At 44.2% G+C, this 144,179-nt stretch overlaps 22 protein-coding genes across 22 annotated transcripts; 12 read left to right on the plus strand and 10 right to left on the minus strand.

Annotated features, from left to right (window-relative positions):
- Positions 1–21,637: 21,637 nt before the first annotated feature.
- LOC311240648 (histone H1-like) lies at positions 21,638–22,252 on the plus strand (the record flags this gene model as incomplete). Its single annotated transcript, XM_084329220.1, has 1 exon — positions 21,638–22,252. The coding sequence occupies one exon, from the start codon at positions 21,638–21,640 to the stop codon at positions 22,250–22,252; it is 615 nt and encodes a 204-aa protein (XP_084185346.1).
- A 2,009-nt stretch (positions 22,253–24,261) lies between these two features.
- On the plus strand, positions 24,262–24,573 carry LOC311240985 (histone H4; the record flags this gene model as incomplete). Its single annotated transcript, XM_084329624.1, has 1 exon — positions 24,262–24,573. The coding sequence occupies one exon, from the start codon at positions 24,262–24,264 to the stop codon at positions 24,571–24,573; it is 312 nt and encodes a 103-aa protein (XP_084185750.1).
- Positions 24,574–29,562: 4,989 nt separating this feature from the next.
- On the plus strand, positions 29,563–29,946 carry LOC311240979 (histone H2A; the record flags this gene model as incomplete). The annotated part of the gene is made up of 1 exon (XM_084329616.1): positions 29,563–29,946. One exon carries the CDS (start codon positions 29,563–29,565, stop codon positions 29,944–29,946), a length of 384 nt encoding a protein of 127 aa, XP_084185742.1.
- Positions 29,947–31,595: 1,649 nt separating this feature from the next.
- On the minus strand, positions 31,596–31,970 carry LOC311240649 (histone H2B-like; the record flags this gene model as incomplete). Its single annotated transcript, XM_084329221.1, has 1 exon — positions 31,596–31,970. The coding sequence occupies one exon, from the start codon at positions 31,968–31,970 to the stop codon at positions 31,596–31,598; it is 375 nt and encodes a 124-aa protein (XP_084185347.1).
- Positions 31,971–34,191: 2,221 nt separating this feature from the next.
- LOC311240650 (histone H1-like) lies at positions 34,192–34,836 on the plus strand (the record flags this gene model as incomplete). The annotated part of the gene is made up of 1 exon (XM_084329222.1): positions 34,192–34,836. One exon carries the CDS (start codon positions 34,192–34,194, stop codon positions 34,834–34,836), a length of 645 nt encoding a protein of 214 aa, XP_084185348.1.
- A 1,234-nt stretch (positions 34,837–36,070) lies between these two features.
- LOC311240651 (histone H2A-like) lies at positions 36,071–36,454 on the minus strand (the record flags this gene model as incomplete). Its single annotated transcript, XM_084329223.1, has 1 exon — positions 36,071–36,454. One exon carries the CDS (start codon positions 36,452–36,454, stop codon positions 36,071–36,073), a length of 384 nt encoding a protein of 127 aa, XP_084185349.1.
- A 293-nt stretch (positions 36,455–36,747) lies between these two features.
- Positions 36,748–37,158, plus strand: LOC311240978 (histone H3.2; the record flags this gene model as incomplete). The annotated part of the gene is made up of 1 exon (XM_084329615.1): positions 36,748–37,158. The coding sequence occupies one exon, from the start codon at positions 36,748–36,750 to the stop codon at positions 37,156–37,158; it is 411 nt and encodes a 136-aa protein (XP_084185741.1).
- A 2,093-nt stretch (positions 37,159–39,251) lies between these two features.
- Positions 39,252–39,563, plus strand: LOC311240652 (histone H4; the record flags this gene model as incomplete). Its single annotated transcript, XM_084329224.1, has 1 exon — positions 39,252–39,563. The coding sequence occupies one exon, from the start codon at positions 39,252–39,254 to the stop codon at positions 39,561–39,563; it is 312 nt and encodes a 103-aa protein (XP_084185350.1).
- An 8,550-nt stretch (positions 39,564–48,113) lies between these two features.
- On the minus strand, positions 48,114–48,488 carry LOC311240982 (histone H2B-like; the record flags this gene model as incomplete). The annotated part of the gene is made up of 1 exon (XM_084329621.1): positions 48,114–48,488. One exon carries the CDS (start codon positions 48,486–48,488, stop codon positions 48,114–48,116), a length of 375 nt encoding a protein of 124 aa, XP_084185747.1.
- A 1,929-nt stretch (positions 48,489–50,417) lies between these two features.
- LOC311240653 (histone H1-like) lies at positions 50,418–51,002 on the plus strand (the record flags this gene model as incomplete). Its single annotated transcript, XM_084329225.1, has 1 exon — positions 50,418–51,002. The coding sequence occupies one exon, from the start codon at positions 50,418–50,420 to the stop codon at positions 51,000–51,002; it is 585 nt and encodes a 194-aa protein (XP_084185351.1).
- Positions 51,003–52,143: 1,141 nt separating this feature from the next.
- LOC311240654 (histone H2A-like) lies at positions 52,144–52,527 on the minus strand (the record flags this gene model as incomplete). Its single annotated transcript, XM_084329226.1, has 1 exon — positions 52,144–52,527. One exon carries the CDS (start codon positions 52,525–52,527, stop codon positions 52,144–52,146), a length of 384 nt encoding a protein of 127 aa, XP_084185352.1.
- A 293-nt stretch (positions 52,528–52,820) lies between these two features.
- LOC311240977 (histone H3.2) lies at positions 52,821–53,231 on the plus strand (the record flags this gene model as incomplete). Its single annotated transcript, XM_084329614.1, has 1 exon — positions 52,821–53,231. The coding sequence occupies one exon, from the start codon at positions 52,821–52,823 to the stop codon at positions 53,229–53,231; it is 411 nt and encodes a 136-aa protein (XP_084185740.1).
- A 2,104-nt stretch (positions 53,232–55,335) lies between these two features.
- On the plus strand, positions 55,336–55,647 carry LOC311240655 (histone H4; the record flags this gene model as incomplete). The annotated part of the gene is made up of 1 exon (XM_084329227.1): positions 55,336–55,647. One exon carries the CDS (start codon positions 55,336–55,338, stop codon positions 55,645–55,647), a length of 312 nt encoding a protein of 103 aa, XP_084185353.1.
- A 6,911-nt stretch (positions 55,648–62,558) lies between these two features.
- On the minus strand, positions 62,559–62,933 carry LOC311240656 (histone H2B-like; the record flags this gene model as incomplete). The annotated part of the gene is made up of 1 exon (XM_084329228.1): positions 62,559–62,933. The coding sequence occupies one exon, from the start codon at positions 62,931–62,933 to the stop codon at positions 62,559–62,561; it is 375 nt and encodes a 124-aa protein (XP_084185354.1).
- A 2,294-nt stretch (positions 62,934–65,227) lies between these two features.
- On the plus strand, positions 65,228–66,944 carry LOC311240658 (histone H1-like; the record flags this gene model as incomplete). The annotated part of the gene is made up of 2 exons (XM_084329230.1): positions 65,228–65,680; positions 66,924–66,944. 2 exons carry the CDS (start codon positions 65,228–65,230, stop codon positions 66,942–66,944), a joined length of 474 nt encoding a protein of 157 aa, XP_084185356.1.
- A 124-nt stretch (positions 66,945–67,068) lies between these two features.
- Positions 67,069–67,452, minus strand: LOC311240659 (histone H2A-like; the record flags this gene model as incomplete). The annotated part of the gene is made up of 1 exon (XM_084329231.1): positions 67,069–67,452. One exon carries the CDS (start codon positions 67,450–67,452, stop codon positions 67,069–67,071), a length of 384 nt encoding a protein of 127 aa, XP_084185357.1.
- A 293-nt stretch (positions 67,453–67,745) lies between these two features.
- LOC311240660 (histone H3.2) lies at positions 67,746–68,156 on the plus strand (the record flags this gene model as incomplete). Its single annotated transcript, XM_084329232.1, has 1 exon — positions 67,746–68,156. The coding sequence occupies one exon, from the start codon at positions 67,746–67,748 to the stop codon at positions 68,154–68,156; it is 411 nt and encodes a 136-aa protein (XP_084185358.1).
- A 14,505-nt stretch (positions 68,157–82,661) lies between these two features.
- LOC311240983 (histone H2B-like) lies at positions 82,662–83,036 on the minus strand (the record flags this gene model as incomplete). Its single annotated transcript, XM_084329622.1, has 1 exon — positions 82,662–83,036. One exon carries the CDS (start codon positions 83,034–83,036, stop codon positions 82,662–82,664), a length of 375 nt encoding a protein of 124 aa, XP_084185748.1.
- Positions 83,037–101,033: 17,997 nt separating this feature from the next.
- LOC311240661 (histone H1-like) lies at positions 101,034–101,615 on the plus strand (the record flags this gene model as incomplete). The annotated part of the gene is made up of 1 exon (XM_084329233.1): positions 101,034–101,615. One exon carries the CDS (start codon positions 101,034–101,036, stop codon positions 101,613–101,615), a length of 582 nt encoding a protein of 193 aa, XP_084185359.1.
- Positions 101,616–111,505: 9,890 nt separating this feature from the next.
- LOC311240981 (histone H2A) lies at positions 111,506–111,889 on the minus strand (the record flags this gene model as incomplete). The annotated part of the gene is made up of 1 exon (XM_084329620.1): positions 111,506–111,889. The coding sequence occupies one exon, from the start codon at positions 111,887–111,889 to the stop codon at positions 111,506–111,508; it is 384 nt and encodes a 127-aa protein (XP_084185746.1).
- A 1,375-nt stretch (positions 111,890–113,264) lies between these two features.
- Positions 113,265–118,351, minus strand: LOC311240662 (uncharacterized protein; the record flags this gene model as incomplete). Its single annotated transcript, XM_084329234.1, has 2 exons — positions 113,265–113,492; positions 117,899–118,351. The coding sequence occupies 2 exons, from the start codon at positions 118,349–118,351 to the stop codon at positions 113,265–113,267; spliced, it is 681 nt and encodes a 226-aa protein (XP_084185360.1).
- A 2,573-nt stretch (positions 118,352–120,924) lies between these two features.
- LOC311240984 (histone H2B-like) lies at positions 120,925–121,299 on the minus strand (the record flags this gene model as incomplete). The annotated part of the gene is made up of 1 exon (XM_084329623.1): positions 120,925–121,299. The coding sequence occupies one exon, from the start codon at positions 121,297–121,299 to the stop codon at positions 120,925–120,927; it is 375 nt and encodes a 124-aa protein (XP_084185749.1).
- Positions 121,300–144,179: the final 22,880 nt, after the last annotated feature.

A 144,179-nucleotide genomic window follows, 5' to 3' on the forward strand; every position in this document is an offset into this window, starting at 1 on the left:
TTCCTTTTAAAACAATAACATTCCCACTGTAAGAGATATGGCCTCATACGGGTCCATTAAAACTTGTTGCGTATTCCTTCTCTCGCAATGCATTGTCAAACTGTCAACAAAAGCCCGTGACAGCGACCGGAAAACACTGCCTCGCGACATGGATTTACATAAATTAAAGTCACACACACAGGCTTCTATCAATTCTAATAACAAAAAGGTCCTGGATATTCATATTATATATAAATGTAAATGTAAATATTCCTAAACACAAATATTACACAGGTAATTACTCAAAAAATAATAAACCATTCTTGGGGTTATTTACACTCCCACCGAAATTATAATGTTTTTCTTTTTCTTTTTACTAAAAGTAAACCTTCAAAACATATAATTCAATTCAAAACAATATCACATGTTATCAATGCATAGTGCTTAAACAGCTTCTAGCAATAAAACTAATTTTTGGACAGGCCGCTCCACTATGGAGGGCCTGCCGTTGCGCTCTCCTTTGTGGTTCAGTCCCTTATCTCCAAGCAAGATCTTGACCCGTCTCACAAGTCCATCCTTGCCCTGAATGACTTCTGAGACGCTCCCAAGCCTCCATTGGCTTCGTGGCAAGGTGTCATCTTTGTCCATGACTACATCACCGACTTGCAGGTTCCTTTTAGTGTTATGCCAGCACTGTCTTGTCATGTGTCTTGTCATGATGCTCTGGAGGTACTCCGTTTTCCATCTACTCCAAAATTGTTCTGTCAAGTATTGAACCTGACGCCATCTCTTTCGTCCATACAGATCCTCTCTTTCGAATTTGCCAGGTGGAGGCAAGGCTGCAGTGGATTTCATTGTGATCAGGTGGTTGGGAGTAAGTGGCTCTAAACTATTTGGGCTGTTTAGAGTATCGACCGTGAGTGGACGGCTGTTCACAATAGCCATGGTCTCATAAAAGAAGGTGCGCGATGACGCATCACTGAGCCTGCCAGGGGCGAGCAGCAGAGTGGCACTGAGGATGCTTCTCACATTTCTTATTTGCCGTTCCCACACGCCTCCTGCATGGCTGGCATGAGGTGCATTCGTTACAAAGTCACACTGCTTTTCTGTGAGAAATGTGTTCAGTCTGTCTGTGTCCAACTCTTTCAAAGCAGCATTCAGTTCGTTTTTTGCACCCATGAAATTTGTGCCTTGGTCGCATTTAATTTGTCGCACAGCACCTCTTAATGCAATGAAGCATCTCAGTCCATTAATGAAAGTGTCTGTGGACAAGTCTTCCAGCATCTCAATGTGAATGGCTCTAGAGCAGAAGCAGGTGAAGAGCAACCCATACCTTTTCTCTTGTTTTCTTCCTTGCTTTGTCAAAAAGGGGCCAAAACAGTCCATCCCACAGTATGTGAACGGTGCCGTGGGTTCTGTTCGTTCAACAGGCAAGTCACTCATCCGTTGGCCTTCAACAGGCCTTCTCAGCCTTCGACACGTCACACAGTGATGGATGTAGGTTGCGACAGCTCTGCTCAGTCCACAGATCCAATAGCCACTGGACCTAATTTCATTGATGGTGAAGCCTTTACCCTGATGTTTCACTCTTTCATGATGATGGGCGATGATCAGATTCGTCATGTGATATCTCTGAGGAATGACAGTTGGGTGTTTGAATGTGCTCTGGAAAGATAAACGGCTGAGCCTGCCTCCGACCTTAAGCACACCCTCTGTGTCCAGGAAAGGGTCTAGGTGGTGCAGCTTGCTGTGTCTTGGTAGCCGATGTCCTTTGCTTAGTAGCTTTATCTCATCTCCGTATGCTTGGCTTTGTATGTCCTTGATGATGAGTCTCTCTGAACTTTGTCTTTCATCAACTGTTGAGAGGTCACATGATTTGACTTTTCTTGCACGCCGCAGGAGACGCGCCACTGCCTTGATGGCCTGAGACCAGAATGAAAACTTGTTCAGTCGGTCTACAAGGCTGACATGTTCTGAGCTCTTTGTCTGAAAGGTCTGAGCCTTTTTGACTTCTGGGTCACCGACGGGTAGTTCTGACGGCACCTCGGTTGGCATTTCTATCTCCTTTTTCCATAGAAAGCTAGGGCCAGTGAACCAATCAGAAGAGAGCAGCTCCTCTACTGTTTTCCCCCTGGATGCATAGTCTGCTGGGTTTTCATCAGTAGGTACGTGAAACCACTGCTTGGGGTCTGAGTCATGACGGATTTTCTGCACCCTGTTTGCCACAAAGGTGTGAAAGCGGCGAGCTTCATTATTAATGTAGCCTAACACAACCTTTGAATCCGTCCAAAAGAACTCTTCTACATTACAGTATCCTAATTCTTCTTTGAGCATATTGCTCACAGTGACTGAGACAACTGCTGCGGTAAGTTCTAACCTGGGTATTGTTGTGACCTTCAGCGGCGAGACGCGCGCTTTCCCCATAAGAAGAGCACAGTGAATGTTTCCTCTTTCATTCTTCAGTCTCATGTAAGTGCATTTTCCATAGCCTGTGGTGCTGGCATCTGAGAAATGATGTAGTTGTGTTTTGATCACCTTTCCAAAGCCAGCTGGCTGGTAGCAGCGAGCTACGTGTATCCTTTCCATCTTAGCAAGGTCATCTTTCCATTTCTCCCACCGTGGCTTCAGTTGCTCTGGAATCGGGTCATCCCATCCTGTTCCTTGATGGCACATTTCCTGGAGAATCTTCTTTCCATTGAGGACGTAGGGAGCTACGAAGCCCAGCGGGTCGTATATGGAGGCGACAGATGACAGGACGCCGTGTCGCTGGCTGGTTCTTTGATGTGACTTTAAAGGTGAAACAGTCACTCTCGACATTCCAGTTTATTCCCAATGCTCTTTCTAGGGCTGTGTCGTTGAATGTGAGATTATTTGCCTTAATGTCTGTGGCGAGTTCTGTTGAGGGAATGCTCTGGAGAACAGCACAGTTGTTCGACACAAATTTGTGGAGGCGTAAACCTCTCTCTGCACACAGCTCACGTGCCTCTTTTGCCATTTTAATGGCCTTTTCAACAGACTCAACACTGGCAACACCGTCATCTACATAAAAGTCTCTGGTAATGAACTGAGACCCTAATGGGTGTGTGTGACTGTGTTCTTTGGCGAGCTGCTTCAATCCGTAGTTTGCACACCCTGGTGAAGATACAGCTCCAAAAAGATGGACCTTCATCCTGTATTCTTGAGGTGGGGTGCTTAGGTTGCCGTTCTCCCACCAAAGGAAGCGTAGGTAGTCACGGTCCCTCTCTGAGACGTGAAACTGATGAAACATCTTTTCTATGTCACACATCAGTGCAATGCCATGCTGACGGAAACGAATCAGTACACCTGTGAGATTGTTGATCATGTCTGGGCCTGCGAGAAGGTGTTCATTTAGGCTACTTCCCTTGTACTTTGCCGAGCAGTCGAACACTACTCTCAGCTGCTCAGGCTTTTGGGGGTGATATACACCATGGTGAGGTATGTACCATTTTTCTCCATTGGTGCCTTCAGTACGTACCTCCTCTACGTCACCCCTGTCGATGATGTCCTTCATGTAGTTGGTGTAGTCCTTCTTGTAACTTTCATTTCCATCGAACTTCCTTTTCAGGTGACTGAGCCTCACAGCAGCAAGTTGCTTGTTATCTGGTAAGCATGGTCTCTCTCTGAAGGGGAGTGGCATCTCGTAATGTCCATGTTCGTTTATCTTTATGTTTTCCTTCAATTTGTCTAGAAAGATCAAATCCTCTTGAGAGACCATTTTGTCGTTTCCCTTAGTGTCTCTGAAATCCGTTTCAAGGATTCTGATTGCATCCATTGGAGTCACTGCAGGCATCTCCTTCACGGTTACTCTGTGACAGTGACCGGTTGACAGTTGTGGAGAGTGTGGTGTTGAACAGCCAACAATACTCCACCCTAAGTCTGTGAGAATGGCAAAGGGTTCATCATCTGTTCCTGTTATGACCCGCCTGGGTACAAGACTTCTTGGACAATTGTAGCCTATCAGTAGCCCCACTTCACAACTGAGGAGAGGCGGTATTTGGTCTGCGATCGCTGTGAGGTGGTGCCATCTTTTGGCCGTTTCGTGTGTGGGTATGTGTTCTCTATTTACAGGTATGCAGTCTTTGGTGTAAGCAGGAGGCAGATTGATGTGCTCAATGGAGTTGAATCCTCTCACACGCAGGCCAGATGTCCGCTCACTTTTAAAGACCATATTTTCACCCATCATGGTAGTGAGTTTCAGTTTGACTGGGCAAGTAGTCAGCTGTAGTTCTTTACATAGATCTTGCTCGATGAATGTTGTGTCGCTTTGTGTATCTAACAGAGCGTACACACGTTTTTCTGTGGATGGATTCTCATCTTTAGACACCCACACCGGCACGATCATGGAGCTGTTTTCTGACTGACCTTGACTGGTGACGTTGAGGGACAGAGCAGGTGTTGGTTCCATTTCACTGCGTCGTGATGAATTCTCCCTTTTTGCTCTTTCATTGTAGCTGTCATTGTGAAGACAGGTGGGATGTCGTCCTTTGCATGAGTCACATGTGTGGCGATGCCGGCACTCCTTAGCGCTGTGACCAGGCTTAAGACATCCATAACACAGTCTTTTCTCTTTGACGTACGTCCTTCTGTGTTCCAGTTGCATTTTCATGAAGTCTGGACATTTGCAAAGCTGGTGACTGATATCCTGACATAGTATGCAAGGGGTCTTGATCCTTTCTTTTGTTGTTGTCTGTTGATTATTTTCCACCACTGTTTGTTTGTGTGTTGAAAGCGCTAGCTTTGTTTCCTTTGCTTACCCTTGTGTTCAGTCTGTCTTGATTGGAATCAGCTGAATGGAGAGCAAAGAAGGAGGTGATTGGATTGCAGGCAGTTTCAGCCTCCATAGACATGAACTTGGCGAAGTCTTCAAAGCTGGGAAAATCCTTTCCCTCCCTGAGACGCGCTGTCACCTGCCGGTTCCAACTTGAGGCCATCCACTCTGGCAGCTTCCGTATTAACTTTTGATTTTCCTCACAGTCGTTTAGGATATTTAAACCCTTTACATGGGGCATGGCCTGCACACAGGCGTTTAAGTAATCTGAGAAGGTCCTCAGCCCTTCCGCATCCTTATGCTGTATTTTTGGCCAGGTGGATAGCTTTTCTCTAAAGGCCCTTTGAATGATGAAAGGTTGGCCGTACCTCTGGTTGAGCTTGCTCCAAGCGTCACCGTACGCTTCGCTGTCGCTGCGATAGAATGTCCCTTCTAGGCATTTGTTAGCTGCGCCACCTACATATCTCTTGAGGTAGTGCAGCTTGTCGGCAGGGGAAATGTTTTTACCATCTATGAGAGACATAAATGAAGACTTCCATTCAACAAAGTCAATTGGATTGCCATTAAACACGATAGGCTCCGGCATTGGAAGTCTGTTAATAGCAATGCTGTCCTGGATAGCCTGTGCTAGGCAAATTACATCAACAGGAGGAGATGGAGGGGCAGCTATGCGAGGGTGCATTGTTGCAGGGGGGTTGGAGCTGAATGGCAGAGAGACATGGGCAGACCGAACATCAGACTCCTCTTTCACTTCTCTGTCGTAAACTTCAAATCTTGCTTGGGCAGCCTTTAAGCCTTTTTCAACTTGTAATCTTTCCAATTCTGCCTTGTGTTCATCCAATTCCTTCCTGTGTTCTTCCTCTAAAGCTCTGATTTTTTCCTTTTGTCTCTTTTCCTCCAATAGCATCTTATATTCAGCCTCCTTTGCAGCTAACTCTGCCGCTGCTTCTGCTCGCTTGACTGTAACATTTGAGAGTGTGGAATAATGACTGCCAGACAGTTCTGAAGCAGAGGAACTAAAAATGGACCGGGCATAGTGAGGCTTACTTAGCTCACGCAAGCGCTGTCCTTCATGTTCTGCATCGTATTCTCCATTTACACCAGTCAGTCTCTCATTCAGTATTTTGACAATGTCACTCGTTACTGCTGCACAAGCATCAACTTTGCGCCTTAGCTCAGTGTCAGGCGTGCCGTGGACTCTCAGTTCATCATATAATTTCATGATGTCAAATTTCCTTTTTTCCAAATTGTCTGCAAGGTGTGCTAATTGATTATCTGTTTTGTCAGATTTTAGGTCTTGCCGTGTTTCACATGCTTGGGCTTTCCACTGTTCATAAAGACTAAAAAGTCTCTTTTCCCGTTTGTTCTGTTCATCTTCACGGTAAACTAGCATTTTTTCCGTTGGGATTCGCACTCTTTCTGACAGCCTAACTAAATCTGCATCATTATCTTCCTCATAATCAGCAAGATTTGTTTTGTTTTGCAATGTTCCTTTTTTTCTTGTCTGACAGCTTGTTCTGTTTCCTTGTCGCGCAAAATAGCACCAGATCCATCCATTGTTTTGTTTTGCAATGTCCCTTTTTTTCTTGTCTGACAGCTTGTTCTGTGTCTGTTTCCTTGTCGCGCAAAATAGCACCAGATCCATCCATTGTTTTGACTTTTTCCATTGCTCCCTTTATCACAACCGCTTCAACTCAACGCTGCTCATATCCCTTTTGTCCGTAAAAGTAGTCCTGTCCATCCATAAAAGTGTTCCTTTAGATCCGTAATGTACTTTTATTCATGGAGGTCGTCCTTTTCGTTGTAATCTCCGTTAAAGAGTAGACGGTTAGTTGTAATCTCGTTAGAGAGCAGACAGTTGATTGCCGGTTGGAGAGGTGAATCTCTTACTGTAACGGATCCCCGTATATTGAGTGGCTTATAAACGTACTGATGGTATAATCACTGTTTTGTTTATCCTTTTACATCGTATTACATTTCCTTTTAAAACAATAACATTCCCACCGTAAGAGATATGGCCTCATACGGGTCCATTAAAACTTGTTGCATATTCCTTCTCTCGCAATGCATTGTCAAACTGTCAACAAAAGCCCGTGACAGCGACCGGAAAACACTGCCTCGCGACATGGATTTACATAAATTAAAGTCACACACACACAGGCTTCTATCAATTCTAATAACAAAAAGGTCCTGGATATTCATATTATATATAAATGTAAATGTAAATATTCCTAAACACAAATATTACACAGGTAATTACTCAAAAAATAATAAACCATTCTTGGGGTTATTTACATGAGTAACAATGGTCATCAAAGTGTTGAGTGCTATAGTGTAGGTTAGTATTAGGACATGTGCATGACAGTAAGGTTAGTTAGAGTTAGAGTTTTTTTTTATGATTAATGATTGAAGAAGTGCGTCTTTAGTCGACGGCGAAAGATTGGACAGGTTTCGGCTGTCCTAACTGTGGTGGGAAGTTCATTCCACCATTGTGGGGCAAGGACTGAGAATAGGAGACTTCTCTTTGATGACCCTACCGGAGCTCGGATAGTAGGTCTAAGGCGGCCAGAAGATGCAGAGCGTAGGGGTCTTGAGGGTGCGTAGTTAGAGACCATTGACCGGAGGTAGGCGGGAGCCGTTCCCTTCGCCGCACGATATGCCAGGTCGAGGGCCTTGAAGCGGATCCGTGCGGCCATGGGGAGCCAGTGCATGTCCCTGAGAAGGCTAAGTTATCCTCTTGGAACAGTAACAATCAATCAACAAGTGACAATCTCACACAAAATAAATAAATCGATCCTGATAATATGATAAGCTGGTATGCCGGTCAGACTCTACTTTCTTTGCCCCATTTAGAATTCATAGTTAAATGCATGTTTAAATTGGAGAACTACAGTATGAAGTTTCAGAAAAACTATGTTGCTGGATCCAGTCGGCCAGCTGGCCTGGGGACAGAGAGAACAAGTGTGTTGACGACGGGACCCCTGGCCACCCTGTCCCCAGCTCTAGTAGGGGTTAATCCTGTATTTACATCCTTGAATGTAACCTCCACACTTTTATCAGTTAACAATAATAATAATAATAATAATAATAATAATAATAATAATAATAATAATAATAATAATAATAATAATAATAATAATAATAATAATAATAATAATAATAATATAAAACGTTAAACTCCACACACAACTGGCTAAGCTTTTGGCACCTCAGATCTCTGAATATACCTGCATATAATCCTTCTATATGCCTACTTATACACCTGCATGTAACTCTGTATGATAGCATGTAAGAAAAAAAAAAAAGATACACAAGGAAGGTACATTTAACTTTTCTTTTGGGAGACTCACCTATAATGTCAAACTGCTGCGTGCTGCCGATTAAAGCCCAGGCGGAAAGCTTAGCTATTAGTAATACAATCTGTAATACTTGGCACAAGTGATAATAACGCATAGGAGTCATAACAACACAGATCCCAACAGGGTAAAACTAAATATGTCACATTCTGGCCATCGTCAATAGTGCCAAAGCAGTCATTACGCATGAACATTATTACATCAATTTCAATAAGTGTACAATTGATATCGCTTTAGAGTTCTACAGAGGTAGAAGAGTTGCAGTTGTGAGTGACCTTACAATAGTGTGACTCACTGGACTTCTGGTAACAACGGATCTCTCTCAGCGCCACGGTACCGGGCCTGTAACGATGTGGCTTCTTCACGCCGCCGGTAGCCGGTGCGCTCTTACGGGCAGCCTTGGTCGTGAGGCGCCTCCTTGGGGCTTTGCCACCGGTGGATCTGGATTCCACTACATTCTACTGAGAGAAAACGGTGCTTTTTCAATGTATGTGATGTATAGATTGGGGAGAGATGACCACAGCTAAAACGGTGATTGAAATGTGCATGGAAGACGGTGACGGTGGTGGAACCAGTGATTTCACAGGCACAGGCCGCGTCAGCGAGGGTTTTGTTATGAATTCCTTAGAAGAACATCTGAGATTAGAGTGTACTGTCTCCCAGGGCAGAAGGGAGAGAGGTTCATCTTAATGAAACGTGAGTTTATTAGTGTTAAAGGTTATGCAGTTGTCATGACAACACGTCGCATGACAACCAGAAGGCGGGGCCGTCGTTGCGACGACGAACATCTATGAGTCGAACGGTGTTTCCGGGTGTAAGTCAGACCAGAATCTGACCGAGAGCGAGTAGGACTGAGATCACACAGAGGACTCTCTCTCTCCTCTTATCACGAGAGGGGGGGGGGGGGGGGGGAGGAGGGAGAATGCCACGACATCATTAGCTTCGGCTAACACGAGGAGGGTTCAGGCTAACGACTAGGCCTGACCACTATTGGACTGAATAACAAAAGGACAATTCTGAACACACCGAGAGATCATTAGAATAGACTCTTCAAGGACGATACAATTTGATAACATCTGATAACATCTGATTATGAGGTTCTGTTTATAGCAATAAAACAACGCTTCTCCTCATAAGGTATCTCACAGTGTCGAAGTGTCGAATTCTTACGGAAGTGGAGAAGTATTATGGTTTATGGATTGCACTAACGGGGGAAGATAAGGATCTTATCTACCAGTATCGGAGACGTCAGGACCATTAAAAGTACACAACGCAGAGGAATTGGATGGAGAGCCAAACAGACGAAGACGTGATACTGGCCAGTTTGATCAGAATCTTACAGTTGGTGCCGTTGGGACCCGGATTTGCAAGAGATTAAAACAACGGGAACAGTTGGTTGTTGATGACAGCCGGATTTGCAAGAGATAAGAACAACGGATAAAGACTTTTTCAATAATGGGGCGACAGTGGACAACAGTCATCAATGTGTGGGAGAATCATGATCGAAGCAAGGCCGGTCAGCCCTGGGAGAGAGCGGCGAGTCGAGCGGTCAGGAGGCGAACCAGCGCTGTAGGGGAAACAGCGCTCCGATCAAAAATGTGAGTTCACTGTGCACACGGTTGTTTTGATTTTAAGCCAAATAAAAACGAACAGATAGTGAATCCGTAAACGTAAACATTTCTAGTTCGACACAGAGAATGCCAGCTGTAATAACATGAGCAGAGAGCCATGGTGAAAATCGAGGGTGTTATCTACAGAGAATGAAAAGCAAACGAGGCAGGCTGCACAGTTTTGGTTTACGGAGGGTAAATGCGAGATGAGGAGAGGGGGGGGGCGCTTGAATCAGATCGAAAAATTGTTATGGCGGGACTGTTTTCATAACAGAAGGAAAGTCGAAAGGAGATTGTACCAGTGTGTATTATGTCCGATCAGGCAAGAGTATTAGTCTGAGAAAGCGTCCCCTGATAATGGATAGGAAAGAGAGGAAAAACAGCTGTGTTTTCAGGCCTTGGAAGGAAGGGCAGCGGCCGTTTGTTGAGAGAGTAGCCATTTGCACCGAGTCAAAATGGCCGCAGAGCCACGAGGGGTTTAGAATCAGGAAGTGACATGTCACCTACAATCCTCTAGACTGAGTTTTGGCCGCCATCTAGGGGGGCAGTGGGATAATACAGGCAAATGGAGGAGTAGGTCGCCACCTAGGGGCGGAGGGGGGGGGGGGGTAGTGCTGGGGAGTTTCCATTACCCATAGGGGAATATTTAGAGTTTAATTCAATTAAGGAGTTTAATTGCGGAGGGGGGGGGGGTAGTGCTGGGGAGTTTCCATTACCCATAGGGGAATATTTAGAGTTTAAGTTAATTAAGGAGTTTAATTTTTTCAAGATTACCAACTGCTTGTGTGTATACACGGTGGTGTATGTAGAACTTTGTAAAGGAACTCAAAGTAGGGTATAGAGCGACGGGACAGCTCCAGGGCGACGGTAGACAGCCCCGTAGGGTATATAGAGCGACGGGACAGCTCCAGGGCGACGGTAGACAGCCCCGTAGGGTATAGAGCGACGGTGACAGCTCCAGGGCGATGGTAGACAGCCCCGTAGGGTATAGAGCGACGGTGACAGCTCCAGGGCGACGGTAGACAGCCCCGTAGGGTATAGAGCAACGGTGACAGCTCCAGGGCGACGGTAGACAGCCCCGTAGGGTATAGGGCGACGGACAGCTCTGTTGTATGTTAGATGATAGTACGAGTACGTATGTGAGTTAGGAGCAGGGAACCAACCTGCTCTGTTGTATGTTAGAGCGATGCTCGGTTGTATGTTATTATCATAATAATAAGATCGATATACAGGTTAATTAAATAAGTTTAATTATGAAATAAGAGGGAGTTCGATCTCCAGTGGGGCCTTCTCACACCTAATAAATAGGCAGAGTCTTGAGGGGACACGTCACCAGAAAGAACTGGCGCGCGCTGGGGGTCACCCGTGGGACAAACGTAGAGCGCCGAGTGGGTATCGTTTAGCTGCTGGTGTCACGCCGGAAGACAACAAAACAGGGAACAGCCCTGTAGGATTAGATATGGGTGTTGAGAAGGTGGGGGACTAATAGAGAACAAATAGCGCCATGGGCTGTAGGACACTCACACCGTCCAACAGTCTGAAAGGGCGTGGCCATGGCAGGGGCTTGCAGAGGGAAAAAATATATAGAGAACGAGCTGCAGGCCCAAAGCCATGGTAGACTAATAGAAAACACAGGGTCGAGTGTACAGAAAGACTGCCGGTGTTGTGTTTCTGCTTTCAAGGGGGGAATGACACCGACAGCGATGGAGATGGCCAGGAGACAGACTGGAGGAGGAGGAAGCCGCAGGGGCCAGGCACGGCAGCCTGGTACACAGACCGTCCACGACGAGAGAGAGGGCCGACGGCGGTGGAGATGAGCCTCAACCAAGATGACCGACAGGGCGGAGATGACCGACAGGGCGGAGACGGCCGACGAGGCGGAGTCCAGCGGTCGCAGGCGGTGTTTGCCCAGGGGAGAACGAGGCGGACATCGGAGGGGGTTTCCCTGCGGAGACGTTGTAGAGAGCGTTTTGAAACAACAGAGCACGGGCGGTGAATCATGAACAAACAGGGACTTCCTTTCAGAGTCAATCAGGAGATCGAGAGACGAGACAACAGCGAGAAGTCCTGTGTTCATTGATTAGGAGTATGAGATATAAATGGAGGATTCATATATAAGATATATGTATAGAAGGATATATATATATATAGATGTATAGATAAGAGGGAGAACAGTAGAACAACAGGATATAATTATTGGGAGCAGACAGGGGGGCTCCAATGGTTATGAGTCGTTGGATGTTGTTGGTTTTGGTGGTCGGTTTCGGTTCCCTTTGTGCACGAAGGGGGGCGCAAACAGACATCAGGCAGCAGGATCACTGGGTTGACCGTGGGCCGTCTTCGTTTCTTGTGCACGAGAGACGAGGTTGGTTTGCTTCAACCACAGGCTATTTTTGGCATAATTAATTGAAAAACCAAATAATGATTTATGATTCTGAAGGGGTGATAAGAATCAAGGGGGGATTGAGAGAAAACGGTGCTTTTTCAATGTATGTGATGTATAGATTGGGGAGAGATGACCACAGCTAAAACGGTGATTGAAATGTGCATGGAAGACGGTGACGGTGACCAGTGATTTCACAGGCACAGGCCGCGTCAGCGAGGGTTTTGTTATGAATTCCTTAGAAGAACATCTGAGATTAGAGTGTACTGTCTCCCAGGGCAGAAGGGAGAGAGGTTCATCTTAATGAAACGTGAGTTTATTAGTGTTAAAGGTTATGCAGTTGTCATGACAACACGTCGCATGACAACCAGAAGGCGGGGCCGTCGTTGCGACGACGAACATCTATGAGTCGAACGGTGTTTCCGGGTGTAAGTCAGACCAGAATCTGACCGAGAGCGAGTAGGACTGAGATCACACAGAGGACTCTCTCTCTCCTCTTATCACGAGAGGGGGGGGGGGGGGGGAGGAGGGAGAATGCCACGACATCATTAGCTTCGGCTAACACGAGGAGGGTTCAGGCTAACGACTAGGCCTGACCACTATTGGACTGAATAACAAAAGGACAATTCTGAACACACCGAGAGATCATTAGAATAGACTCTTCAAGGACGATACAATTTGATAACATCTGATAACATCTGATTATGAGGTTCTGTTTATAGCAATAAAACAACGCTTCTCCTCATAAGGTATCTCACAGTGTCGAAGTGTCGAATTCTTACGGAAGTGGAGAAGTATTATGGTTTATGGATTGCACTAACGGGGGAAGATAAGGATCTTATCTACCAGTATCGGAGACGTCAGGACCATTAAAAGTACACAACGCAGAGGAATTGGATGGAGAGCCAAACAGACGAAGACGTGATACTGGCCAGTTTGATCAGAATCTTACACTACACAGTAATAACATTTTGTTGGGCTTTAAATGGCTGTATATGTCCGGCTCAGAAATGTCGACATACCAAATACATTTAAAACCATTGCAGATAATTACCCTCTTGCATAGACATTAGCCAAACACATAATAGGAACAGCTCTCTCATGACAGAGTGTGTGGCTCTTAAAAGAGCCTTAAGGTTTCAATATGAAGGGTTCAATGGGGTTTACTTGGAGCTGGTGTACTTGGTTCCAAAGTCCACTGTCCACTGAGCTGGAGGAATGCCATTGGGAGACATCAAGTAATTTGATGATGTAATGAGTGTTGATTGGTTCTGCAGAAACGTTCCTAGGTGTGTTTAGCCATCAAACCATTTATTTTCATAAACATTTTACCCATAAACGGTTCCCAACAAACAGAAATGTGTTAATATATATCTATGTAGTTCATATTAAAATATCATATCCTCTCTACACCCAGATCAATAATTTCACTAACGAACGCCTCTAGCAAGCTTCAGCCCCATGTCTATCTACTATATATTTACTATCTATCTACAATCTATCGATTATCAATCTACCATCAACAAGATTAGATGCACTTTTTTTTAGAAAATATAGGATTGTGGTCCCAAATTAAACATGCATTTAACTATTAATTCTAAATGTGCCAGTCTGACTGACGTACCAGTTTATCATACATCAGGTTTGACATGTATTTATTTCGTGTGAGATGGTCACGTTTTGATTGATTGATTGTTACTGTTAACTCTCCAAGAGTGTGTGGTCAGAAGTTAGATGCTATTAAAGGCCCATAGCAAACAGCTGCATATGGAGCCCTCAACCTTGCTTTAACCCGAACCCTCAACCCAACTCCTGACCTTTAACCAAAAAGCTAAATTTTACTTCCAAAATCAATTAATCCTAACTTCAAACTTCTCCCATTTGAAAATCTATTGGAAGGCTCTTGTTCCACCTACTAGAGCACTTACTCCATCTGGTGGCGAAACCCAATATGACAGGCAGAATCCTAGACATGGTCTAGGACCTTTTCCCCTCGTTTTCGATGATGGAAGTGATTTAGGAAAAGCTTCGGCACGCCGAGAGGTACCCGTGGATTTAATCTCGCGAGGATCGGGGCAATATTCGGCCCGTGGGAGCAGTCACGGGTTAATACAATGTTCAGAGTGCAGAGGGGAGGTGTGCAGAGGGGAGGCCACACTCAGGATTCTTCTCACAGCCCCGTTTCAAACTTTTAGGGTGTGGCAGTCAGCTCGAATCTGATTGGCTAGGATCGGATTTGGACTCTAGATACATGAATCACATGGTTGAGGCTGGAGAAAGAGACCTACCCCCTGCCTCCTCTCTATAGCTGCAGTGAGCACAGTGAGTCTGACAGTGTGTTAGAGGGAGTGAGAAGGAGAAGAGGGAGACATAAAAAAAAAAAAAAAAATTATAACACAGATGCACAGATGAAAAATAACTATATTAAACTATATTAAAAAAAAATTATATATATATTTTTTTTTCATATTTCATATTAATTCATATTTTAATAGGGAGGCATGGCTTCCGTTGGCTTCCATAAGGATTCGCCACTGAAAGGGATGCGTTTATTCATTAGTCACCAGACCTTGACGGATCATTGGGATAACTGACTCTCTCAAAACAAAGTGGGTGGCTCTGAAAAGAGCCTTTGGGTGATACGGGTTTAGATGGACAGGAACGTTTACTTGGAGCTGGTGTAGTTGGTTGATTGATTGATTGAAAAGTTTATTAACAGATTGCAGAATGGGTACAGTACAGTACAGCTCAATACATACAATTGTTAAGGGGATGCAGACCAGAGAAAGACTTTCGTCTTGTTTACATCAGGGTCCCCCATTTTCAATTCATCATAACATATATGACATACATGACATACAGATAGACAGTACTGCTACATCTATACATTTATGACATATCAGATTTGCAAATACAGTACTGTTTGTGATACAAAAGTGTCCAGAAAAGGAGTGTATATACATTTGGCGTAGAAACTGTACATTGGAGGAGGTTGGATGGGTGGGGTTGGGTTGGGTGGGTTGGGTGAGGGCTGTACATTGGAGGTGGGGGGGGGGGGTTGGGTAGGGGACACACACACATTTTACACTGTACATTGGAATACTGACAAAGCCTTACTTGGTCATTTACTGTACAACTAGGTTAGGACATTTGTAGGGGCCAGTTTCGAATTTTTTGAGAGTGTTTTTGAAAGTGGGTAGTGATTCACATTCCTTTACAGCTTTAGGTAGGGCGTTCCACATTGATGTGGCATAATTGCGAAACGTGTTTAGTCCCTTGTTTGAGCCGAATCTGGGTTTTACATGATTTTTGGAGCTCCCTCTGGTGTTGTGATCGTGGTATTCACTGACCTTTGGGAAGTATTTTGACATGTACATGGGTACCTTGGTCGCGTAGTGTATCTTGTAGACCAGGCCCATTGCAAGTTGCTGTACTCTGTCGTCTACTCTAAGCCATCCTAGGTTGTCAAAGTGGGCAGGGGTGAGGTGGGTTCTGGGAGTCAGGTCAAGTAGTAGTCTGACAGCCTTGGTTCCCTCGGACACTGCGTGCTTGGCCAGTTCACCGGGGAGCAGCAGGCGGACGGCGGTCTGGATCTCCCTGGAAGTGATGGTCCTACGCTTGTTGTAGAGAGCCAGGCGGGAGGCTTCACCGGCGATGCGTTCAAAGATGTCGTTAACGAATGAGTTCATGATGAATGAATGAATGAATGAAAACTTTATTTAACAGATTGCAGAATGGGTACAATAAAGTACGGCTCAATACACAAAATTGTTAAGGGGATGCAGACCTGAGAAAGACATTTGTCTTGTTTCCATCAGGGTCCCCCATTTTCAATTCATATAGACATTTATGACATACACAACATACATGACATTTATGGCATAGGGACATATAGGTATTTAGTACTGATACATTTGTGACATAAACGGTATTCAAATATACAGTACTGTTACCCCTAGATCCTGTCAGAGTATATACATATAATGGGGAGGGGACTGTACATTAGGGGGGGGGGGGTGGGTGGGAGAGAGATATACATACGGCGGGGAGGGAATATATACATGCGGTGGGGAGGAGACTGTCTATTAGGAGGTGGTGGGGGTTTTGGGCATTTATGGTGGCCAGTTTCGAATTGCAGCCTCCCGTAGGTGCTCTTTAAGAGCGGTTTTGTATGTGGGTAGGGATTCACATTCCTTTACAGCTTTAGGTAGGGCGTTCCACATTGATGTGGCATAATTGCGAAACGTATTTAGTCCCTTGTTTGAGCCGAATCTGGGTTTAACATGATTTGTTGAGCTTCCTCTGGTGTAGTGGTTGTGGTATTCACTGACCTTTGGGAAGTATTTTGACATGTACATGGGTACCTTAGTCGTATAGTGTATCTTGTAGACCAGGCCCATTGCAAGTTGCTGTACTCTGTCGTCTACTCTAAGCCATCCTAGGTTGTCAAAGTGGGCAGGGGTGAGGTGGGTTCTGGGGGTAAGGTCTAAGTAGTAGTCTGACCAGTTTGTTTTGTGATGTTTGTAATTTTGTTTTAAGCGCCTTTGAGGTGCTTTGGTACCATGAGGTGCACGCATAGTCGTAGTACCCTTGAATGAGTGCTCCTGCCAGAGTCTTCAGGGTATTCTTGTTTAAGAGAGAGGAGATCCGGTACAAGAATCTAGTTCGTTGGTTGACTTTTTTTATTACATTGGATGCCATTTTGTCACAGGAAAGATTTGCCTCTAGGATGGAACCCAGGTAGGTAATTTCGTCTTTCCTTGTGACAATATTGTCACCCACTGCAACTGAGAAGCCGTCGGTCTTGCTGAGTTTGTTATTTGAACCGAGGAGAATGGACTCTGTTTTGCCCATGTGTAATGATAGTTTGTCATCAGCGAGCCATATGCAGATTTTGCCTAGTTCCGAGCTGAGGGTTTTTTCAACCTGCAACTTGTTCTTGATCCCCATGGCCTTGGAAGAAACGCCGGTGTCAGGATGGACCTGCTTCAGGACCTTGTAAATATAAATGGCATAACTCTCCTTCCTGGACTTTCTGCGCTTCTTGCCCCCCTTGGCGGTTGTCTTGGTGACGGCTTTCTTCTAGCCCTTCTTAGGCGCTGGCTTGGCTGGCTCAGGCATGATGATCAATCGGAACTCTACAGCAACAAATGTGGAAACAGAAGCGCACTGCTTCTTCTTTATAGGTCAAATTGTGCAAATACAGCTACGTGGCTTCTTGTATACGATTGGTTGAGAGGCTTTGTCGCACATTTCCCGCGCACAGGAAACTATTTGCGCGCAAAACCATAATAACCACTGCTTTGACTTACAATATACACGCACACACGTGCACACACACACAAACGCACGTGCACACACACACACACGCACACTGTCAGTACATACAGCTGCATAATCCTTTTTACATGTATTTTGTGAGGTTTTGCCCGCTGCTCACTACCTTTTCTCTGTCTTCTTTAAGCCTACTGTTAGGAATTCCCTATTCTCTGTCTTCTTTAAGCCTACTGTTAGGAATTCCCTACTCACTCTCTCTAGCCCCCACCCTCTCGTTCCTTACCCTTAGTGGCCACACCTGTTTGATATTCTATTATCTCTCGCACCTGTGGTGGCAGGCTAATTAGTCCCCCTGTGGGCTTTAAATACCAGGGCGCTTCCCCTCGTTTTGGCGTGGGGTCGTGTTGTATACTTGCCGAGTCATATTCTCTAAACATCTAGACTCTTTCGGGAGATCCTCTGTCTGCCTATGCTGTTCCATTCTCCGGCGTCGAGATGTTTGCTCCAGCCTTCGCCAGCTGTCGCCGTTGCCTGTGGGGGAGACTGGTCTGCGCTCCCTGTACTTCCACGGGAGGCACCCCAGCGTTCCACTGCAGACCCCCGCGCAGCTGTTCGTCCTGACGCACATCCAGACCAGCGCAGACGCTCTCCAGTCCTCAGCGCGCAACGCGCATCTTCCAAGGACGCTCGAGCTTGGCACGCTCTCCAGACCAGCGCGCAACGCGCATCTTCCAAGGACGCTCAAGCTTGGCACGCTCTCCAGACCAGCGCGCAACGCGCATCTTCCAAGAACCCTCGAGCTTGGCACGCTCTCCAGACCAGCGCGCAACGCGCATCTTCCAAGGACGCTCGAGCTTGGCACGCTCTCCAGACCAGCGCGCAACGCGCATCTCCTAGACCTTCGAGCTTGGCACGCTCCTCCGTACCAGCGCACAGACGCGCATCTTCCAGACCTTCGTGCTTGGCACACTCCTCCTCGCAGACGCACCCCGAGGCGTCTCTCTGTTCCGACGCGCACACCAAGGTGTGGCGCGCACTCTGTTCCTCGGCTCCGACAGCGGCTACCCGGTGGACGACATCCTCGCCACCGCCACTGTTCCAGCTCTCTGTTCCGACGCGCACACCAAGGTGTGGCGCGCACTCTGTTCCTCGGCTCCGACAGCGGCTACCCGGTGGACGACATCCTCGCCACCGCCATTGTTCCAGCACTCTGTCCCTCGGCTCGGACAGCCAGCCACCCGGTGGCGATGCCCTCGCCCCGCTGCTGTCCCTGTTACCTTTTACGCATACGCCTGGGTGAGTTTTGATTGTGATGTCACTCACTCAGCGTAGTGCCCTTGCCCCCGTTCCCGTTGCTGTCCCTGTACCTTTACGCATACGCCTGGGTGAGTTTTGATTGTGATGTCACTCACTCAGCGTAGTGCCCTTGCCCCCGTTCCCGCTGCTGTTCCTGTACCTTTACGCATACGCCTGGGTGAGTTTTGATTGTGATGTCACTCTCCCAGCGTATTGCCTCTGTTAGTTAGTTTGGACATTTCATCTCCCAGCGTATTGCCTCTGTTAGTTAGTTTGGACATTTCATCTCCCAGCGTAATGCCTCTGTTTTTGGTTCTCACTTAGAATAGTATTTTTGGACTTTACATCTCCCCCTGTGTGTTTGTCACACGAAGATATTATTACTTTGTTCACTTTGTTATTTGGACTGTTCTGCACCTGCTCTGTTTTTTCCCTTTTGTGCATTAACTCTCTCCTCTGTCCTGCAGAGCGGCCCAGATGTTTTTCCCACCAGTCCCCAGTTCCTCCCTGTACCCCAGCCCGCCTCCGCGGGCCTCAGTCCCTAGTCCTCTATCCCTAGTTCTCCTAGTCCCTAGTCCTCTATCCCTAGTTCTCCTCAGTCCCTAGTCCTCTATCCCTAGTTCTCCTAGTCCCTAGTCCTCTATCCCTAGTTCTCCTAGTCCCTAGTCCTCTATCCCTAGTTCTCCTAGTCCCTAGTCCTCTATCCCTAGTTCTCCTAGTCCCTAGTCCTCTATCCCTAGTTCTCCTAGTCCCTAGTCCTCTATCCCTAGTTCTCCTAGTCCCTAGTCCTCTATCCCTAGTTCTCCTAGTCCCTAGTCCTCCATCCCTAGTTCTCCTAGTCCCTAGTCCTCAATCCCAAGTTCTCCTAGTCCCTAGTCCTCTATCCCTAGTTCTCCTAGTCCCTAGTCCTCTATCCCTAGCTCTCCTAGTTCCCTAGTCCTCTCTCCCTAGTTCTCCTTGTCCCTGGTTTACCTAGTCTCTAGTTCCTCTGTCCCAAGGCGTTCCCTTAACCTTCCCTTAGGCGTTCCCTTACTTTCCCAAGGTGTTCCCTTTTCCTGCCCGCCTCTTAAAGGCACTTTTCCTTCCCCTCATATTATATTCCTGTATTTGTGATTCTCCCTTAAAGGGACAGTGCCCTTTTCCCTGTATTTCCCTGTTGTTCAATAAATATCTGTTTCTTGGCAAACCATCATACCTGTCTTGTGTTGTGCGATTGGGGTCGGTTACAAACCATAACATATTTGGCATAACTTTTAATCATGGACATGCCAGTATACATTTCTAAGGTGAGAGATGTTTTCTGATGGTGCTGAGTCGTCTCCATGAGCAGGTTTCCTCTTCTTTGGGTTATTTATTACTGATCATAAACAGATGACACCGACCGACATGGTCTCACCATGAGCTACATGTATCGGTACCTCACTGTGGTACAAGATGATAATACAAGTATGACTCTGACAACATAGTATGTTTCATTCCTTGAGCTATTTCTTCTGAATGTATCAAAAATGTAGCTGGCAGCCTACTGTACCACATTCTAAGATACTTTACTTCACAAGGAGTTGAGCCCTAACAATAGAGGCCTGTATATCTGACCTATAGGCTAAACACAAACTGTAATGTCTGTTTTGTTCTGTTTCTTCCAGTGTGGCTGCCTGTAACCGTTGGTAACCACTTTCAAAAGAAAATGCCTAATTTGTGTGCAGTGGTAGTTGGTAAAACACTGCTGAAAAGCATGATATTACTGTTCCGTTGTGACTTCTTTATAACATTCAGTAATAAGACACAGCACTATGTGTTGATATGATAATCTATACATGAATACGATGAATTGGAAATGGGGGACCCTGGTGGAAACAAGACGAAAGTCTTTCTCTGGTCTGCATCCCCTTAACAATTGTATGTATTGAGCTGTACTGCACTGTACCCATTCTGCAATCTGTTAATAAAGTTTTCATTCATTCATTCATTCACATATAATTTATACATAGCAACCATTCCATTGCCTTTACTACACAAACATTCCGTGCAAGGCCTCTTTTGTGGAAATGCAGAACATGTTGACATGGTGCGTTTATGTTTGGTGATATGATGATTCATTATGAATCTACTATGTCTATTTAAACTATTGAAATATAATTAAAATAGACCAATGCAGTTATTATTTATAGTGCTAAGTGTTCAGTGCAGCAGACTTTAATCAGAAAACACAGCAGATCAGCAATGCCCAAAAAGCATGTATTGTCAACAAGCATGCAGCAGTCTAAAGTACACAACAAACTAGCCCCCCCCCCCCAAAAGGAAAATGTAGCTACGTTTCTTGTGTGAGTTATGAAATGTTTTGCAACATTAATTAATTAAATGTTAGCTGTAATTAATATAGGCCATGTGAAACCTTCCACTGATCTAAGGTGGTGATCATCCCTCATACGAAGTCGAGGTGACCCACGCTACAGGCCACCAGCAACAGTGTGTTTACCAACACCTGAAAAGCATCAATTTAAAACAAAACGCGTCACCCCAGATTACTAATCTTGCTCCCAGTCTCTAGTCAGGTAGTTCGGCTCGCTGGAAAACGAGATTATGTCGGATTATAATGCAATCTAAAGAATTGTGAGACATAAATAACAGAGAAAGGTATAGCTGCGCACCATGGTGAAGGCGCAAATTGGTGGTTTGAAGCGTCCACAAACACACCAGGGGTTTCCAAATGGTTTAATTCTGATGGCACATATTTCTGCTTGCTGACCCATTTCATTCATAGTTGTGTATTTGAGCTCTTTTTTGGCGAGGAGAAAACACAAGCGGCAGATCATTTTGGGAGCACAGAGGAGGACAGGGTGGGTTGAGTCTACATGGCTTTCATGTAGTGTTTAAGACCAGCCCTCTGACTGAGCTTCAATATCATAATTCTACTTGTGTTGAACCTGAGACAGAACGAGTCAAGATGGCAGAAGTCGCTCCAGCTCCAGCTTCCGCCGCTCCGGCTAAGGCCGCTAAGAAGAAGGCAGCTCCCAAACCCAAGAAGGCAGGTCCCAGCGTCAGTGACCTGGTCGTCGAGGCAGTGTCTGCTTCTAAAGAGAGGAGCGGTGTGTCTCTGGCTGCCGTAAAGAAGGCTCTGGCTGCCGGCGGCTATGACGTGGACAAGAACAAGGCCCGCGTTAAGACCGCTGTCAAGAGTCTGGTGACAAAGGGAACCCTGGTCCAGGTCAAGGGTACCGGAGCCTCCGGCTCTTTCAAGATCAACAAGGCTGAGGTTAAAGCCAAAAAGCCCGCAAAGAAAGTCTCTCCGAAAGCCAAGAAGCCAGCAGCCAAGAAACCTGTTGTGGCCAAAAAGCCCGCGAAGGCAGCAACTAAGAAGCCTGCTGCCGCCAAGAAGTCTCCCAAGAAAGTCAAGAAGGTAGCAGCCAAGAGTCCCAAGAAGGTAGCGGCCAAGAGTCCCAAGAAGGTAGCGGCCAAGAGCCCAAAGAAGGTGAAAAAGCCTGTTGCGCCCAAGAAGGCCCCAGCTAAGAAGGCTGCCAAACCAATAGCAGCTAAGAGGGCAGCTCCCAAGAGGAGATAAGCATTTGAACAGAACGTTGTCTTTAATTCAACAAAAGGCTCTTTTAAGAGCCACCCACCTCTTTCATGAAAAGCAATATTATACTCTAGTGTGTGTGGAAGTGAAGGGGGCTTATCGAAGTATATAACTTAGTATTAATTTTGGGATGGTTGATTTCCACGAGATACTTCCAGCACGGCAACAAAGCAAATGCAACTTTATATATTATATAAATATGGAGAATATACCACAACAAAATCTATATAAAATATAGATCAGATATAGGTTCTTAATTGGAGAATGTTGATTGTTATTAAGACCGGTTTGATTAGTGGGTCCTACTAACGCAGATACTTTACCGCAACGAGTTGAGCCCTTTATTGTGGAAATACATAAATTGCTATCATTATGATGCATTTATGTTCGTGCGTAAATGACCGCTATGACACTATTGGAATGACTACGGGTGATGGCCCATTAGTGGAAACAGCACATTAATGTAATTTCATGTATTCATACCGGTTTGGATCATTTGTTGGCACATAATTATGTTCCCCACTACCTCACATTAAATATCTACAAAAGCAACCATTATATTCTACAGAACAAGTGGAACATTGACTCTCACAAAAGGCTCCTATGGACCCCCACAATTTATATGAAACAGGCACGGCTACAAAACATGACCCATTTGGCCATGCGTAACGACGCGGAGCTCAACAAAGGCCCAACAATTTTGGAAATAAACAAATTGCTGTCATTATGGTCAATTTATGTTTGTGCATGCTGTAATCTGTATATAGAGCCCAAAGGCTCTTTTAAGAGCTACCACCGTAATCATGAAAAGTACATTCCATTAACTCAGTATTTCAACATGCCAGTTATACTAAAATCATCACTTTAATTCTGATATTTAGACTAGCATCGTGTTGGCTACAGTAGGGCTAAAGCAGAACAGACTGCAAATTGCATAATAAGATATTCCTTTATTGATCCCCTTGGGGACATTTGTTATAGCAGGAGGGGAGGTACAGGTAGTATAATACATACAGGTCACAGAATTACATTACAGTGGAGAAGTAAAAATTGTATAAAAAGGCAGTGTAAACAATATACAATATAATTAACTCTGGACATGCGCATAATGGGCAACAAGGTTGTCCTATCCTAGTAGGTTCGTCCGAAACATGGGGCCTCATTCTGAGAAGCATCTTAGAAATGTGGGAACATAGGCCCTACATTTTGAGTGAAAAGAAAATATGGGGCTGTGGGACCATAGGACCGACTGACCCCCATGATGCAACACATTACATTGACCTCGATAGGGAAATTCAAAGTTTTACAGTCGAGTAAAGTAGTTTGAATATGGTCATCCGTGTCTTGTGTTAATTACAGCTCAATGAAATAAGGTAGCAGTCCATAAGGCGCGGTATTGCTATATCCCTCATTACAGACCTGGTTTGGACAGGTTCAGGAGGCCAGGGTCGGAGTAGGGAAGCAAATGTTTCCACTTCTGATGATTCCTCTTCATCACAACTTAAAACTACTTTATTGATTAGTCATTTAAAAATTAATTATAGAAAGGAAAAAGGGAGATGGGGAGGGTTGAATACGTTCTTGTTTCATTCTTGTTCTTGTATGTCATAAATGTCTGGATGTAACAGTACTGTATATCTGTATGTCGTGTAGGTCATAAATGTTATGGTTAATTGAAAATGGTGGACCCTGATTTAAACAAGAAGAAAGTCTTTGTCTGGTCTGCATCCCCTTAACAATTGTGTGTATTGAGCCATACTGTACTGTACCCATTCTGCAATCTGTTAATACAATTTTCAATCAATCAATTAATCAATGTTGTGTATGTTGGGGCCAAGAAGACAAACTTGCAGAGGAACCCTATTGGCCAAACCTCAAACCCTCCCCCCACACTCTGTCTCGGTGCTCGTTGGCCTCAACAACGTCCTCAGATAGGCTTGAAATACGCATGGGTTTGGCCAACTGAGACATTCGATCATCATCTATTCGTGAAAATGTCTGGTCGCGGAAAAGGAGGAAAGGGACTTGGAAAAGGAGGCGCTAAGCGTCACCGCAAAGTGCTCCGTGATAACATCCAGGGAATCACCAAACCCGCCATCCGCCGTCTGGCTCGTCGTGGTGGAGTGAAGCGTATCTCCGGTCTGATCTACGAGGAGACCCGCGGTGTGTTGAAGGTCTTCCTGGAGAACGTAATCCGTGATGCCGTCACCTACACCGAGCACGCCAAGAGGAAGACCGTGACCGCCATGGATGTGGTCTATGCTCTGAAGAGACAGGGACGCACTCTGTACGGTTTCGGCGGCTAAACTCCTCACTGCGTTGTATCCAAAACCCAAAGGCTCTTTTAAGAGCCACCCACATGATCCATGGAACGAGCAGATTCTGTTTCCTCATACATGTCTGGGCCTTTAGATTATTTTGTACTTTATTTAATCAATATAGTGTGAGACGCAAGTGAGGCGTATAAAGATAAAACCTATATATATATACACGATACTAAAACCACCCTCTAGGAAAGATTACCAATTTGGAAGGGGTGAGATTATAAAAATATCCAGTAGGAGTTAGATCATTTGATGCATCATTATTTTAGATGCGCAAATGGTTTTAATGTTGTGTATAACACCTGATTAACACAGGACATCATTGTAGACCCGTATGATTATTATGCTGATGCTTTGTATGTATTTTTTTCGTGTATTTGGTTATTAGAATTACCCCCCCCCCCCTTCGTGAAAATAGGAGGAGGGCTGATGGCGGAGTGGACTGCGCGGGGAAAGTCTCCAGCGCCTCTTTGTGTAGGAAGTCACTGCTATAGAACTTAAATAGATAGAAAGGACACTTCTGTTTCATTTTGTCGCTCGTTCGGAGACAGTTTAACCTCAATCTGACAAGCTGTCAACATGCAATGTATATCTTTATAATGAAACGCTGTTTGTTGAAAATAAAGTTACATTTATATTTAATGTATTATACACGTGCAATGCATGCTGGGGATTATTGCAAACAGGAACACCTCTGACCGCGTCTATACTTTCCACAAGCAAGTTGTCTTTCCGCGTTGCTCTGATTGGCCACTGACCTACGCTAGCTTTTTGCCCCCACGCCGGTATGAGCGTAATATTGAGCAGCGTAGAAATAATAATGCGAGAGCGAACGTCGTAGACATTATAATAATGGACGCTGAAATGGGTATCGCAATGCACGCTGAAATGGGTATCGTAGAACATGACATATTAGCATGACATCTGATTTATTAATACCTACGCGCATCAATATACTACTAACTAGTATCAACTAACTCTAACTATCAACTAACTCGCTATTGCCCGTGCATCAATACACGCCGCGCTACCGCCTGTGCATCAATATACGCCGTGCATCAATATGCATACTGCTACCGCCGCCGTAACTAGCAACTAACTATCAACTAACTCTAACTAACGCCTAACTCGCTACCGCCGTGCATCGCTATACTAACTAAGATGGACGATCACTGCTATTCAGCCAAGCCAAAGCAGAGGTACATTTTAGTACATAGTTATAACAGCTAAGGGTGTTGTTAATGTGTTGATGGAATCACGTTAATATAGAGAAATGAAAACAATACAATACGTTATTTCAATTGAACTAAGAGTGATTTGAGCTTGTGACCATAGGCTCCACAGCCAGCTGACAAACGAGTTGAGCTACGCAGGCCGATGTTAAAACTGAGTGACTAATCCATGATTTACACTTGTGCCAATTGCGTGTGTTTGTCCCTAATCTTTAGTATTGGCATTCATAAATCAGATGTCATGCTAATATGTCATGTTCTACGATACCCATTTCAGCCTGCGTGTGTGCGAGGCTCGCTCTCGCATTATTATTATTATTATTATTATTATTTCTACGAGGCTCGCTCTCACATTATTAACGCTGCTCATTATTATTACGCTCATACCGGCGTGGGGCAAAACTAGCGTAGGCAGGGGCGGTCAGTGGCCTATCAGAGCAACGCGGAAGGACAACTTGCTTGTGGAAAGTATAGACGCCCTCCGACCAGACGCTTGGATTCTTACAACCTTTAACGGCACGGTGGTCTTCTTACGACAGGGCTGTGAAATACCGTCAAGTGTTGTGGTAACGTCAGTTGGGTTGGTGTGTTGTTGTGCACTGGTTGAGCATGCAATAAAAACGTCTAACGTTATGTCGTAGTCCGGTACATTTTTGGATACATAATAAGCCTCGAATAAGTCTCTGGGCAACATAATAAGTCTCTAAATAACTAAAACGTCTCTGGGTAATAGTACTGTATATTTGCATATCGTATATGTCACAAATGTAACAGCAATATAATATGACCTGTATGTCATGTATGTCCCTATGTTATAAAGTCATGTATGTTGTAAAAAAAAAAAAAAAAAAACTCAGCTCGGAACTAGGCAAAATCTGCCCATGGCACGCTGACAACAAACTATCATTACACCTGGGTAAAACAGTCCATTCTCTTCTGTTCAAATAACAAACTCAGCAAGGCAGACGGCTTCTCAGTTACAGTGGGTGACAATATTGTCACAAGGAAAGATGAAATTACATACCTAGGTTCCATCCTAGAGGCAAATCTCTCCTGTGACAAAATGGCATCCAATGTAATACAAAAAAAAGTCAACCAATGAACTAGATTCTTGTACCGGATCTGCTCTCTGGTAAACAAGAATACCCTGAAGACTCTGGCAGGAGCACTCATTCAAGGGTACTACGACTATGCTTGCACCTCATGGTACCAAAGCACGTCAAAGGCGCTAAAAACAAAATTACAAACATCACAAAACAAACTGGTCAGACTACTGCTTGACCTTACTCCTAGAACCCACCTCACACCTGCCCACTTTGACAACCTAGGATGGCTTAGAGTAGACAACAGAGTACAGCAACTTGCAATGGGCCTGGTCTACAAGATACACTACACGACTAAGGTACCCATGTACATGTCAAAATACTTCCCAAAGGTCAGTGAAGACCACAACACCAGAGGGAGCTCCACAAATCATGTTAAACCCAGATTCGGCTGCTCAAACAAGGGACTAAACATGTTTTGCAATTATGCCACATCAATGTGGAACGCCCTACCCACAGCTGTAAAGGAATGTGAATCACTCGCTCCAGCCACTCTCTGCCATATGTTCTGGTCATGCCCATCACTATCCCGATTCTGGCCTTCTGTTTTTGAAACCTTGTCCTTCATGTGTGACAGGGAAATCAGCCCTAACCACTTGGTTGCAGTCTTTGTAGTGCTCCCTGGCGAAATTAAGGTATCTGTCGCTCAATCAGATGCTGTGGCCTTCTCCTCTTTGTTGGCTAGACGCCTTATTTTGCTTAACTGGAAGTCAGCCATTCCTCCATCACATCGACGCTGGGTCGAAGATGTGATGGCACAACTAAAACTTGAGAGACTTAAATACTCCACCAGGGGCTCTACCCAGACATTTGTCCAAGTTTGGCAGCCATTTTTAGATTATTTTAATTTAAAATTCCCAGCTGAGGATTCTTAGGCAATAGGCATAAGACAGTGATTTATTAGATAGGCAATTTCTGTATGGCAAGTGACAACCTGTATAAGAACGATGCAATTTTCTTTTATTATTCTTTTTCTCTTTTAGTTTACTTCATTTTTTTTGGTATTGTGTGGTTATATGTAGTCATGTATTGTATGTATGTTTGTTGTATGTATGTATGTATATAATGTTGTTGAACCTTAAAAAAAAACAATAAAAACTATTTAAATAATAATATTATCAGATCTAATAGCCATCTCTCATAATTAGGCTACTTCTCTTCCCAGGCTTAACAAGACGAACACGAATCCATCACGCATCTCAAACTGAAAGCCCTGTCAAGGTAGAATAACTAGGGTTACAATGCCTTTTTGTTGTGGTCCAGTTAATTGGAACACGATTCCACTACATTCGAATCAGTAATACAATTTTGTTGGGCTTTAAACGGCTGTATATATGTCTGTACATTGTGCCGCTTTTATAATTGAATGACTAGATTATAATCCATTTCTTCTAAAGGGTTGTTGAGTACATTGAAAAGTGCTATACAACTAAAATGTGAAATTTCCTATTGAAGGGGCAGGACTGAGATCACCGATGTAGGCAAGGAGGCAACTTTGTGTCTTGGCCCTCTCCAAATTTCTAGATACCACTAACAAATACATGTACATTTAAACCCACCCATTGCAAAAAATTACTTTCTCTTGCAGACATTAGACAAAAACCTAATAGGAACAGCTCTCTCATGACAGAGTGTGTGGCCTCTTATAAGAGCCTTTGTTGGAGGCAGGTGAGAGTATAAGAGTCTGTTTTTTTCTAGCTCTTTCTAGCTCTGGTTTAATTAACCTATATAGTATTACTTTAAGCATTCATTATTCTTCATTGAAAAATAACCAGCAGTCACCTGTCCAGCGTCTACCCAGCCCCGCTGCCTGTTATCGCGGGATCTCCCGACGGCCAACTTAACACACGCACGGTTGGTGGTGAGAGCAGGCCCACCATTTGGATAAGTACAGCGGCGCTCTGAGTGCTAAAACTTTATCGGTAGACATTTTCTCTGTGTGGCGCGGGCTCTCTAAGGTCGAAGATTAGTAACACGTAGGGAGAGAGAGAGAGCTCATCCACATGCGCAGCAGTGCAACACACAGTACAAGCCCCGACGCCCCGCCCACGCACTGCAACACACAGTACAAGCCCCGAAGGCCCGCCTCACACACAGTGCAAGCCCCGAAGCCCCGCCCAGACGTATGTGGCTGCACCACTGCAGATTTATGCTATTGTCTGCGGCACTGCAGATTTACCCTACTCAGACCAGAGGGCGTTGCTGCTTTTATTATAGTATGCTAATTTTACTGCATGGCTTCCTGTAAGCGACTGGTTGAGCTCAGAGTCAGTGAGCATAGTGGCGCAGGATTATGGTGAATAGAACCTGCATTCAACTCAGCAGCAGGCTTTATCATCTGGATAATCACAATAATCAAATGATGATGTGAACACATATTATGCAGGTTCATTATTAGGATCTGAATAGTCGACCTCGACTTCATCACATATCTCTATACCTTTATCCTATACCTTGTTTATGAGTTCGTTACTCCGCCTACACCTCCCACGATGATTGGAGGACTGGTCTTATGGACGCTCCGCCCACAAAACGTCTTTCCTGATTGGGTGAGAAAACACAAGCCTGAAGATAAAAGGCGGCTCTCCAACTCACTGTTCATTTGCTAACTCGCTAAACGTAAGAGAATAATAAACATGTCTGGAAGAGGGAAGACCGGAGGAAAGGCCAGAGCTAAGGCCAAGACTCGCTCCTCTCGTGCCGGGCTTCAGTTCCCCGTGGGTCGTGTCCACAGACTGCTGCGTAAAGGCAACTATGCTCATCGTGTTGGAGCCGGTGCCCCGGTCTATCTGGCGGCTGTGCTCGAGTATCTGACCGCTGAGATCCTGGAGTTGGCTGGAAACGCTGCCCGTGACAACAAGAAGAGTCGTATCATCCCCCGTCACCTGCAGCTGGCCGTGCGTAACGACGAGGAGCTCAACAAACTGCTGGGAGGAGTGACCATCGCTCAGGGTGGTGTGCTGCCCAACATCCAGGCTGTCCTTCTGCCCAAGAAGACTGAGAAGGCTGCCAAGAAGTAAATTATTTAGCCTCTTCGACAAACCCCACAAAGGCTCTTTTCAGAGCCACCCACCTCTTACCGAGAAGGCAATAACTCTTGGCTGCATCCTATGCTGCATCCTATGCTGCAATGTCTACTCCTACACTAACGTGTTGGGGCTCACTCTTGACCAGGAATTTGAGCTATTGAGCAAATCTAACCATGCCTATAATGACTAGTTAAATGTACTGCCATTTCTGTTTTACTTTCTACCTGGGAGCATGACTTAACGAATGGTATTTGACAGTCAAATCACCTCCTGCTGAATAGTATTATTCTGAATGTATGTCATTGTCCCATAAAGAATAATTATGTGGAGAAAAGTTTAGCTTCTACAATAATTACCTTGTTTGACTCCTTAGATCCAATTTGAGTGTTGCCCTGGCCCCCCACAGCCAAATGAGTGTTTTAACTACTACTTTACATCAGATAAGATTAAATAGTTAATTAATTGTCGTCTAACCAGAGTAAACAGTAAAGTGCAATAGGAATGTACATGTGATTTAACTGTATATAAATGAGTACCACTGAGTAAGTAATAATGCTGATCAGATATATGTACAGTGTTACAGGTATAAAGACACCTGTATTAAGTCATACTGGCCAGTGGTATAACTATTAAGAGTATAAGGGATATAGTACACATATATATATATATGCAGCATTATTGCACGTGCTATCATAGTTATATGTAAAATATAGTTTTATCATGTAGGTAGTGATTACAGTGTAAGACAGTAGTATAGGCAAGAGTTCAGAGTAAGAACAGTATGGATAACAAATCATACTCTAGGCAATCAGGTATAGTACTTTAACTTTCACTATTAATTTAACTGACTAGAAGTTAGCCCACTTTCTGATAAAATATGATATTCCTTTATTAATCCCCTTGGGAAAATGCAGGCAGCATGGGGAGGGGAGGTACAATAGAAGGCATGGTACATGGTACATGTTATAATTAACTCTGGACATGCACATAATGGGCAACAATGTGCAAGATGAGGGTATGTATCCCTCTGTTATATTTGCCCTACAATAAATATAGTTACAAATTACAATATATAATCCAATAATCCAATCATATGAATCTAATCTAATATATAATATATTCTCCATTGTTATTGCCCCAAACTACAGCTATGTAATTCTAACAGAACTACAATACAGCAATGAAGTTATGGACTAAATCAGTAATTCAAAATAATGCAGTGATGCTTCCCGTTAAAACCTGCTTTTCTAGATAGTAGATTGATATTGAAACTAGCTGTAGTTTTTGTAGAAACAAGGAAATAAACTTTAAGTACATTATCTCACACTTCCAAAACCCTAAACAGTTTCTCAGACATTACTCTATTTTGACAGTTATTGAGTAGATGAGTTTGAATATGGCCACCAGTGATATCAGGAACATGTAATGCTAATGTTAAAATAAAATGTAGAACTTTATATTGAAAGGGCAGAACTGTGGCAGTGGTAATGTGAGGTCAATTATTGACATGGCAATTTAAAACCTGGAGAAAATGAACTAATATCTTGTAGAAAGGATAGAATAGGAACAGCTCTCTCATGACATTGTGTGTGGCTCTTAAAAGAGCCTTTAGGTTTCGATATGAAGGGTTCAACAGGGGTTTACTTGGAGCTGGTGTACTTGGTCACAGCCTTGGTTCCCTCGGACACTGCGTGCTTGGCGAGCTCACCGGGGAGCAGCAGGCGGACGGCGGTCTGGATCTCCCTGGAAGTGATGGTCCTACGCTTGTTGTAGAGAGCCAGTTTAGAGGCTTCTCCAGCGATGCGTTCAAAGATGTCGTTAACAAAGGAGTTCATGATCCCCATGGCTTTGGAGGAAACGCCGGTGTCGGGATGAACCTGCTTCAGGACTTTGTAAATATAAATGGCATAACTCTCCTTCCTGGACTTTCTGCGCTTCTTGCCTCCCTTGGCGGTCGTCTTGGTGACGGCTTTCTTGGAGCCCTTCTTGGGCGCTGGCTTGGCTGGCTCAGGCATGATGATCAATCGGAACTAAACAGCAACGAATGTGGAAACAGAAGCGCACTGCTGCCCTTTTATAGGTCAAATTGTGCAAATACAGCTGCGTGGCTTCTTGTATACGATTGGTTGAGATGCTTTGTCGCACATTTCCCGCGCACAGGAAGCTATTTGCGCGCAAAAGCCATAATAACGAAATTGTATATTATCTTAGCAAAACTCCATAGCCACACTTGAGATTATCAGCCAAGCAATAATCGACATGAAACTGCATTTTTCCAAGACAATGATTTTGTGCACCTTAAATTTAGCTCTCTTCGTGACATCTGTCACTGCTTTGACTTAAGTTTCAAGTTTCAAGTTTCTTTAATAGTTGTCATACAGAAGTACAGAATACTTTTGTACAAAATGCTTCTTACTGTTGCGCTCCAGAGACTGTGCAAGACAAGATAAGTATGAAATAAAAACATAGTAAAATTAGAAGTAAAAAAAAGAGGTCACAGTGATCAGTTTAGACATATGTACAATGTTCGATGCTACAATGTTACAATATATGTTTATATTATATATATATATATATATATATATATATATATATATATATATATACACACACCCACACATTCATACACATCTGTCTGTACATACCTGCATATAATCCTTTTTACATGTATTTGGCATAACTTTTAATCATGGTAATGCCAGTATACAATTATACGGTGAGAGGTGTTTTCTGATGGTGCTGAGTCGTCTCCATGAGCAGGTTTCCTCTTCTTTGGGTTATTTATTACTGATCATAAACAGATGACACAAACCGGCATGGTCTCACCATGAGCTACATGTATCGGTACCTCACTGTGGTACAAGATAATAATACAAGTATGACTCTGACAACATAGTATGTTTCATTCCTTGAGCTATTTCTTCTGAATGCATCAAAAATGTAGCTGGCAGCCTACTGCACCACATTCTAAGATACTTTACTTCACAATGAGTTGAGCCCTAACAATATAGGCCTGTATATCTGACCTATAGGCTAAACACAAACTGTAAAGTCTGTGTTGTTCTGTTTCTTCCAGTATGGCTGCCTGTAACCGTTGGTAACCACTTTCAAAAGAAAATGCCTAATTTGTGTGCAGTGGTAGTTGGTAAAACACTGCTGAAAAGCATGATATTACTGTTCCGTTGTGACTTCTTTATAACATTCAGTAATAAGACACAGCACTATGTGTTGATATGATAATCTATACATATAATGTATACATAGCAACCATTCCATTGCCTTTACTACACAAACATTCCGTGCAAGGCCTCTTTTGTGGAAATGCAGAACATGTTGACATGGTGCGTTTATGTTTGGTGATATGATGATTCATTATGAATCTACTATGTCTATTTCAACTATTGAAATATAATTAAAATAGATCAATGCAGTTATTATTTATAGTGCTAAGTGTTCAGTGCAGCAGACTTTAATCAGAAAACACAGCAGATCAGCAATGCCCAAAAAGCATGTATTGTCAACAAGCATGCAGCAGTCTAAAGTACACAACAAACTAGCCCCCCCCCCAAAAGAAAAATGTAGCTACGTTTCTTGTGTGAGTTATGAAATGTTTTGCAACATTAATTAATTAAATGTTAGCTGTAATTAATATAGGCCACGTGAAACCTTCCACTGATCTAAGGTGGTGATCATCCCTCATACGAAGTCGAGGTGACCCACGCTACAGGCCACCAGCAACAGTGTGTTTACCAACACCGGAAAAGCATCCATTTAAAACAAAACGCGTCACCCCAGATTACTAATCTTGCTCCCAGTCTCTAGTCAGGTAGTTCGGCTCGCTGGAAAACGAGATTATGTCGGATTATAATACAATCTAAAGAATTGTGAGACATAAATAACAGAGAAAGGTATAGCTGCGCACCATGGTGACGGCGCAAATTGGTGGTTTGAAGCGTCCACAAACACACCAGGGGTCTCCAAATGGTTTAATTCTGATGGCACATATGTCTGCTTGCTGACCCATTTGGCGTTAAATTCCTGCAATATTCATAGTTGTGTATTTTAGCTCTTTTTTGGCGAGGAGAAAACACAAGCGGCAGATCATTTTGGCAGCACAGAGGAGGACAGGCTGGGTTGAGTCTACATGGCTCTCATGTAGTGTTTAAGACCAGCCCTCTGACTGAGCTTCAATATCATAATTCTACTTGTGTTGAACCTGAGACAGAACGAGAGAAGATGGCAGAAGTCGCTCCAGCTCCAGCTCCAGCTCCCGCCGCTCCGGCTAAGGCCGCTAAGAAGAAGGCAGCTCCCAAACCCAAGAAGGCAGGTCCCAGCGTCAGTGACCTGGTCGTCGAGGCAGTGTCTGCTTCTAAAGAGAGGAGCGGTGTGTCTCTGGCTGCCGTAAAGAAGGCTCTGGCTGCCGGCGGCTATGACGTGGACAAGAACAAGGCCCGCGTTAAGACCGCTGTCAAGAGTCTGGTGACAAAGGGAACCCTGGTCCAGGTCAAGGGTACCGGAGCCTCCGGCTCTTTCAAGATCAACAAGGCTGAGGTTAAAGCCAAAAAGCCCGCAAAGAAAGTCGCTCCGAAAGCCAAGAAGCCAGCAGCCAAGAAACCTGTCGTGGCCAAAAAGCCCGCGAAGGCAGCAACTAAGAAGCCTGCTGCCGCCAAGAAGTCTCCCAAGAAAGTCAAGAAGGTAGCAGCCAAGAGTCCCAAGAAGGTAGCAGCCAAGAGTCCCAAGAAGGTAGCAGCAAAGAGTCCCAAGAAAGTAGCAGCCAAGAGCCCAAAGAAGGTGAAAAAGCCCGCTGCGCCCAAGAAGTCCCCAGCTAAGAAGGCTGCCAAGCCACTAGCAGCTAAGAGGGCAGCTCCCAAGAAGAGATAAGCGTTTGAACAGAACGTTGTCTTTAATTCAACAAAAGGCTCTTTTAAGAGCCACCCACCACTTTCATGAAAAGCAATTATTGTACTCTAGTGTGTGTGTGTGTGAAGGCGGCTTATCGAAGTATATAATTTAACTTAAGTATATAAATTACTTCCAGCACGGCAACAAAGCAAACTCAACTCTATAATATTATATAAATGGAGAATATACCACAAAAAAACGAATATAAAATATAGATCAGATATAGGTTCTTAATTGGAGAATGTTGATTGTTATTAAGACCGGTTTGATTAGTGGGTCCTACTAACGCAGATACTTTACCGCAACGAGTTGAGCCCTTTATTGTGGAAATACATTAATTGCTATCATTATGATGCATTTATGTCCGTGCGTAAATTACCGCTATGACACTATTGGAATGACTACGGGTGATGGCCCATTAGTGGACACAGCAGATTCATGTAATTTTATTTGTTCAGACCGGTTTGGATCATATGTTGGCACATAATTATGTTCCCCACTACCTCACATTAAATATCTACACAAGCAACCATTATATTATACAGACAAGTGGAACATTGTCTCACAAAAGGCTCTTTTATGGACGCCCACTATTTATATGAAACAGTCACGGCTACAAAACACGACTTGTAGTTCTACCCATTTATTTATAATGTGATTAGTGATCCAGACCAGCAACATTGGCAGGTAAAGAAAATGGTCAGTTTACGAGAATTGTGGAAATACACAAATTGCTGTCATTATGGTTAATTTATGTTCGTGCATGCTGTAATCTCTCTCTCTCTCTATATATATATATATATAAGAGACACTTACTATTTATACCGCTGTCCAGTATGACTTACTACCCATATTGTTTTTTTCATTTCAAATGAATCATCACTTGACCGCTATGACATGCCATTTATAATTTTATATTATATCGTTAAGCCTTGAGAACACGCACAACACTGCAGACAGACAACACATTACTTCTAAACAGCACTGTACAAGTGTACCCATTAGTGGACACGGTCAAATGTTGTAACTGTAAGACGATAAACACGTAATGTGTTTATCGTCTTACAGTTACACTCATGTCCGAGGTAGCGAGACAACAACGTAGGTTACACAACCAAATTGTATTTTGACAAACGGAAATATTGCATTTTCAAGAAGAGGTGGGTGGCTCTGAAAAGAGCCTTTGTGGGGTTTGTCGAAGAGGCTAAATAATTTACTTCTTGGCAGCCTTCTCGGTCTTCTTGGGCAGAAGGACAGCCTGGATGTTGGGCAGCACACCACCCTGAGCGATGGTCACTCCTCCCAGCAGTCTGTTGAGCTCCTCGTCGTTACGCACGGCCAGCTGCAGGTGACGGGGGATGATACGAGACTTCTTGTTGTCACGGGCAGCGTTTCCAGCCAACTCCAGGATCTCAGCGGTCAGATATTCCAGCACAGCCGCCAGATAAACCGGGGCACCGGCTCCAACACGATGAGCATAGTTGCCTTTACGCAGCAGTCTGTGGACACGACCCACGGGGAACTGAAGCCCGGCACGAGAGGAGCGAGTCTTGGACTTAGCCTTCACCTTTCCTCCGGTCTTGCCTCTTCCAGACATATTTTGTATTCTCTTTCGCCAAACGAGTTAGAAATTGAATGCAGCGAGTTGGAGAGTCGCGTTTTATTTTCAGGCTTGTGTTTTCTCACCCAATCAGGAAAGACGTTTTCTTGGCGGCTTTTCCAAAAGACGAGTCCTCCAATCCTCGTGTGAGATGTAGGCGGAATAACGAGCTCCCAGAGTGGAGACCAATCAGAAACGACTGCGCCTCCGCGTTAGTAATATAAGGCCAGAGTTCGGCACAGCAGCGTATTATTCTTGTTGGAGAGAATAAGAAAACATAGTTTCTCATAATGGCAAGAACTAAGCAGACCGCTCGTAAGTCCACCGGTGGCAAAGCCCCAAGGAAGCAGCTCGCCACCAAAGCTGCCCGTAAGAGCGCACCGGCTACCGGCGGTGTGAAGAAGCCCCATCGTTACAGGCCCGGTACCGTGGCGCTGAGAGAGATCCGTCGTTACCAGAAGTCCACCGAGTTGCTGATCCGCAAGTTGCCTTTCCAGCGCCTGGTCAGAGAAATCGCCCAGGACTTCAAGACCGACCTGCGCTTTCAGAGCTCTGCTGTCATGGCTCTTCAGGAGGCCAGTGAGGCTTACCTGGTCGGTCTGTTTGAGGACACCAACCTGTGCGCCATCCACGCCAAGAGGGTGACCATCATGCCCAAAGACATCCAGCTGGCCCGCCGCATCCGTGGAGAGCGCGCTTAGATCGGCGTTTGTTTTTCTACATTCATAACCCAAAGGCTCTTTTAAGAGCCACCACCGTAATCATGAAAGTACATTCCATTAACTCATTATTTCAATATGCCAGTTTTACTAAAATCATCACAATTCTGATATTACAAATATTTAGATTAGCATATCTTGTTGGCTAAGGCAGAACACACTGCAAATTGCCATATAACATTTATTGATCCCCTTCGGGACATTTGTTATAGCAGGAGGGGAGGTACATGTAGTATAATACATACATGTCACAGAATTATATTACAGTGGACAAGTAAACATTAATAAAAAGGCAGTGTAAACAATATACAATATAATTAACTGGACATTGTAGTAGGTTCTTCCGGGAACAAGAGGCCTCATTTTGAGAAGCATCTTAGAAATGTGGGAACATAGACCCTACATTTTGAGTGAAAAGAAAATCTGGGGCTGTGGGACCATAGGGCAACACATTACATTGACCTCGATAGGGAAATTCAAAGTTTTACAGTCGAGTAAAGTAGTTTGAATATGGTCATCTGTGTCTTGTGTGTTAATTACAGCTCAATGAAAGAAGGTAGCAGTCCATAAAGCGACGTATTGCTATATTTTCATTTATATTTCATGGTGCTGTAATTAACAAGGATTTTCTCTCAAGGGCAGGTGTAGTGGGAGGAATTAGCTCAGGAGTCAATACATTTCCATCTGTACGAGGTGCTTAATTTATGTCATCAACTTTGCTATTTTGCCCATATTTTATTTTAGGAGCAACAATGTAACTGCACAGGTTCATACACTGAGACAATAGGACATTCTTTATTGGTAGTTTAAAATTCAAGATGACAAACTGGTTTTCAACTCAATGTTGCAACAATCAACAACAGCTCAAAAGTAACCCATGACCATACACCCATAATTATACATGTTCCAATCATACATATAACTCAGAGTTAGGGGGCAATAGCCTTTTTCTGCCCCTTCTCTCATTGAGGGCAGGTAGTGAGAGGAATCAGCTCAGCGACCACAGATGTCCATCTGGTTTCATGCTGAACTAGTTTGAGGGGCTTCATTCATAATGTCATTAACAGACTCAAACGTTGACACATCACTCAGAAGAAAAGATCAATCATGCCGTCCTTGTACATTTATTTCCAAGTATTTAACATTAATTCAGTTGCTATTTTACAGATATTTATTATTTTGGAACAATGTAGTTCCAGTTGATTGTGTAGAGGCTGTGGCAGGTTTCCGTGTTAGTATAATACTCTGAAGTGGAGCCAGGCAAGGAAAATACATTATTCAGAGCACAATTTTACAAACTACACACACAATGAGCTGTAACTCTGTGATAAGAGCCATAAATTGCTCCAAATGTGTCACCTGTTGGTCAGGTCAGTGCTACCAGCCCTCCTCAATCCCTCATCATAGACCTGGTTTGGACAGGTTCAGGAGGCCAGGGTCGGAGTGGGGAATTGTGTGTATTGAGCCATACTGTATTGTATTTGTACCCATTCTGCAATCTGTATTTAAATCTAAAGTATTCAATCAATCGTTTCCATATTTGTTAAACAGAGATTGGTGTGTTGCATCAGTGAGGATTATCAACTGATTTGGATGCAAATCTACTTCACAGGACAACCATTCTTTCTTTGACTGTTCTCAGCCCAGCTGCTGACTGGTGAACATTATTGTATATTTATATAGCCTATACCTGTCTTTTTTTATAGCTAGATTCTGTATTATTTGAGGTTTTTTTTAGGTGTGAATTTGCCACATTGCTCCAGGTGGGGGTAGAATAATCAGAGTGGTTTTAAGTAGCTTTCTTATTCTAATCACTGTGCCTCCTTCTGCAGAGCACTTTCGGGTGGTTTATCCTCCTTATTGCCTTGTTCAAGACAGGTTATGTGGGCTAGACATGTTGTGTAGATGTTGGGGCCAAGAAGACAAACTTGCAGAGGAACCCTATTGGCCAAACCTTAAACCCTCCCCCCACACTTTGTCTCGGCGCTCGTTGGCCTCAACAACGTCCTCAGAGAGGCTTGAAATACGCATGGGTTTGGCCAATTGAGACATTCGACCATCATCTATTCGTGAAAATGAGTGGCAGAGGTAAAGGAGGAAAGGGACTCGGAAAAGGAGGCGCTAAGCGTCACCGCAAAGTGCTCCGTGATAACATCCAGGGAATCACCAAACCCGCTATCCGCCGCCTGGCTCGCCGTGGTGGAGTGAAGCGTATCTCCGGTCTGATCTACGAGGAGACCCGCGGTGTGTTGAAGGTCTTCCTGGAGAACGTGATCCGTGATGCCGTCACCTACACCGAGCACGCCAAGAGGAAGACCGTGACCGCCATGGATGTGGTCTATGCTCTGAAGAGACAGGGACGCACTCTGTACGGTTTCGGCGGCTAAACTGCTCACTGTTGTATCAAAAACCCAAAGGCTCTTTTAAGAGCCACCCACATGATCCATAGAACGAGCAGGTTCTGTTAACTCGTACCCTTATATTATTTTGTACTTTATTTAATCATAATATATTGCGCAAGTGAGGCGTATAAAAACAATATATATAAATGCACAATACTAAAACCACCCACTAGGAAAGATTACCAATTTGTAAAGGGTGAGATTATAAAGATATATTTGGATCAGATTTGATGCATAATTCTTTTAGATGCGCAAATGGTTTTAATGTTGTGTATAAAGCCTGATTAACACAGGGCATCATTGTTGATCGGTATGATTATATGCTAATGATTTGTATGTATTTTTTTTCATTTATTTGGTTATTGGAATTACCCCCCCCCCCTTCGTGAAATTAGGAGGGGGCTGATGGCGGTGTCTGTCGACTATGCGCGGGAAAAGTCTCCAGCGCCTCTTTCGTAGGAAGTCACTCATATAGAACTTAAATAGATAGAAAGGACACTTCTATTTCATTTTGTCGCTCGTTCTGAGACAGTTTAACCTCAATCTGACAAACTGTGTCAACATGCAATGTTGAAAATAAAGTTACATTTATATTTAATGTATTATACACGTGCAATGCATGATGTGGATTATTGCAAACAGGAACACCTCCGACCAGACGCTTGGATTCTTAAACAACCTTTAACCTTTGGTCTTCTTATGACAAAGCTGTGAAATACCGTCAAGTGTTGTGGTAACGTCAGTTGGGTTGGTGTGTTGTGCACTGGTTGAGCATGCAATAAAAAATATCTAACGTTATGTCGTAGTCCGGTACGTTTTTGGAGACATGTATAATAAGTCTCTGGGTTACAGTACTGTATATTTGCATATCGTATATGTCACAAATGTAACAGAAATATATACCTGTGTGTCCCTATGTCATAAAGTCATGTATGTTGTAAAAAAAAAAAAAAAACTCAGCTCGGAACTAGGCAAAATTTGCACATGGCTCGCTGACAACAAACTATCATTACACCTGGGTAAAACAGTCCATTCTCTTCTGTTCAAATAACAAACTCAGCAAGGCCGACGGCTTCTCAGTTACAGTGGGTGACAATATTGTCACAAGGAAAGATGAAATTACATACCTAGCATCCTAGAGGCAAATCTCTCCTGTGACAAAATGGCATCCAATGTAATAAAAAAAAAAAAGTCAACCAACGAACTAGATTCTTGTACCGGATCTGCTCTCTGGTAAACAAGAATACCCTGAAGACTCTGGCAGGAGCACTCATTCAAGGGTACTACGACTATGCTTGCACCTCATGGTACCAAAGCACCTCAAAGGTGCTAAAAACTAAATTACAAACATCACAAAACAAACTACTGCTTGACCTTACTTCTAGAACCCACCTCACCCCTGCCCACTTTGACAACCTAGGATGGCTTAGAGTAGACGACAGAGTACAGCAACTTGCAATGGGCCTGGTCTACAAGATACACTACACGACTAAGGTACCCATGTACATGTCAAAATACTTCCCAAAGGTCAGTGAATACCGCGACCACAACACCAGAGGGAGCTCCACAAATCATGTTAAACCCAGATCCGGCTCAAACAAGGGACTAAACACGTTTCGCAATTATGTGACATCAATGTGGAACACCCTACCCACAGCTGTAAATTAATGTGAATCACTACCCACTTTTAAAAGCACTCTCAAGGAGCACCCACGGGAGACTGCAATTAGAAACTGGCCCTGTAAATATCCTAACACAACCCCATCCAATGTACAGTACATTTCCTAACCCAGTAATATATGAGACCCTCTTCTTGGACCAAGTAAGGTTTTGTCGATAATCCAATGTACAGTTACCCCCCCCCCCCATGCCTACCCATCCCCACCCCACCCACCCAACCGCCTCCAATGTACAGTTACCCCCCCCACCCACCTACCCAACCCACCTCCTCCAATGTACAGTTTCTTCATCAAATGTATATACTCTCTCTTCTTTTTTTAAACTATTTTTGAATCACAAACAGTACTGTATTTGTAAATCTGGTATGTCATAAATGTATAGATGTAGCAGTACTGTCTATCTGTATGCCATGTATGTCATATGTTGATTAATTGAAAATGGGGAGTGGCCCTATTCCCCGTACCTGGTTCAACTAAGTCGATCAAAAGTCCCATTATCCAGATTCAATTAACCTGATGTTTGAATCCATGCTTTCCCTGTTCCTCGAAGGTGGCTTCAGTCTCATTAATTCGAACCAGACTTGATGCTCAGGATCAGTGCGCGCGGCCGCACCAGCTGAAAAGACAGCAGGTGTCGACTTTCTAACGGCATTGATTGATTGATTTAAAACTTTACTAACATATTGCAGAATGGGTACAATACAGTACGGCTCAATAGCCTCGCCGACAAGTTAAATGCATAATCTATAGGCTAATGTTAAGTCCCTCATTACCCCAATCAATCAGATTATATTTCTTTAAATGTGCCTGATGGCAGTAGGCTTAATGGAATGAATAATCGAATGAGATCTATTGCTAGCGAAAATAATTAGTTAAACTCTTTCAGAATAAGTAGATACAAACAAGCCCAAATAGTATCTAATTGATACGAATTAATAGATGCTTATGAGGATATCTGTACTGTATGCGCTCGGCTTAAGTAACATGTACTTTATATATATATACAGTTTTCAAGGCGCGACCCCCGAAATAACGTGTCAGAGAGGCTTGGAGCCGGCTATACAGTTTCACTATTAATCAGGTTTTAATCTGTTTCGGACATAATCCATATGCATTGAATTGATTAACCTTTGGTTTATACCAGTGACACATGTTCATCATCAGATAACAGTGCTTGAACAGATAAATGCATTTTCTCAAATGCATTCATGTCAACGGCTCATTCAATTTCTCAAATCCGTCAAACAGCGCATCTCATCAGACATTTTAATCCCAGTTACAATATCACAATAACGTGTGAGTGACAGTGATACAATTCAACAATCCACAGCTTCAGATTCCTTGTAATTCATAATCCACAATCCACGCATAGACAGTTCAATTTATGTTTGAATGAAACACAATCCGGGCGGTTGGACAAATTATATTTGGGGCGTGGTTTAACAACAGGTCTATTATGAATGGCTGGTTTCAAGAGGGAGGGTTGATTGATTGATTGAAAATTGTATTAACAGATTGCAGAATGGGTACAATACAGTACGGCTCAATACACACAATTGTTAAGGGGATGCAGACCAGAGAAAGACTTTCGTCTTGTTTACATCAGGGTCCCCCATTTTCAATTTATAATGACATTTATGACATACACAACATACATATATGTATCATAATATAGATACACAGTAGTTACATTTATGACATACAAGATATGCAAATATACAGTACTGTTAAACAGATATCCTAACAGATAATATATACATAATTATGAGGGCTGCTGATCAGGGGCGTTTTTAGGGTTAGAAAACATTGGGGGCTTCAGCCCGGGGTGGTGGAGGGTTTTTTTTTTAAACACAGAAATACGCAATTTTATAGTAATTAGAGATGAAAACTGAATAACTAGAATCATTAGAGGTTCTCAAAGTGAGGTCCAGGTCCATGAGAGGGATCTGGGCAGTCCCCATAGAAAATTCAAAGTTAACAGGACCAAATCATCAGTTTCTTATTTATTTAACCTTTATTTAGCCAGATAAAACATTGATCTGGTCCAAGAAGCCCCAACAGGAGTACAAATATACATATATACACACACACATATACACCAATAACAAAATAAAAACACAGTTAAGAATCATACACATAAGCAAATAAACAAACAAACAAACCTATGTACAAAAGAAATAAACAGTTCTAGTCTTTACAGTTTTCTTCAATTACATAAACACTCAAATCAAAAGTATTACACAATTATCAAAACCTTACACTCAAGGAGCAAAATATAGGCCCAGATTTGCACCCCTACAATGTCAGCCTCACACTTTTTGCAAAACAATACACACAGTGATTTGCAAAACACTAAACACACTTGCATTACATTAGACACAGAATGTCAAATTACCACACATATGAGCCAATTGGTTAAACACAGCCATCAGATGCACAAACACACCATTGCTTAATTGTAGATACACCAATCAGGTTTAAGCACTATAAAAATGCAGCAGGTGAGTTCACCTGTCTTCAACCAAAATGGAAGGAGAGTGAAGTACTGTACACAGAGAACGTGAAAATATACAATACATTCACCAAACACTACACAAGACAACCAATGATGCAGACTGATGAAAATATACATTTTCTCCCATTTTCCCAAATCAGTCAACATGGAGAATCACAACAAATAATTATCTTGCCAGATCCAGCTAGGCAAAGAGATAATGTCTAGTATTTTCTGTTAAAAAAATGTCAAAAAGAAATTTGTTTTACTGTAATTTTAACCTGTACTGGATACAGTATTTTATGTTTGTCTGATATTTGCTGAGCTTACAGTGTTATGCACATAGTAGCATGAAAACTGGGACATGTATTGTTGTGATTCTCCATGTTGAAATGTTGACTGATTTGGTTATATGGAGAGAACATTTATATTTTCATCAGTCTGCATTAGTGTTGTCACGATACTGGAATTTCGACTTCGATACGATACCTTGAAAAGTATCGATACTTCGATACCATTTCGATACCAAAAAAAATATATATATATATATATATATATATTTTTTTTTTTTTTTTTAAACAAATTTAGCTTTTGTTGCTGGTTGATTCTCCTCAGCTTCGAGTCTGGTACTATAAGAGAAGATAAATATAACACTTTTAAAACCCTTTGTTTATCTTTAGATCACACATTTAAAAATAACTGTTCATCTCACTTCAATCATTTTTATTGCAAATGCAGAACATGGTATTTTCTCAAGCAGACAGATGTAAACACTGTAATCTGTGTTGCATGTACCTCACAAACTGAACAGTTAGTAACAGTTTTTATTTAAAGATAACGAGAGCAAGCGAGAGAGAGAGAGAGGTATCGGTAGATAGAGAGAGAGAGAGAGAGAGGTAGCGGTAGATAGAGAGAGAGAGAGAGAGAGAGAGAGCGAGAGAGAGAGAGAGAGGTAGCGGTAGATAGAGAGAGAGAGAGAGAGAGAGAGAGAGAGAGAGAGAGCGAGAGAGAGGTAGCGGTAGAGAGAGAGAGAGCGAGAGAGAGGTAGCAGTAGATGGAGAGAGACAGAGAGAGACAGAGAGGCTATGCTCGGAGCATTTTAGTAATGTTACATTTTCAACAAGATTGCTGCTATTTAAACACTTGGTGGAAACGGGGTAACGTTAACCTTATGTCGACTGTAGTATTGTATGACCTCGACATAACGTTTACACGTTAACGTTACTCCGTTTCCAATGCAGTATTTATAACTGTGGCCAGCTAAGCTAAGGGAGCTAACTTTAGCTGGTAGCTGTAACGTTACAACGAAGCAGCTGTTGATATTATGCGCCATCAGTAGACAACGTATCATGTATTAAACTAGAGTTAATGGTTTAATGCTTCAGTCACAGTGACGTTGAAAGAGCAGCTGTCACGAACCTCTTTCATTTCTTTATGGAGATCGGCGCTGGCACTGCTATAACCGCTTGCAAATAGCATTGGGGCATTTGTAGCTTGTCCTTCGTTGTTTACTTGAAACCCGAAGTACCTCCAAACAGCACTTCTGCTGCTTTCTTTATCCACAAGCACAAGTTGCGGAGGCTCTGCATTTACCATCTTCAGCTAAAATGTTTGTTTACTAACTGAAGAAGACGGCTCTCTGTGACTCTGTGAGGGGGAGGGCTGGACTCGGAGGAGCCGGGGGGGCAAGCACGCTGAGCGCTCTGAACAGCGCGTCAACAACTTGCGGTAGAACACTCGCCAGCTGGTGCTACCGATACTGCAGAAAGTATCGGTACTTCGGGAAATGAGTATCGAAGCCTTTTTAAATATTCAGTATCGATATGTATCGATACTTCGATATTTTTGACAACACTAGTCTGCATCATTGATTTGGGTATATGGAGAGAAATTTTTTTTTTCATCAGTCTACATCATTGATTTGGGTATATGTAGATAAATAAATTATATTTTCATCAGTCTACAGCATTGTCTTGTGTAGTGTTTGGTGAATTTATTGTATATTTACACATTCTCTGCGTACTTCACTTACAGTACTCTAATCACTGAGAAGTAGAATTGCTAAATGTGTTTAGGGTTAAGCACCGCATTGTGTGTAACTGGTTCAAACAGAATTAAGTCATATGAAACGTGTGTTTCATATGGTAACAAAATGTAGTTTTTATAAATTAGTGTATGGTTTTGACAAGTGTTTAATTTAGCAAAGGATCTGAGGTGTTCTGATAATTGTGTGTGTGGTTGTGCTAATTGTGTGTTTTGAAACACGGGCCCCGTTTTCTAAATCATGCTTAGGCAATCGAAAAAAAACTGTATTGTGTGTTTCATTATATACATATGTTTCAGTCTTCTCATAAAAGAAGGTCTTTTCCTGCCTTTGGTCCGCTTTGCATTCACATCTCAAATGAACCGCAGCAGGGTTCACTTGCAAGAGTGAATGAGCTTTCACACCACCCCAAACCAACCGGACTATCCGAGGAAATGAACCAGGGTTCGATTAAAGCTTATTATAGGACACTGGACGGGTATGGGTATGGGTATGGATGGCTCCAGGTGCTGCTGCGTTAAAGTGCACATCTTCAATATCTGTACTATTTAAAAGCACAGTGCAGGACACACTCAAAGGTTATCGCACCTCAGAGATGGCAGTGGACATGTATGACAGGACAAAGGCCATCTTGTGGCACAAGCTCAGACTTCAGCTCAGAGACTGTTCTATCCAGTCGTCGACAGAATGCTGCAAGAGCTTGAGAGCAGGTTCTCATGAGTTGGATAACAACTTACTGTATGAGAGGCATACACGCATACAGCCATGTTATCCAGCCTCAGACCAGTTTCTCTCAGTGGAATTGCTGCAACCCCTCGCCACACATTACAATATCCAACTATTGCCAGAGGAGATCACAGTTGCAAAGTGTTTCCTGGTCAGGACAGGCAGAGATGCAATCCCTACTATCCAAAGTGTCTTTTCCCTCCTGGATGATAATAATAATAATAATAATAATAATAATAATAATAATAATAATAATAATAATAATAATAATAATAATAATAATAATAATAATAATAATAATAATAATAATAATAATAATAATAATAATAATAATAATAATAATAATAATAATAATAATAATAATAATAATAATAATAATAATAATAATAATAATAATAATAATAATAATAATAATAATAATAATAATAATAATAATAATAATAATAATAATAATAATAATAATAATAATAATAATAATAATAATAATAATAATAATAATAATAATAATAATAATAATAATAATAATAATAATAATAATAATAATAATAATAATAATAATAATAATAATAATAATAATAACAATAATAATAATAATAATAATAATAATAATAATAATAATAATAATAATAATAATAATAATAATAATAATAATAATAATAATAATAATAATTATTATTATTATTTATAAGGCGCCTTTCAGGACACTAAAAAAAAAGTCCACAAATCGGTGAATGAAAAAATTATAGGATCAAATGAAAACTACTTACTAAAAATGGATGTTTAAAAGTACTAAAAACCAACAAAAAATACCAAACACTAACAAACATTCAGCACAGACAATGGGGATGCTGACAAAAAGAAAAGTAAAAAAAAAAAAAAATTAAACAATTTTGTTAAACAGATATCCTAACAGATAATATATACATAATTATGAGGGCTGCTGATGACTCCTAACATCCTATCACGTTTTTAATAATGCTGTAAAGTTAAGTAAAAATACATTTCAATATGAATTTAACAAATTAAACATGCAACTATTAATTCTAAATGTACCAGTCTGACTGACATACCAGTTTATCATACATCAGGTTTGACATATATGTATTTATTTTGTGTGCGATGGTCACTCTTTGTAACTTTTGGTTTTTACTGTCAACTCTCCAAGAGTGTGTGTAACCAGAAGTTATAGATGGTATTAAAGGCCCATAGCAAACAGCTGCATGTGGAGCCAACTAGGTGCCCTCAACCCTGCTTTAACCCTACGCCTCAACTCAACCGTGACATTTAATCTAACAAAACTCAATTTCCCTTCCAAAATCAGTTAAATCCTAAATTCAAACTTCTCCAATCTGAAAATCTATTGGAGGCTCTTGTTCCACCTACTAGAGCAGTTACTCCATCTGGTGGTGAAACCCAATATGACAGGCAGCATCCTAGACATGGTCCAGGAAAAACAGAACAACAATACATAGGGATATGTTTATTCATTCGCCACCCGACCTTGACTGATCAATGGGATAACTCTCTCAAAACAAAGTGGGTGGCTCTGAAAAGAGCCTTTGGGTGAATACGGGTTAGATGGACAGGGAAGTCTACTTGGAGCTGGTGTACTTGGTCACAGCCTTGGTTCCCTCGGACACTGCGTGCTTGGCGAGCTCACCGGGGAGCAGCAGGCGGACGGCGGTCTGGATCTCCCTGGAAGTGATGGTCCTACGCTTGTTGTAGAGAGCCAGTTTAGAGGCTTCTCCAGCGATGCGTTCAAAGATGTCGTTAACAAAGGAGTTCATGATCCCCATGGCTTTGGAGGAAACGCCGGTGTCGGGATGAACCTGCTTCAGGACTTTGTAAATATAAATGGCATAACTCTCCTTCCTGGACTTTCTGCGCTTCTTGCCTCCCTTGGCGGTTGTCTTGGTGACGGCTTTCTTGGAGCCCTTCTTGGGCGCTGGCTTGGCTGGCTCAGGCATGATGATCAATCGGAACTAAACAGCAACGAATGTGGAAACAGAAGCGCACTGCTGCCCTTTTATAGGTCAAATTGTGCAAATTTGACTTACAATATATATATATATATATATAATTATAATAATATAATATATATCAGCTGATAGAGTTGTGCCCTTCCTGATGGCTTGTCGTACAGAACTTGTAAGTCGCTTTGGATAAAATCGTCAGCTAAATGACTAAATGTAAATGTAAAAATGTAAATATATGTTTATATTATATATATATATATATATATATATATATATATATATATATATACACACACACCCACACATTCATACACATCTGTCTGTACATACCTGCATATAATCCTTTTTACATGTATTTGGCATAACTTTTAATCATGGTAATGCCAGTATACAATTATACGGTGAGAGGTGTTTTCTGATGGTGCTGAGTCGTCTCCATGAGCAGGTTTCCTCTTGTTTGGGTTATTTACTACTGATCATAAACAGATGACACAGACCGGCATGGTCTCACCATGAGCTACATGTATCGGTACCTCACTGTGGTACAAGATAATAATAATACAAGTATGATTCTGACAACATAGTATGTTTCATTCCTTGAGCTATTTCTTCTGAATGTATCAAAAATGTAGCTGGCAGCCTACTGCACCACATTCTAAGATACTTTACTTCACAATGAGTTGAGCCCTAACAATAGAGGCCTGTATATCTGACCTATAGGCTAAACACAAACTGTAAAGTCTGTGTTGTTCTGTTTCTTCCAGTATGGCTGCCTGTAACCATTGGTAACCACTTTCAAAAGAAAATGCCTAATTTGTGTGCAGTGGTAGTTGGTAAAACACTGCTGAAAAGCATGATATTACTGTTCCGTTGTGACTTCTTTATAACATTCAGTAATAAGACACAGCACTATGTGTTGATATGATAATCTATACATATAATTTATACATAGCAACCATTCCATTGCCTTTACTACACAAACATTCCGTGCAAGGCCTCTTTTGTGGAAATGCAGACCATGTTGACATGGTGTGTTTATGTTTGGTGATATGATTCATTATGAATCTACTATGTCTATTTAAACTATTGAAATATAATTAAAATAGATCAATGCAGTTATTATTTATAGTGCTAAGTGTTCAGTGCAGCAGACTTTAATCAGAAAACACAGCAGATCAGCAATGCCCAAAAAGCATGTATTGTCAACAAGCATGCAGCAGTCTTAAGTACACAACAAACTAGCCCCCCCCCAAAAGGAAAATGTAGCTACGTTTCTTGTGTGAGTTATGAAATGTTTTGCAACATTAATTAATTAAATGTTAGCTGTAATTAATATAGGCCACGTGAAACTTTCCACTGATCTAAGGTGGTGATCATCCCTCATACGAAGTCGAGGTGACCCACGCTACAGGCCACCAGCAACAGTGTGTTTACCAACACCGGAAAAGAATCCATTTAAAACAAAACGCGTCACCCCAGATTACTAATCTTGCTCCCAGTCTCTAGTCAGGTAGTTCGGCTCGCTGGAAAACGAGATTATGTCGGATTATAATGCAATCTAAAGAATTGTGAGACATAAATAACAGAGAAAGGTGTAGCTGCGCACCATGGTGAAGGCGCAAATTTGTGGTTTGAAGCGTCCACAAACACACCAGGGGTCTCCAAATGGTTTAATTCTGATGACACATATTTCTGCTTGCTGACCCATTTGGCGTTAAATTCCTGCAATATTCATAGTTGTGTATTTTAGCTCTTTTTTGGCGAGGAGAAAACACAAGCGGCAGATCATTTTGGCAGCACAGAAGAGGACAGAGTGGGTTGAGTCTACATGGCTCTCATGTAGTGTTTAAGACCAGCCCCCTGACTGAACTTCAATATCATAATTCTACTTGTGTTGAACCTGAGACAGAACGAGAGAAGATGGCAGAAGTCGCTCCAGCTCCCGCCGCTCCGGCTAAGGCCGCTAAGAAGAAGGCAGCTCCCAAACCCAAGAAGGCAGGTCCCAGCGTCAGTGACCTGGTCGTCGAGGCAGTGTCTGCTTCTAAAGAGAGGAGCGGTGTGTCTCTGGCTGCCGTAAAGAAGGCTCTGGCTGCCGGCGGCTATGACGTGGACAAGAACAAGGCCCGCGTTAAGACCGCTGTCAAGAATCTGGTGACAAAGGGAACCCTGGTCCAGGTCAAGGGTACCGGAGCCTCCGGCTCTTTCAAGATCAACAAGGCTGAGGTTAAAGCCAAAAAGCCTGCAAAGAAAGTCGCTCCGAAAGCCAAGAAGCCAGCAGCCAAGAAACCTGTCGTGGCCAAAAAGCCCGCGAAGGCCGCAACTAAGAAGCCTGCTGCCGCCAAGAAGTCTCCCAAGAAAGTCAAGAAGGTAGCAGCCAAGAACCCCAAGAAGGTAGCAGCCAAGAGCCCAAAGAAGGTGAAAAAGCCTGCTGGGCCCAAGAAGTCCCCAGCTAAGAAGGCTGCCAAGCCACTAGCAGCTAAGAGGGCAGCTCCCAAGAAGAGATAAGCGTTTGAACAGAACGTTGTCTTTAATTCAACAAAAGGCTCTTTTAAGAGCCACCCACCACTTTCATGAAAAGCTATTATTGTACTCTAGTGTGTGGAAGTGAAGGCGGCTTATCGAAGTATATAACTTAGTATTACTTATGGGATGGTTGATTTCCACGAGATACTTCCAGCACGGCAACAAAGCAAACGCAACTTTATATATTATATAAATATGGAGAATATACCACAAAAACTAATATAAAATATAGATCAGATATAGGTTCTTAATTGGAGAATGTTGATTGTTATTAAGACCGGTTTGATTAGTGGGTCCTACTAACGCAGATACTTTACCACAACGAGTTGAGCCCTTTATTGTGGAAATACATAAATTGCTATCATTATGATGCATTTATGTACGTGCGTAAATGACCGCTATGACACTATTGGAATGACTACGGGTGATGGCCCATTAGTGGACACAGCAGATTAATGTAATTTTATTTATTCAGATCGGTTTGGATCATATGTTGGCACATAATTATGTTCCCCACTACCTCACATTAAATATCTACACAAGCAACCATTATATTATACAGACAAGTGGAACAGTGTCTCACAAAAGGCTCTTTTATGGACCCCCACTATTTATATGAAAGTCACGGCTACAAAACACGACTTGTAGTTCTACCCATTTATTTATGTGATTAGTGATCCAGACCAGCAACATTGGCAGGTAAATCTCTATACATCTCTATATATTAACCCTTACTATTTATACCGCTGTCCAGTATGACTTACTACCCATAGTTTTCATTTCAAATGAATCATCACTTGACCGCTATGACATGCCATTTATAATTTTATATTATATCGTTAAGCCTTCAAAACACGCACAACACTGCAGACAGACAACACATTACTTCTAAACAGCACTACAAGTGTACCCATTAGTGGACACGGTCAAATGTTGTAACTGTAAGACGATAAACACGTAATGTGTTTATCGTCTTACAGTTACTCATGTCCGAGGTAGCGAGACAACAACGTAGGTTACAAAACGAAATTGTATTTTGACAAACGGAAATATTGCATTTTCAAGAAGAGGTGGGTGGCTCTGAAAAGAGCCTTTGTGGGGTTTGTCGAAGAGGCTAAATAATTTACTTCTTGGCAGCCTTCTCGGTCTTCTTGGGCAGAAGGACAGCCTGGATGTTGGGCAACACACCACCCTGAGCGATGGTCACTCCTCCCAGCAGTCTGTTGAGCTCCTCGTCGTTACGCACAGCCAGCTGCAGGTGACGGGGGATAATACGAGACTTCTTGTTGTCACGGGCAGCGTTTCCAGCCAACTCCAGGATCTCAGCGGTCAGATATTCCAGCACAGCCGCCAGATAAACCGGGGCACCGGCTCCAACACGATGAGCATAGTTGCCTTTACGCAGCAGTCTGTGGACACGACCCACGGGGAACTGAAGCCCGGCACGAGAGGAGCGAGTCTTGGACTTAGCCTTCACCTTTCCTCCGGTCTTGCCTCTTCCAGACATATTTTGTATTCTCTTTCGCCAAACGAGTTAGAAATTGAATGCAGCGAGTTGGAGAGTCGCGTTTTATTTTCGGGCTTGTGTTTTCTCACCCAATCAGGAAAGACGTTTTCTTGGCGGCTTTTCCAAAAGACGAGTCCTCCAATCCTCGTGTGAGATGTAGGCGGAATAACGAGCTCCCAGAGTGGAGACCAATCAGAAACGACTGCGCCTCCGCGTTAGTAATATAAGGCCAGAGTTCGGCACAGCAGCGTATTATTCTTGTTGGATAGAATAAGAAAACATAGTTTCTCATAATGGCAAGAACTAAGCAGACCGCTCGTAAGTCTACCGGTGGCAAAGCCCCAAGGAAGCAGCTCGCCACCAAGGCTGCCCGTAAGAGCGCACCGGCTACCGGCGGTGTGAAGAAGCCCCATCGTTACAGGCCCGGTACCGTGGCGCTGAGAGAGATCCGTCGTTACCAGAAGTCCACCGAGTTGCTGATCCGCAAGTTGCCTTTCCAGCGCCTGGTCAGAGAAATCGCCCAGGACTTCAAGACCGACCTGCGCTTTCAGAGCTCTGCTGTCATGGCTCTTCAGGAGGCCAGTGAGGCTTACCTGGTCGGTCTGTTTGAGGACACCAACCTGTGCGCCATCCACGCCAAGAGGGTGACCATCATGCCCAAAGACATCCAGCTGGCCCGCCGCATCCGTGGAGAGCGCGCTTAGATCGGCGTTTGTTTTTCTACATTCATAACCCAAAGGCTCTTTTAAGAGCCACCACCGTAATCATGAAAGTACATTCCATTAACTCATTATTTCAATATGCCAGTTTTACTAAAATCATCACAATTCTGATATTACAAATATTTAGATTAGCATATCTTGTTGGCTAAGGCAGAACACACTGCAAATTGCCATATAACATTTATTGATCCCCTTCGGGACATTTGTTATAGCAGGAGGGGAGGTACATGTAGTATAATACATACATGTCACAGAATTATATTACAGTGGACAAGTAAACATTAATAAAAAGGCAGTGTAAACAATATACAATATAATTAACTGGACATTGTAGTAGGTTCTTCCGGGAACAAGAGGCCTCATTTTGAGAAGCATCTTAGAAATGTGGGAACATAGGCCCTACATTTTGAGTGAAAATAAAATCTGGGGCTGTGGGACCATAGCGCTGACCCCCATGATGCAACACATTACATTGACCTCGATAGGGAAATTCAAAGTTTTACAGCCGAGTAAAGTAGTTTGAATATGGTCATCTGTGTCTTGTGTGTTAATTACAGCTCAATGAAATAAGGTAGCAGTCCATAAGGCGATGTATTGCTATATTTTCATTTATATTTCATGGTGCTGTAATTAACAAGGATTTTCTCTCAAGGGCAGGTGTAGTGAGAGGAATTAGCTCAGGAGTCAATACATTTCCATCTGTACGAGGTGCTTAATTTATGTCATAATCAACTTTGCTATTTTGCCCATATTTTATTTTAGGAGCAACAATGTAACTGCACAGGTTCATACACTGAGACAATAGGACATTCTTTATTGGTAGTTTAAAATTCAAGATGACAAACTGGTTTTCAACTCAATGTTGCAACAATCAACAACAGCTAAAAAGTAACCCATGACCATACATCCATAATTATACATGTTCCAATCATACATATAACTCAGAGTTAGGGGGCAATAGCCTTTTTCTGCCCCTTCTCTCATTGAGGGCAGGTAGTGAGAGGAATCAGCTCAGCGACCACAGATGTCCATCTGGTTTCATGCTGAACTAGTTTGAGGGGCTTCATTCATAATGTCATTAACAGACTCAAACGTTGACACATCACTCAGAAGAAAAGATCAATCATGCCGTCCTTGTACATTTATTTCCAAGTATTTAACATTCATTCAGTTGCTATTTTACAGATATTTATTATTTTTGGAACAATGTAGTTCCAGTTGGTTGTGTAGAGGCTGTGGCAGGTTTCCGTGTTAGTATAATACTCTGAAGTGGAGCCAGGCAAGGAAAATACATTATTCAGAGCACAATTTTACAAACTACACACACAATGAGCTGTAACTCTGTGATAAGAGCCATAAATTGCTCCAAATGTGTCACCTGTTGGGTCAGGTCAGTGCTACCAGCCCTCCTCAATCCCTCATCAGACCTGGTTTGGACAGGTTCAGGAGGCCAGGGTCGGAGTGGGGAATTGTGTGTATTGAGCCATACTGTATTGTATTTGTACCCATTCTGCAATCTGTATTTAAATCTAAAGTAATCAATCAATCGTTTCCATATTTGTTAAACAGAGATTGGTGTGTTGCATCAGTGAGGATTATCAACTGATTTGACTACAAACCTACTTCCCAGGACAACCATTATTTCTTTGACTGTTCTCAGCCCAGCTGACTGGTGAACATTATTGTATATTTATATAGCCTATACCTGTCTTTTTTTATAGCTAGATTCTGTATTATTTGGAGGTTTTTTTATGAGTGAATTTGCCACATTGCTCCAGGTGGGGGTAGAATAGTCAGAGTGTTTTTAAGTAGCTTTCATATTCTAATCACTGTGCCTCCTTCTGCAGAGCACTTTCGGGTGGTTTAGCCTCCTTATTGCCTTGTTCAAGGTTATGTGGGCTAGACATGTTGTGTAGATGTTGGGGCCAAGAAGACAAACTTGCAGAAGAACCCTATTGGCCAAACCTTAAACCCTCCCCCCACACTTTGTCTCGGCGCTCGTTGGCCTCAACAACGTCCTCAGAGAGGCTTGAAATACGCATGGGTTTGGGCAACTGAGACATTCGACCATCATCTATTCGTGAAAATGAGTGGCAGAGGTAAAGGAGGAAAGGGACTCGGAAAAGGAGGGGCTAAGCGTCACCGCAAAGTTCTCCGTGATAACATTCAGGGAATCACCAAACCCGCTATCCGCCGTCTGGCTCGCCGTGGTGGAGTGAAGCGTATCTCCGGTCTGATCTACGAGGAGACCCGCGGTGTGTTGAAGGTCTTTCTGGAGAACGTGATCCGTGATGCCGTCACTTATACCGAGCACGCCAAGAGGAAGACCGTGACCGCCATGGATGTGGTCTATGCTCTGAAGAGACAGGGACGCACTCTGTACGGCTTCGGCGGCTAAACTGCTCACTGTGTTGTATCAAAAACCTAAAGGCTCTTTTAAGAGCCACCCACATGATCCATAGAACGAGCAGATTCTGTTAACTCATACCTTTATATTATTTTGTACTTTATTTAATCATAATATATTGCGCAAGTGAGGCGTATAAAAACAATATATATAAATAGACTATACTAAAACCACCCACTAGGAAAGATTACCAATTTGGAAAGGGTGAGATTATAAAGATATATTTGGATCAGATTTGATGCATCATTCTTTTAGATGCGCAAATGGTTTTAATGTTGTGTATAAAGCCTGATTAACACAGGGTTAACACATTGTTGACTGGTATGATTATATGCTAATGCTTTGTATGTATTTTTTTTCATTTATTTTGTTATTGGAATTACCCCCCCCCCCCCTCCCTTCGTGAAATTAGGAGGGGGCTGATGGCGGTGTTGACTGTGTGCGCGGGAAAAGTCTCCAGCGCCTCTTTCGTAGGAAGTCACTGATATAGAACTTAAATAGATAGAAAGGACACTTCTATTTCATTTTGTCGCTCGTTCTGAGACAGTTTAACCTCAATCTGACAAACTGTGTCAACATGCAATGTTGAAAATAAAGTTACATTTATATTTAATGTATTATACACGTGCAATGCATGATGTGGATTATTGCAAACAGGAACACCTCCGACCAGACGCTTGGATTCTTAAACAACATTTAACCTTTAACCTTTGGTCTTCTTATGACAGGGCTGTGAAATACTGTCAAGTGTTGTGGTAACGTCAGTTGGGTTGGTGTGTTGTGCACTGGTTGAGCATGCAATAAAAAATATCTAACGTTATGTCGTAGTCCGGTACGTTTTTGGAGACATGTATAATAAGCCTCTAATAAGTCTCTGGGTTACAGTACTGTATATTTGCATATCGTATATGTCACAAATGTAACAGCAATATATACCTGTGTGTCCCTATGTCAAAAAGTCATGTATGTTGTAAAAAAAAATAAAACTCAGCTCGGAACTAGGCAAAATCTGCACATGGCTCGCTGACAACAAACTATCATTACACCTGGGTAAAACAGTCCATTCTCTTCTGTTCAAATAACAAACTCAGCAAGGCCGACGGCTTCTCAGTTACAGTGGGTGACAATATTGTCACAAGGAAAGATGAAATTACATACCTAGCATCCTAGAGGCAAATCTCTCCTGTGACAAAATGGCATCCAATGTAATAAAAAAAAAAGTCAACCAACGAACTAGATTCTTGTACCGGATCTGCTCTCTGGTAAACAAGAATACCCTGAAGACTGGCAGGAGCACTCATTCAAGGGTACTACGACTATGCTTGCACCTCATGGTACCAAAGCACCTCAAAGGTGCTAAAAACTAAATTACAAACATCACAAAACAAACTACTGCTTGACCTTACTTCTAGAACCCACCTCACCCCTGCCCACTTTGACAACCTAGGATGGCTTAGAGTAGACGACAGAGTACAGCAACTTGCAATGGGCCTGGTCTACAAGATACACTACACGACTAAGGTACCCATGTACATGTCAAAATACTTCCCAAAGGTCAGTGAATACCACAACCACAACACCAGAGGGAGCTCCACAAATCATGTTAAACCCAGATTCGGCTCAAACAAGGGACTAAACACGTTTCGCAATTATGCGACATCAATGTGGAACGCCCTACCCACAGCTGTAAATTAATGTGAATCACTACCCACTTTTAAAAGCACTCTCAAGGAGCACCTACGGGAGACTGCAATTCGAAACTGGCCCTGTAAATATCCTAACACAACCCCATCCAATGTACAGTACATTTCCTAACCCAGTAATATATGAGACCCTCTTCTTGGACCAAGTAAGGTTTTGTCGATAATCCAATGTACAGTTACCCCCCCCCCCCATGCCTACCCATCCCCACCCCACCCACCCAACCGCCTCCAATGTACAGTTACCCCCCCCCACCCACCTACCCAACCCACCTCCTCCAATGTACAGTTTCTTCATCAAATGTATATACTCTCTCTTCTTTTTTTAAACTATTTTTGTATCACAAACAGTACTGTATTTGTAAATCTGGTATGTCATAAATGTATAGATGTAGCAGTACTGTCTATCTGTATGCCATGTATGTCATATGTTGATTAATTGAAAATGGGGAGTGGCCCTATTCCCCGTACCTGGTTCAACTAAGTCGATCAAAAGTCCCATTATCCAGATTCAATTAACCTGATGTTTGAATCCATGCTTTCCCTGTTCCTCGAAGGTGGCTTCAGTATCGTTAATTCGAACCAGACTTGATGCTCAGGATCAGTGCGCGCGGCCGCCTCAGCTGAAAAGACAGCAGGTGTCGACTTTCTAACGGCATTGATTGATTGATTTAAAACTTTACTAACATATTGCAGAATGGGTACAATACAGTACGGCTCAATAGCCTCGCCGACAAGTTAAATGCATAATCTATAGGCTAATGTTAAATCCCTCATTACCCCAATCAATCAGATTATATTTCTTTAAATGTGCCTGATGGCAGTAGGCTTAATGGAATGAATAATCGAATGAGATCTATTGCTAGCGAAAATAATTAGTTAAACTCTTTCAGAATAAGTAGATACAAACAAGCCCAAATAGTATCTAATTGATACGAATTAATAGATGCTTATGAGGATATCTGTACTGTATGCGCTCGGCTTAAGTAACATGTACTTTATATATATATACAGTTTTCAAGGCGCGACCCCCGAAATAACGTGTCAGAGAGGCTTGGAGCCGGCTATACAGTTTCACTATTAATCAGGTTTTAATCTGTTTCGGACATAATCCATATGCATTGAATTGATTAACCTTTGGTTTATACCAGTGACACATGTTCATCATCAGATAACAGTGCTTGAACAGATAAATGCATTTTCTCAAATGCATTCATGTCAACGGCTCATTCAATTTCTCAAATCCGTCAAACAGCGCATCTCATCAGACATTTTAATCCCAGTTACAATATCACAATAACGTGTGAGTGACAGTGATACAATTCAACAATCCACAGATTCAGATTCCTTGTAATTCATAATCCACAATCCACGCATAGACAGTTCAATTTATGTTTGAATGAAACACAATCCGGGCGATTGGACAAATTATATTTGGGGCGTGGTTTAACAACAGGTCTATTATGAATGGCTGGTTTCAAGAGGGAGGGTTGATTGATTGATTGAAAATTGTATTAACAGATTGCAGAATGGGTACAATACAGTACGGCTCAATACACACAATTGTTAAGGGGATGCAGACCAGAGAAAGACTTTCGTCTTGTTTACATCAGGGTCCCCCATTTTCAATTTATAATGACATTTATGACATACACAACATACATATATGTATCATAATATAGATACACAGTAGTTACATTTATGACATACAAGATATGCAAATATACAGTACTGTTAAACAGATATCCTAACAGATAATATATACATAATTATGAGGGCTGCTGATCAGGGGCGTTTTTAGGGTTAGAAAATATTGGGGGCTTCAGCCCGGGGTGGTGGAGGGGGGTCCCCCCCCCCCCCCCCCCCCCCCCCTTTTTCTTTTTTTTTTTTTTTAAACACAGAAATACGCAATTTTATAGTAATTAGAGATGAATACTTAATAACTAGAATCATTAGAGGTTCTCAAAGTGAGGTCCAGGTCCATGAGAGGGATCTGGGCAGTCCCCATAGAAAATTCAAAGTTAACAGGACCAAATCATCAGTTTCTTATTTATTTAACCTTTATTTAGCCAGATAAAACATTGATCTGGTCCAAGAAGCCCCAACAGGAGTACAAATATACATATATACACATATATATACATATATATATATATATATATATATATATATATATATATATATATATATATATATATATATATATATATATACACACACACATATACACCAATAACAAAATAAAAACACAGTTAAGAATCATACACATAAGCAAATAAACAAACAAACAAACCTATGTACAAAAGAAATAAACAGTTCTAGTCTTTACAGTTTTCTTCAATTACATAAACACTCAAATCAAAAGTATTACACAATTATCAAAACCTTACACTCAAGGAGCAAAATATAGGCCCAGATTTGCACCCCTACAATGTCAGCCTCACACTTTTTGCAAAACAATACACACAGTGATTTGCAAAACACTAAACACACTTGCATTACATTAGACACAGAATGTCAAATTACCACACATATGAGCCAATTGGTTAAACACAGCCATCAGATGCACAAACACACCATTGCTTAATTGTAGATACACCAATCAGGTTTAAGCACTATAAAAATGCAGCAGGTAAGTTCACCTGTCTTCAACCAAAATGGAAGGAGAGTGAAGTACTGTACACAGAGAACGTGAAAATATACAATACATTCACCAAACACTACACAAGACAACCAATGATGCAGACTGATGAAAATATACATTTTCTCCCATTTTCCCAAATCAGTCAACATGGAGAATCACAACAAATAATTATCTTGCCAGATCCAGCTAGGCAAAGAGATAATGTCTAGTATTTTCTGTTAAAAAAATGTCAAAAAGAAATTTGTTTTACTGTAATTTTAACCTGTACTGGATACAGTATTTTATGTTTGTCTGATATTTGCTGAGCTTACAGTGTTATGCACATAGTAGCATGAAAACTGGGACATGTATTGTTGTGATTCTCCATGTTGAAATGTTGACTGATTTGGTTATATGGAGAGAACATTTATATTTTCATCAGTCTGCATCATTGATTTGGGTATATGGAGAGAACATTTTTTTTTTCATCAGTCTGCATCATTGATTTGGGTATATGTAGATAAATAAATTATATTTTCATCAGTCTACAGCATTGTCTTGTGTAGTGTTTGGTGAATTTATTGTATATTTACACATTCTCTGCGTACTTCACTTACAGTACTCTAATCACTGAGAAGTAGAATTGCTAAATGTGTTTAGGGTTAAGCACCGCATTGTGTGTAACTGGTTCAAACAGAATTAAGTCATATGAAACGTGTGTTTCATATGGTAACAAAATGTAGTTTTTATAAATTAGTGTATGGTTTTGACAAGTGTTTAATTTAGCAAAGGATCTGAGGTGTTCTGATAATTGTGTGTGTGGTTGTGCTAATTGTGTGTTTTGAAACACGGGCCCCGTTTTCTAAATCATGCTTAGGCAATCGAAAAAAAACTGTATTGTGTGTTTCATTATATACATATGTTTCAGTCTTCTCATAAAAGAAGGTCTTTTCCTGCCTTTGGTCCGCTTTGCATTCACATCTCAAATGAACCGCAGCAGGGTTCACTTGCAAGAGTGAATGAGCTTTCACACCACCCCAAACCAACCGGACTATCCGAGGAAATGAACCAGGGTTCGATTAAAGCTTATTATAGGACACTGGACGGGTATGGGTATGGGTATGGGTATGGATGGCTCCAGGTGCTGCTGCGTTAAAGTGCACATCTTCAATATCTGTACTATTTAAAAGCACAGTGCAGGACACACTCAAAGGTTATCGCACCTCAGAGATGGCAGTGGACATGTATGACAGGACAAAGGCCATCTTGTGGCACAAGCTCAGACTTCAGCTCAGAGACTGTTCTATCCAGTCGTCGACAGAATGCTGCAAGAGCTTGAGAGCAGGTTATCATGAGTTGGATAACAACTTACTGTATGAGAGGCATACAGGCATGTTATCCAGCCTCAGACCAGTTTCTCTCAGTGGAATTGCTGCAACCCCTCGCCACACATTACAATATCCAACTATTGCCAGAGGAGATCACAGTTGCAAAGTGTTTCCTGGTCAGGACAGGCAGAGATGCAATCCCTACTATCCAAAGTGTCTTTTCCCTCCTGGATGATAATAATAATAATAATAATAATAATAATAATAATAATAATAATAATAATAATAATAATAATAATAATAATAATAATAATAATAATAATAATAATAATAATGCATTTGATTTATAAGGCGCCTTTCAGGACACTAAAAAAAAGTCCACAAATCGGTGAATGAAAAAATTATAGGATCAAATGAAAACTACTTACTAAAAATGGATGTTTAAAAGTACTAAAAACCAACAAAAAATACCAAACACTAACAAACATTCAGCACAGACAATGGGGATGCTGAAAAAAAAAAAAGTAAAAAAAAAAAAAAAAAAAAATTTTGTTAAACAGATATCCTAACAGATAATATATACATAATTATGAGGGCTGCTGATGACTCCTAACATCCTATCACGTTTTTAATAATGCTGTAAAGTTAAGTAAAAATACATTTCAATATGAATTTAACAAATTAAACATGCAACTATTAATTCTAAATGTACCAGTCTGACTGACATACCAGTTTATCATACATCAGGTTTGACATACATGTATTTATTTTGTGTGCGATGGTCACTCTTTGTAACTTTTGGTTTTTACTGTCAACTCTCCAAGAGTGTGTGTAACCAGAAGTTATAGATGGTATTAAAGGCCCATAGCAAACAGCTGCATGTGGAGCCAACTAGGTGCCCTCAACCCTGCTTTAACCCTACGCCTCAACTCAACCGTGACATTTAATCTAACAAAACTCAATTTCCCTTACAAAATCAGTTAAATCCTAAATTCAAACTTCTCCAATCTGAAAATCTATTGGAGGCTCTTGTTCCACCTACTAGAGCACTTACTCCATCTGGTGGTGAAACCCAATATGACAGGCAGCATCCTAGACATGGTCCAGGAAAAACAGAACAACAATACATAGGGATATGTTTATTCATTCGCCACCTGACCTTGACTGATCAATGGGATAACTCTCTCAAAACAAAGTGGGTGGCTCTGAAAAGAGCCTTTGGGTGAATACGGGTTAGATGGACAGGGAAGTCTACTTGGAGCTGGTGTACTTGGTCACAGCCTTGGTTCCCTCGGACACTGCGTGCTTGGCGAGCTCACCGGGGAGCAGCAGGCGGACGGCGGTCTGGATCTCCCTGGAAGTGATGGTCCTACGCTTGTTGTAGAGAGCCAGTTTAGAGGCTTCTCCAGCGATGCGTTCAAAGATGTCGTTAACAAAGGAGTTCATGATCCCCATGGCTTTGGAGGAAACGCCGGTGTCGGGATGAACCTGCTTCAGGACTTTGTAAATATAAATGGCATAACTCTCCTTCCTGGACTTTCTGCGCTTCTTGCCTCCCTTGGCGGTTGTCTTGGTGACGGCTTTCTTGGAGCCCTTCTTGGGCGCTGGCTTGGCTGGCTCAGGCATGATGATCAATCGGAACTAAACAGCAACGAATGTGGAAACATAAGCGCACTGCTGCCCTTTTATAGGTCAAATTGTGCAAATACAGCTGCGTGGCTTCTTGTATACGATTGGTTGAGATGCTATGTCGCACATTTCCCGCGCGCAAAGCCATAATAACGCAATTGTATATTCTCTTAGCACTTGAGATTATCAGGCAAGCAATAATCGACATGAAACTGCATTTGTCCAAGACAATGATTTTGTGCACCTTAAATTTAGCTCTCTTCGTGACATCTGTCACTGCTTTGACTTACAATATATGTTTATATATTATATAAATATATTATATATACACACACCCACACATGCATACACATCTGTCTGTACATACCTGCATATAATCCTTTTTACATGTATTTGGCATAACTTTTAATCATGGAAATGCCAGTATACAATTATAAGGTGAGAGGTGTTTTCTGATGGTGCTGAGTCGTCTCCATGAGCAGGTTTCCTCCTGTTTGGGTTATTTATTACTGATCATAAACAGATGACACAGACCGGCATGGTCTCACCATGAGCTACATGTATCGGTACCTCACTGTGGTACAAGATAATAATACAAGTATGACTCTGACAACATAGTATGTTTCATTGCTTGAGCTATTTCTTCTGAATGTATCAAAAATGTAGCTGGCAGCCTACTGTACCACATTACATTTACATTTAGTCATTTAGCTGACGCTTTTATCCAAAGCGACTTACAAGTTCTGTACGACAAGCTATCAGGAAGGGCACAACTCTATCAGCTGAGTAACAATGTTCATCAAAGTGTTGAGTGCTACAGTGTAGGTTAGTTTATTAGGACAAGTCGTGCATGACAGTATGGTTAGTTAGGGTTAGATAATTCTAAGATACTTTACTTCACAATAAGTTGAGCCCTAACAATAGAGGCCTGTATATCTGACCTATAGGCTAAACACAAACTGTAAAGTCTGTGTTGTTCTGTTTCTTCCAGTATGGCTGCCTGTAACCGTTGGTAACCACTTTCAAAAGAAAATGCCTAATTTGTGTGCAGTGGTGGTCGGTAAAACACTGCTGAAAAGCATGATATTACTGTTCCATTGTGACTTCTTTATAACATTCAGTAATAAGACACAGCACTATGTGTTGATATGATAATCTATACATATAATTTATACATAGCAACCGGGGGACCCTGATGGAAACAAGACAAACGTCTTTTTCAGGTCTGCATCCTAGATGATGATGATCCCCTTAACAATTGTGTGTATTGAGCCGTACTGTATTGTACCCATTCTGCAATCTGTTAAATAAAGTTTTCATTCATTCATTCCATTGCCTTTACTACACAAACATTCTGTGTAAGGCCTCTTTTGTGGAAATGCAGAACATGTTGACATGGTGCGTTTATGTTTGGTGATATGATGATTCATTATGAATCTACTATGTCTATTTAAACTATTGAAATATAATTAAAATAGACCAATGCAGTCATTAGTTATAGTGCTAAGTGTTCAGTGCAGCAGACTTTAATCAGAAAACACAGCAGATCAGCAATGCCCAAAAAGCATGTATTGTCAACAAGCATGCAGCAGTCTAAAGTACACAACAAACTAGCCCCCCCCCAAAGGAAAATGTAGCTACGTTTCTTGTGTGAGTTATGAAATGTTTTGCAACATTAATTAATTAAATGTTAGCTGTAATTAATATAGGCCACGTGAAACCTTCCACTGATCTAAGGTGGTGATCATCCCTCATACGAAGTCGAGGTGACCAACGCTACAGGCCACCATCAACAGTGTGTTTACCAACACCGGAAAAGCATCCATTTAAAACAAAACGCGTCACCCCAGATTACTAATCTTGCTCCCAGTCTCTAGTCAAGTAGCTCGGCTCGCTGGAAAACGAGATTATGTCGGATTATAATGCAATCTAAAGAATTGTGAGACATAAATAACAGAGAAAGGTATAGCTGCGCACCATGGTGAAGGCGCAAATTGGTGGTTTGAAGCGTCCATAAACACACCAGGGGTCTCCAAATGGTTTAATTCTGATGGCACATATTTCTGCTTGCTGACCCATTTGGCGTTAAATTCCTGCAATATTCATAGTTGTGTATTTGAGCTCTTTTTTGGCGAGGAGAAAACACAAGCGGCAGATCATTTTGGCAGCACAGAGGAGGACAGGGTGGGTTGAGTCTACATGGCTCTCATGTAGTGTTTAAGACCAGCCCTCTGACTGAGCTTCAATATCATAATTCTACTTGTGTTGAACCTGAGACAGAACGAGAGAAGATGGCAGAAGTCGCTCCAGCTCCAGCTCCCGCCGCTCCGGCTAAGGCCGCTAAGAAGAAGGCTGCTCCCAAACCCAAGAAGGCAGGTCCCAGCGTCAGTGACCTGGTCGTCGAGGCAGTGTCTGCTTCTAAAGAGAGGAGCGGTGTGTCTCTGGCTGCCGTAAAGAAGGCTCTGGCTGCCGGCGGCTATGACGTGGACAAGAACAAGGCCCGCGTTAAGACCGCTGTCAAGAGTCTGGTGACAAAGGGAACCCTGGTCCAGGTCAAGGGTACCGGAGCCTCCGGCTCTTTCAAGATCAACAAGGCTGAGGTTAAAGCCAAAAAGCCCGCAAAGAAAGTCGCTCCGAAAGCCAAGAAGCCAGCAGCCAAGAAACCTGTCGTGGCCAAAAAGCCCGCGAAGGCAGCAACTAAGAAGCCTGCTGCCGCCAAGAAGTCTCCCAAGAAAGTCAAGAAGGTAGCAGCCAAGAGTCCCAAGAAGGTAGCAGCCAAGAGTCCCAAGAAGGTAGCAGCAAAGAGTCCCAAGAAGGTAGCAGCCAAGAGCCCAAAGAAGGTGAAAAAGCCTGCTGCGCCCAAGAAGTCCCCAGCTAAGAAGGCTGCCAAGCCACTAGCAGCTAAGAGGGCAGCTCCCAAGAAGAGATAAGCGTTTGAACAGAACGTTGTCTTTAATTCAACAAAAGGCTCTTTTAAGAGCCACCCACCACTTCCATGAAAAGCAATTATTGTACTCTAGTGTGTGTGAAGGCGGCTTATCGAAGTATATAATTTAACTTAAGTATATAAATTACTTCCAGCACGGCAACAAAGCAAACTCAACTCTATAATATTATATAAATGGAGAATATACCATATATATATAGGTTCTTAATTGGAGAATGTTGATTGTTATTAAGACCGGTTTGATTAGTGGGTCCTACTAACGCAGATACTTTACCGCAACGAGTTGAGCCCTTTATTGTGGAAATACATTAATTGCTATCATTATGATGCATTTATGTCCGTGCGTAAATTACCGCTATGACACTATTCGAATGACTACGGGTGATGGCCCATTAGTGGACACAGCAGATTCATGTAATTTTATTTGTTCAGACCGGTTTGGATCACATGTTGGCACATAATTATGTTCCCCACTACCTCACATTAAATATCTACACAAGCAACCATTATATTATACAGACAAGTGGAACATTGTCTCAGAAAAGGCTCTTTTATGGACGCCCACTATTTATATGAAACAGTCACGGCTACAAAACACGACTTGTAGTTCTACCCATTTATTTATAATGTGATTAGTGATCCAGACCAGCAACATTGGCAGGTAAAGAAAATGGTCAGTTTACGAGAATTGTGGAAATACACAAATTGCTGTCATTATGGTTAATTTATGTTCGTGCATGCTGTAATCTCTCTCTCTCTCTATATATATATATATAAGAGACACTTACTATTTATACCGCTGTCCAGTATGACTTACTACCCATATTGTTTTTTTCATTTCAAATGAATCATCACTTGACCGCTATGACATGCCATTTATAATTTTATATTATATCGTTAAGCCTTCAGAACACGCACAACACTGCAGACAGACAACACATTACTTCTAAACAGCACTGTACAAGTGTACCCATTAGTGGACACGGTCAAATGTTGTAACTGTAAGACGATAAACACGTAATGTGTTTATCGTCTTACAGTTACACTCATGTCCGAGGTAGCGAGACAACAACGTAGGTTACACAACCAAATTGTATTTTGACAAACGGAAATATTGCATTTTCAAGAAGAGGTGGGTGGCTCTGAAAAGAGCCTTTGTGGGGTTTGTCGAAGAGGCTAAATAATTTACTTCTTGGCAGCCTTCTCGGTCTTCTTGGGCAGAAGGACAGCCTGGATGTTGGGCAGCACACCACCCTGAGCGATGGTCACTCCTCCCAGCAGTCTGTTGAGCTCCTCGTCGTTACGCACGGCCAGCTGCAGGTGACGGGGGATAATACGAGACTTCTTGTTGTCACGGGCAGCGTTTCCAGCCAACTCCAGGATCTCAGCGGTCAGATATTCCAGCACAGCCGCCAGATAAACCGGGGCACCGGCTCCAACACGATGAGCATAGTTGCCTTTACGCAGCAGTCTGTGGACACGACCCACGGGGAACTGAAGCCCGGCACGAGAGGAGCGAGTCTTGGACTTAGCCTTCACCTTTCCTCCGGTCTTGCCTCTTCCAGACATATTTTGTATTCTCTTTCGCCAAACGAGTTAGAAATTGAATGCAGCGAGTTGGAGAGTCGCGTTTTATTTTCGGGCTTGTGTTTTCTCACCCAATCAGGAAAGACGTTTTCTTGGCGGCTTTTCCAAAAGACGAGTCCTCCAATCCTCGTGTGAGATGTAGGCGGAATAACGAGCTCCCAGAGTGGAGACCAATCAGAAACGACTGCGCCTCCGCGTTAGTAATATAAGGCCAGAGTTCGGCACAGCAGCGTATTATTCTTGTTGGATAGAATAAGAAAACATAGTTTCTCATAATGGCAAGAACTAAGCAGACCGCTCGTAAGTCTACCGGTGGCAAAGCCCCAAGGAAGCAGCTCGCCACCAAGGCTGCCCGTAAGAGCGCACCGGCTACCGGCGGTGTGAAGAAGCCCCATCGTTACAGGCCCGGTACCGTGGCGCTGAGAGAGATCCGTCGTTACCAGAAGTCCACCGAGTTGCTGATCCGCAAGTTGCCTTTCCAGCGCCTGGTCAGAGAAATCGCCCAGGACTTCAAGACCGACCTGCGCTTTCAGAGCTCTGCTGTCATGGCTCTTCAGGAGGCCAGTGAGGCTTACCTGGTCGGTCTGTTTGAGGACACCAACCTGTGCGCCATCCACGCCAAGAGGGTGACCATCATGCCCAAAGACATCCAGCTGGCCCGCCGCATCCGTGGAGAGCGCGCTTAGATCGGCGTTTGTTTTTCTACATTCATAACCCAAAGGCTCTTTTAAGAGCCACCACCGTAATCATGAAAGTACATTCCATTAACTCATTATTTCAATATGCCAGTTTTACTAAAATCATCACAATTCTGATATTACAAATATTTAGATTAGCATATCTTGTTGGCTAAGGCAGAACACACTGCAAATTGCCATATAACATTTATTGATCCCCTTCGTGACATTTGTTATAGCAGGAGGGGAGGTACATGTAGTATAATACATACATGTCACAGAATTATATTACAGTGGACAAGTAAACATTAATAAAAAGGCAGTGTAAACAATATACAATATAATTAACTGGACATTGTAGTAGGTTCTTCCGGGAACAAGAGGCCTCATTTTGAGAAGCATCTTAGAAATGTGGGAACATAGACCCTACATTTTGAGTGAAAAGAAAATCTGGGGCTGTGGGACCATAGGGCAACACATTACATTGACCTCGATAGGGAAATTCAAAGTTTTACAGTCGAGTAAAGTAGTTTGAATATGGTCATCTGTGTCTTGTGTGTTAATTACAGCTCAATGAAAGAAGGTAGCAGTCCATAAAGCGACGTATTGCTATATTTTCATTTATATTTCATGGTGCTGTAATTAACAAGGATTTTCTCTCAAGGGCAGGTGTAGTGGGAGGAATTAGCTCAGGAGTCAATACATTTCCATCTGTACGAGGTGCTTAATTTATGTCATCAACTTTGCTATTTTGCCCATATTTTATTTTAGGAGCAACAATGTAACTGCACAGGTTCATACACTGAGACAATAGGACATTCTTTATTGGTAGTTTAAAATTCAAGATGACAAACTGGTTTTCAACTCAATGTTGCAACAATCAACAACAGCTAAAAAGTAACCCATGACCATACACCCATAATTATACATGTTCCAATCATACATATAACTCAGAGTTAGGGGGCAATAGCCTTTTTCTGCCCCTTCTCTCATTGAGGGCAGGTAGTGAGAGGAATCAGCTCAGCGACCACAGATGTCCATCTGGTTTCATGCTGAACTAGTTTGAGGGGCTTCATTCATAATGTCATTAACAGACTCAAACGTTGACACATCACTCAGAAGAAAAGATCAATCATGCCGTCCTTGTACATTTATTTCCAAGTATTTAACATTAATTCAGTTGCTATTTTACAGATATTTATTATTTTGGAACAATGTAGTTCCAGTTGATTGTGTAGAGGCTGTGGCAGGTTTCCGTGTTAGTATAATACTCTGAAGTGGAGCCAGGCAAGGAAAATACATTATTCAGAGCACAATTTTACAAACTACACACACAATGAGCTGTAACTCTGTGATAAGAGCCATAAATTGCTCCAAATGTGTCACCTGTTGGTCAGGTCAGTGCTACCAGCCCTCCTCAATCCCTCATCATAGACCTGGTTTGGACAGGTTCAGGAGGCCAGGGTCGGAGTGGGGAATTGTGTGTATTGAGCCATACTGTATTGTATTTGTACCCATTCTGCAATCTGTATTTAAATCTAAAGTATTCAATCAATCGTTTCCATATTTGTTAAACAGAGTGTTAAACAGAGAGTTAAACAGTGTGTTGCATCAGTGAGGATTATCAACTGATTTGGATGCAAATCTACTTCACAGGACAACCATTCTTTCTTTGACTGTTCTCAGCCCAGCTGCTGACTGGTGAACATTATTGTATATTTATATAGCCTATACCTGTCTTTTTTTATAGCTAGATTCTGTATTATTTGAGGTTTTTTTTAGGTGTGAATTTGCCACATTGCTCCAGGTGGGGGTAGAATAATCAGAGTGGTTTTAAGTAGCTTTCTTATTCTAATCACTGTGCCTCCTTCTGCAGAGCACTTTCGGGTGGTTTATCCTCCTTATTGCCTTGTTCAAGACAGGTTATGTGGGCTAGACATGTTGTGTAGATGTTGGGGCCAAGAAGACAAACTTGCAGAGGAACCCTATTGGCCAAACCTTAAACCCTCCCCCCACACTTTGTCTCGGCGCTCGTTGGCCTCAACAACGTCCTCAGAGAGGCTTGAAATACGCATGGGTTTGGCCAATTGAGACATTCGAGTCGAATGTCTCAATTTTCACTCAAAAAAAACAATATATATAAATACACAATACTAAAACCACCCACTAGGAAAGATTACCAATTTGTAAAGGGTGAGATTATAAAGATATATTTGGATCAGATTTGATGCATAATTCTTTTAGATGCGCAAATGGTTTTAATGTTGTGTATAAAGCCTGATTAACACAGGGCATCATTGTTGACCGGTATGATTATATGCTAATGATTTGTATGTATTTTTTTTCATTTATTTGGTTATTGGAATTACCCCCCCCCCCCTTCGTGAAATTAGGAGGGGGCTGATGGCGGTGTCGACTATGCGCGGGAAAAGTCTCCAGCGCCTCTTTCGTAGGAAGTCACTCATATAGAACTTAAATAGATAGAAAGGACACTTCTATTTCATTTTGTCGCTCGTTCTGAGACAGTTTAACCTCAATCTGACAAACTGTGTCAACATGCAATGTTGAAAATAAAGTTACATTTATATTTAATGTATTATACACGTGCAATGCATGATGTGGATTATTGCAAACAGGAACACCTCCGACCAGACGCTTGGATTCTTAAACAACCTTTAACCTTTAACCTTTGGTCTTCTTATGACAAAGCTGTGAAATACCGTCAAGTGTTGTGGTAACGTCAGTTGGGTTGGTGTGTTGTGCACTGGTTGAGCATGCAATAAAAAATATCTAACGTTATGTCGTAGTCCGGTACGTTTTTGGAGACATGTATAATAAGTCTCTGGGTTACAGTACTGTATATTTGCATATCGTATATGTCACAAATGTAACAGCAATATATACCTGTGTGTCCCTATGTCATAAAGTCATGTATGTTGTAAAAAAAAAAAAAAAACTCAGCTCGGAACTAGGCAAAATTTGCACATGGCTCGCTGACAACAAACTATCATTACACCTGGGTAAAACAGTCCATTCTCTTCTGTTCAAATAACAAACTCAGCAAGGCCGACGGCTTCTCAGTTACAGTGGGTGACAATATTGTCACAAGGAAAGATGAAATTACATACCTAGCATCCTAGAGGCAAATCTCTCCTGTGACAAAATGGCATCCAATGTAATAAAAAAAAAAAAGTCAACCAACGAACTAGATTCTTGTACCGGATCTGCTCTCTGGTAAACAAGAATACCCTGAAGACTCTGGCAGGAGCACTCATTCAAGGGTACTACGACTATGCTTGCACCTCATGGTACCAAAGCACCTCAAAGGTGCTAAAAACTAAATTACAAACATCACAAAACAAACTACTGCTTGACCTTACTTCTAGAACCCACCTCACCCCTGCCCACTTTGACAACCTAGGATGGCTTAGAGTAGACGACAGAGTACAGCAACTTGCAATGGGCCTGGTCTACAAGATACACTACACGACTAAGGTACCCATGTACATGTCAAAATACTTCCCAAAGGTCAGTGAATACCACGACCACAACACCAGAGGGAGCTCCACAAATCATGTTAAACCCAGATCCGGCTCAAACAAGGGACTAAACACGTTTCGCAATTATGCAACATCAATGTGGAACGCCCTACCCACAGCTGTAAATTAATGTGAATCACTACCCACTTTTAAAAGCACTCTCAAGGAGCACCCACGGGAGACTGCAATTAGAAACTGGCCCTGTAAATATCCTAACACAACCCCATCCAATGTACAGTACATTTCCTAACCCAGTAATATATGAGACCCTCTTCTTGGACCAAGTAAGGTTTTGTCGATAATCCAATGTACAGTTACCCCCCCCCCCCCCATGCCTACCCATCCCCACCCCACCCCACCCACCCAACCGCCTCCAATGTACAGTTACCCCCCCCACCCACCTACCCAACCCACCTCCTCCAATGTACAGTTTCTTCATCAAATGTATATACTCTCTCTTCTTTTTTTAAACTATTTTTGAATCACAAACAGTACTGTATTTGTAAATCTGGTATGTCATAAATGTATAGATGTAGCAGTACTGTCTATCTGTATGCCATGTATGTCATATGTTGATTAATTGAAAATGGGGAGTGGCCCTATTCCCCGTACCTGGTTCAACTAAGTCGATCAAAAGTCCCATTATCCAGATTCAATTAACCTGATGTTTGAATCCATGCTTTCCCTGTTCCTCGAAGGTGGCTTCAGTCTCATTAATTCGAACCAGACTTGATGCTCAGGATCAGTGCGCGCGGCCGCCTCAGCTGAAAAGACAGCAGGTGTCGACTTTCTAACGGCATTGATTGATTGATTTAAAACTTTACTAACATATTGCAGAATGGGTACAATACAGTACGGCTCAATAGCCTCGCCGACAAGTTAAATGCATAATCTATAGGCTAATGTTAAGTCCCTCATTACCCCAATCAATCAGATTATATTTCTTTAAATGTGCCTGATGGCAGTAGGCTTAATGGAATGAATAATCGAATGAGATCTATTGCTAGCGAAAATAATTAGTTAAACTCTTTCAGAATAAGTAGATACAAACAAGCCCAAATAGTATCTAATTGATACGAATTAATAGATGCTTATGAGGATATCTGTACTGTATGCGCTCGGCATAGATAACATGTACTTTATATATAAATACAGTTTTCAAGGCGTGACCCCCGAAATAACGTGTCAGAGAGGCTTGGAGCCGGCTATACAGTTTCACTATTAATCAGGTTTTAATCTGTTTCTGACATAATCCATATGCATTGAATTGATTAACCTTTGGTTTATACCAGTGACACATGTTCATCATCAGATAACAGTGCTTGAACAGATAAATGCATTTTCTCAAATGCATTCATGTCAACGGCTCATTCAATTTCTCAAATCCGTCAAACAGTGCATCTCATCAGACATTTTAATCCCAGTTACAATATCACAATAACGTGTGAGTGACAGTGATACAATTCAACAATCCACAGATTCAGATTCCTCGTAATTCATAATCCACAATCCACGCATAGACACTTCAATTTATGCTTGAATGAAACACAATCCGGGCGCTCCGTTAAGCAAATACATCCACAGCAGAGAATATGAAACTAATCAGAGCCAAAAGCCCGATAGGTTTCATTAATTAAAAATATTCCCGCGGGATTCACATTTGCAATGATCCGTTATTAAAATAACCACATGCAGTGTGTATCGCGACTCCGAGCGCCGTATCTGTATAAATATGACATGCATTATTTAGGACAAAGTAAATCTATAGGCTGAATATGATTTATTATCAGCATTTAGGTCTATTATTTTACATTTCAAAAGCCCCCTCTAGGAAAACGAAGCACAAAAACATAATTTAGAATGGTATAATGCAGATCTACACTGTGGTAATTATTTCAGGAAGCGAGCTGGCATTTATTTGCGAGGGTGTGGCCATGGTTCATCCAGTTAACTGAACTTAACCCTGCTCAGGAGCAGGTTCAAACTTTCTGATCTGTTACCATGGCGATTTAGAAAATCCGCCGTCGGGGAACGGAAATGTCTGGCTTAAGTCAAGCTATGCTGAAAATTATCCGGCTAACTCAGTTAGCCAGGTACGGGGAATAGGTCAAATGACTCCAGATGCAGCAATAGCATAATAATAATAATAGATCAAATTTATATAGCGCCTTTCATAGAAACCAAGGTCGCTTATAGCATAGCAATCCTGTCATTACAAATGTTGTCTAGAAACATATTTTAGGTTAAATGAAAATAGAAGATTTATCTTGTACATAAACATTTTATCAAGATATCATCACACACACATTATAACCACAGCGATCGTGGCTGGAATAGACCTATCGCTAAGCCACGCCCCCTTTGAAAACTCGGACAAACAACGTCAACCGTGAATGACTGTTGACGATGGCCGCAGGTAGCCCCTTTCCTGACTGTGATGCAAGCCTTGCTTCACAGTCCCGAAAGCGGCTAGGCCGCAGGAGATTTACCACAGCAGGTAATAGACCTGTTTTTTAAACATAAGTTTCAATTTTCTTTTCAAGTTTCTTTATTAGTTGTCATATAGAAGTACAGAATACTTTTATACAAAATGCTTCTTTCTGTTACGCTCCAGAGACTGTGTTAGACAAAAATAGGTAAGTATAAAATAAAATAAGTATAGCAAGTATAAAATAGAAGTCACGTACGTAGGCACAAGTGTTCAGTATGTACATATGTACAATGTTCAATGCAGAGTAGAAGTAACTGAGTTACCATACAATATACTATACAATATACTAATATACTATATAGCGCAAAGCAGAAATGGGATGAGGTACAATTTAGGTACAATTTACAGTAAGGTGTAATGAGGTATGGGTTGTAGTGCAAATTCTTTACCAATAAATATAAAGTGTGTAAGTGGGTGCTGCAGTGAGTTGTTTGTTTAAAGTGAGTGTGTGCGTGTGGATGTGTGTGCTGTGAGTGCATTTGATGGTTGTTACATAGTGTTATTGTTCGTTGAGCATCCTGATGGCCTGGGGATAGAAGCTTCTTCTGCGTCTTTCTGTGCTTGCCATGAGACTCCGGTATCGCTTGCCTGACCGCAGCAGTTTAAAGAGGCAGTTGTTTGGGTGGCTGGAGTCTTTGATAATTATCTTAGCCTTACCCATGCACCGCTTGTTGTAAATGTTCTGGTGAGTGGGAAGCCCCCCTCCAATTGTGCGTTTGGCTGAACGGGCCACTCTCTGTAGTCTGCTACGGTCTTGTGCGGTGCTATTCACAAACCAGGAGGTGATATTGCCAGTCAGGATGTTCTCTATTGTACATGAGTAGAAGTTCTTAAGGATCTTCTGACTGACTTGGAACTTCCTTAGGCGTCTGAGGAAGTAGAGGTGTTGTTGTGCCTTCTTCACAACACTGTCAATGTGTGAGGTCCATATCAAGTCCTCGGATATGTGGACTCTGAGGTACTTAAAACTGTCAAACAATCACTCGTCAGTTCCATTTGGGGTAGGCTGCTCCACAGGCCGGCAGAAGTGCTTTGAGGGGAAAAGACAGTTAGCAAACGTTAAGTTAGCTAAAAATACCAGCTAACTAACGATGAAGAAAAGTCAGACAGCAAATTAATGACCGCAAAGTTGATGTTGATAACACTGTAGCTAGCTAGCTAGGATAACACCGTAGCTAGCTAGCTAGGATAACACCAGCTAGCTAGCTAGCTTGCAGCTCACATTAGCTAACTAATAGTTTGGTCTACGTTTCTAATACATGCCGTCGAATATTATGTCTTTATGAATTTACCTTACCTTTGAGCAAACATAAGTGTCCTTGGAAATGGTCTTCACATTCAGTTGTGTATGTGGTCGACGACACAGCATAATCCACCACTTGCATTTGTCGAGTTTTCTTTTGGGCTTCGGAAAAGGTACAAAATATACTCCTCCATCCAGTCGTTCAGGGTACCTGGTGTCCGAATTACAGGTACCCCACGCACAGCGTTTCACCATCAGATATTAGCTAGATAATAAACATAGAAACTGAACTCTATTAGCCATCAGACTTCAAAAGCATATGACGTCTTTAGTTCATCCGGATCAAACTGGCTTCATAAAAAAACGTTTGATCACTGACAACATAAGACGATTACTATACGTACTAGATGCCAGCAAGGACGACACCACACCCAAGGCGATGCTGTCCCTGGATGCAATGAAAGCTTTTGATAGGCTGGAATGGTCGTATCTATGGACGGTATTAGAAAGGATGGGGTTAGGAAAAGGATTCATTGATATGATTAAAGTATTATACAAAGACCCATCGGCCATGATTACAACAGGTATAATCACCTCCGGAATATTTCCGGTATCACGCTCTTCTAGACAGGGTTGCCCTCTTAGTCCCGGACTATTCGATTTATCACTAGAACCTTTAGCACAATATATAAGACAATCCCAACTCATAGAACCAATCGTAATCAAGGGCACACAACACAAAATTAGTCTATATGCGGACAACGTAATACTGTTCATGCAAAACCCTAACACCGCAATGCCTTATCTTCTCAAGTTGATTAATGACTTTGGCGACCTATCGGGATTTAAAATAAACTGGCCAAAGTCGGCTTTCCTTCCACTGAACGCCCCTGCAAAGAATACAAGTCTTCCAGAAGAAATACCAATGGTTAAACACTTTAGATGCTTGGGAGTTGAAGTATTCCCTACCATAAGCCAAACGGTGAAACACAATTACATAGAAATCCAAAATAAAATAAAATGCGACCTTGACAGGTGGTCAAAACTTAAAAACTCAGTACAGGCACGGGTTTCAATAGTTAAGATGGATGTCTTACCTAGAATCAACTTCATCAGCTCAATGCTTCCGTTACCCCCTCCAGATGGTTACTGGAAAAAATTACACTCTTCTGCATATAAATTTATTTGGAATAACAAAACACCACGTATAAAAAGATCCACCGCACAGAGAAACAAAGCCGACGGAGGGATGGCAATCCCAAATTTTTTCCACTATTTTAAGGCGTACACTTTAAGACCACTGACAACCTGGTTTGAACACCAAGCATCAGTATCCTGGAGAAATTTAGAAGTAAATATAGTAGCACCACAGAGACTGCAGGACATAGTATACACCAAAATATCAATTAAGCAATGCGAACTGAAATTTGGCCCCATAATTACACATGCAATCCGGATATGGCGTGAAACACAAAAAAAATATTCTAATCCACATAAATGGCATAATCATACTCCCTTATTCAATAACAATGCACTCCTGATTAGAAAACGACCTATAAGATTCCCTAGATGGGAAAAGCAAGGCATACATACATTAGGAGATGTTTTCAACAAACAGGGTATTTGTAGCTATGATGAAATAGAAAAAAAGTTTAATCTCACCGGTTCCACATATCTTTTTTACGCACAATTATTGTTATGTTTGAAGACTCACGGTGTTCCATTAAGGATACCAATTGCACACCACAGATACCACAAATTTTTCTATGAAAGAGAGACATCGAGAGGTTTTGTATCAGATTTTGATCATCAATTACTAACGGCTTCGTATAAAACCCTCCACCTAGACTCTGTTTGGAGGAGGGATATACCAGACCTAGAAAAAGATTTTGATTGGCAAGAAGCCTGGGCAAATGTTCGACTTGCATCAAGGAACCCGGACCATCAACAAATCAATCTTAACTATATTCATAGGACATACTTGACTCCTATAAGACTGAACAGAATGGGTCTTAAACAAGACTCCAAATGCTCCTTATGTACAAATGGGGACGAGGGGACATTTATGCACATGTATTGGGACTGCCCACCAGTTAAGATATTCTGGGAAGAAGTGACCCAGCAATTATCAAATCTCTTAATTCTGAATATACCTGTACACCCCTCTATATTACTGCTGAATGATGTTTTTGAATATGCAGTACCTATACAACAAAAGAGATTGGTTTTATCTGGTATTACAGTGGCTAAAAAACTGATAGCATCACGATGGTTTCAACCGGAAAAAATTTGCCGAAAGGTCTGGATTCTTACATATCTCGATGTGATTTATCTAGAAATATCTACAGCAAGAATTTTGGGTCTCAATGAATCCAAATTGACAATGTGGTTAGAAGTGGTGGAGAGAATAAAAGCTAGCATTTAATGGTAGTGTCTGGTTAGGAGCGAAGGATAATGGATGGATTATCCATGGGGGGGTCCAGGGCGGGGGGTGCGAGCAGGAGCATATGTGTGTAGGGGAATAGATAGCAGGTATTAGGGGTATATCTTGTATAAGACATTTATCCAAACGATGAGTTAACTGATGTACACTGTTTTATAATGCTTGTATATCTAATCGTGTGTTGTCATGTTTGTTTATGTGTTTGTTTAAAAAATAATAAAAAAACTAAATACAAAAAAAAGAAACTGAACTCTTCACAGTGGTTTCAATCACAGACGTTTGGTTTGATGCGCCCCACAAATGGCTTTTCTGTTGATGTCAGAGTTTTCCAATAGGGTCCAGCTGCAGCCCCGGACATTGTTCTCTCACGGCAACTTCCGCCCAGCCACACGACATTTCTCCTGCTGACAGGACAATGCGCTGATTGGCGGAAAGTACGGAAGTATCTCGAAGTACGTCTGACGTATCTCGAAGTACGTCTGACGTTTCTCTACGTTAGCGAACGTTAATTGAACGTCAAAAGCAAACAAAGATGGAGAAATGCAATTACAAGGTAAGCCTTATTATTACCTTGTATTCATAAGATAAGATAAATTCAGCAGCATGGGGAGGGGGGAGGGGAGGTACAGGTAGTAGAAGACATAGAGGTACAGGTCACATAATTATAGTACAGTGGAGAAGTAAAAATAGAATAAAAAGGCAGTGTAAACAATATACAATATTATTAACTCTCTAAAATGTATTATGTTGTCCTTTTGTATTGTTTCAGTGAGGTGGAGGAATTTGACCATAGGATCAACAAGCAAATGAAGAAGGAAGGGAGACCATTTTGGACCATATAATAATACTGTAGTTGTGGTGAATGAGGTGTTGAAGGAATAGCATTATGTGTCTGATATGCACCAGTAACCTGTTTGTTCAGTGGTGAACGAGGTGTTGAAGGAATAGCATTATGTTGCCCCTACACCACATCATGTTCATATTAACATTTGTATTCTGTAGAATTATTTCTAATCATTATTCTTTATTTATAATTTCTACATATTATTGATTGGTTTGGTAAAGTAAATGGGGGTTGAAATGGTTCTTTTAAAATATTTGTATATTAATAATAAGTGTCAGTTGTAACCTTTTTTTGTTTGACATGTTTGTTTATTTTCAGTTGATGATGATTTATTTCCTCCTTTCCCGCCCATACAATACAATACAGTAATAATACAATAAAGACACAGTTGTTTAAATGTTTATTTTCTTAATTTAATTTCCTATACAATGTAGGAACCGCACAAGTGATTGAAAATTGTATTAACAGATTGCAGAATGGGTACAATACAGTACGGCTCAATACACACAATTGTTAAGGGTATGCAGACCAGAGAAAGACTTTCGTCTTGTTTACATCAGGGTCCCCCATTTTCAATTCATCATAACATATGACATACACAACATACAGATATGTATCATGACATAGATACACAGTAGTTACATTTATGACATACAAGATATGCAAATATACAGTACTGTTAAACAGAGATCCCAGAGGGGACTGTACATTGGAGGTGGTTGGGGGGGGGGGGGGGGGGGGGGTCGGGTAGGAGGGGTGGGTGGGTGGGGGACACTGTACAACTGTACAAGCAAAACTGTACATTGGAATATTGACAAAACCATACTTGGTCATTTACTGTACATTGGAGGGGGTTGGGTTACAACACAGGAGCAGAGTATAAACAACAGTACAGGAATGAGAAACAGTCTAAATGGGTTTTAACATTTTAGTTTATTTCATGCGGATATGATCTGTAATACCTGATCGGTACAATATCTACTAACCTGATCAATACAAGCCCCCCCCCCCCCCCCCCCTCTCATGGAACAAGGAACTCTTCAATCAATCACTCAACAACCGCAATCAGCGCAGACGTACTTGCTTTTGACGTTCAATTAACGTTCGCTAACGGACGTAGAGAAACGTCAGACGTACTTCGAGATACTTCCGTACTTTCCGCCAATCAGCGCATTGTCCTGTCAGCGGGAGAAATGTCGTGTGGCTGGGCGGAAGTTGCCGTGAGAGAACAATCTCCGGGGCTGCAGCTGGAGGCTACTCGAGTTTTCTGCCAGCAAGGATTTTCACTGTGATATGATTGGACAAATTCTATTTGGGGCGTGGTTTAGCGACAGGTCTATTCTGAGTGGCTGGTTTCAAGAGGGAGGGTTGATTGATTGATTGAAAATTGTATTAAAGGGGTTATGCACTGCTATTCCTAGCACTATTTGGGCAACTTTACACACTTCCTGTGAGTCTATGTAACACATCTGTAATTTTTATTCCAAAAATAATCATTGTTTTATATTTCTAATCTTGTACTCAAAACCAGCATTTTTCAGCCTCATGAAAGCAGGCTATTATTGGCTTGGCTCCACCCATTCTGGCAGAATGCTTTGAGTGACAGCCACCCACCAAATAGCTCCGCCCATCTCCCCGTCAGAGATTAGGTTTCAGGTTACATACAAATATGGTATGTCATAAATATAGAGATGTAGCAGTACTGTCTATCTATATATATATAATATGTTACCATGAATTGAAATTGGGGGACCCTGATGTAAACAAGACGAAAGTCTTTCTCTGGTCTCCATCATAGCAGTACTGAGCAGTACTGTAGCAATACAAATATGGTAGGTCATAAATATAGAGATGTAGCAGTACTGTCTATCTATATATATGTTACCACTATTTGTAAAAGCCACAACCACGTTACCATATTTGTAATAATGTAAATCATTGTGTCGTTGTACATATTGTGTATACACCGTTAGAAGCTAACATAGCTTAGCTTGGTAGCTATTGTGCTAACAACATATCCCGACGTCCGGCTCGCTGGCCGGCATGCACGCCCGACACAAAATGGTTCTCTCCTCTCTGTACACCCCCGTCCCCACGGGTACCCTGCCGGGGAGCCCATGGACGCGACAACGGCGGCAGCCGTAGGGTGCTCGAGCCCGCCGTAACGCTAGTGGTACACAATAGCTATGAGCTAACTAACGCTACGGCCGCCGCTGTTGTCGCGTCCACAAGCTCCCCGGCAGGACACCCGCGAGAACGGGGGCACACAAGGAGGAGAGAACCACCCCAAATCGAGCACTCATGCCGGCCGACAAGCCGGACACCGCGGTTGTTGTTAGCACAATAGTAGCCCACTGTGATGCACCGAGTGGGCCACCATTGATCAACATGCAGCGATGTGTAGCTTGCATGATGCGTGTGCAGTGCTTTGCCACACAGGTCTGAGAAGAGGACCTGCACATGATAGCAACCGGGAGCGTCGCGGAGCATTCAGCCTGCTGGCTACCTAGATCCACTTCAACCAGCCGAGCGTCGGGAGCTCCAGCAGCTTGTCGATGTGCTAATAGCCTGGAGCCAGCTACCGTTAGCTTGCAGAGGCTATTAGCACACCGACAAGCTGTGTAGCCAGCAGGCTGAATGCTCCGCGACGCTGGTTGAAGTGGATCTAGGTAGCCAGCAGGCTGAATGCTCAACGACGCTCCCGGTTGCTAACGCCGGCCCCGGCTGGTGCTAAGTAGCTAGCGATCGCTCCCGAGTCCCGAGAGCTAACGCCGGTCTGTCTGTCGAAGACCGAGGGAACCGCATCAGGCTTCAGCTGATTAGTGATCTTCTGGACAAACCTTCCACCCTGCAGGTAGCAAGAATGGAGGCGGGCATTACTAAAACCACAGAGCCAATCACATCACCGTGCGCTATAAACAGCGCCCTGTGACGTGCACCAGGTCGTCAAATCAACATGACCTGATTTACTAGAGGCAAAGAGGGGATGGGCTGTAGCTGAGGAATTCGCCAATATAGTATTTAGGCCCAAAAACACATTGATACGAACTCCTATTACTATAATACAATGCTAGAGACTGAAAAATGACATTTATAATGCATAGCACCTTTAAGATTGCAGAATGGGTACAATACATTACGGCTCAATACACACAATTGTTAAGGGGATGCAGACCAGAGAAATACTTTCGTCTTGTTTACATCAGGGTCCCCCATTTTCAATTCATGACATTTATGACATACACAACATACAGATATGTATCATGACATAGATACACAGTAGTTACATTTATGACATACAAGATATGCAAATATACAGTAGTTAAACAGAGATCCTAACAGATAATATATACATAATTATGAGGGCTGCTGATGACTCCTAACATCCTATCACGTTTTTAATAATGCTGTAAAGTTAAGTAAAAATGCATTTCAATATGAATTTAACAAATTAAACATGCATTTAACTATTAAGTCTGACTGACATACCAGTTTATCAGGTTTGACATATATGTATTTATATTGTAACTTTTGGTTGTTACTGTTAACTCTCCAAGAGTGTCTAACCAGAAGTTATAGATGCTATTAAAGGCCCATAGCAAACAGCTGCATGTGGAGCCAATTAGATGGCCTCAACTCAACCCTGACCTTTAACCTAACAAACTAAATTTCCCTTCCAAAATCAGTTAAATCCTAAATTCAAACTTCTCCAATCTGAAAATCTATTAGAGGATCATGTTCCACCTAGTAGAGCACTTACTCCATCTGGTGGTGAAACCAAATATGACAGGCAGCACCCTAGACATGGCCCAAGAAAAACAGAACAACAATACATCGATATGTTTATTAGTTAGTCACCTGACCTGACGGATCATTGGGATAACTCTCTCAAAACAAAGTGGGTGGCTCTGAAAAGAGCCTTTGGGTGAATACGGGTTAGATGGACAGGGAAGTTTACTTGGAGCTGGTGTACTTGGTCACAGCCTTGGTTCCCTCGGACACTGCGTGCTTGGCCAGTTCACCGGGGAGCAGCAGGCGGACGGCGGTCTGGATCTCCCTGGAGGTGATGGTCCTACGCTTGTTGTAGAGAGCCAGTTTAGAGGCTTCTCCGGCGATGCGCTCAAAGATGTCGTTAACGAAGGAGTTCATGATCCCCATGGCCTTGGAGGAAACGCCGGTGTCAGGATGGACCTGCTTCAGCACCTTGTAAATATAAATGGCATAACTCTCCTTCCTGGACTTTCTGCGCTTCTTGCCTCCCTTGGCGGTTGTCTTGGTGGCGGCTTTCTTGGAGCCCTTCTTGGGCGCTGGCTTGGCTGGCTCAGGCATGATAATCAGTCGGGACTAAACAGCAACGAATGTGGAAAGAGAAGCGCACTGCTGCCTCTTTATAGGTCAAATTGTGCAAATACAGCTGCGTGGCTTCTTGTATACGATTGGTTGAGAGGCTTTGTCGCATATTTCCCGCGCACAGGAAACTTGTTGCGAGCAAAGCCATAATAACTCAACTAATGTATTCTCTTAGCAAAACTCCATAGCCACACTTGATATTAAGCCAAGCATTAATCGACATGAAACTGCATTTTTCAAGACAATGATTTTGTGCACCTTGATAGCTCTCTTGGTGACATCTGTCACTGCTTTGACTTACAATATATATATACACACACGCACACACACACACACATACACACGCACACACACACACACATTCATACACATCTGTCTGTACATACAGCTGCATAATCCTTTTTACATGTATTTGGCATCACTTTTAATCATGGAAATGCCAGTATACATTTATAAGATGAGAGTTTTCTGATGGTGCTGAGTCGTCTCCATGAGCAGGTTTCCTCTTCTTTGGGTTATTTATTACTGATCATAAACAGATGACGCAGACCGGCATGGTCTCACCATGAGCTAAGTGTATCGGTACCTCACTGTGGTACAAGATAATAATACAAGTATGACTCTAACAACATAGTATGTTTCATTCCTTGAGCTATTTCTTCTGAATGTATCAAAAATGTAGCTGGCAGCCTACTGCACCACATTCTAAGATACTTTACTTCACAATGAGTTGAGCCCTAACAATAGAGGCCTGTATATCTGACCTATAGGCTAAACACAAACTGTAATGTTTGTGTTGTTCTGTTTCTTCCAGTATGGCTGCCTGTAACCGTTGGTAACCACTTTCAAAAGAAAATGCCTAATTTGTGTGCAGTGGTAGTCGGTAAAACACTTCTGAAAAGCATGATATTACTGTTCCGTTGTGACTTCTTTATAACATTCATTAATAAGGCACAACACTATGTGTTGATATGATAATCTATACATATCATTTATACATAGCAACCATTCCATTGCCTTTACTACACAAACATTCCGTGCAAGGCCTCTTTTGTGGAAATGCAGAACATGTTGATATGGTGTGTTTATGTTTGGTGATATGATGATTCATTATGAATCTACTATGTCTATTTAAACTATTGAAATATAATTAAAATAGACCAATGCAGTTATTATTTATTGTGCTAAGTGTTCAGTGCAGCAGACTTTAATCAGAAAACACAGCAGATCAGCAATGCCCAAAAAGCATGTATTGTCAACAAGCATGCAGCAGTCTAAAGTGCATAGCAAACTAGTCCCCCCCCCCCCGAAAAGGAAAATGTAGCTACGTTTCTTGTGAGTTATGAAATGTTTTGCAACATTAATTAATTAAATGTTAGCTGTAATTAATATAGGCCACGTGAAACCTTCCACTGATCTAAGGTGGTGATCATCCCTCATACGAAGTCGAGGTGACCCACGCTACAGGCCACCATCAACAGTGTGTTTACCAACACCGGAAAAGCATCAATTTAAAACAAAACGCGTAACCCCATATTACTAATTGTCAAGACTTTTGGTTTATTTAATATAAGGATCAGATGTGTAAAGGGGTCTAAATAAGTTAACAGGTGTTTGTGATTGGAACTGAGCATGCGCAGTTCGCGCAGCTGCCTTTCAAATGGTGGCGGGCTGTCACTTCTCACTATAGCACTGACAGGATCACATCGCCCATTGGTAAGTGGACTTTATTAAGGGATTGCAATGTTAACTTGGCTGTGTCACATATGTACAATGTAATGTATCACGTTGGCTGCTGGCTGCTAATGCAGCCTGCGGATAATGTTTGCATAGTGCACGGTGTTAGTGATGCTGGCTGAATGAATGAACGTTGTGTCTGAATGTTTGCCGCTAGCTTATGGCTAGGCTAACGCACCTCGCCGTAGGTGCAAAGCTGAACTAGTGTCCTGGTGGCTTTCCCGGTTTGTCACGGTGAGATTCATGTGGGGAACTTTGGTGTGAGCGTGTGTGTGCTTTGATGAGAACTGCTATCTTGTCCGTTGTGTGTGGGGAGCTTAGTGGCTCGTATCTCACGGAGGAGGAAGTAAACATTGCCATGCGTTCTGGGAAATGAAGTCATTCTAGTTCTCCCTCCTCTCACCCACAATTAAAGGGGACATGACATACTGGTTTGATAGTGTATAGTGTAATGTATATATATAAATATAAATTATATATATAATATAATATATAAAATGGATAGTGTATGTATATTGATATTAATATTAAGATTGATTGATTGATTGATTGGTATTGATATATATTGTATATTAATATTATGATTAATGTGTATGCACTGCATTTTGTTCTGTTTCACAGGTTTTTGACCTATGGTAAGCCTGTGGTCAACTGTGGGAATTATAAAGGTTGTATTGTGGAGAAAACATCTCAACTAGTTTGTTTAAATAAACAAACTCTAATGACTAACCATTGAGTCATCCATTGTGTGGTGCCTGTCAGCCCTTTCGGAGGGATTCAAATAGAACATTTTTGAAAGATCCGAACAGTCAAAAACCAAGGCCCGGCTTTCAACCAAGTAGGCCGGATGATCTTGGAAGCAAGGACAACAAATTAATTAATTAAAGAGACTGCTTAACCCATCTGACTGTTAGCTAACAGCCCATCCATACTGCCCCCTGTACATCTGCTAAACCTGCTAGCCGAAGACAAAGAGCTGAAGCCAATAAAATGGAACAGTCGGAAAACAAGACTATTAAGCCCAGTTGGGAGAAAAGCTCATAAGTCAACGGTCGAAGAAGGAAAAGTTAGCAAGATGGCAGCGACAGAGGAGGAGCTGGAGAAGCTGAAGCAGAGGCGTTCAGCAGCCCAGACTGCTTTTTCCAAAAAAGCCAACCATCTCATCAAAAACCAATGGGCGATGTGATCCTGTCAGTGCTAGTGAGAAGTGACAGCCCGCCACCATTTGAAAGGCAGCTGCGCGAACTGCGCATGCTCAGTCCCAATCACAAACACCTGTTAACTTATTTAGACCCCTTTACACATCTGATCCTTATATTAAATAAACCAAAAGTCTTGACACCTCCCACTTGGCCGACTGATACAATCCAAGGAGGCCACTAAAATACAGGCCACTATAAATACAAGTCACTAGAGTGTTAATGGGCATCTCAGCCTTAAATCAAACTGTTGTAAGTATCTACATTAAAGTGCTTTTAACCAAGTGTCCTTCAAAGGTAAGTGGGACATTGTGAACACAACCCGCATCATGAACACAAACTAACTAAGGAGGTGGGCCCCACCACCTTTCCTCCTACTGAGTGTAGGTTTGCCCTTGAACCACTCAGTTGCCTCACAGGGTTACCCGCTAACTAAACAAAAGAGAGTCACAAAGTCTTTTGGGTACCCGATGGTGAGGACTTCTTCTGCTGGTCTTCAACCGGAATCAGGACCACCAGCCTCCGCACATCCCTGCGAAGGACGATGGTTGTGGGCAGGGTAAAGTCCTTTGCCCGGGGCCTGGATACATGGGGGGCAGGAAACCCTAGGCAGGTTGTGACATCCGCGTCACGGACCACCCCCTTCTTGTCTGGATACGTGAAGACGATCCGGCCGAGCCGGAACTGTCCTCTTAAGGCATTCTGGTCTGCGATCCAGACCACATCTCCAACCTTGACACTCCTCTCTGCTCGGTGCCACTTATGGCGGATGAACAAGTTTGGACCTGCCAGTTCGCTCCATTGCGACCAGAATTTGTCCACCCCAGCCTGGACAGCCCTCAGCCTGCGCCACGGATGAGTTTCCACATCAATCCCTTGCATGTCTCCTCCTTGTCCGGTGCACCCGAGGATAAGGGAGTTAGGAGTTAGGTACTCGACTGTGTCCTCTTGTTCCTGTGCCTTGGCGTCGATGGGTCGTTTGTTGGTTAAGTTGGCTGCCGAGTAGAGGAGGGTCTGGAACTCCCCCCAGGTGTAGCAACCGGTGGTTCCGTCGAGGCTGTTGAGAGCTCTTTTTATGAGCTTAACAGCTGCCTCTGCTGCTCCGTTCCTGTGGGGCGAATCCGCAGGATGGAAGTCCCACTGCCACTCAGTGCCATTCTTGGCGGCTGCGTTCTCGACCGATGCCTTCTGCACACATGCTAGGTGCCTGTGCAACTCTCTCAAGGCAGGCTTGGCGCCTACAAAGTTTGAGCCTCTGTCCGACCATAACCTCCTGGGATGCCCCCTTAGAGCAGTGAATCGGGAGTAGGCCTGAAGAAAACTCTCCGAAGACTGGTCGTCAACAAGGTCAGCGTGGACGGCCCTGGAAGCCATCCAGCAATACACGACTCCCCATACCTTCTTCCTGGTTCTTTTCTTGACAGCGTCCCTCACCTCAAAGGGGCCGAAAAGGTCCAGTGTGGTATTCTCAAATGGGTTTGCCCTGCTGGTACGCTCCGGAGGGAGGTTTCCCATCACTTGCCGGCATAGCTTGGCTCTCTGCTTCTTGCAAGGGACGCACTCGTTGACCACCCTTTTGACAGTTCTCCGACCTTGTACTACCCAATACTTTCTTCTTGTGCGCAGCAGTGTGGCTGCAATGCCTTCATGATTGGCCTCATGAGCTTCTCTAGCCAGCAAGGTCCCCAGCCATGATTTGTAAGGGATTAACGGTACAGCTGTTCCGTCTTCACTCCATGATTGGACTCTACCGCCGCAAAGCAAGAGTCCTGTGTTGTCATCTCTGGTCACAACAAGGCGGTTCAGGGTTGTGTCCTGAAAGTTTACGCCGTCTTGGGCTGCAAGGGCCATGTCTTGGAAGGCCACCATTCTCTCTCCATTCACTGGAGAAGACTGTGATCTTCTCCAGTTCTTTTAAGTCATCGTGGGACGTCAGGATGTCATCTACGTAGCTGTCTTCTACCAGAACCCGGCGCTCTTCTACCATGGCTGCGAACTGGGGTAGATTTGCCGTTTCCCTCATGGCGACCTGAGCGATGCAGCCAGCAGGTTTATCTCCGATGTTGACTCTGACAACGACGAAGACTTCGATTTCGTCCTCTGGGTTGTCTCTCCAGAGGAATCGATGGAGTTGGACTTCTTCGTCTTTTAGCCACACAGAGTTGTACATTTTTCTCACGTCACCTAGGGCGGCGAACATCCCAGTCCTGAATCTCAGAAGGACTCCTCTGATCAGATTGAGGACGTCTGGTCCCTTGTACAAGAGGTCGTTTAAACTCACCCCTCGGAATTCTTGGCTACTGTTCCAAACAATTCTCACAGGGGTAGTTGATGAGTGAGGATTTGGCGCGACCAGATGACTGATGTACCACTTTGGTCCCTTCCAGCTGTCGTCTTCCTCTTTGGTGAGTTTAGCGGCAGCTCCCCTTGAGACCATCTCGTGGATCTGCTCTCTGTATGCAGCCTTCCACTCTGGCTCCCTTTCAAGGCGTTTCTCAGTGTTTCGGAAAGTCGCCTCCACGGCACGTCGGTTGTCTGGCAGCGTCGCAGGGTCTCCTCTCCATGGATAAGCCGCGTCCCAGTGGGGGGATTTGCTGTGCTTGTCAGATTGTACGTAGGTGAGACATCCTTTGATCTTTTCAAGGTCTCTTTCCTCTCCTAGGGTCATTTCTTTCCCGCCAGGGGGACATCTACCGCACTTGCAGCCGCCACATTGAGGATCGCAGGCCGCGCCGACGCTGTCCCACTTGAACCATTCGATGACTTCTTTGTTGGTAGATGCAGTACTTCGGAGGAGTACTTCTTGATCTTCAACCTGGGCTTTACTTGATCCTGCTGGACCCACAAGGATCTCTCGGTATGCCTTTGAAGTTGTTCTCATCGACCGTGCAAAGTGGATTTCAGACCTATGCACCGCTAGGTCCACTGCCTCAAAGAGGTCGGGATGAGCTCCACCAACAGTCTTTCCCAGGGGACCGTCCCAGAGGACGAGGTCTCCCTCCACTCTGATTGGTTGTGGGACTAGGCGACCCTCCCTGTGACTGATCAGTAGGTCAATCTTCTCAGGGCGGACCAAGTCTTTGACTGCAACGTCTGGGAAGAACTTTTGGAGTTGCTGCGGCGTGACTGCCTGGTTCACCTTTGCGATGTTTTCCAAGCCGTAACAAAGGAGTTTGTGCTCCGCCACTGTTCCTTTGGGGTTTTTTACCCTCAATCTTAAGGAATACCTTTTGGTAGCAACTGTTTTCTCCATCCCTCCAACTCCTTGGACAATCAGTTTGATGTCTTCGCCATTTAGTTTCAGACGATCAGCGGCTTCGTTCGAGATGTAGTTCGTATCTGAAGCTAGGTCGATCAAAGTGCCGACTAGCTGACCCGAGTTTGTTGTCACCTCGAGTAGCATCATTACCACTGGATATTCTCTTGGCTCACCGCTGGTGCACACTGTTGTTGATGTTCTGTTTGAGAACGCTTCCTTGAACTCTGCTTTTAATTCAGGGGAGAGTTTGGCAAGGAGCTCCTCTTGTTTATTGGTCAGTCCAAGTCCCCGCCTCTCTACTTTTGAATAGCTCTGCTCCTTCTGCTCTCCACTCTTTTCCATCTTCTTGGTCTGTGGCATCGGACAGAGCAAGTAGTTATGGTCTGAGGACCTCCCTTTCCGACAGTCATACTTTGCACAGAGGAATTTCTGGGTGCAACTGCCGTCTTCACCATGGAGGCACAGGCACTTGAAGCATGCTCCAGATTTCTTTAACTGAGCCTTCTTGCTGGACAGGCTTAGTCTCTTGAAGACCTTGCAGGAAAACAGTCTACCTGCATGCTCTTCATCCCCACACGCTATGCATGAGCTTGGTTGAGGGCCCTTTTGGGTGTTTCCCGCTGTGGCTTTGGTGAATGCTCTCCTTTCTCTACCTCGGTTGTTGGCTCTCTCAGAATAGTCCACTGGACTGGGCTGCAGCTGATCCAACTCCTCAAGGATGTCCTCTTGTCTCTTCAAGTACTGCAGTAGGCAATCAAAGTGGGTCTGTGGTGAAAAGCCGCTTACAGGGTCAAGTCGATACGTAAGCCACTTTTCTTTCAGGGTGTCAGGCAGCTTACTCTCGATGGAATGAGCCACCACCCGATTCATTCACGGCATCTTCCTCCCCCAGGACTTGGAGATCACGAAGAGCTCTTTCCACAGCCTGAATTAGTTCGATGGTCTTTCTTGGTTGGTTTCCCTTGACGGGGGAAAGTCCATGAACCTCTTTTAAGATGAGCAGCACTATCTTCGGCTTGTTTCCGTACTTGTTGTCCAGGAGCCTGAATATGTCATGGGCGGATCCGTAGCTGGACAGCACGAGGTCCCTCTTGACTTTCTCATCTAGGCTCCCTAGGAGATGGAATTTCCTGATGTTTTCCAACCCATGTGGGTTTCCCAGCTGCTGCAGGTCCTCCCATTCAGCTTTCCAACGGTAGTAAGCTCTCATGTTACCAGAAAACATGGGCAGGCGTGCTCGCTCTAGAGTGATCTGGGGCCTGAAGTTATAAGCACCAGGGTATGTGCCGGAACCACCTGGTGGTGCGTGGAAGGTGCCATGTGATGTGCTTGTGGCATTTTGAAGTGCAGCATCGTTGAGATCAGGGGTCATGCTGGGCAAGATAGGCTGGACGATGGGTCCAGGGGTCCGAGAGTCTATGGGGAAGACCAGGTAAGGGTCTGCGTGAGCACCGGTCATTGCAGTTTGCTTATCGCCATGCTCTTTGTGTTCAGGCTTTGCGTGTTCTTGCTGGTCATCCTCGCCGCCAGGCTGGTCGCAGCCTCGCCACGACCATTTATCCCACAGTGGATCATGTCGTTGCTTTAGCTCCTTGCTACGGTCCCTTGACTCCTTTAAATTTGTTATTGGAATCAGGTCTGTCCACTCATGCACAGCTCTGTAGAGCTCGCCAATCTTCCGTTCCAGGTCTGTATTCCCCAGTTCGCGCTCCCTCCTAGTCATCTTCTTATGGTCGGTTGCCTCGGCCTGGTCCAATGCTGCTTCAGCCTCTTCAGCGAGGGTGACAATTGTCTCTTCAGCAAACCTGGCCCAAAAGTTCTTTTCAACGATGACCTTGATTCCATCAAACGTACGGACGCACTCCGCCGTTTTCTCGTCGACTTGCACCGCCTTTTTTGTAGACTCTTCAATGCCCTCTTCTTTCAGGGCCGTGCTGTATTCAAACCCTGCTTCTTCGACTCTGGTATGCTCCATCTTGAAGTTCAACCATGCACCTCTCAGTTCACTTTCTCCTAGTACATGAGCCCTGGAGTCAACATCGGAGATAAACCTGCTGGCTGCATCGCTCAGGTCGCCATGAGGGAAACGGCAAATCTGCCCCAGTTCGCAGCCATGGTAGAAGAGCGCCGGGTTCTGGTAGAAGACAGCTACGTAGATGACATCCTGACGTCCCACGATGACTTAAAAGAACTGGAGAAGATCACAGAAGGAGTCGAAAAGATCTTGAAAGCTGGAGGCTTCTCCCTTAAACCGTGGGTCTTGTCAGCCCAAAGTGGGAGGTCTGGAACTGCGGACAGATCCAGTAACCCAAAGACAACTATGTCTGCACCCAAGACTCTGGTGTTACCCAACCAGATGCGGGATGAAGAAAGCAAAGCACTGGGAGTTGGCTATGAACCAGAGACTGACAAGCTTCGCATAATGACGTCCATCAATTTCTCGAGAAAACGAGGCAAGATGAGGACTGGACTCGATCTGCGCCAAGAGGAAGTGAGAAGTAACACTCCAAACCCCTTGACCCGTCGAGTACTGCTAAGCCAGGTCGCTGGATTCTACGACCCCATTGGTCTTGCCACACCTGTGATGCAAAAAGGAGTAATGCTTGTGAGAAGCTCCTACCAAGAGGCAGGCATAGGGAATCAGACCAAAGACACTTGGGATGACCCACTCTCGCCCAAACTCCGGGAGGCTTCCATAACACTCTTCGAGGAGTATGTGAGACTTGGCCAAGTCAGGTTTGAGAGAAGCCTCACACCTCAAGGAGCCATAGGCTGCCCATTGGGCATAACATTTTCTGATGGGAGCGAGGCTTCCTACGGTGCCGTGCTCTACCTCCGTTGGGAGACGCAAGATGGGGTCGTCGTGAAGTTGGTTGAATCAAAGGCCAAACTTACTCCTCTTGACCAGAAAGGAGACGTAATTAAAGCAGAATTATGCGGCGCTGTCTTTGCGGTCCGTCTAAAGAGATACTTTGAGAAGCACTGCCGCATGAAGGTCGCACGCTGGGTCCACTTCGTGGATAGCCAAACAATTCTGGGAGCGATCCAGAAGGACAGTTATGGCTACCAGACCTTCTTTGCCAACCGCATTGGAGAGATCCAAATGGCTGGACCAGTAGAAGACTGGAGGTGGGTTGATGGAAACCTCAACGTATCGGACATCCTCACAAGGGGAGCAACTCCTGAGGAGCTTGATAATGAGTCAGAGTGGCAACGAGGCCCAGAGTTCTTGAGATGGCCTGAAGCTGAGTGGCCCGTCAAGATGCCCAGTGAAATTGTGACCAGTGTCGCTGATGACGTCAAGAGACTACAGAGAAAGGCGTTCTCAGCTGTAGTCACCAGGGCTCAGTCACAAAAGCTCTCAGGCCCCAGCAGTACTGATGTTGGTACAGACTCGAGAGACTTTGCGCTGCAACCACAGCCGAAAGACCAAGGTCCACCTCCAGCAGCAGAAAAGCCAAAGAGAAAGTCCTGGGGTGTTGCTCTCGTAAGCCTTGTGGAGCCCAAACGGTTCAGTAGCTTGACAAAGCTAGGTGGAACTGTCGCCTGGGTCCGACGAGCTGCGGAATCCTGGCTGAGCGCTAAATACCAAGCCTCAGATTCAGCAAAGTGGGAGGCAAGGGGACCAGAGCTCTCTGCAAGAGAGAGAATGGTGGCCTTCCAAGACTTGGCCCTTGCAGCCCAAGACGGCGTAAACTTTCAGGACACAACCCTGAACCGCCTTGTTGTGACCAGAGATGACAACACAGGACTCTTGCTTTGCGGCGGTAGAGTCCAATCGTGGAGTGAAGACGGAACAGCTGTACCGTTAATCCCTTACAAATCATGGCTGGGGACCTTGCTGGCTAGAGAAGCTCATGAGGCCAATCATGAAGGCATTGCAGCCACACTGCTGCGCACAAGAAGAAAGTCTTGGGTAGTACAAGGTCGGAGAACTGTCAAAAGGGTGGTCAACGAGTGCGTCCCTTGCAAGAAGCAGAGAGCCAAGCTATGCCGGCAAGTGATGGGAAACCTCCCTCCGGAGCGTACCAGCAGGGCAAACCCATTTGAGAATACCACACTGGACCTTTTCGGCCCCTTTGAGGTGAGGGACGCCGTCAAGAAAAGAACCAGGAAGAAGATATGGGGAGTCGTGTATTGCTGCATGGCTTCCAGGGCCGTCCACGCTGACCTTGTTGACGACCAGTCTTCGGAGAGCTTTCTTCAGGCCTACTCCCGATTCACTGCTCTTAAGGGGGCATCCCAGGAGGTTATGGTCGGACAGAGGCTCAAACTTTGTAGGCGCCAAGCCTGCCTTGAGAGAGTTGCACAGGCACCTAGCATGTGTGCAGAAGGCATCGGTCGAGAACGCAGCCGCCAAGAATGGCACTGAGTGGCAGTGGGACTTCCATCCTGCGGATTCGCCCCACAGGAATGGAGCAGCAGAGGCAGCTGTTAAGCTCATAAAAAGAGCTCTCAACAGCCTCGACGGAACCACCGGTTGCTACACCTGGGGGGAGTTCCAGACCCTCCTCTACTCGGCAGCCAACTTAACCAACGAACGACCCATCGACGCCAAGGCACAGGAACAAGAGGACACAGTCGAGTACTTAACTCCTAACTCCCTTATCCTCGGGCGCACCGGACAAGGAGGAGACATGCAAGGGATTGATGTGGAAACTCATCCGTGGCGCAGGCTGAGGGCTGTCCAGGCTGGGGTGGACAAATTCTGGTCGCAATGGAGCGAACTGGCAGGTCCAAACTTGTTCATCCGCCATAAGTGGCACCGAGCAGAGAGGAGTGTCAAGGTTGGAGATGTGGTCTGGATCGCAGACCAGAATGCCTTAAGAGGACAGTTCCGGCTTGGCCGGATCGTCTTCACGTATCCAGACAAGAAGGGGGTGGTCCGTGACGCGGACGTCACAACCTGCCTAGGGTTTCCTGCCCCCCATGTATCCAGGCCCCGGGCAAAGGACTTTACCCTGCCCACAACCATCGTCCTTCGCAGGGATGTGCGGAGGCTGGTGGTCCTGATTCCCATTGAAGACCAGCAGAAGAAGTCCTCACCATCGGGTACCCAAAAGACTTTGTGACTCTCTTTTGTTTAGTTAGCGGGTAACCCTGTGAGGCAACTGAGTGGTTCAAGGGCAAACCTACACTCAGTAGGAGGAAAGGTGGTGGGGCCCACCTCCTTAGTTAGTTTGTGTTCATGATGCGGGTTGTGTTCACAATGTCCCCCTTACCTTTGAAGGACACTTAGTTAAAAGCACTTTAATGTAGATACTTACAACAGTTTGATTTAAGGCTGAGATGCCCATTAACACTCTAGTGACTTGTATTTATAGTGGCCTGTATTTTAGTGGCCTCCTTGGATTGTATCAGTCGGCCAAGTGGGAGGTGTCAAGATTTTTGGTTTATTTAATATAAGGATCAGATGTGTAAAGGGGTCTAAATAAGTTAACAGGTGTTTGTGATTGGAACTGAGCATGCGCAGTTCGCGCAGCTGCCTTTCAAATGGTGGCGGGCTGTCACTTCTCACTATAGCACTGACAGGATCACATCGCCCATTGGTAAGTGGACTTTATTAAGGGATTGCAATGTTAACTTGGCTGTGTCACATATGTACAATGTAATGTATCACGTTGGCTGCTGGCTGCTAATGCAGCCTGCGGATAATATTTGCATAGTGCACGGTGTTAGTGATGCTGGCTGAATTAATGAACGTTGTGTCTGAATGTTTGCCGCTAGCTTATGGCTAGGCTAACGCACCTCGCCGTAGGTGCAAAGCTGAACTAGTGTCCTGGTGGCTTTCCCGGTTTGTCACGGTGAGATTCATGTGGGGAACTTTGGTGTGAGCGTGTGTGTGCTTTGATGAGAACTGCTATCTTGTCCGTTGTGTGTGGGGAGCTTAGTGGCTCGTATCTCACGGAGGAGGAAGTAAACATTGCCATGCATTCTGGGAAATGAAGTCATTCTAGTTCTCCCTCCTCTCACCCACAATTAAAGGGGACATGACATACTGGTTTGATAGTGTATAGTGTAATGTATATATATAAATATAAATTATATATATAATATAATATAATATAATATATAAAATGGATAGTGTATGTATATTTGATAGTGGTATTGATATATTAATATGTATATTGATATTAATATTAAGATTGATTGATTGATTGATTGATTGGTATTGATATATATTGTATATTAATATTATGATTAATGTGTATGCACTGCATTTTGTTCTGTTTCACAGGTTTTTGACCTATGGTAAGCCTGTGGTCAACTGTGGGAATTATAAAGGTTGTATTGTGGAGAAAACATCTCAACTAGTTTGTTTAAATAAACAAACTCTAATGACTAACCATTGAGTCATCCATTGTGTGGTGCCTGTCAGCCCTTTCGGAGGGATTCAAATAGAACATTTTTGAAAGATCCGAACACTAATCTTGCTCCCAGTCTCTAGTCAGGTAGCTAGGCACGCTGGAAAACGAGATTATGTCGGATTATAATGCAATCTAAAGAATTGTGAGACATAAATAACAGAGAAAGGTATAGCTGCGCACCATGGTGAAGGCGCAAATTGGTGGTTTGAAGCGTCCACAAACACACCAGGGGTCTCCAAATGGTTTAATTCTGATGGCACATATTTCTGCTTGCTGACCCATTTGGCGTTAAATTCCTGCAATATTCATAGTTGTGTATTTGAGCTCTTTTTTGGCGAGGAGAAAACACAAGCGGCAGAGCAGTTTGGCAGCACAGAGGAGGACAGGATGGGTTGAGTCTACATGGCTCTCATGTAGTGTTTAAGACCAGCCCTCTGACTGAGCTTCAATATCGGTAAAGATAGATGTAGTGGAAATGGGGGAGGGTGTGCAATATTTATTAAGGATGGCATAAATTATAGAAGGTTAGGAATACAAGAACTGGAAGTAATAGTTATTGAAGTGTGGAGTAAGAAAGAGAGTTGGAAGATAATCAATTTGTATAACCCATGCAAAAGGTTAGAGAAAGTAAAACTAGAAATAATATTAGAAAGTTGGCGAGGTAATGTTGTTTGGTGTGGAGACTTCAATGCACACAGCACAATATGGGGCGAACAAGAAGATGCAAATGGGGAAGTATTAGAAGAGATAATGGATGAAAAGGAATTGGTGTGTTTAAATGATGGATCAGGGACAAGAGTGAATTTGATAAAGGGTACAGAGTCAGTGCTAGATCTCACTTTGGTAACGCAAGGTATGGCTGGAAGTACTAATTGGGAAGTACATAAAGAGAGTACTATAGGTAGTGATCATTACCCAATATTCATTAGTATAGGAAGGGCAGAAAGGGAAATAGAGCAGGATGAGAGAGAGGGGAGGTGGAAGTTTGAAGGGGCAGATTGGGACAAGTACAGGATGTTAACTGATGGAAAATTGAGGGAAATACATGTAGATCAGGATATTAATGGCCTCAACACAGAAATAAGTAATAGTATAGTAGAAGCAGGGAGAAAGGTGATACCGAAAGTTAAAAATAGTAGCAGGAAAAAGATAGTTCCATGGTGGACGAAAGAATGCACTGAGGCAATAACAAATAGGAATAAGGCTTTTAAAATATTAAGGAAGACACATACATTTCAGAAGGTAATTGAGTATAAAAGAAAGCAGGCAATAGTTAGTAGTGTAGTGAAGACAGCGAAGAAAGAATGCTGGAGGAGATTCTGTGAGTCAATAGGTAGGACTACGCCGCTAGGCCGAGTGTGGGGCATGATTAAGAAGATGTCTGGTAATAGGAAGGAGTATGGATACCCGATAATGAAAGATGGAGAAAGTGTAGTAGTTGAAAGTAAGGATAAAGCAGAGTTATTAGCGAATAATTTTGTTAAGGTACATAGTAATGCGAATTTGAGTGATGAGGAAAAGAAACAGAGAGAAAGTACAATGGGGAAAAATAGAGAGGCAATGCAGGATGAGAATGAGTATGGAAGTGTAATAAATGTGATGTTTACAATAACAGAACTAAATAGGGCATTAAGGAAAGCAGGGAAGACAACGCCAGGGAAAGATCAAATAAGCTATTTTATGTTAGATAACTTAAGTGATAGGAGCAAAGCAGTATTATTGAAGTTGTATAATAAGATATGGGATGAGGGGTATTTGCCGACTCAGTGGAAAGAATCAATTATTGTTCCTATATGTAAGCCAGGAAAGGATCCAAGTTTAGCAGGAAGCTACAGATTAACGTCACATGTAGGGAAAACTATGGAAAGAATGATAAATGAAAGATTACAGTATCATATAGAAGAAGAAAAAAATTATTAGAGAGTTATCAGAGTGGATTCAGAAAAGGGAGAAATACCATAGATCCAGCTATATGTTTAGAAAATGAAATAAGGAAGGCGCAAGCTAATAAAGAAAGTGTAGTAGCTATATTTTTTGATGTGGAAAAGGCGTATGACATGATGTGGAAAGCAGGACTATTGATCAAGTTAAAACATATGGGAATAAGAGGGAGAATTTATAAGTGGGTGGAAAACTTTCTAACAGGGAGGTCAATATCAGTACGGGTAGGGAAAGAGTATAGTGGAAAGTATGTAGTGGAGAATGGGACACCTCAAGGAAGCGTAATAAGTCCAGTTTTATTTTCTATTATGATAAATGAAGTGTTTAAGAATATAGAGAGCAGTATTGGGGTGGCATTATTTGCAGATGATGGGATTATGTGGAAAAGGGGAAAGAATATAGAGTATATAGTTAAGAAATTACAAGAAGCAGTAAAGAAAGTAGAGAAGTGGACACAAGAGTGGGGGTTTAGATTTTCAGTGGCAAAGACAAAGGTGGCATTTTTTACCAGAAGGAAAGTGTCAGATCAGGTTAGTCTTAAATTATATGGGGAAAGGTTAGAGAGAGTAGAGTGCTTTAAATATCTAGGGATTTGGTTTGATAAAAGGCTTACGTGGGCAACCCATATAGGAAAAGTGGTTGCTAAGTGTAAGAAAGTATTAAATATTGTAAGATGACTGAGGGGTAGGGAGTGGGGAGCAGGTAGGGGTTATTTGAAAGCTGTGTATATAGGATTAGTATAAGGTCTGCTTTAGACTATGGCTGCATCGTGTATCAGTCTGCGTCAAAAACGTTATTAATTCAGTATCAGGCGTTAAGACTGTGCTGTGGTGTGATCAGAACAACCCCAGTATCTGCATTGCAAGTGGAAATGAATGAAGCACCTTTGGAGTTCAGACGGAAGCAAATAGCGTTAACGTATTGGGTAAACTTAAAGGGCCATAAGGAGAGTCACCCCACTCAAAAGGTATTATTAGCATGTCAGGAATAAGAAAAGAAAGAGTTTAAGGGTTTTGGGTGGACAATAGGGAATGAAAGTAGGGAGATAGGGATAGGGGAGATGGAGATAAGCCCGACGATACCATTGTCTGATGTTCCACCATGGCTGTTTGAGGAGGTGGAGGTAGATTTTCATTTATTGGAAAGAAGGAGGGAAAGAGGTGAGGAAGTGTTGGATAAGTATGAAGTCAATAGGTATATACAGTGGCGGCCGCCACTGGGGGGCGCTAGGGCGCCGCCCCCCCTGGTAAAGAGAGCAGGAGAAGAAGAAAATGTTTAATTTTAATTTTAATTTTAGACCCCTAAAAATAAAATAAACATGTTTAAAATGAATAATATTTACTCATTTTAAGTATGTTTGTGTTTCCAATGCACAATATAACGTTAAAATATAAAATATTAATAATCGTTTTCCTGAACAGGAAGTGACGATTCTGTTTGATAAAGAACGTTCCATTACCTTAGCCGCATTTCTCCTGCCGTATTTCTCTCGGGCTAGACGCAATAGCGCTCTGAGTGCTTCTGAGTCACTGTTTCATCGCTGTATCCGTCGCAGCCAATCAGTGCGTAACGCGTTGTGCGTTGAAATATGATGTTTATGATGGAAGCCGGGCGTGATTTGAAGCATTTCGCGGAGACGCTCTCTGATTGGCGACGCGACGATGCCAGTTTTTTCCTTAGCCACAGTTTGCAACATGTTCGAGGCTGTGTGTTGTGAACTTGTGATTCAGTCTGGAGTCTGGACAGTGAGTGGAATGGATATACATCGACAACAGTCTGGGGGACAGTCAGTGGACATACACTTTATTAAGCCCTCCGGCTGGACCACGTTTCAATTAAACAAAGTGAGTTAATTCTCTCTCTCTCTCTCTCTCTTAGCCAACTCAGCTAACTTTAGCTGCTGTTAGTCACTCAGCTAATGCTTAACTAACGCTCTCTCTCTCTCTCTCTCTCTCTCGCTCTCTCTCTCTCGCTCTCTCTCGCTCTCTCTCTCTCTCCCTCTCTCTCTCTCTCTCTCTCTCTCTCTCTCTCTCTCTCTCTCTCTCTCTCTCTCTCTCTCCTCTCTCTCTCTCTCTCTCTCTCTTTCTCTCTCTCTCTAATTTCGCCGTGTGTGGGGCATAACCACTCAGACCATGAATGGTAACTTGTTTAAAATGACAAAATATACATATGTGTTTATTATTGAATCGATCTGACATCATCTGAGAGAGAGAGAGAGAGAGAGAGAGAGAGAGAGAGAGAGCGCTGTGCGTGTTTGTGTTGGGCTATTGGAAACGTGGTTGCATTTGACTGACTGTGATCATATATTGATCGATGGCAATGGTGATAATATTCGCCAATGCGTGCCTTGTACATGTTTGCAAAATGTTTGGTATAGCGCCCCTAGTGGAGAAGAATCCACGAGCCGCCACTGGGTATATAGAAATTAAGTATGGAGAGCAGATTAAAGTATACACAGATGCATCAAAAACAATCAGTAGCAAGGTGGGGGTTACATTTATAAGCCCAGAAGTAGATATCATGGTAAAGGAGAGGGTGAGTGATAAATTGTCGGTATACACGGGTGAGTTAATGGCTATTTTGTTAGCTATCAATTGGGTGGAAACAATTAAACCAAGCAAGGTGTTAATAGCGTCAGACTCAAGCAGTGCGTTAGTAAGTATAAAGAACACAGTCAGAATCAAGGCAGGACATTATTTTAGAAATAGCGCAGGCGATGTTTAGGGTAAGGAGGGTAGGCGCAGATGTGTGTTTCATATGGGTGCCAGCACATAATCGGGTGGAGGGGAATGAACTGGCGGATACATTTGCTAAGGAAGCAGCTAGTAGAGTAGTAGTAAGTAGGGAAGTGAGGTACAGCAAGGCAGAAGTTAAGAGTGTAGTTAAGTATGAAATGAAAAATAAGTGGCAGGAGGAGTGGGATAGAGGAAGTAAAGGTAGGCAGTTTTATAATATCCAGAGGGCAGTAGGGAAGATGAGAAGTGGGGGTAGGGGTACGAGGGAAGAAGTGATTGTATCAAGAATGAGATTAGGACACACAGGGCTAAATAGTACACTTAGGTTAATGGGCAAGCATGAGACTGGTAGGTGTGAGTATTGCAGTAGGCAGGAAACAGTGGAGCATGTGTTAGTGGAGTGTAGTAAGTATAGGGAAGAGAGACAGATCCTCAAAGAAAGGTTAGAGAGAGACCACATCAAGCTGGAGGTAAGAGAAGTGTTGCGACTGAGTTCAGGGAATGTGGGGTATAGGGCCATTTTTAATTTTCTAAATAGTACAGGTTTGAGTGGTAGGATATAGAGTAGTGTAGAATAGTGATTGTCATGTGCATAATCCATCTAGCTCCAAAATCAATTTCAGTAGGTGGCGGTAATGCACCAACACGTTAGTGCCAACCGCCAATAAAATTAGAAGAAGAAGAAGCTTCAATATCATAATTCTACTTGTGTTGAATCTGAGACAGAACGAGAGAAGATGGCAGAAGTCGCTCCAGCTCCAGCCGCTCCGGCTAAGGCCGCTAAGAAGAAGGCAGCTCCCAGACCCAAGAAGGCAGGTCCCAGCGTCAGTGACCTGGTCGTCGAGGCAGTGTCTGCTTCTAAAGAGAGGAGCGGTGTGTCTCTGGCTGCCGTTAAGAAGGCTCTGGCTGCCGGCGGCTATGACGTGGACAAGAACAAAGCCCGCGTTAAGACCGCTGTCAAGTGTCTGGTGACAAAGGGAACCCTGGTCCAGGTCAAGGGTACCGGAGCCTCCGGCTCTTTCAAGATCAAGGCTGAGGTTAAAGCCAAAAAGCCCGCAAAGAAGCCAGCTCCGAAAGCTAAGAAGCCAGCAGCCAAGAAACCTGTCGTGGCTAAAAAGCCCACGAAGGCAGCAATGAGGAAGCCTGCTGCCGCCAAGAAGTCTCCCAAGAAAGTCAAGAAGGTAGCGGCCAAGAGTCCCAAGAAGGTTGCAGCCAAGAGTCCCAAGAAGGTGAAAAAGCCCACTGCGCCCAAGAAGGCCCCAGCTAAGAAGGCTGCCAAGCCAATAGCAGCTAAGAGGGCAGCTCCCAAGAAGAGATAAGCGTTTGAACAGAACGTTGTCTTTAATTCAACAAAAGGCTCTTTTAAGAGCCACCCACCACTTCCATGAAAAGCAATTAGTGTACTCTAGTGACGTATATAACTATTACTTTTGGGATGGTTGGATTTCCATGAGTTACTTCCAGCACGGCAACAAAGCAAAATAATGCAACTTTATATATTATATAAATATGGAGAATATACCACAACAAAATCTATATAAAATATAGATCAGATATAGGTTCTTAATTTGAGAATGTTGATTGTTAAGACCGGTTTTATTAGTGGGTCCTACTAACGAAGATACTTTACTGCAACGAGTTGAGCCCTTTATTGTGGAAATACATAAATTGATATCATTATGATGCATTTATGTCCGTGCGTAAATGACTGCTATGACACTATTTGAATGATTACGGGAGATGGCCCATTAGTGGACACAGCAGATTAATGTAATTTTATTTATTTAGACCGGTTTGGATCATATGTTTGCACATAATTATGTTCCCCACTACCTCACGTTAAATATCTACACAAGCAACCATTATATTATACAGACAAGTGGAACATTGTCTCACAAAAGGGCTCAACAAAGGCCCAAACATTGTGAAAATAAACGAATTGCTGTCATTATGGTCAGTTTATGTTCGTGCATGCTGTAATCTATATATATAACCCTTACTATTTATACCGCTGTCCAGTATGATTTACCCATATTGTTTTTTTCAGTTCAAATTAATCACTTGACTGCTATGACATGCCATTTATCATTGTATATTATATCGTTAAGCCTTCAAAACACACAAAAACACTGCACAGACAATACATTAAACATTTACTTATAACCAGCACTGTACAAGTGTAGCCATTAGTGGACACCGTCAAATGTTATGCATTATGAGTTTATCGTCTTACATATGTCCGAGGTAACAACAACGTAAGTTACACAACCAAATTGTATTATTGTAACGGATGTTCTCTGTGTGTAGGCCTGCCTAACACACGTGGCTCCTGCGTTGTGTTCTGGGCGTGGTGTAAATGACGAATCAGCACACATGGACGACAGTTCAAGCCTTTATTCGATGGCCTGCAATGGAGCCCACCGACCTGTATCAAATGGGTGGTCGAAATACCACAAGAACAGCGTCACAAATATATCTCGTCAAGTCTCCCACGTTGAATAGTTGTTGCAACTCGAGAATATCAAAACCATTACATGTACCGCATGGCTTAACCACATCTCACATAGTAATTTAACATATCAAAACCATTACATGTACCGCATGGCTTAACCACATCTCACATAGTAATTTAACATACTAATCTTATTAGCAATGCATGAAACGTGAATGACAAATTACACAATAGACCGAACTCTTAAGGCACACATACCTGTATCAAATGGGTGGTCGAAATACCACAAGAACAGCGTCACAAATATATCTCGTCAAGTCTGGTGACAGAGAACAATAAATTGACGATATTACCACGGTGAAATACCAATTGTGCATATAACATAACCACACCATTCATTACAACACTATCGAGTCATTATCATCTGTTAACATTCAATTCACATACAAAATATATATACAACAGTGTAATACATAAAAGTGCTGCGCGCTACAATAATCAAACGTACCTCCCACGTTGAATAGTTGTTGCAACTGAATCCCCAAACCGGAAGAGGTTGCTTCTATCATCGCGCTAATAATTGACCCCGGAAGTGCTACACTCTCGAACGTGAACTTCCCAAGTTACATTCAAATAAAAGTGCCTTTGGTATAAAGAAATAATAAACAATTGTAAGCATTAAACATTTGTAAACAGGATTTAATAACATTTCAATCCTTAATAAAATAATAAACAGGATTTGGTGACATTTCAAACCCCAATAATAATAATAATAATCAATGTCCAATTGACCTGGTTACATTCACCCCTCCTGAAATTTCACCAACATCCCGTGTCAGCAGAGCAAGGGGGACATACAAAGAGAAAAAAAAATATCGGTAGTCTACCACTAACCTAGACCTGGCACCAGAGAAAAGGGACCTAGTCCCCCATTCGACTCAAAAGTCACCCCCAAAAGAGGTTCAGAGAATAAAAAAATTGATCAGATCTCAAAATTCCCTTAGATCAATATGACGCCTGATACGCCACACAACTCATGGCCCTCAAAGCTGTCTGATAGACACCTACTCAACCCAGCAATACAAAAGAAAAAAAACTGGTTTTGGTGAACCCTAACCTCCACCTCAACTCAACCAGTCACCCCTCTCAGAAATGGCATCTGAACCATAGATTCTATCAACCTGTTCACTGATCTCACTACTCTCCCTGTACGTGTCCTAACCCGACCATCATTCCCTACGTGAGGGTGTAAATCAGTGGGAACCGCAACACCCATGTCAGGTGAGTGCGAAACCCCTGTACCTAAATCAGTGTGAGCTGTGACAACTACGTCAGGTGAGTGAGAAGCCTCTGCCTCTGAATCGGTGTGAGCTATGACAACTATGTCAGGTGAGTGAGAAACCTCTGCCTCTGAATCGGTGTGAGCTATGACAACTATGTCAGGTGAGTGAGGAACCTCTGTGTGCTGTGCCTGTGTGTCAGGTGTACATTGAGCAATGGCCCCTGCAGGACTGGCCACTGGGCTAACCTGCTCTATCCCATCTGTCACAGCCAACACAGAATCAAAAGAGTCTGTAAGTGACGAGACCACAGGCCCCTCTACCTCCACAGAGTCGGTCAGGTCATGTGCAACACCGCCCTCAGACCAAACTCCAGATGCAGGATCCATACCGTCACTACTATCACAGTCCCCCTCATCGGACTCTCCGTCATCAAACGCCTGACCAATCTCACTGGCGTCCTCCCCCTGCTCTAGCTCAGGAAATGGCAAGAAGTTGACCTCCAGCAAACGGTTCCTGTGCACTACCCTTGTGCGCCCCCCTACATCCTGAATCCTATAGACATGGATACTGGGATTGACACCAACAACTGTATACACTCCATCCTCCCATTTGTCAGCCAACTTCCGTTTTCCCCGCTCTCCCTGATTTGCTACCAGAACCCGATCCCCCACAGACAGGTGTGTACCCTTGACACGCTTGTTGTACTGTCGGGTTTGGTGCTGTTGCTCAACAGTGGAGTGCTTCTGAGCGATCTCCATGGCACTCTTCAGACACGAAAGCAGGGAGCCAGCATAGGAATCGTAATCTACAACTCCAGGGTCATTCAGGACCTGCCTGAACATGACATCCACTGGTAGTCTAGGGACGCGGCCAAACATCAAAAAGAAAGGCGCGTAACCCGTAGTCTCATGAACAGTGGCATTGTACGCAAACGTGAGTGTCTGGACCTGCTGCGGCCACTGGTGCTTCTTCCGAAGCGGGAGAGAGCGGAGCATGTTCCCCAGAGTGCGGTTAAAGCGCTCTGTCCCACCGTTACCCATGGGGTGATAGGCCGTTGTGTGGGATTTGGCCACTCCCGCCAACCTGAGGAGCTCAGCAATCAATTTGCTCTCAAAATTGGCACCTTGATCTGCGTGTATTCTCTCAGGGAACCCGTACACACAAAACACGTTGTCCCAAAGCTTCCTGGCAACTTGTTTCGCCGTCTGATTAGCGCATGGGAACGCGTGCGCCAACTTGGTGAAATGGTCAGTCACCACCAACACGTCCACTGACCGCTGATTGCTGTCCTCAGCGGACCAGAAATCCATACACACTAACTGCATCGGCGCGGAGCTCTTGATGCTTTCAAGGGGCGCACGAGCAGCAGGCTCCGGGGACTTCCCATACACACATCTTTGACAACACTTGACATATGCTCTGACATCCCTCTCCATATCTGGCCAATAAAAACGTTGCCTGGCAAGAGAGAGTGCGATCCTGGCCCTGATGACCCGCCAGATCATGGATGCCCGACAATGCCTTGTCCCTCAGACTCAGCGGCAACACGTACTGAGTTCTCCTCTGCTTGGACACTTGGTCCCTCGTCACACGGTACAGGACACCATCACAGACCTCCAGCTTGTCCCACTGTTTCAACAGTCTGAGAACCCTCTGGTTAGCGCCGTGCCTCTCCCGTCTAGATGGTCGCTTTCGAACAGCGACAAAGGGTAGCACCCTAGAGATGCATGTGTCCCGTTCCTGACTCAACCGGAGCTCCTCAACTGAAAACATCGGTAAAACATCTTGACCCTCAGACAGATGTTGGATGTTCTGAACCAAACCCAGCGCTCTGGACTCAGCAGCACCAATCCAATCACACTTAGACTGACAGAGGGCTCTGATCGCCTCTGTCCCACAATCCATCCCGAGTAGTGAGCTACTCACCGTCTGGGACAGACAACTGTACCTAAAAACATCTTGCACAGAGTCCCCCTCAACTGCCCCCGCTTCCTGCACAAGAGCCGGGTACGGCTCCCTCAATAACCTCTGACTAACATGCTTAGCGAACGGGTCACGACTCAAAGCGTCCGCCACCACATTCTTCTTCCCTGGCAGGTGTCTGAGATCAAAGTCAAAAGCCGCAAGTTTAGACACCCAGCGAATCTCACATGCGTCAAGCTTTGGCTTCGTAAGCAGATAAGTCAACGGGTTATTGTCCGTCCAAACTGTGAATCTCTGACCCTTCAGCCAATGGCTGAATTTCTCGCATATGCTCCATTTCAAGGCCATGAACTCCAGTCTATACGCTGGATACTTACGCTGTGAAGCACTGAGGGTCTTGCTTGCAAAAGCGACAGGCCTGGCCTTAGACTCACCTCGAGGTACCTGCGACAGCACAGCGCCAAGTCCGTCCAACGACGCATCAACTGAGAGGACAAAAGGCTCCTCAAAATCTGGGTGGGCGAGCACGACACACTCCAGTAGCATTGTTTTCAGCCTGTCGAAAGCTTCCCCACAAACCGATGTCCAGTCGGCAGGGGTGAGCCTACGAAAGCTGCCAGGTGGTTTCTTGTCCTTAGGGGACCTCCCCTTCCTCTTTTGTCCAGCCGTAAGGGCGAACAATGGCTTTGCAACAGCAGAGCAGTTTGGGAGGAAATGCTGGTAATAGAATACCATCCCAAGAAACGACCTGATCCTACGGACAGAGGGTGTGCACCCATCAACTTCCATGAGATCTTGTACTGTCATGTTGGAGATAACCTCCACCTTGGAGGGATCAACAGACATGCCCCCACCACCGACCACATGGCCCAAGAACCTAACCTCCTGCTGCAGAAGGTGACACTTCTTGGGAGCCAGTTTCAAGTTGTTCTCCCTCAACCTCTGAAACACGGTGTGGAGCCTAGACAGGGCCTCATCTTCTGACGGCGCGAAGACCAGGAGATCATCAAGGTAACACAACAGTTTTGTGAAGTTCATGTCCCCAAAGATTCCAGTCATCATTCTCATAAAGGCTGCAGGGCTATTACATAGACCCTGTGGCATGCGATTGTACTCATGCAACCCGAGGGGGGTTGTGAAAGCCGTGTACTTCTTGTCATCCTCATGCATTGGGATGTTAAAGAAGCCAGAGGTGAGATCCATCGTACTAAAGAGGCAATTGCCCCCAAGCGCGGCAAGACAATCAGACTGGTGTGGCAGGGGGTGAGCGTCCTTCAAGGTGCGCGCATTCAGCCATCTGAAATCAGTGCAGATCCGAACCCCCCCATCCTTTTTCCAGACCATTACAAGAGGTGAAGCGTACTCACTCGAGGACTTCCATGATAATCCCCTTTTCCTCCATATCAGTGAGAACCTGTCTCAGCTTCTGATAGTGAGCCGGGGGGACCCTCCTGTAGGGCAATCGAAAGGGGCGCTCATCCACAAGACGGATGCGATGAGTGTATCCCTTGACCTCACCACAGTCTAACGAGTCCTTGGAAAAGATGTCGCTATATTCAATTATCAACTGCTCAAGCTGAGACCTGCAGGCTCCACTGACCTGGCAAGAACTGATGTCAATGTCACCGAGCCCGAGCTCTGACAAACTCCTAGCCGGCGGGGCCGAAGGACCGGCACAACCAGGGGCGTCAGGCTCTCGCCTTTCCGAAACTGCCTGCAGTCCCTGAAAAGCATCTAAGTCCTCAATCGCCAAACACACTGAAACATCAGCCAACTTGCAATTCCTTTTCAGTGTGATAGGTTTGCCAGACGGATTGACAACAGTCATGGGCACCCACCTATCTCCCCAGAGTGGTGTAACGAGCCGACCCACAAGAACGCCTCGTGGCATAGCCTTGGAGTCTGTTGGCTCCACGATTACAGTGCTCCCAGGTGACATAGGCACCTTAGCGGGGAGTCTGCCCCAGACTAAGTGCTCGTGTCTCGGTAGGAGCGTCACGGCCTGGGTGAGCTTCACAGTACCAATTTTCTCGGGAACCGTACCGCCCCTCCAGCGCTCCACATTAGTAAACATGGACAGAAACTGCTCCACTTCCGGACTTGACTGAGGCTCTGGTCTCGATGCGAGATCCCAGTACTCACTACCACCCTTCAGGACGTGGGTAACATGTTTAAGGACATTCGTGCCAACTATCAGGTCATCATGTTGACCGGGCACGACCAACGTGGGTACAGTAAAGGAGACCCCATAAAGCTGCATGCCTAAATCATAAAACCCATCAGGCCTCGTCTCCAGACCACCACAGCCAATCAAAACAAAATTTTCTTCAGGCTGCTGCTTCCCAGGTAAAACACCCCCAGAGCGGAGCTTCTCCACTGCATATTCACTGATACTGCACGACATAGAGCCAGTATCCAACATGCCTCTAAGCTGAACACTCTGGTTGACAAGGACTGAAGCATAAAACAGGTCACTGAAAGCTTGAATCTTTTGAGTTGCTTGAATGATCGTACGAGAACCCTTAGGTGCTTTGGCACACTTGTCTTCATACAAGTGAGCAAGATCAGAGACATCAGTGAGGGATTCATCCATACCACCCACACCACCCCTCTCTAGGTGTGAGTTTAGTCGTTTAAAGGACGAGACTGACCACCAGTGCTGTCACCGGGCGGAGTCTGCCGCTGGTTGTGCTGCTGAGGACAATCCCTCTTCCAATGACCAGGAGACAAACATGCTAGACACCTGTTCTCCCCTCTGCAGTGGGAAAGAGTGGAATGGTCAGGAGAGTTACAAACTCTGCACAACCGGCGCTGTGTGTCAGGCACCCGAGCTGTGGCGCTGGCTGGCACCTGAGTCTGCACTGTAACTAGGCGGTCTAACAAACCCACTAGACTCCTCATGTAGTCATGGCCACCTCCGGAACCATCTGTGGGTGCTGGGGACGGTGCCGGAAACACCGAGGCTGTTTCACTCAATACTGGTGCGTCACTGACTATAGGCACATGACACTGGGAACGAACCCTGCGCTCTACCGTACCTAATTCAAACTGTCCACCTGCAGCAGTTCGAGACTTCCTGTCCTGCATGTGCTCATCGAGTCTCTCCTGGATCTCGCAAGCAGACCATTGCCCAGCAGACTTGAATTTAAAAACATTAGCCAATGACTGATCAGGGCAGTGTTTGATAAACATCATGCTGACCTCGTGACTCGGGTCCTCGATACTACGGCCTTGCCTCCTCAAACACTCATCAGCTACTTCTACTGTCCTATTTAACCTGATCCAAAACTCCATAGCATCTTCACCAGGCTTTGGTAGTGTACTATAAAAGTCCGCCAGGGGCATGCTCGAGTATGAGAGTTCACTAAAATGTTGTTTTAGTATGTCAAAAATCATGTGAGGGTTCCTTGTGTGGTCAATAGACTTGTTGTTACGCAACTTTATCCTTACCATATCCCCTGCTTTACCCATGAGCTTAGATAGAATCTCCTGTGATTGCTCACTAACTGGAGTGGCTCGTTTCCTCATGTATGAGGTAACCAAATTCTCCCACTCATAAACAGTGAATTTGTCTGAATTATCACCCCTGAATATAGGGGGCTCTCTGGCGTCTGAGTGCACGACTATTCGGTGTGGCACTGTCACCTCTGAGGGGCGCTCAATAGACCTAATGGTGTCTGTGCTCCTGCTAAACTGCAGCTTAGCTGTGATGGACTCGCCAATCTTTTCTGCCAGCTGTGTGATGAGCGCACTTAACTCTGGCTGTTCACCTGCTAGTCGCTCACTAACTGGTGATTGACTTGGCCCGGCACGGTCCACACACTCTAACACTCTAACACGATTCACGTACCTCGTGGAGGTAAGCTGTGGAGTTTCAAATGTTACGGGATCTGGTCCTGTTGCCTCCGTCTCTGAGAGCCGGTTGTAAAATTCCCCCCCCCCATCCAAGTCCATCTCTACTACCACATCTGTATTCCCACCTTCTGCCATTGTCCTACTTTCACCCTTAGGTGCTTTGGCAGAAAAAAAATTAATTACTGTAGTAGAAAAAAAAAAAAAAAAAAAAAAAAAAAATTAATAGGAATGAAATTGCATAAGAGATTAACCAATTAAATGAATACCTAAATGTCTTTTACACATTCACTGGCATCCTCATCTTCATGTCTTTTTTTTCTTCTTCACAAGTTCATTGTCCTCTTTAATTGTCTTTATTCACAATTTACAAAACAGTGGCCTGTGGCTGTGACATACCTTCACTGTATTTGAAGCCACGTAGGGTGAAGTTCTTTCCACCGGCCACTAGATGGCAGCGTCTCACCAATGATGAGGGCTGTGTTGATTGTGAGGACACCTGTGTGAAGAGTTTATCACCCGCCACTAGAGGGCAGCGTCTCACCAATGATGAGGGCGGGTTGACTTTGGAACTGCAGCTTCCCTGGCGAACGATCCTGGCGAAGGTTCTTTATCCGGATCCGGGTCGAACGGTACCACTGTAACGGATGTTCTCTGTGTGTAGGCCTGCCTAACACACGTGGCTCCTGCGTTGTGTTCTGGGCGTGGTGTAAATGACGAATCAGCACACATGGACGACAGTTCAATCCTTTATTCGATGGCCTGCAATGGAGCCCACCGACCTGTATCAAATGGGTGGTCGAAATACCACAAGAACAGCGTCACAAATATATCTCGTCAAGTCTCCCACGTTGAATAGTTGTTGCAACTCGAGAATATCAAAACCATTACATGTACCGCATGGCTTAACCACATCTCACATAGTAATTTAACATATCAAAACCATTACATGTACCGCATGGCTTAACCACATCTCACATAGTAATTTAACATACTAATCTTATTAGCAATGCATGAAACGTGAATGACAAATTACACAATAGACCGAACTCTTAAGGCACACATACCTGTATCAAATGGGTGGTCGAAATACCACAAGAACAGCGTCACAAATATATCTCGTCAAGTCTGGTGACAGAGAACAATAAATTGACGATATTACCACGGTGAAATACCAATTGTGCATATAACATAACCACACCATTCATTACAACACTATCGAGTCATTATCATCTGTTAACATTCAATTCACATACAAAATATATATACAACAGTGTAATACATAAAAGTGCTGCGCGCTACAATAATCAAACGTACCTCCCACGTTGAATAGTTGTTGCAACTGAATCCCCAAACCGGAAGAGGTTGCTTCTATCATCGCGCTAATAATTGACCCCGGAAGTGCTACACTCTCGAACGTGAACTTCCCAAGTTACATTCAAATAAAAGTGCCTTTGGTATAAAGAAATAATAAACAATTGTAAGCATTAAACATTTGTAAACAGGATTTAATAACATTTCAATCCTTAATAAAATAATAAACAGGATTTGGTGACATTTCAAACCCCAATAATAATAATAATAATCAATGTCCAATTGACCTGGTTACATTATGAGAAACGGAAATATTGCATTTTCAAGAAGAGGTGGGTGGCTCTGAAAAGAGCCTTTGTGGAGTTTGTCGAAGAGGCTAAATAATTTACTTCTTGGCAGCCTTCTCGGTCTTCTTGGGCAGAAGGACAGCCTGGATGTTGGGCAGCACACCACCCTGAGCGATGGTCACTCCTCCCAGCAGTTTGTTGAGCTCCTCGTCGTTACGCACTGCCAGCTGCAGATGACGGGGGATGATACGACTCTTCTTGTTGTCACGGGCAGCGTTTCCAGCCAACTCCAGGATCTCAGCGGTCAGATATTCCAGCACAGCCGCGAGATAAACCGGGGCACCGGCTCCAACACGATGAGCATAGTTGCCTTTACGCAGCAGTCTGTGGACACGACCCACGGGGAATTGAAGACCGGCGCGAGAGGAGCGAGTCTTGGCCTTAGCTCTGGCCTTTCCTCCAGTCTTGCCTCTTCCAGACATGTTTATTATTATCTTACGTTAAACGAGTTAGAAAATGAATGCAGTGAGTTGGAGAGTAACTTTTTTATAGTCAGGCTTGTGTTTTCTCACCAAATCAGGAAAGACGTTTTGTTGGCGGTATTTCCAAAAGACCAGTCCTCCAATCCTCGTGTGAGATGTAGGCGGAATAATGAACTCCCAAAGCTGAGACCAATCAGCAACGACTGCGCCTCCGCGTTAGTATGGCCAGAGATTCGTCACACCAGCGTATTATTCTTGTTGAAGTGATGACTAAAACGTCGTTTCTCATAATGGCCAGAAATAACTAACAAAACTGATCTAATACTTATCGATTAGACTGCTGACAAGTAATACATATGACCCTATGGTTAAAAATAAATACAATCCGAACTATCAGGTTTGCTCCTTGTCTGGAGTCCATTTGGGTTATGCCTGCATGCTTTCCCCATTTCCAAAATGGTTTTGTCAGTGTGGTCCGGTACTGTCCATGGAGCTGAAATAGGTTAGCGCCCTTTAGATGTCCAGTGCCTACAAGTAGCGAATCCACGCTTCCAAACAAAAAAATTTATTTGATTTTTTTCTTTAGGGATTTACATACCTGTATACTATATCTGTGCATATTCCTTTCCTACTCTTACTGATTACTCTGCTTGCCAGTATGTACCATAGTGTCTTTATAGCTGTATCACTGTACATATTAATACTACAACTCTGTACAGTACACAGATCTGCTTAGCACTATTACTCGTGTGTACTCATATTTTATAGCGAGTTTATTCACCTGTATACATAGGATATTACTATTGCATTTAACAGTTATATTTGCACTATAGTTTGATTGGTTGATTGGAAACGTTAGATTGCAGAATGGGTACAATACAGTACAGCTGTACACACTTTGATGCCTTCTTTACATTGTACTGTAATTGCATTGTATGATGTCAATAGATTTTAATCTAATATATTACTTAAAGTGTTGTACGAATAATCTTGAGGCATATCAATTTAATTTCAATTGTTCACATGTTCAGGAAGCCCCGCCGTGAGATAAGACTAGTGTACTGGTCACTGAAACGTCTTTCACGTTAGTCTTCTCACTATTAAAATCACCATCAGTTATTAAGTTTTACATATATGTACACTGTATAGTTACATGGCAATTCCAATGCAGGAATTACCTAGCAACGTCAGGAACCGTAGGCATTGCATCAGTGACTGGATTAAATTAAATGCCAACAACTAATTCGGTGCTATGCCGGATACAACTCAGTTTAATTTCACAGATAAACGTATGTAGAGTGTGCTCATTCAGTGATAAGGCGGGTGGCTCTGAAAAGAGCCTTTGGGGTTTGAATAGTTAGGGTTGAATAGAAGTCTAGCCGCTGAAGCTGTACAGAGTGCGTCCCTGTCTCTTCAGAGCATAGACCACATCCATGGCGGTCACGGTCTTCCTCTTGGCGTGTTCGGTGTAGGTGACGGCATCACGGATCACGTTCTCCAGGAAGACCTTGAGAACACCACGAGTCTCCTCGTAGATTAGACCGGAGATACGCTTCACTCCGCCACGACGAGCCAGATGACAGATAGCGGGTTTGGTGATTCCCTGGATGTTATCACGAAGCACTTTGCGGTGACGCTTAGCGCCTCCTTGAATGAATGAATGAATGAAAACTTTATTAACAGATTGCAGAATGGGTACAGTGCAGTACAGCTCAATACATACAATTGTTAAGGGGATGCAGACCAGAGAAAGACTTTCGTCTTGTTTACACCAGGGTCCCCCATTTCCAATTCATCGTAACATATATGACATACATGACATACAGATAGACAGTACTGCTACATCTATACATTTATGACATACCAGATTTGCAATTACAGTACTGTATTTGTGATACAAAAAGAGTCCAGAAAGAAAAGAGTATATACATTAGGCGTAGAAACTGTACATTGGATTGGGTAGGTGGGGGTGGGACTGTACATTGGAGGTGTTTGGGGGGGGGGGGTGGGTAGGAGTGGGGGGGGGGGGGGGGGGGGGGTTGGGTAGGAGTGGGGGGGGGGGGTTGGGTAGGAGGGGTGGGTGGGGACTGTACATTGGAGGTGGTTGGGTGGGTGGGGGGGGGGGGGGGGGGTAGGAGGGGTGGGTGGGGGACACTGTACAACTGTACAAACAACACTGTACATTGGATTATTGACAAGACCATACTTGGTAATTTACTGTACATTGGCGGGGGTTGTGTTCGGACATTTACAGGGGCCAGTTTCGAGTTGCAGTCTCCCTTAGGTGTTTTTTGAGAGTGTTTTTGAAAGTGGGTAGTGATTCACATTCCTTTACAGCTTTGGGTAGGGCGTTCCACATTGATGTGGCATAATTGCGAAACGTGTTTAGTCCCTTGTTTGAGCCGAATCTGGGTTTAACATGATTTGTGGAGCTCCCTCTGGTGTTGTGATCGTGGTATTCACTGACCTTTGGGAAGTATTTAGTCATGTACATGGGTACCTTGGTCGTGTAGTGTATCTTGTAGACCAGGCCCATTGCAAGTTGCTGTACTCTGTCGTCTACTCTAAGCCATCCTAGGTTGTCAAAGTGGGCAGGGGTGAGGTGGGTTCTAGGAGTAAGGTCAAGCAGTAGTCTGACCAGTTTGTTTTGAGATGTTTGTAATTTTGTTTTTAGCGCCTTTGAGGTGCTTTGGTACCATGAGGTGCAAGCATAGTCGTAGTACCCTTGAATGAGTGCTCCTGCTAGAGTCTTCAGGGTATTCTTGTTTACCAGTGAGGAGATCCGGTACAAGAAACGAGTTCGTTGGTTGACTTTTTTTATTACATTGGATGCCATTTTGTCACAGGAAAGATTTGCCTCTAGGATGGAACCCAGGTAGGTAATATCTTCTTTCCTTGTGACAATATTGTCACCCACTGTAACTGAGAAGCCGTCGGTCTTGCTGAGTTTGTTATTTGAACCGAAGAGAATGGACTCTGTTTTGCCCATGTGTAATGATAGTTTGTTATCAGCGAGCCATATGCAGATTTTGCTTAGTTCTGAGCTGAGGGTTTTTTCAACCTGTAATTTGTTCTTGTCAGAGACCAAGTCCCTTACCTCCCTTTCCTCTTCCACTCATTGTAAGTAACGTATGTAAGAAAACAAACGAATGTCGCAACTGGCCAACCGCCTGCTTCTTTGAACCCTCTCTGAGGACGTGGTTGAGACCAAGAAGCGCGCAGGGACAAATGTGTGGGAGGGTTTGATTGATTGATTGATTGAAAACTTTATTAACAGATTGCAGTATGTGTACAGTACAGTACAGCTCAATACACACAATTGTTAAGGGGATGCAGACCAGAGAAAGACTTTCGTCTTGTTTACATCAGGGTCCCCCATTTTCAATTCATCATATGACATACACGACATACAGATAGACAGTACTGCTACATCTATACATTTATGACATACCAGATTTGCAAATACAGTACTGTTTGTGATACAAACGAGTCCAGAAAAGAGAGTATAATATACATTTGACGTAGAAACTGTACATTGGAGGAGGTTGGGTAGGTGGGGTTGGGTGGGTGGGGGGGGGACTGTACATTGGAGGTGGGCGGGTGGGGGGGGGGGGTTGGGTAGGAGGGGGACACTGTACAACTGTACAAGCAAAACTGTACATTGGAATATTGACAAAACCATACTTGGTAATTTACTGTACATTAGGGGGGGTTGGGTTAGGACATTTACAGGTCCTAACCCAACATTCCATTCCAGTTTCAAATTGCAGTCTCCCGTAGGTGTTCTTTGAGAGTGGTTTTGAAAGTGGGTAGTGATTCACATTCCTTTACAGCTTTGGGTAGGGCGTTCCACATTGATGTGGCATAATTGCGAAACGTGTTTAGTCCCTTGTTTGAGCCGAATCTGGGTTTAACATGATTTGTGGAGCTCCCTCTGGTGTTGTGATCGTGGTATTCACTGACCTTTGGGAAGTATTTTGACATGTACATGGGTACCTTGGTCGTGTAGTGGATCTTGCAGGTTTACATCTGAAAATGTTTTGAGGAAGCGTTGTTTTCCCAATATAATACATCATCCTGAGACCGAGGGGGAAAAGTGTTGTCACTTGTATCATTTTCTTTAAACATTTAAATTTTTTTTTTTTTTTTACTTTTTTTTTTACTCTATTCATATTTTACAAAATGTGCACTGTAGTGCACAACCGGACTTCATTGATCGTAAAACAATAAGAATCATAGGAATATTTTGGAATTATGAAAATTGCATCCACATTCACATTGTCTTTTCACTGGCCAAAAGTGTGTGTGACAACGAAGAAAAGAAAACTTCTAATTTGATTCTTCTGAATTGTTCCTGTAGCAGACAGGCCCCTTTTCTGAAGTAGACCAGTGTTCCTCTGGGAACCGTGTCAAGTAAATGACTGAATTACCACCTATTCCCATCTGTGTCATTCTTCCATGTTTGCTCTGATTAAAAACCTCAGATCCCTACATTTGGTTTTGGCCCATGAAGCCGTCTTTATCAACTTCATGTGGCTCAGTGCATTGCTATACTGAGATATATTGTTTCTATTTGTGATATAAATGGATGCTTGTGCCTTGCTAGTGAAATATATTGTTTTTATGTGATATAAATGCATGCTTGTGTGTTGCTACACTGAGATAGTCTCATGTATCTGCCATGACTGACTACCTTGTTGTTGTTGTTGTTGTTGTTGTTGTTGTTGTTGTTGTTGTTGTTGTTGTTGTTGTTGTTGTTGTTGTTGTTGTTGTTGTTGTTGTTGTTGTTGTTGTTGTTGTTGTTGTTGTTGTTGTTGTTGTCCTTACAGTATGCTATGCTGTAATTTGCCCAGAACAAAGCTTCTTTGTGGGTAGTATACTAATATTTCATAACTGTCCTTTCAGAAAGCACTGAGCACACTATAGGTATAGTTCAGACCTCCTTCTTGAGTGTTATAGGGAGAAAAATATATAAATAAGATGAAGAGGGTGTGGTATGCTATTGACCTAAATAATACATCTGTATTTTAGATTTGTTCACTGGAAGAAGACGTATCATACCCCGTCATCTGCAGCTGGCTGTGCGTAATGAAGAGGGACTAAACTAACTCCGGCGTGTTGCCCAAGAAGACTAATGACCAATTACATGCGCAACATTGACAAGACAAATTAACCAAACCGGTCTGAATACATGCAATTGTGCTTACCCGGTATGTACCGTTTCCATAAATGGGAAGAATGAATACTTAAGTCTTTATGTTGATGAGGAAATGTGTTGTTTTGTAATCCATTGTAACTAGTGCATCGTTCTGCCGTGGTTTGATTTGATCAGTCTGCTAGACTGAACGTTTAGCAATATATTGTAACTATATCCATTATAATTATATACAATAATTGTGATTCATATCATCCCGCCCTCCGGCTCATTGAAACCGTACCATAGCAGTCATTACGCGGTAACAAATGCACCATGATGGCAGCAATTTATGCATTTCCACATGTATGGATGTGATATGCAGTCTGATCTATATTTTAATTAATCATTAATTAAATGATTAATATATACAAATTGGCTTGGAAGGAGTGAGACTCATCAATGTTCCCCGTCTGGTTCAAATAACTACAGATCGAAAAATGAAATACATGTTTTGTATAATTAGAAGACCCCTTCCCCTCAATGTAGACTATTACATTAGAATGCATTGTTCCTTCATGGGAAATGGTGGTTGGCTCTTAAAAGAGCCTTTTGATGTGAACAATGTTCTGCTTGGACGCTTACTTCTTCTTGGGAGCTGCTTTCTTCGCTGCTTTGGGCTTGGCAGCCTTCTTCGCTGGAGCCTTCTTGGGAGCAACAGGCTTTTTCGCCTTCTTTGGGCTCTTGGCTACTACCTTCTTGGGACTCTTGGCTACTACCTTCTTGGGACTCTTGGCTACTACCTTCTTGGGACTCTTGGCTACTACCTTCTTGGGACTCTTGGCTGCGACCTTCTTGGGACTCTTGGCTGCGACCTTCTTGGGACTCTTGGCTGCGACCTTCTTGGGACTCTTGGCTGCGACCTTCTTGACTTTCTTGGGAGACTTCTTGGCTGCAACAGCCTTCTTAGGCTTTTTAGCGGTGACTGGTTTCTTGGCCGCTTGCTTCTTGGCTTTAACCTCAGCCTTGTTGATCTTGAAAGAGCCGGAGGATCCGGTACCCTTGACCTGGACCAGGGTTCCCTTCGTCACCAGACTCTTGATGGCAGTCTTCACACGAGCCTTGTTCTTATCCACGTCGTAGCCACCGGCAGCCAGAGCCTTCTTCACGGCAGCAAGAGACACGCCGCTCCTCTCTTTAGAAGCGGACACTGCCTCGACGACCAAGTCACTGACGCTGGGACCTGCTTTCTTGGGTCTGGGAGCTGCCTTCTTCTTGGCAGCCTTAGCCGGAGCGGCGGGAGCTGGAGCTGGGGCGACTTCTGCCATTATTCTCTGGTTCTCTGCTGCGAAAAAAAGCTGAAGTAACTAGGAGTGTCAACAGACTGATAGAGTGGCCGAGGCAGGGGGCTGGTCTTAAACACTGCATGAGAGCCATGTAGACTCAACCAGCCCGGTCCTCTTCTGTACTGTCAAAATGCTCTGTCGCTTGTGTTTTCTCTTCGCATAAAATAGTTAAAATACACAACTATGAATATTGCAGAAATCTAACGCCAAATGTCCCAACTAGTAGACACATGTCCCGTCAGAATCAAACTATTTGGAGAAACATGGTTAATTTGTGGATGCTCCAAAACAATAAAGTGTGCCGTCACCACTGTTGTGCAGCTACTTTTTTCTTGTATTTATCTCTTACAATTCTTTAGAGTAAATTAGAATCCGACAAAATCTCGTTTTCCAGCGAGCCGAGCTACCTGACAAGGGACTGACACAAAGATGAGTCGTCTGGGGTGACGCGTTTTGTTTTAAATGGGTGACTTTTCGGTGTTGGTAAACACAGTCTTTTGTTGGTGGTGGCCTGTAGTGTGGGTGACCTCGACTTCGTTTGAGTAAGTGGAAGGTTTAATGTGGCCTATATATGGATAAAAAAACTGAAATGAGTCCTACCTTTATGAGTATGTATGTACCGTATACAAGAAACATAGACATTTAGCTTTTTGTTTACAATACAGGCTTTAAAAGACAACTGAAACCACATCTAACAGCCCTACGCCTGCACATTATGTACATGTAGACACACACACATACTGTATTTTTAGTGACAGGAATATTAGTAGCCTATCAAATAGGTGGCAAGAGTATATGGTTTCTCACTGCTTGTGAATTGAGTGCATATTAATATATAGTGTTATGTAATTTATATTGTACTATGTATGATTCCATTATGTTTAGGAATGCGGTATCATGTAATATGTTTGATAGAAAGTATATTGTCACTTTCTGATTTTTAATTCCACTTGGTTGCTTGTCTGAACATGTCTTATCTGTAACATGTTTATGTTATGTGTGGACCCCAGGAAGAGTAGCTGATGTTTTGCATCAGCTAATGGGGATCATAATAAAATCATACTGTAAGAAAGAAGTACACAAACAGTCCATGCAAGGCCTCTATTGTTAGTGTCTATTGGTGTAGTACAATGTTGATACATTCTGAAGAAATGGTTCAAGGAATGAAACATACTATGTTTCTACTACCTGTACCATAGTGCGGCATTGGTACACATGGCCCATGGTGACCTGTGTAAATGTTGGTGTCATCTGTTTAGTAACCCAAACAAGAGGAAACCATCGGCTCAACTCAGCATCATCAGTAAACATCTGTTACAAAAATGTATCCTGGCATTCCTATGATAAAAAATGATGCGATGTACCATTGATATCATGGTTTTAAAATGGACTATACCATGTTATTAATGGATCCATTACATTTACTATAGCTGTACCATGGTACATCATTTATATAATGACTCATGGTACCATGGTAAGACAAAAAAAAATAGCACCTTGTGATTATTATTATGGTAAATAATTTATATGACTGGTACAATGGTAAAACAGAAAATAAAATTGTATAGGGCAGATTCAGAGCACATCATGAAACACAAAAGAAACGATTGAGCTGCTGATCAGTTTGATCAAAAGTGTCCTTATTGGTAATATGCTCAGAAAAGTTAGGCCCAAATCTGTGATTTTATGTTGTATGACAGAAACACATCTAGAGAAATTGTGACTAGATTTGAAGCATTAACATTACGAGTGGAAAGAGTGGAGAGAGCATGGTGTGGTGTATCAGTGCATTTGTTGAAGTCCAAACCATAGGGGATGCCGGATGAGCAGAGTAACATTTCAGCCAGATGTGGAGGCTGCGTATCCTGCTAAACATGGCGGGAGAGGGGACTGGCGATGATCAGTATTGCTGAAGTCATATTTTAGACTTCTGATTGCTGGAGTTTGATGTCAACAATGTTATAAAAGCTTATTGTTGTTGTAATAATGTATTTAACATAGGTATGGGGTGGTTCATCTTTTTCATTATAATTATATGGCCTGGAATGTATTATTTTTCGAATAGCATTTCCACTTTGAAAATGCTAAAATAAACATTATCCATGTGTATTATAAAGACCATTAATGTATTATTGATCAGGGTTCTAATACAGCAGGTGATATTTAAATGTACTGTATAATTGTGATGTACAAGCTAGAATTCTATCCAATCTAGCTACTTGTCAACAACCTAAAAATCACAGGATTTTGACTAGTAAATATATAATTTGCAACTTGATAGCCATCCAAACTATGATTACAGTTGCTAGTCATTTATTAATCAATAAGTAAGATATACAATTCCATCTCCCGACAGACCCCCCTACCATGATAATACATGTACAAACGAAAAGTAGGACATTTTTAAATAGAGAATTTAAAAAGGGAAATACCCGGCACTCAATAACCACTTTGATGAACAGCGCGATCATGAGAATAATAGGAATAAGTCTCTCACGACAGAGTTGATGGCTCTTAAAAGAGCCTTTGGGTTAATCTTCAGTGAACAGGGTAGTTTACTTGGAGCTAGTGTACTTGGTCACAGCCTTGGTTCCCTCAGACACAGCGTGCTTCGCCAGCTCACCGGGCAGCAACAGACGCACAGCGGTCTGGATCTCCCTGGAGGTGATAGTGCGGCGCTTGTTGTAGAGAGCCAGGCGCGAGGCTTCTCCGGCGATGCGCTCGAATATGTCGTTAACGAAGGAGTTCATAATCCCCATGGCCTTGGAGGAAACGCCGGTGTCGGGATGAACCTGCTTCAGGACTTTGTAAATATAAATGGCATAACTCTCCTTCCTGGACTTTCTGCGCTTCTTGCCACCCTTTGCAGTTGTCTTGGTGACGGCTTTCTTGGAGCCCTTCTTGGGCGCTGGCTTGGCTGGTTCAGGCATATTCGACGGCTTATCAGAATCCAATGGTGACGGTTGCTTACGTTTCCTGCCTTATTTATAGGAGGTGGATGCAAATAGTACTGCGTGGCTTTTTTTTTATTTTGGTTTATTATTTGGCAGTGCTGGGAAAAAAGTAGTAGTGGCGCCGAGGAGAGTGGCAGCCTTTTCATAGCAGCTCCCACCCCCTTTACTTCTTATCCCGTTTACTACTTTCTTACTTATTCTTTTTGTGATTATACTTACTTAATAGGTGTCTAAGTGACTGTGCGTTGCTTTAGACCAAGTTAAGGCATTTGTAACAACTTCTGTGAAGTTAGCTGAGTTAGGCAAGTTCGGTCGAGCACAGCTGAACAATGGACAAGAACACCGGCGGGCTGGTTTACCTGCGGCAGGACAACAACAACAACAACGGCGGGCTGGTTTACCCACGGGAGGCTCTCCTCTGCTTTCGAGACAGAGTTGCAGAGCCACAGAGGAATCTACCAGCCGAAATAAGGATTTGCAGACAGGGAAATCGAGCTGGCACGAGCGTGAAGGACAGGAGAAAGGACAGCAGGAGATTCAAGCCTTACCTGCCCTCTGTCGTTATGGGGAACGTGCGATCGCTGGCCAACAAGACCGACAAGCTCTCAGCCCTGATGATCAACCAGCGTGAGTACAAGGAGGCAAGCCTACTGTGCTTTACAGAATCCTGGCTGAACATCCCGGACAGTGCAATCGAACAGGAGGGCTTCACGGTGGTGCGCGCCGACCGGAGTAAACAGAGCGGCAAGCGGAGAGGCGGAGGGCTTGTTGTCTTTGTTAACTCCAAATGGTGCCACCCGGGGCACATCACCATTAAGGAACGTATCTGTTCCCCCGACATTGAACTATTGGCACTGAGTCTGCGGCCATACTATTTACCGCGAGAAATAACACACGTCCTGGCTCTAACTGTTTACATCCCACCCAGCGCGGCGGCGGCGCAGGCGAGTGACGTCATACACTCCACCGTCGCGGCGCTTCAGACAAAACACCCGGATGCATTTATTTTTATCAATGGGGACTTCAACCATGTCAGACTGAACAAGACCCTGACAAACTTCACCCAGTATGTCACCTGCAAAACCAGGGGAGACAAAACTCTGGACCTTCTGTATGCTAACGTGAAGGAGGCTTTCAGTGCGACTTCCCTGCCCCCCCTCGGCCAGTCAGACCACAACCTTGTGAGGCTTGTATCCACATACACGCCTCTCATTAAGGCCATGGTTAGACTAGTGTATTCCTGGCGTTTTTTTATACGTTTTTGACGACGTTTGATGTCCCTATTACACAGAAATGCGTTTTGGCGTTTTTTTGTGGATATGGCTGAAACGCAAAATTGTTTTTGCGTTTGGAGATACGCAAAAAAAACGAATCGACAACAGCGTGTAGTCAGCACGCTAGCCGTTGTTGCGAAAACGACCATGCGCAGTAGATACCATCGTGTGCCCTTCCGGTGACAACAGTGTGTGTGTTTGGGACATAGCTGCTCCGTGTCCCAAATAGCTTCAGCTACCATGTGTTGTCAAGTTATTGTTATAAGGACCCCAGTCCAAGCTACAACAGTCTGCATTCCCTTAACAATTGTTTGTATTGAGCCGTATTGTATTGTACCCATATGCAATATGTTAAATAAAGTTTACATCCATTCATTCTACTAGCATTACCGATTGCATGAGCAGCTGGCTAACGTGAGCTATCAGGATTCAGACCCTGTTAGCTCAGAGCTCCTCTTTCAACTTAACAAGCATTAAACAAAATGGCCCAGTCATCTATTCACCTTTGTTTAATACACACAGCGTTGTCTCTAATGTTATCTAACTACTGATAGCTCGCGATATCATCAGTTTTGGTGCTGGCTAAGTAGCGTGAGCTAACGTTAGCTTCTAGCCACAATGCTATATTGTTATAATGGCATACTCCATTGACGTTAGCATGCAGCTAACAATGCTACCGATCGTTTTTTAGACTAAACTATCCGCTCTTGGTGGTCACTTGTGTTGATGTTAGTTTTGTTTCATCAACAAATGACAGGCAGAACACACAGTGAATGTATCCGTTTTGTTTATTGCACTTTTATTAGGCTTTGCTGAAAAATAATTGCTGCATTGAGTAAATAGGCAAGATGGTGGCGCAGCATAGGCGCCTGCCTTATTGACATTTTCTTTGCTGGAGCTTCCAGGAAGTGTATTGGCACATTCGTTCTGATTGGTTGAAATTGCCTTCATGTTTGCCACCTACTGCCACCTACTGCTTTGGCAGTGTACTACATCAGTGTGCTCGGGTGACAAAACGAAAAAAAAACGAAAGTGTGACTCGAGGCGCACGACGTCGCGGCGATACGCATATGAAAACAATACGAAGATGATACGAACGGTGTAACCGCTGCCTAAGAGACAGCCTCCGACCACCATGTCTGTCCCACAGTGGTCTGACGACGTCGAGGAGGAGCTACAGGAGTGTTTCAGGTCGACAGACTGGGATATGTTTGAGAGGGCCCATGGTGATGACATTGATGGACTATCCCACTGCATCACAGACTACATCAGGTTCTGTGAGGAGAGCATCGTACCCACAAAGAAGGTACGCTGCTTTTCAAACAATAAACCCTGGATTAGCAAGGACATTAAACACCTGCTAAACAGGAAAAAGAGGGCCTTCATGGCAGGGGACACTGAGCAGGCCAGGGCTGTCCAAAGGGAGCTCAAAAAAGAGCTAAGGGCAGACAAGGTCAGCTACAAGGACAGGCTGGAGGGCAGACTACAGGCCAACAACACCAGGGAGGTGTGGGCGGGGGTCAGGAAGATCACTGGTTTCAAACAGCAGGGCACAGCTGTTGAGGGCCCGCCAGAGCGTGCAAACGAGTTCAACTCGTTTTTCAACCGCTTTGACCAGAGTGGCCTCCCCACACCCCTCCCCCCACCCATCGACACCAGCACCAGATCACACCTACAAAGCAGCCCCCCCACCCACCCACACCCATCAGCAACGGCACCCCACCGCCAACACCAGCAGACTGCCCACCACCCCCAACCCTGACGATCACAACCAGTCAGGTCAGTAGGCAGCTCTCCAGAATTAATGTAAACAAGGCCAGAGGACCGGACAACACCAATCCCAGGGTGCTCAAGGTATGTGCAGAGCAGCTGGCAGCACCGCTCCAGCATCTTTTCAACCTCTCCCTGAGGCTGGAGAGGGTGCCCCAGCTCTGGAAGACCTCCTGCATTGTCCCGGTGCCCAAGAAGGGACGTCCCAGCACCCTCAACGACTACAGGCCAGTCGCTCTGACGTCACACGTCATGAAGACGTTTGAGAGACTGGTCCTGCAACACCTCAAGCCCCTGGTGCGTGACTCCCTCGACCCCCTGCAGTTTGCATACCAGGCAAACATCGGGGTGGAGGATGCCATCATCTACATGCTCCACAGAGCGTACACGCACCTGGAGAAGCCGCGCAGCTCAGTGAGGATTATGTTCTTTGATTTCTCCAGCGCCTTCAACACCATTGTTAGATTGTGATCAAACTGGCCAGTATCACGTCTTCGTCTGTTTGGCTCTCCATCCAATTCCTCTGCGTTGTGTACTTTTAATGGTCCTGACGTCTCCGATACTGGTAGATAAGATCCTTATCTTCCCCCATTAGTGCAATCCATAAACCATAATACTCCTCCACTTCCGTAAGAATTCGACACTTCGACAACGTGAGATACCTTGTGAGGAAAAGCGTTGTTTTATTTCTCTAAACAGAAACCTCATAATCAGATGTTATCAGATGTTATCAAATTGTATCGTCCTTGAAGAGTCTATTCTAATGATCTTTCGGTGTGTTCAGATTGTCCTTTTGTGATTCAGTCCAATAGTGTTCAGGCCTGTTCGTTAGCCTAAGACCATCCTCGTGGTAGCCGAAGCTACTGATGTCGCGGCATTCTTCCTCCCCCCCCCCCCCCCCCTCTCTCGTGATGAGAGGAGAGAAGGTCCTCTGTGTGATCTCAGTCCTACTCGCTCTCGGTCAGATTCTAGTCTGCCCTACCCGGAAACACCGTTCGACTTATAGGTCTTCGTCGTAGCAACGACGGCCCCCCGCCCCTCTCCTGGTTGTCATGCGACGTGCTGTCATGACGACTGCTAACCTTTCACACCATTAAACGTTTCATCCACTGTTGCATTAAAGAGGTCACCCCTCTCCTCCTGCTCTGGGCCTACACTCTGTTATCTATGTTCTTACAAGGAATGTAAACATTCGGCTGGCTGCTAAACCTTCTGCAGTGATGGCTACTGCCTCTTCTTCTATCACCGTTTTCTAAAGCGAACCATGCACATTTCATTACCACCGTTTTTAGCTGTGGTCATCTCTCCCCAATCTATACATCACATACATTGAAAAAGCACCGGTTTCTCTCAATCCCCCCTTGATTCTTATCACCCCTTCAGAATCATAAATCATTATTTGGTTTTTCAATTAATTATACACAAAAATAGACTCATAACAATTAGGGCCCCGCCGTCTGCTGTTTTCCTTTTGTTTTCCATTACCCGCATCACACCCAAACCAGAAAGGATAAACAACGGTCATGGAGGAGAGAGAGAGAGAGAGACAGAGAAAAACACAGATTGCAACTTTTCAGACGACACACCTAAACCCTTCGGCCCCCCTATTCGGTACCCCACGTCCAAATCAGAGCGCTCCCTTCCCTCTCTTACAGTACACCTCCCATCTCGGGCCGGTCCCGTCTTCTAGGCAAGGGCCCCTTTCAGTGACGGCTCCTTTCCTGAGCTGGTCCCCCTCCCAGGGCGCGGTCCCCTAGGCAAAAATGTCTCCCCTGGTCTGCTACTGCTCAGTGTCTCTGGCTGTCCTCTCCACATCTGCTCCTCCACCGCCGCCGTCTCCTCTCTCTCGTCGTGGATGATCTGTGTACCAGGCGTCGGTGCCTGGCCCCTGCGGCTTCCTCCTCCTCCTGGTCATCTCCATCGCTGTCGGTGTCATTCCCCCCTTGAAAGCAGAAACACAACACCGGCAGTCGTCTGTCCATTCGACTTCCCTTGTTTTGCTATTAGTCTACCATGGCTTTTAGTCCCCCACCTTCTCAACACCCATATCTACTCCTACAGGGCTGTTCCCTGTTTTGTTGTCTTCCGGCGTGACACCAGCAGCTAAACGATACCCACTCGGCGCTCTACGTTTGTCCCACGGTTGACCCCCAGCGCGCGCCAGTTCTTTCTGGTGACGTGTCCCCTCAAGACTCTGCCTATTTATTAGGTGTGAGAAGGCCCCACTGGAGATCGAACTCCCTCTTATTTCATAATTAACCCATTCAAATAACTGCACCATCTTTCTGTGCAATTCTTATTTAATCAATTAATAATTAAACTTATTTAATTAACCTGTATATCGATCTTATTATTATGATAATAACATACAACCGAGCACACAACATAAGCCCTGTCCCCCTATCTTTTGGCATCCCACGCACTTGGTATCCTCACGCACGGACCCTCTTCCCGCCTCTTTGTGATAACCCAAAAACAGTGCAACAACCAAAAAACCCAGAATCAGTGCCTAAAACTATTTGCATCGCTCTAACATACAACAGAGCAGGTTGGTTCCCTGCTCCTAACTCACATACGTACTCGTACTATCATCTAACATACAACAGAGCTGTCCGTCGCCCTATACCCTACGGGGCTGTCTACCGTCGCCCTGGAGCTGTCACCGTTGCTCTATACCCTACGGGGCTGTCTACCATCGCCCTGGAGCTGTCACCGTCGCTCTATACCCTACGGGGCTGTCTACCATCGCCCTGGAGCTGTCACCGTCGCTCTATACCCTACGGGGCTGTCTACCATCGCCCTGGAGCTGTCACCGTCGCTCTATACCCTACGGGGCTGTCTACCGTCGCCCTGGAGCTGTCCCGTCGCTCTATATACCCTACGGGGCTGTCTACCGTCGCCCTGGAGCTGTCCCGTCGCTCTATACCACACTTTGAGTTCCTTTACAAAGTTCTACATACACCACCGTGTATACACACAAGCAGTTGGTAATCTTGAAAAAATTAAACTCCTTAATTAACTTAAACTCTAAATATTCCCCTATGGGTAATGGAAACTCCCCAGCACTACCCCCCCTCCGCCACTAGGTGGCGACCTACTCCTCCTCCATGGTGTTTTAGTTGACGTGTCACTTCCTGGTTCTTTATCTGTTGTTATCTCCTCGTGGTGCTCACGGCCATTTTGACTCGCTCATAATGGCTACTCTCTCACAAACAAAACGAACGCTGCCCCTCCTTCCAAGGCCTAAAAACACTGCTGTTTTCCTCTCTTTCCTATCCATTATCAGGGGACGCTTTCTCAGACTAATACTCTTGCCTGATCGGACATAATACACACTGGTACAATCTCCTTTCGACTTTCCTTCTGTTATGAAAACAGTCCCGCCATAACAATTTTTCGATCTGATTCAAGCGCCCCCCCCCCCCTTTCCTCATCTCGCATTTACCCTCCTTAAACCAAAACTGTGCAGCCTGCCTCGTTTGCTTTTCATTCTCTGTAGATAACACCCTCGATTTCCACCATGGCTCTCTGCTCATATTATCACAACTGGCATTCTCTGTGTCGAACTAGAAATGTTTACGTTTACGGATTCACTATCTGTTCGTTTTTATTTGGCGTTAAAATCAAAACAACCGTGTGCACAGTGAACTCACATTTTTGATCGGAGCGCTGTTTCCCCTACAGCGCTGGTTCGCCTCCTGACCGCTCGACTCGCCGCTCTCTCCCAGGGCTGACCGGCCTTGCTTCGATCATGATTCTCCCACACATTGATGACTGTTGTCCACTGTCGCCCCATTATTGAAAAAGTCTTTATCCGTTGTTCTTATCTCTTGCTTTCTGGCTGTCATCAACAACCAACTGTTCCCGTTGTTTTAATCTCTTGCAAATCCGGGTCCCAACGGCATCAACTGTTAGATTGTGATCAAACTGGCCAGTATCACGTCTTCGTCTGTTTGGCTCTCCATCCAATTCCTCTGCGTTGTGTACTTTTAATGGTCCTGACGTCTCCGATACTGGTAGATAAGATCCTTATCTTCCCCCATTAGTGCAATCCATAAACCATAATACTCCTCCACTTCCGTAAGAATTCGACACTTCGACAACGTGAGATACCTTGTGAGGAAAAGCGTTGTTTTATTTCTCTAAACAGAAACCTCATAATCAGATGTTATCAGATGTTATCAAATTGTATCGTCCTTGAAGAGTCTATTCTAATGATCTTTCGGTGTGTTCAGATTGTCCTTTTGTGATTCAGTCCAATAGTGTTCAGGCCTGTTCGTTAGCCTAAGACCATCCTCGTGGTAGCCGAAGCTACTGATGTCGCGGCATTCTTCCTCCCCCCCCCCCCCCCCCCCTCTCTCGTGATGAGAGGAGAGAAGGTCCTCTGTGTGATCTCAGTCCTACTCGCTCTCGGTCAGATTCTAGTCTGCCCTACCCGGAAACACCGTTCGACTTATAGGTCTTCGTCGTAGCAACGACGGCCCCCCGCCCCTCTCCTGGTTGTCATGCGACGTGCTGTCATGACGACTGCTAACCTTTCACACCATTAAACGTTTCATCCACTGTTGCATTAAAGAGGTCACCCCTCTCCTCCTGCTCTGGGCCTACACTCTGTTATCTATGTTCTTACAAGGAATGTAAACATTCGGCTGGCTGCTAAACCTTCTGCAGTGATGGCTACTGCCTCTTCTTCTATCACCGTTTTCTAAAGCGAACCATGCACATTTCATTACCACCGTTTTTAGCTGTGGTCATCTCTCCCCAATCTATACATCACATACATTGAAAAAGCACCGGTTTCTCTCACCATCCAGCCGTCACTGCTAGCGGAGAAGCTCTCTGCGATGCAGCTGGAGCACGGCTTGGTGGCCTGGATCAAGGACTCTCACTGAGAGGCCACAGTACGTCAGACTAAAGGACAGTCAGTCTGACGTACTGGTGAGCAACACCGGCGCCCCCCAAGGAACTGTGCTGTCACCCTTCCTCTTCACCCTCTATACCTCAGACTTCTGCCGCAACTCAAGCGGGTGCCACCTGCAGAAGTTCTCAGACGACTCCTTCATCGTAAGCTACATCACCGACGATGATGAGGAGGAGTACAGAGCCCTGGTGGAGAGCTTCGTGGGGTGGAGCGACAGCAACCACCTCCAACTCAACACCAGTAAGACCAAGGAGCTGGTGGTGGACTTCCGGAGGGGCAAGAAGAGGCCCCCCCCGATTCCCATCTCCATCCGAGGGGTGGATGTGGAGATGGTGGACTCATACAAGTTCCTTGGGGTACACCTGAACAATAAACTGGACTGGTCGGACAACACAGAGGCCCTCTACAGGAAGGGACAGAGCAGGCTGTTCTTCCTGAGGAGACTCAGGTCCTTCAATGTGTGCAACAAACTGCTGCAGTCTTTTTACCAGTCTGTTGTGGCCAGCATCCTCTTCTATGCTGTGGCAGTGTGGCATGCTGGGGAGGCTACATCAACTCAAGGGACACCAACAAGCTCAACAAGCTGGTGAGGAAGGCTAGCTCCGTGGTGGGAGTCGAGCTACCTAGACTTGAGGTGATGGTAGAGAGGGGGATGATAAGGAAGCTGGATGCCATCATGGAGAACCCCTACCACCCCCTCTACGACGAGCTAGTCAAGATGAGAAGCTCGTTCAGCCACAGACTCATTCCCCCCCGACACTCAACTAACCGCCTCGGACAGTCCTTCATACCAGCGGCCATCAGGCTCCACAACAGTGGGCAGCGACTAGCAGCCTCCAGGCTCCACAACAGGGGGCAGCGACAGCGACTGCTACCAGACATTGACCTGGGACTTATAGGAACCCAAGGAGGACAACCTACACTACCTTAGGCTTACTGCACCCCATGTGGATACTGTGATACTGTGAATAATGTATATTTCAGTGGATACCGTGATACTGTGAATAATGTATACTCAGTAGATAGTAAATTATAACACTACCTCATGCATACTGCACCATATGTGACACTGTGAATAATGTGAATATTCCTCAGCTAGTCAGATAGTAAATTATATTGACCATATTGATCAAATTGTTTACACTGCCTGTGTTGTTTTTTTACTACCTGTATACTGTGTTGTTTTACTACCTGTACCCCCCCCCCCCCCATGCTGCTATGATGCCTGAATTTCCCCAAGGGGATCAATAAAGGAATATCTTATCTTATCTTAAAAGTATTGAGCAAAAGTACAAATACACTAATAGAATAGTACTGCAAAAAGTCCTCAATTTAAAGTACTTCTCATTTAAATAGTTTCTAATCAAGTAAAAGTATACATACAAGTATTAAAGTATCCTAGACCTACACTATATTTATATTATATTATTATATATTATATTATGATTATATATAATCAAAAGTAAAGATATTTGTTCAATAAAAGTAAACATGTGCTTATGACTCTATTGATCCAGTCTCCTGGTTGTACCACAACATCCGGTCAACTAACTGGAGACTAGTTTAAACTAGTCTCAACATTGTAACCACCATGTTATAAACAGATGATTATGACTATTGATGTCTGTGCTGTCAGGAACACAACTCCCCAATGTTAGCCTCCTCTCTCCATTGACTTACATGGTGAAATTGAACACGGAAAAGTCACTGCAATTGCACTTAGTCAAGAAGGCAAATCAAAAACTATTTGTTTACACTAGCAAGATGAGACCATTTCTCACCATCACTGTTTCAAAGATATAATAAAGATATTGTTGAAAGAAAAATTGCATGTAGATATGTCACCCAATCTGGTCCCTCACAACAAAGGAAATTACAGAACCCATAGCAAGACTTTACAATAGCGCTTATACAATTCATGGTAAATGTCCACCCTGTACTCACCACTGAACTCCACTCTCACACTCCTCTGCTACAACTTTTCAGAACTACACAAAAAAATCTAGCCACTAAATTATATTTTATGCTCAGAAATAACTCTTCCCCAACACTCACAGCTTTACTCCCAAGACACAATACAAGTCAAGAACGCATCACCAGATCAATCTTACATGCACTCATTCCAGTACCGGCTTACAAAAATAACTATGGAATAAGATAATTTTTCCACACAAACACTAACATTTGGAACGAGATCCCATTCCACATCAGAGCAATAACCTCCATCTCACATTTCAAACAGGCCTACAAACAACATCTGATGCTAGAACACATCTGTAATCATTGATCTGACTCTTTCATATAGGTCTTAATCTGGTTGATACTGTCGATTTGTATCGACTGCTATGACTGTATGTTTGTCCTTGCTGTCCACAATGACTATAATGCAATGTATTTGTCAGGATTATATGATAATATGTAGTGCAACTGCCTATTTGTTTTGTATTTAAATTATTGTTTCATGTTCTGCAGAACAGGAACCTGCTGAAAAACTGTTTGTAACTGAGTCAGGACAGTTTAAATGTACATTGTGAAATGTCTTTTTTTTACCATTTCCTGTATAAATAAAGTAAAATAAAAAAATAAATGGAAAAATTGAAAATTGTATGTGAATTTACCTCAAAACTATTTAAATACTGTTAATTGTCCACATAGGTAAATTGTCTTGCACTCAGTCATGCAGTAAACATACTCTTATTCTAAATTTGGAATGTAAGAGATGGTCTTGTCACTATAGTCTTACATTGTGTTGATTAAAAATATATAATATATAAACTGTATGTTAGCAATGTACAATAACACTGTACACACCGTATACACTGTTTTTGGACTATATTACACGTATGTTAACAATACCGACCAGGTATTAGTGCCTCGCAAAGTGCAGATATGAAGTTTTCCCCTTTTTTGTATGCATTTAGGAGGTTTTGTTCTTCATCAACGATAAAGTTCTCTCCACGTTTGATATATTGGCCATTCAGACTGTAATTGTGATGGGGAATATGCTTATATTTTTGGTATCATAACCGATTAGGCCAACAATGACTTGTGTTAATTAAGCAATATCACAGCTATGGGGAGTATTTCGGCCCTGCGTCTTGCTGACAGTCCTGTGATATAATAACATCATGTCACGAAGTGAGCTATTGCTTTTATAAAACAGTTACCAAGTAGCCTAATATGAAAGTAAGATTTACACTTACATTTCATTTGTTTTTATTAATACATAATAATGTTCAAAATAGAATTTACTTTGATTTACATTCATCTGTATGTTGCCATTTATTGTGCACCAACTGGCACAGGCAGAGATGGTATAAACAGCAGACGTATTTCTTGAAGAGGTGGCAAGATGGTACAAGGCAGAGCAGATTGCTTTGAGCTACACCGTTTTATAATTATTGGCTATGGCCTTGGTGAATATGTTATTTCTTAGCCAGCAGGTGTGTGTCAAAACTTTAATACAATTAGTAGTTTGACTCAAGATGGAATCACCATTCTAAATTATTCTGCTATCCAACACAACCCATATAGCTGGCTTGTTCGACAGACATCTCATGGACAACTGCATGAGTCTTGTATTGCAAGTTGTAAAATAGTTTGTAAACAGATGTTTTGCTCCAAATCTCCATTAACTTCAATGCATCATGTATTTTGACCATTTATGGGGATTATCACAGTGGAGATATGCGAGAAGAAACCAAATAATTCATGAATGCAAGGCATCACAGTATGAGCAAGTTATACTTTTTGGGTTAAGTTCTCATTTAGCCAGTAGAGGGCAGAAGAGTTTCAGCCATGAGTTTGTTCTGCTCTTCTCGACACAGGGCTTTCATCGAATTACATTCCAAAACTCTGTTGTACTCCAAGATGTTAAACTATTTTATATTTTAGAACTCGAGGGATGATGATTATCAACCGAATTAGTCTAGTTCTACATGTGCCATTTAGGAGTTATATACTCACAACTATAGTGAGGGCATGCATGTACTTTGTACACCAACTCATTGTATTACACTGATACAGGCATTAGATCGCCATGCATTTGTCCCTTTGAAATAAATCAAATAAACTAAAACCGTGTAAACATTGTATAATAACTAAACGATGAGTTTTGTAAAAAAAAAAAAAATAAAAATAAAAGAATGCGTAATATATAATTGAATAAGGAATATACTTTCATAGTTATTGAGGTGGCTCTTAAAAGAGCCTTTTGGTAGTGAATATACGAGGATGAGTCTTATTTAGGCATGCTCTCCACGGATACGGCGGGCCAGCTGGATATCTTTGGGCATGATGGTCACCCTCTTGGCGTGGATAGTGTGAGGTTTCTGTCCTTGCTCTCTCACTCGTTCTGTTCCTTTAACCACCTCGCTCTGTTTTCATTTGTTTTTTCTGTTAATTATTTCAATTCCCTCATTCACACGCTTCTCCCCAGTGACGTCATCAGAGACGTCGCTGATTGGTTCTCTCAGGTCCGCACGCTTTTCAATCACATTCCCCAGCTGTCACTGCTTGTCAATCAATCAATCCCTTATTATTTATACCCCGTTTCTCCACTCTAAGTTTGTTGGATCGTCTTGATTTTTCTCTGGTTGCATTCTCCGTTTTGCTGCTGCTGCTGCTTTTGCTCTCTGTGCTATCTCCAGGATTTTTCCAAGAAGCCTTCCTCTTGGACACCTGTTCCCGTGGCACGCGCTCGCTCCGCAGTTGTTCCAGCACCATTACGCATTACGTCTGGGTGAGTTTTTATTGACTGTCTTGATCTCTTTCCGTTTTTCGTGTGTTACTATTACACTGAAGATTACCACCTTTTTGTCAGACAGTCACTCACCCAGCGTTCCCTTTTGTTTGTTCCCTCTGGGATAATATTTTTGGGACTTTTCATCTCCCTCTGTGTGTTGCTCACACCGAAGATATTAATTCACATTTGGATTGTTTTTGGACTTCACTACTGTGTGTATATTACACGAAGATATTCACTTGGGACTGTGTTTGGAGTTTTGCTCACTGTGTGTATTACACGAAGAGATTCACTTGGGATTTGTTTTGGAATTGTGCTCACTGTGTTTAATTACACGAAGATTAGTTCACCCTGTTCTCCTGCTCGTTCAACCTGCACTGTTGTTGACTCGTTCCCTCTCTCCCTCTCTCGGTCTCGCAACACATCGGAGATTCTGCCGAGAGAATTCTGCAGAGCGGTTCTGACGTCAACATCTGCTATTCCCAAACTACCACCACGGGAGAAGCTGCAGAGCAGCATAACTTTGCCCCCTGGCCTATGTACCTGTCTTGTTGACTTGCCTATCCTGTACTCTTTATATTTAGTATTCAAATAAACAAGCCCTTGTATTTGGCAACTCTGAATTCCTACTCTCTTGTGTCGTGCGTTTGGGGTCGGTGTCAAACCATAACATTACGATCCAACCAAAATGACGACCCCAGCCGACACAGAGAGGGTCAGAACCGCACTTGCAAATCAAGTCGAGTTGACCAGGGATCACAATCTCCAATTAGAGCGGGCTGCGGCTGCGGTGCAGAATCTCAGGGATCAGGTCCTGCCTATGCAGGGTTCAATGGCCGCTATGGCGGGACAACAGTCCGACATTCTCGCTCAGCTTCACTCGCTGGGCGACACCGTTAATACCTTTCATCTCTCACACCCTTCAGGAGCATTCCCCGCAGCCCCAGCAGATCTCGCATCTCGGGAACCCCGTCTCTCCGTCCCACGGCTGTTCGACGGTAATCCCGAGGAGTGTGCCACATTCATCATGCAATGTGAGTTGGTTTTCCGTCATCAACCAAGCCGTTTTTCTGCTCGTGGGTCCCAAGTGGCTTATATAACGAACTTACTTTCAGGCCATGCTGCCCAGTGGGTCACTTCCTCCTGGGCAATGGAAGCAGATTTTTTGTTTTCCTATCCAGACTTCGTGGCGGAGCTCCGCAGAGTGTTTCACCATCCAGCCCGAGGTCTGGACCCTGGAGCCCGGTTGGGGACCTTCCGACAGGGGAGCGGCAGGGTGACGGACTATGTCATGGAGTTTCGACTGGCGGCGGTGGAGAGTGGATGGAACGAACCTGCTCTTCGCCTAACCTTCTTGAGGGGGCTCAGTGACGCAGTCCGGGACCAGCTCGCTACCCGGGAGTTGCCCGACTCCCTCGAGGATCTGTTTAGCCTCGTCATCCGTATTGACGGACGCCTCCTGGAGAGAAGGCGCGAGAGGACCCGACTGTTACCTCCTGAAGCACCCCGGACTCCTGGACGCCCCGTCCCCAACACTACTGGTGGTAACAGGCTTCCCCGTTCGGTTCGCGAGGAGGAACCCATGCAGCTGGGACGCTCTCATCTGAGCCAGGCGGAGCGTGAGGCAAGGCTCAGGTCCGGTCTCTGCCTCTACTGCGGAGGTGCGGGACACCGTATCGCCAACTGCCCCACCCGGCCAAAAGATCAGGCTCACCGAGACCCCGGGAGATCCTGGTGAGCCGTTTTTCCCATTCCCAGCGCCGCGCACCACCTGACCATCTGATGAGCGTCACCCTGGCCTGGGGGGACCAACGTGCCACTGTGGAGGCCCTCATCAACTCTGGGGCAGACGAGAATTTCCTCGACTTCGAGTTTGCCACCCGAGCCAACATACCTCTTGAGGACCTTGTGAGGCCCTTGGAGATCTTTTCGTTGGACCAACACCGCCTGGCCGACATCTCTCAACGCACCGGCCCAGTCGTGCTGACCATCGCTGGGAACCACGTCGAGAGAATCCAGTTCCTCATTACCCAATCCCCCCTTGTCCCGGTGGTCCTGGGTAGGCCCTGGCTCGCGCTGCACGAGCCCCACATCGCCTGGTCCTCCGGTACCATCAGGGGCTGGAGCTCCTCCTGTCACGCCCGCTGTCTGCAGGCGGCGTCCTGTCCCCCGCCCCGGAGGCCCGCTGGTGAGTTGCCCCCGGACCCCTCGTCCATACCTCCCGAGTACCACGACCTCATGGAGGTATTCAGTAAGACCAGGGCTCAGGCCCTTCCACCTCACCGCCCCTATGACTGCGCCATCGACCTCCGCCAAGGGGCTCCCCTTCCCGGCAGCCGCCTCTACAGTCTGACTGTCCCGGAGAAGAAGGCGATGGATCTCTACATCTCTGAGTCATTGGAAGCAGGACTCATTCGGCCTTCCTCCTCCCCGGTGGCGGCCGGGTTCTTCTTTGTTGGTAAGAAGGATGGGGACCTGCGACCCTGCATCGACTATCGTCAGCTCAACGAGATCACCATCAAGAACAAATACCCCCTACCTCTCATGAGCTCCACCTTCGAGCCACTGACCCAGGCCTCGTTCTTCACCAAGCTGGACCTCCGGAGTGCCTACCATCTTGTCCGTATCCGTGAGGGCGATGAATGGAAGACCGCCTTCAAGACCCCCAGGGGCCACTACGAGTACCTTGTAATGCCGTTCGGCCTCACCAACGCCCCGGCGGTATTCCAGGCACTCATGAACGACGTCCTTCGTGACATGCTGGAGGTGTTCGTGGTGGTGTACCTGGACGACATTCTCATCTTTTCCAGGACCCTCGAGGAACACATCCTGCATGTCCGCCGTGTGCTGGAGCGCCTCCTCCACAATCGGCTCTTCGTCAAGGCGGAGAAGTGCCGTTTTCACTCCAACTCCGTCGACTACCTGGGCTTCATCGTTGAGAAGGGCTTGACCCGAGCGGATCCTCGCAAGATCCAGGCTGTGGAGGATTGGCCAGAACCCACCACTCGGAAGGAGTTACAGAGTTTCCTCGGGTTCGCCAACTTCTACCGAAGGTTCATCCGGAACTACAGTCAAGTGGCAGAGCCACTTACCAAGCTAACCTCCCCCGCTCTGCCGTTCGACTGGTCCCCAGCGGCATGCGCTGCGTTCCGCTCCCTCAAGAGAAGGTTCACTTCTGCCCCTATCCTGCTCCACCCTGACCCCAAGAGACAGTTCATCGTGGAGGTGGACGCCTCGGATTCTGGCCTGGGCGCTGTCCTATCCCAGCGATCTCTTTCAGACCAGAAGGTGCATCCTTGCGCCTTCTACTTGCGTCGCTTCCTCCCCGCCGAGAGGAACTACGACACCGGCAATCGGGAGCTGCTGGCGGTCGTGGCTGCGCTGGAAGAGTGGCGTCATTGGCTAGAGGGTGCCGAGGAGCCTTTTACCATCTGGACGGACCACAAGAACCTGACGTTCATCCGCGCTTCCAGGCGCCTCAACGGTCGGCAGGCGAGATGGGCCAGTTTCCTCAGTCGGTTCGACTTCTCGCTGACCTTCCGCCCCGGTTCCCGCAACACGAAGGCCGACTCCCTGTCCCGGATGCACTCCAAGGGGGCTCCACCCTCTGAGGACCCTTCTCCCATCCTCCCGGAGGCCAGAGTGGTTGGAGCCATCACCTTGGGCATCGAGGGTGTGGTGAGGCGTGCCCTACGCTTCCAACGTGCTCCAAGCAACGTCCCTAGGAGTCGTCTCTTCGTCCCCGACTCTGTCCGGTCCCAGGTACTGCTGTGGGGCCATACCAGCCGGTTCGCCTGCCACCCTGGCGTCCATCGCACGTTCTCCTTCCTGGCTCGTCGTTTCTGGTGGCCCACCATGCGGAACGACGTCAAGGAGTTCGTATTGGCCTGCGCGGTCTGTGCCCGCAGCAAGGCCTCTCACCAGGCACCCTCCGGGCTCTTGCAGCCACTTCCCATTCCGAGCCGTCCGTGGTCACATGTGGCGCTCGACTTCGTCACTGGTCTGACCTCCTCCCAGGGGAACACCTGCCTTCTGACCGTGGTGGATCGATTCAGCAAGGGGGTCCACCTCGTGGCCCTCTCCAAGCTTCCCTCGGCGGCCGAGACGGCGGACCTCCTGACGCACCACGTGTTCCGCCTTCATGGCTTTCCCCAGGACATCGTCTCTGACCGGGGGCCCCAGTTCACCTCCCAGGTATGGCGGGCCTTTTGCAAGGGATTGGGGGCAACGGTCAGTCTCTCCTCTGGTTATCATCCCCAGACTAACGGGCAGACAGAGAGGATGAACCAGAGCGTAGAGTCTGCTCTTCGGTGTGTGGCAGCCGAGAGACCAGCATCCTGGAGCCGTTTCCTTCCCTGGGTTGAATACTCCATCAATTCAATGGTCAGTTCCGCCACCGGCCTCTCCCCTTTTGAGGTCTCCCTGGGCTACCAGCCCCCTCTTTTCCCCGCACAGGAGACGGAAGTGGCAGTTCCCTCCGTGCAGGTCCACCTCGACCGCTGCCGACGAGTTTGGGAGATCACCAGGACCGCGCTGCTCCGGACATCTGAGCGCGCCTGTCGTGGTGCCGACCGGCGCCGGGTTCCTGCGCCGACTTACCGCCCTGGGCAGAGGGTGTGGCTCTCCGCGAAGGACCTCCCGCTACGGTCCTCGGCCAAGAAGCTCAACCCCCGTTTCGTCGGGCCTTTCGAGGTCCTGAAGGTACTCAGTCCGGCGGCCCTGCGCCTGAAGCTTCCTGCATCCATGCACATCCACCCCGTGTTCCATGTCTCCCGGGTTAAGCCCGTCTCCCTCAGTCCCCTTATGCCTCCAGCTCCTGATCCGCCGCCTCCCGTGTTGGTGGATGGTCACCCCCAGTGGCAGGTCCGCCGGTTGATGGGCGTTCGTCGGCGGGGCCGGGGGTTCCAATACCTGGTGGACTGGGAGGGTTACGGCCCTGAGGAGCGTAGCTGGGTCTCCCGGCAGCTCATCGTGGATCCCGGCTTGATCACCGACTTCCATCGAGCCCATCCTGACGAGCCGGGTCGGCCTGGTCGCCGGGTGGCTCCCGTGGAGGGGGGGGTACTGTGAGGTTTCTGTCCTTGCTCTCTCACTCGTTCTGTTCCTTTAACCACCTCGCTCTGTTTTCATTTGTTTTTTCTGTTAATTATTTCAATTCCCTCATTCACACGCTTCTCCCCAGTGACGTCATCAGAGACGTCGCTGATTGGTTATCTCAGGTCCGCACGCTTTTCAATCACATTCCCCAGCTGTCACTGCTTGTCAATCAATCAATCCCTTATTATTTATACCCCGTTTCTCCACTCTAAGTTTGTTGGATCGTCTTGATTTTTCTCTGGTTGCATTCTCCGTTTTGCTGCTGCTGCTGCTTTTGCTCTCTGTGCTATCTCCAGGATTTTTCCAAGAAGCCTTCCTCTTGGACACCTGTTCCCGTGGCACGCGCTCGCTCCGCAGTTGTTCCAGCACCATTACGCATTACGTCTGGGTGAGTTTTTATTGACTGTCTTGATCTCTTTCCGTTTTTCGTGTGTTACTATTACACTGAAGATTACCACCTTTTTGTCAGACAGTCACTCACCCAGCGTTCCCTTTTGTTTGTTCCCTCTGGGATAATATTTTTGGGACTTTTCATCTCCCTCTGTGTGTTGCTCACACCGAAGATATTAATTCACATTTGGATTGTTTTTGGACTTCACTACTGTGTGTATATTACACGAAGATATTCACTTGGGACTGTGTTTGGAGTTTTGCTCACTGTGTGTATTACACGAAGAGATTCACTTCGGATTTGTTTTGGAATTGTGCTCACTGTGTTTAATTACACGAAGATTAGTTCACCCTGTTCTCCTGCTCGTTCAACCTGCACTGTTGTTGACTCGTTCCCTCTCTCCCTCTCTCGGTCTCGCAACACATCGGAGATTCTGCCGAGAGAATTCTGCAGAGCGGTTCTGACGTCAACATCTGCTATTCCCAAACTACCACCACGGGAGAAGCTGCAGAGCAGCAGAACTTTGCCCCCTGGCCTATGTACCTGTCTTGTTGACTTGCCTATCCTGTACTCTTTATATTTAGTATTCAAATAAACAAGCCCTTGTATTTGGCAACTCTGAATTCCTACTCTCTTGTGTCGTGCGTTTGGGGTCGGTGTCAAACCATAACAGATAGCGCACAGGTTGGTGTCCTCAAACAGGCCGACCAGGAAAGCCTCACTAGCCTCCTGAAGAGCCATGACAGCAGAGCTCTGGAAGCGGAGGTCGGTCTTGAAGTCCTGGGCGATTTCTCTCACCAGGCGCTGGAAAGGCAACTTGCGGATCAGCAGTTCGGTAGATTTCTGATAACGACGGATCTCTCTCAGAGCCACGGTACCAGGCCTGTAACGATGGGGCTTCTTAACACCACCAGTAGCCGGGGCGCGTGTATCACTTCCGCAACGGATTCGATTTCCGGGGTTGGCCTGATTGGCCGCGACGGCCACGTGACACGCCGCCGCCACGCCCCGTTTCACTGCCGCTTTCCCACTTCAACGCCGCAGCAGCATTGTCGCCCACATCTTCTGAGTGCAGAGCTGTTTAATCACTTTTCCCACTATCGCATTTAACATTTGAAAGGCATACATTGTTGTCATACAGAAGTACAGAATACTTTTATCCAAAATGCGCCTTACTGTTAGAGACTGTGCTGAGCAGCATTGTCGCCCACATCTTCTCAGTGCAGAGCTGTTTAATCACTTTTCCCACTGAGTTACCATACGCTATACAATATACTATGCAATGTACTAATATACAATACGGCTCACTTTTCCCACTTCAATGACGGAGCCGCTGTTTAATAATATTGTCGCGTTGTGGAAAGCAGGATGCACAAGCGTAGGATTTCAGTGTGTATCATTTAATCATTTATCATTTAACATTTGAAAGGCATACATTGTTGTATGAAATAAAATAGTATAGAGACATATGTACAATGTTCAATGCAGAATAGAAGTAACTGAGTTACCATACAATATACAATACGCTATAGTGCAAAGCAGAAATGGGATGAGGTACAATTTACAGTAAGGTGTACGAGTTGCAGTGCAAATGCTTCTTACTGGCGCGCTCCAGAGACTGTTACTGTACCATACAATATACAATATACTATGCAATGTACTAATATACAATACGCTATAGTGCAAAGCAGAAATGGGATGAGGTACAATTTACAGTAAGGTGTATGAGTTGCAGTGCAAATGCTTCTTACTGGCGCGCTCCAGAGACTGTTACTGTACCATACAATATACAATATACTATGCAATGTACTAATATACAATACGCTATAGTGCAAAGCAGAAATGGGATGAGGTACAATTTACAGTAAGGTGTACCTCTACTGTCTTTAACTATGAATGAACACAACACTAACTTACACTGACGCCAACCTCTACCGTCTTTAACTATGAATGAACACAAGACTAACTTACACTGACCGTTACACTATGAGCTTCAATGTTTTTTTGCCCCACTAGTGTTCAAAGCCACCGACGCGCTCAGGTTGTGTTGCTTTGCAGGTCGCCCAGCTTGAACGCGTCTCCTTGAGCCAGCTGGCAACTTCCTGCGCGCCACTGCAGTTGGCTGACAGCCAATGATCGGGCCTTGCCGCCGCGCAGCCCGGCGTAATGTGAAAGCCTTCGTCGACAGGCTCCCGGACTTGCCGAATGTGCGTAAGGCTGACAACATTGCGGAAGGGTTTCTCTTCAGCAGCAGATACTGTTTTGCCCAGGCCTTGAAGTCAGCAGTGAAGAGGGGGTCCCGACTGCGTCGCCGCATATCTGAGATCACCTCCTCGAGATCACAGTCGTCATCATCTGAATGTGTGACAATAAGAAGGGAATAGGTTTATTTTGAATGCCACAGGGTTTGAACAACTTCAAGATGTACATCCTTCATATTATTATATCCTATTTAACACTTGTGGCTGGAGTAGGGAATCCTATAGGTAAAGTCTATATCTATAGTTAGTATCTATGTGTGTGTGTGTGTGTGTGTGTGTGTGTGTGTGTGTGTGTGTGTGTGTGTGTGTGTGTGTGTGTGTGTGTGTGTGAGAGAAAGTGACACAAACAGACGCGTTCATAACTGACCGGTTTCTTGCAGCTCATCTGTCGCCGTACCGCTTGGCCCAGGGGTGGCGTCTGTTGACACAAAGACACGCGCATATCAACAACTACAGTATCTCACATCTTATGGTGTGTGTGTGTGTGTGTGTGCGCGTGCGTGCGTGCGTGCGTGTGTGTGTGTGTGTGCGTGCGTGCGTGTGTGCATGCTGCAAGGGTGGTATTACTTACCCTGGAATGACTGGCATGCTGGCTGAGCAAGTCTCAGGGGCTGAGCAAGTCTCAGGGGTTGAGCAAGTCTCAGGGGTTGAAAGAATTCCAAGGGGACGGTTGCTATAGTATACAGAATATAAGAATAAGCTTTACCTCCTGCTGATGTTAATTTGAGCAGTACGACCTTCATCTCCGGAATTGTCGGGAGAAAAGTGTTGGACATATCCACAGGGTAAAACTTGGCCACTGCTGTCAGGTGTTTACAGGGGGCCCCAGTTTGTCCTGCCGGGCATGAGCACAGCTCCATCTCCGCGTCCACGATGTATGACCCCGTCACCGAGCCCTTCACCTCGTACCTGTTGCCCTCAAGCTATACAAATCATGCGTCATACAAGGGACATTACACAATGGCTAAATCTGCACTGGTTACTGCAGTCAGGGCCGCCTCAGGGGGTGTGCGAGCAGTGCGGTCGCACAGGGCCTCGCGGGAAGGGGGGCCTCGCACAAAAAATTAAAATAAAAGAAAAAGTTTTTATTTATTATTTTTTTTATTATTTTTATTTTTTTATTTTTTATTTTTTGTGAGGCCCCCCTTCCCGCGAGGCCCTTTTTCATCACAGACCTAAAATCTAGTTTTGCTTATATGCTTATATATTTCACATTAGACACATTTGTAGAATGTTCCTGGCTCTGCGGCTCTGCAGCAGACATACTCACTATTGGAGCTCTGGGGCTCTGCAGCAGACATACTATTGGTTTCAACGAAGGGAGGGGTTACATCATGTGTACGCCGGCGTGCGTCAGCTGCGTTTGACTATTTCGCGCGTGCAGCTTTGGAGGTTATGCTTAGTTATGCCAGCCAAAACGAAGAGGACGGTCATTCGGCAGATGGACTGAAGATGAAAGTTGTTGCATGTTAGACAGTTCAGTCAGGCTAGCCATCCCGGCTAAAGGCAGGGACAGCTAGTTAGCTTTAGCTACGTTATAATATTGAGTGCTAACGTGTGGTTCAGTCGGGATAGCCATGATGATGTCGGCTAGTAGCTAGCTTAGCTAAAGGCTAACTAGCGTTAGCTAACCTAGAGAGAGCGCGTGCAGCATTGTTATGCCAAGATGAAGAGGACGGTCATTCGGCAGATGAACTTCGTCAACTCCACGCGGTTGTCTCCATCCTCTTGGACGTTTGGTGAGTTTTTAATGCACTCTATTCTATTCCCGCCGTGGATATATCTCTCTCTCTCTCTCTCTCTCGGGAGCCAAACGGGCCGGCTAGCTGTTGTAGTAGCTAACGGTGTGTGGCCTGGTGTCAGCACCTGGTGCGAGGGAGGTGAGCTTGGTGTTTCATTATGAGAATATCTCCATGCTCAAGTCGGCTATAGTCCGCGAGGGACTTGTTGCCGGCACCGCTATGGTAAACACCACTCTGTAGTGGGACGTGTATTGCCTTCTTTTTCCCTTCTCTCTTCGGATGAGAAGAGGAAAACACAGCGGCTGTCTGAAGTGTTGGCCTGTATTGCTTTTCTCACGTTGTACAGTTTTTCAGTGGTAGCCGCATAGCTTGCTTCTGCGTTAGCTAGTGGTTAGCGATAGCCAGGTTGAGCTAACTGTTAGTCAGTTAGCTGTTTAGCTATGACGTTAGCTGCTCGTTTTCGCTCGGCTGGGAACGTTAGCTTGATGCTATCAGTTAGCCTAGAGTTAGCTGTTAGCTTGTGCTACGACCATTGACATTAGCCGTGAGAATAGCAGGCCCTGGCACTCTGACTACGACATCATCTTTGACAGAAGATGTAGTCGGGCCTGCACCATGACAAGGCGCCGGCCATAGCTTCTTTTTGTCCCGCCAGC

This window comes from Notolepis coatsorum (assembly GCF_963971535.1).
Source record: "Notolepis coatsorum genome assembly, chromosome: 14".
Classification (NCBI taxonomy): Eukaryota; Metazoa; Chordata; class Actinopteri; order Aulopiformes; family Paralepididae; genus Notolepis; species Notolepis coatsorum.